At 44.6% G+C, this 105,492-nt stretch overlaps 1 protein-coding gene across 3 annotated transcripts; it reads left to right on the top strand.

Annotated features, from left to right (window-relative positions):
* The first annotated feature begins 32,140 nt into the window (after positions 1–32,140).
* LOC143930386 (mitogen-activated protein kinase 8) lies at positions 32,141–93,879 on the top strand. 3 transcript variants are annotated; one of them, XM_077454672.1, is made up of 12 exons: positions 32,141–32,360; positions 48,164–48,346; positions 48,448–48,577; positions 50,756–50,814; positions 51,693–51,831; positions 52,057–52,222; positions 57,402–57,473; positions 76,731–76,913; positions 79,152–79,276; positions 81,820–81,883; positions 85,168–85,245; positions 88,929–93,879. In XM_077454672.1, exons 2-12 carry the CDS (start codon positions 48,225–48,227, stop codon positions 89,069–89,071), a joined length of 1,281 nt encoding a protein of 426 aa, XP_077310798.1. In that variant the 5' UTR covers positions 32,141–32,360; positions 48,164–48,224; the 3' UTR covers positions 89,072–93,879. The 3 variants fall into 3 exon arrangements, with proteins under 3 accessions (XP_077310798.1, XP_077310797.1, XP_077310799.1); XM_077454671.1 differs by lacking the exon at positions 57,402–57,473 and adding an exon at positions 65,479–65,550 and having other exon boundaries at positions 32,142–32,360; XM_077454673.1 differs by lacking the exon at positions 57,402–57,473 and adding an exon at positions 65,479–65,550 and having other exon boundaries at positions 32,143–32,360; positions 88,924–93,879.
* Positions 93,880–105,492: the final 11,613 nt, after the last annotated feature.

Here is a 105,492-nt window from a genome sequence, read left to right on the forward strand (position 1 = left end):
CACACTATATAAAGCTGCCTTTCAGGCGGCCTCGTGTAGTGTTTGTTAGCATCTGAAGCAGTGGGTGTTCTGTGTACCTTCAACACAGTTACACACCAATCATTTTTGGCTGATTTACTATTTTGCTCTTGTGTAGTGGTTACTGTCTGTGCCCTGACCGCAGTATACACCACTATATTCACCTCACCTATATAGCTAGTGATCTAGCTTTAATAATAGAGCTTGCAGTCAGTAGTGTTAGTGCGTGCTGTCTGCGTGCTCTGTACCCAGTACATACCACTATATACACCTACATAGCTGTTCTCTATTTGAGCCCGATTGTCATTTGCTGGAGTTATTGGAAGTTGTGTGTGCCTCCAGCACAGCACAGTATACATCTGTATATACCCCTTTAACTCTGCTGTTTTCTTGTTATTGTCTGCGTGCCCTGACCGCAGTATACACCGTGATATTCACCTCACCTATATAGCTAGTGGTCCATCTTTAACAATAGAGCTTGCAGTCAGCAGTGTCACTCAGGAGATAGTGCGTGCTGTGTGCGTGCTCTGTACCCAGTACATACCGCTATTATCCACCTACATAGCTGTTCTCTATTTGGGCCCGATTGGCATCTGCTGGAGTTATTGGAAGTTGTGTGTGCTTCCAGCACAGCACAGTATACATCTGTATATACCCCTTTAACTCTGCTGTTTTCTGGTTATTGTCTGCGTGCCCTGACCGCAGTATACACCGTGATATTCACCTCACCTATATAGCTAGTGGTCCATCTTTAACAATAGAGCTTGCAGTCAGTAGTGTCACTCAGGAGATAGTGCGTGCTGTTTGCCTGCTCTGTACCCAGTACATACCGCTATTATCCACCTACATAGCTGTTCTCTATTTGGGCCCGATTGACATCTGCTGGAGTTATTGGAAGTTGTGTGTGCTTCCAGCACAGCACAGTATACATCTGTATATACCCCTTTAACTCTGCTGTTTTCTTGTTATTGTCTGCGTGCCCTGACCGCAGTATACACCGTGATATTCACCTCACCTATATAGCTAGTGGTCCATCTTTAACAATAGAGCTTGCAGTCAGCAGTGTCACTCAGGAGATAGTGCGTGCTGTGTGCCTGCTCTGTACCCAGTACATACCGCTATTATCCACCTACATAGCTGTTCTCTATTTGGGCCCGATTGACATCTGCTGGAGTTATTGGAAGTTGTGTGTGCTTCCAGCACAGCACAGTATACATCTGTATATACCCCTTTAACTCTGCTGTTTTCTTGTTATTGTCTGCGTGCCCTGACCGCAGTATACACCGTGATATTCACCTCACCTATATAGCTAGTGGTCCATCTTTAACAATAGAGCTTGCAGTCAGTAGTGTCACTCAGGAGATAGTGCGTGCTGTGTGCCTGCTCTGTACCCAGTACATACCGCTATTATCCACCTACATAGCTGTTCTCTATTTGGGCCCGATTGACATCTGCTGGAGTTATTGGAAGTTGTGTGTGCTTCCAGCACAGCACAGTATACATCTGTATATACCCCTTTAACTCTGCTGTTTTCTTGTTATTGTCTGCGTGCCCTGACCGCAGTATACACCGTGATATTCACCTCACCTATATAGCTAGTGGTCCATCTTTAACAATAGAGCTTGCAGTCAGTAGTGTCACTCAGGAGATAGTGCGTGCTGTGTGCCTGCTCTGTACCCAGTACATACCGCTATTATCCACCTACATAGCTGTTCTCTATTTGGGCCCGATTGACATCTGCTGGAGATATTGGAAGTTGTGTGTGCTTCCAGCACAGCACAGTATACATCTGTATATACCCCTTTAACTCTGCTGTTCTATAAAAAAGGCATCTGCAGGAGTTAGTGGGTGTTGTGTGCCTCCAGCACAATATAAACTACCCAACTACTGTTTTACCCAACTCCCTTCAGGCCATTACCATGTCTGGAAGGCCAGCAAGGAGAGGCAGACAGGCGCGAGCCGATAAAAGAGGGCAAGCAGGCTCTGTGTCTAGAGACAACAGTGCTGGTCGGGGACGCGGTGCATTGTCATCAGCACGTGGCCATGGGACATGCTTGTCCTTCTTTTCTGCAGCTGGACATGTTGAACCGCAACATGCCAACGACTTGGTAGAGTGGATGACCAAGCCCTCTTCATCTTCCTCATCCTCTCTCACCCAGTCTCAGGGTAGTAGAAAAGCAGCTGCCAACACATCGTCGTCCCTCCTCTCAATGTCATCATCAGTGACTCCTTCCCTAGACCCACCACGTCCTCCTGAGGAGTCTCCTGAACTCTTTGAGCACAGTGTTGGGTACATGCTCCAGGAGGATGCCCAGTGTTTGGTGGGCTCTGATGATGACACTCAGCTAGAGGAAGGCAGTAGCGTGAGCACAGAGAGAGGGGATGCTCAAGAAGGACAGCAATCTGGCAGTCATGTTCCACAAGCTGCAGCATACTGCCAGGTTTGCTACAGCGATGAAGAGGGAGGGGATGATGAGGGCACTGACTCCACGTGGGTGCCTGGAAGGAGGGAGGAGGAGGAGGAGGAGGAGGAGGAGGCACATGTCCAACGAGGCAGGATGCCCTCCGGGGGCCAGCTTAGGGGCAGCACACCGACTGAATCACACCGCAGAGCTCCGCCTGCGCAGAGCGCTTCCTCTGTGCAGAGCGCTTCCTCTGCGCGTTATTCTAAAAGTTCTTTGGTGTGGGCCTTTTTTGAGACGAGTGCATCAGATCGCACCGCTGCTATTTGCAACATATGTCTCAAGCGTATCTCACGTGGCCAAAACATCAGCCGCTTGGGCACCACATGCTTGACCAGACATATGTTGACCTGCCATGCAGCTCGTTGGCAAGCATACCTCAAAGACCCACACCAAAGAACAAAGCGGACCTCTCCTTGCTCCTCATCAGCTGGCATCTCCAACCCCACTAGACCTTCAGTCCTCTCTGAAACCTGCTCTGAGAGGAATGAAGGTGTAGAATTAGGTGTGTCACAGCCAAGTGCTTCCGGGAACTCTGCTAGTGGTACATCCACGTCCGATTATAGCAGACAAATGTCCCTGCCCCAGCTGCTGGACCAGCGGAAGAAATTTACTCCCAGCCATCCACATGCCCAGCGGTTGAATGCTAGCTTGGCTAAATTGCTAGCACTTCAACTGCTGCCTTTTCAGTTGGTAGACTCGGCCCCCTTCCGTGAGTTTGTACAATGTGCGGTTCCTCAGTGGCAGGTCCCCAAACGCCACTTTTTCTCACGGAAGGCAATTCCGGCTCTCTACCGGCATGTGGAAGGCAATGTCCTTGCCTCGCTGGACAAGGCGGTCAGCGGTAAGGTGCATATTACCACTGACTCATGGTCCAGCAGGCATGGACAGGGACGTTACCTGTCTTTCACGGCCCATTGGGTCACTCTTCTGGCTGCTGGGAAGGATGCAGGACAAGGTGCAGTAGTATTGGAGGTTGTTCCGCCACCACGCCTCCAAAATGCTACTATTGGTTGTGACACACCTCTCTCCTCCACCCCCTCCTCTTCTTCTTCCTCCATGGCCTCTTCCAGTGCTCTGTCCTCAGAACCAGCGGTGCTCCGTAGGCGTTGCAGGGGCTACGCAAGTACGCAGGCAAAACGATGCCATGCCGTGCTTGCGCTGGTTTGTTTGGGGGACAGGAGCCACACTGGGGTGGATGTTTTGTCAGCTCTGCAGGGGCAGGCCGAGAGGTGGTTGACGCCACGCCAGCTTAAGCCAGGAATGGTGGTTTGCGACAATGGCACCAACCTCCTCTCCGCCCTCCGACAGGGACAACTGACCCATGTGCCCTGTGTAGCTCACGTCCTTAACCTGGTGGTGCAGCGGTTCTTGGGCAGGTACCCCGGCTTACAGGATGTCCTGAAACAGGCCAGGAGAGTCTGTGTGCATTTCCGCCGATCATTTAATGCCTGTGCTCGGCTGGCTGAGCTCCAAAAGGAGTTGAACCTGCCCAAGAACCGCCTTATATGTGACATGCACACCAGATGGAACTCAACATTGGCCATGCTGCAGCGGCTGCACACGCAGCAGAGGGCCATCAATGAGTACCTGTGCGACTACGGCACCAGGACAGGGTCAGGAGAGCTTGGTTTTTTCTCACCACGCCAGTGGGGCATGATCAGGGATGCATGCACTGTCCTGTCACCGTTTGAGGAGGCCACAAGGATGGTGAGCAGTGACAGTGCATGCATCAGTGACACTATACCTCTTGTCCACCTCTTGGAGCATACGCTGCGTGGAATAATGGACAGGGCACTTGAGGCAGAACAGAGGCAGGAAGAGGAGGACTTCCTTGCCTCTCAAGGCCCCCTTTATCCAGACAGTGTTCCTGCTGTGCCACCCATCACACAGGAAGAGGGTGAGGAGGAGGAAGAGGAGGAGGAGGATGATTGTGTCAGCATGGAGGTGGAGGCTGGCACTCAGCATCAGCAGCAGCAGTCTTATAGGGATGATTTACAGTCCCAAGAAACACGTGGACTTGTACGTGGCTGGGAGGAGGTAGCTGCGGATCATGTTGTCCTTAGTGACCCAGAGGACTCCGGACCGAATGCCTCAGCTAACCTACGCTGCATGGCCTCCCTGATCCTGCAAAGCCTGCGGAAGGATCCTCGTATTCTTCGGATCAAGGAGAGGGACCATTACTGGCTGGCCACTCTCCTTGATCCACGGTACAAGGGTAAGGTTGCCGACCTTATCTTGCCATCGCAGAGGGAGCAGAGGATGAGACATCTCCGGGAGGCCTTGCAGAAAGCTCTGTGCAACGCGTTCCCAGAGACTGGGAGGTCACAAACTCCTGGTCCTGGACAACGTGTTGCTGAGGCATCAGTCAGAAGGAGCGGTGGAGAAGGTGGCCGTCTGACTGATGCTTTCAGACAATTTTTTAGTCCGCAGCCCCAAGGTATGATTGGTTCCAGCACCCATCGCCAGCGTCTAATTTACATGGTGCAGGAATACCTAGGGGCAAGGTCAGACTTGGACACCTTTCCCACTGAAAATCCTCTGGCTTACTGGGTCTTGAGGATGGATCACTGGCCAGAGCTTGCACAGTATGCAATTGAGCTACTGGCCTGTCCTGCATCCAGCGTTCTTTCGGAACGCACCTTCAGTGCTGCTGGTGGCTTCGTTACCGATCACAGGGTGCGCCTGTCCACCGAATCAGTTGATCGACTGACCTTCATCAAGATGAATCAGTCTTGGATCACCCACAGCTACCAAGCACCTGAAGCTGATGTAACCGAATAATTTTTTTTGAAATACCACATCCCTTCAAGACTGCCTATGCTGATGCTGAGTGACTGTCCTGTTATGTTGATTGTCTATCCTCTTCCTCCTCCGCTGATATGTTGGAAGAACATTTTTGGTTCTGGGTGATGCCAACAGCCCAATTTTTCTGCCCCTGTTTAACAGGGGCGTTTAAGTACAATTTTTGATGCAATGCTTTGCATCAGGGCTAATTCCTGCAATAAAACTAGAGTATATGGCAGAGGTTGCAGTGTGATGGCACCAGTGCCTAAGGCCCAATTTTTCTGCCCCTGTTTAACAGGGGCGTTTAAGTACAATTTTTGATGCAATGCTTTGCAGCAGGGCTAATTCCTGCAATAAAACTAGAGTATATGGCAGAGGTTGCAGTGTGATGGCACCAGTGCCTAAGGCCCAATTTTTCTGCCCCTGTTTAGCAGGGGCGTTTAAGTACAATTTTTGATGCAATGCTTTGCAGCAGGGCTAATTCCTGCAATAAAACTAGAGTGTATGGCAGAGGTTGCAGTGTGATGGCACCAGTGCCTAAGGCCCAATTTTTCTGCCCCTGTTTAACAGGGGCGTTTAAGTACAATTTTTGATGCAATGCTTTGCAGCAGGGCTAATTCCTGCAATAAAACTAGAGTGTATGGCAGAGGTTGCAGTGTGATGGCACCAGTGCCTAAGGCCCAATTTTTCTGCCCCTGTTTAACAGGGACATGTAATTACAATTCTTGATATAATATTTCACAGGAGGGCCCCTTCCTGTGCCCACCCAGAGTAACTGTGAGGACTTATAGTGTTGTGGCACCAGCACCACAACCACCAAAGGTCAATTTTTCTACCACTGTTCAACAATGGCATGTAATTACAATTCTTGATATAATCGTTCACAGCAGGGCGCTCCAGCGGCCACCAAGAGTCACTTTGAGGGCTTACAATGTTGTTGCAAAACCAACACCTTGTTCCGCCATTTCTGCAGAGCATATAGGGCAGGCCCCTACTTGCAAACATCCAACTTACAAACATCTCCTACTTGCAAACGGAAGGAGACAACAGCAAGTGAGATGAAAAAAGATGGACGACAAAACAAATTATACAGGGGTGATAACCCTTCCCTATGTTTTCCAAAAAGCTTAAAGATATTTTTTTTGACTGGAGCTACACTGTAAAAATGTACCGGTTGAAAATGACAAACAGATTCAACTTAACACAACAAACCTACACAGTCCCTGTCTTGTTTGCACCGCCTGTATACTGCTGTTCTGAGTATATAGGGCCTGGGGGCCACACGCATTTTTTTTTTTTTTAATATGGGTACGGGGTTCCCCTTAATATGCGTACAAGACCCAAATAGGCTGGTAATGGGCAGGGAGGGCTACCCATGCCATTTTTCTGAATGATTTTCAACCATATTGCAGGAACCAGATATAACATTAAAACCGCAAGCAGTTTTAAATGGTGTTATTTCCGTTTAATGTCATTTTGTGCAGGGACTGTTCTAAACACGGGAAACACGTGGCACTTCACAGGCATACTATAGACACCCCCCAGGCACCATATTTAAAGGAATATTTCACTTTTTTTTTTCACTTTAATCGTCATTAAAATCAGTGCTCCCGCCAAAACGGTAGTTTTTAAAACTTTTTTTTGCAGTGACCCATGTCCCCTGAGGCAGGAGGCAGATCGCCAAACCCTTTTTAGCACACTATCTTGCATATTAGCCGTTAAAATTAGCACTTTCCAATTCGAACGTTCGAGTCCCATAGACTTCAATGGGGTTCTTACGTTCGTACCGAACGCGGGGGTCGTTCGCAAGTTCTGGTGCGAACCGAACCGGGGGGTGTTCGGCTCATCCCTAGTCATCAGATAGAGGATTGCTATCAGCTGAGCTAGCAGTTGGGGGGAGGGGGGTTCCTAATGAGTTTGGCACAACCCCAAAAATTAAAAAAATTTCACTCTGCATGAATTGAAGCACACACATCACATTTGTAGACATTATAGGGGTGTTTAGGGGAAAACAATACTATGGAGCTGACAAAAGACATTGGTAAGTGATGGGTGGGGAAGTTAGTGGGGCAAATATGCCTGAGGACAAAGGGGCAGAGCATATGAATTAGAGCATATTGCAATGATGGTAATTAGGGAATGAGGAAAGAAATGCAAGACATTAGCAATCATGAAATACATAGAATGTGATGTTAAAGGATAAAACTTACCTTCATATAGTCCTTCTGCAGGACCTGAATGATGGCAGAACAGGTCTCTGGAATAATGATCCCCAGAGCCTGGGGGGAGATGCCTGTAGAGAACTTGAGGTCCTGAAGGCTTCTCCCTGTCGCCAAGAAGTGCAACATGGTGATGAGCCTCTGCTCCGGAGTGATGGCTTGTCGCATGCAGGTATCCTGCCTGGTGATATAAGGGGTCAGCAAAGCCAGCAGACGGTGAAAAACGGGGTCCGTCATCCGGAGATAATTCCTGAAATCATCAGGATTATTCTCCCGGATCTCACGGAGCAAAGGCATGTGCGAGAACTGGTCACGCTGGCGCAACCAATTCTTGGTCCACAAACGCCTCCCCTCCCTGTTCATGGACCGGGCTTGTGTCAAAGTAACAACCCCAACATGTAGCCCCTGCACAGCAAAAACTCTACGACGAGTACGTAGACGAAACATGGTTTCAAAACGGTCGGCTCGTCAGAACGGACACCAGAAAGCACCGATAAACAGCAAGGCCTGAAAAAGAACGACCTGAATAGCAGAAGCAAGCAGACAATAAGAAATGCCTTTCAAAGCTTACTATACCAAGATATAGTCCACAATGAGAAACCAATACTTACTGACTGCATGCACTGATTATCAGATACGCACACACAAGCACAAACCGAAGAGCAGTAGCGATCTGAATCACTAATCTGAAAAGCGCGAATCGTCTCTCACCAAACTTCTACTAACACGAGATCAGCAGAAGGAGCCCAAAGGGTGCCGAACGTGGTGCTGAACTTCCCTTTTCTAGTCCCGCCGTACATGACTTACGTCACTGCGTTCTTGGCAACCGCAAATTCCGACAACTTGGTCCGACCGTGCGTATGCAACAGTTTCGGACACAATCCATCGTACAAAATCCATCGGACAAAATCCAACGGATTTGGTTGTCAGAATGTCCGACCGTGTGTACAAGTGCAAAGAGTACCTAAACTTCCTTTCCAACCCTCTGATCCCAATTTAAGTTCATTGTCTAAGTTTTTTGCAAATAAAATCCATTTAAGTGGATCTGTTGTCAGTCTCTCAAGTTACTGGGCCATCTACCACGGGACACCCCTAGACGTGAAGTGAGTAGAAAAGAGTAGAAAAGAAGGTAACAGTAAGCCCAAATCTAACCAGCAGCTCCTTCAGGAGTTAGTGCTATACTTATGTCACACATTACCCACTCTTCTAACCACTTGAAGACAAAGCCCCTTCTGACACTTTTTGTTTACATGAAGAAAAAAAAATTTGTTTTGCAAGAAAATTACTTTGAACCCCCAAACATTATATATTTTTTAAAGCAAAGGCCCTACAGATTAAAAAGGTGGGTGTTTCATTTTTTATTTACACTATTTGCGTAGTGTTTTTTCAAATGCATTTTTTTGCGAAAAAAGATGATCTTATGCCGAGTATATGGATACCAAACATGACATGCTTTAAATTTAAAATTAAACTACATACATTTTTAAAAGCCTTGACAGGTTACCACTTTAGATTTACAGAGGAGGTCTACTGCTAAAATTACTGGTTTCGATCTGACCTTTGTGGTGATAACTCATATGCATGGTGCAATTGCTGTTTACATTTGATGCCAGACCGAAGCTTGCGTTTGCCTTTGCACCAGAGCAGGGGGGGATAGGGGTGCTTTTTTTTTTTTTATCTTATTTTTAAACTGCTCCTTTAATTTTTTTTATAATTGTTATTGTTATCTCAGGGAATGTAAATATATCATAGCAATAGGTAGTGATGGGTACACTTGTTAAAAAAAAAATGGGGTCTATTTGACCTTAGATCTCTCCTCGCCCTCAAACCATCTGACCACACCAAGCTCAGTGTGATAAAATGCTTTCCAAATTTCCCAATGGTGCTGTTTACATACAGCGAAATCTAAGTCATGAAATGCTCTTTGCTTCCAGTTTCTTAGGCCATAGAGATGATTAAAGCCATTCTGATCTCTGATCAGCTCTATGGTCAGCTGGCGGAACAACCGGCTGCATTCTCAGGTTCCCTGTTCGGACAGGAGAGCCAAAGAAAATCATGGAAGACAGTGGGAGGGGGGAGACATTTCCTCCCACTGCTTGTAAATGCAGTCTAGAGGCTAATTAGCCACTAGGATTGCTTTTACATGAAAGTTGACCACTGGCTAAAAAGAATGATACCAAGATGATACCTAAACCCGCAGGCATCATTCTGGTATAACCACTGGTATATGCCAATACGTTGCTGGTGCTTTTTGGGCATATATTGTAATGTTTTTTTTTCCATGCAGCCTGTGGGCTGAACGAAAAAAAAGAGATTAATCAGTGGGTATGCCCACCATTAGAATACCTCCCTTCATCCACCCACTTCTAATGATGGGCATACATGCATCATTTTGTTTTTAGGTGTGGTGGTGAAATCACCTCGGACAGCGCTGGAGTCATGGCTTTATGTATCGTGGAAGCAAACGTTGTTGCTGTCAAGATAAATAAATCTGCGCTGCAACTGAATGGCGTACCTGCTAAGAAAATGATGGTTAACAATAAAACAATAAAAAGATTAAAGAAAGAAATAAACCGGGCTGTGGTAATAAATATAGTAGACTAGATTAGGTAAAAGGTGCTGCCGTCCCTATATCTCACACCTCCCCAAAAGGAAGCCGTGAGCTGCAAGTGTAATAGAGATATATAGTAAGGGACCCAGGCGCTACCTCTAATAGATGTATTGCTAGGTATATACTGTATATCCCAGATGACTGAAAACCTCTAGGATAATATTAGCTCCTAGTTGCTAGTGAACCTTGCCATATACCAATGCCAGAGGCCCAACAGTATATACAAGTGGACCAGAGAATAGGTCCTAATGTGTAAATTCTATGATCTAAGAGAAGGGGTATCTGTCACTCTCTACTTCATGTACATACCAACTTCCATATCTGAGTATACGAATGAAACTAGGGAAGTCATATATCCTCTAGACAATAGTGCAATGTGTGGCGTGTATACATCAATGATTGTAATACACTGAGGAAATTCCAAATGTGCAAAATACAAAAGTAAATTAAATATGTGCAAATGTAAGCATGTGCAAAATGATACAATAGGCCGATAACTAAGGGAAATGTACCTCAAATGTGACCAAAAGATGATCATGAAAGTGTGTGCTACACCAATGTAAATGGTACTAAACCAAATAAATATAATCATAAAACCAAAGCCAAAGAATATATAAATATCAAAAATAAAAAAAAAGATAAAAAAATATATCACAATATGTGAAGGATCAAAAGTGAAAAAAATAGCTCAAAGTGCGAACCAGTGCAAAAATCAGTAGCGTCACAGATACACAAAGATACACAAAAATAAACACTACATGCATAATATAGCATATTAAGTCTGTGACTGACATAAAAGTCCTTGAGGGATAAAGTCCACTTAACAAAAAATAGTTGACAGAAGATAGTTGTGTGTGCTCTGAGTCTTCAAACAGGTGAATCTTTAAAGTGACTGGTGCTCATACAAATAATTCGATGACTTCCGTGCTCACCCCCTCAGGTCCCCACTCACCGGATCCCTATGCCCACAAGGGGCAGAAGTGCGTATCTGTCTCGAGCTGCAGAAGTTGGTCTGCCCAGGAAAAAAACGTCCACCTTTTCTTCTTCCTCTGATGCACAGGGACTGCAGTAGGGCTGGTGTTAGCGGGTCAGAATATCCTCAGGGAGATGGAAAAAATCCCATAGTGTAGTAACTCCAGATCACAAAAACGTATATTCAAAAAATTAAGCTTTATTTATTTATAGACCGGAATCTGGTTAGAGATATTTATAAAAAATTATATAAAATGAAATAAAAATAACTTTCAAGTCTTGCAAGACCATAAACCAAAATAAGACATATACCACAAAATTATATCTATTCAGTCCCGGAGTGGAATAGGAACTAATCCGAGGAACTAATTAGAAACAAAAAATAGAAAAAAAATAAAAAATAAAAATCAGAATAAAAAATGTAAAAAATGTGTATAGGTTCGGGCCAGGGGCCACACACTCCTTACTATATATCTCTAACAATAAAACCAAGTAACATTACAGTATAACAGTAAGACATGCCATACCTGCAAAGCAAATACAAAAACAAATAGTAAAAAATAAAACATTTTTTAACACAATCTGTGCCTAAAATCCATGGGGGCATCCGCCCGCAAAAGTTAGGAGAAAATCGCTCCTCCACCCCTGCTGCCCCCATGCTTCGGCTTATATGCTCTTTTTTTTAACTGTGGTGGTGAAATCACCTCCGACAGTGCTGGAGTCACGGCTTTATGTATTGTGGGAGCAAACGCTGTTGCTGTGAAGATAAATAAATGTGCACTGCAGCTGAATGGCGTACCTGAAAACAAAAAAATGATTAACAATAACACACAGTAAACAGTAAATTATAAAAAAAATTACATACCTGAAAAGCACACATGATAAAACATAATAACAATAAAACATTGCAGAATAGAATACAGTAAAAAAGAGCACAACAATAGAGAGAGAATAGAGGGAGAGAGAACAATAAAACAACAATAATTTTTAATTTTTTTTGTGTTTTAAAAAAAAATGTACACTTTTTTTTGTAACTGTTAGCCCTTGTATACACGGTCGGATGCGCGCCAGTTTTGATCGTGTGTAGCCTAGTCCGACGGACAAGGTGCCACGCATGCTCAGAATAAATTCTGAGACGTAAGCGCTCGGTCAGGTAAAACTACCGCTCGTAATCGATATAGCACATTCGTCACGCTGTAATGTTAAAAATTCTTTAATGCAGCGCATTCTCTTTTCCTTTAAAATGCTACAAGAATTAAGTTGTTTTGCTGCTCATATTCACACACACTTCTACAAAACGTATTTCTTTATTCTTTTTCCTCATTTCATGAATACAGTATTTTAATTCGTCACATCTCCCCAATCATTTTTTGGGTTTTTTAATTTTGTGGTTGGTTTTTTAATCAAGACCTCCTTTTTTGACAGTTTGCTCATCTTTGCAATTTTTTTGGTGTGTTTTGTGTGTCAACTTACCACAACACCATTATTATCTTTTTAATTTATTGTTTTCTTTTTTAATCTAGAGGAGGTTGTTAGGTGTTGGTGCCCCTTGTTATTAATTTGACTTTGTATTTTTGAAATGTACCTGCCTACTCACAAATAAACTGTGCTTTTTGAAGTAAAACACATAGACAAGTATTTCTTGAACTAAAAAAAACCTTTATTTAGGTGTCAGTAACAAATAAAGAGGGACGCAGCGCTGGAGAAACTGGGGAGATTAGCAAAGCCTTTGGCCCCCAGGGCACACATCAACTATTTAAACGCAAAAATTGGTGGGCAGAGGAGTACATATTTGAGGGAGAGCAGTCTGGCCCTGAAGTCCAAGAAACCCAGAACAGCAGCAGATTACATCTATGTTCCCAGGCTGTGGTCCTACAAGAGGCTGCATCTTCTGTCAGACCAGACTGAACCCAGGCTATCACTCTCTGGTCTTCCTTCCACGCTTCCTTCCAGGCTGTGGCTGTGGTGCTGGAAGTGTGGCAGAAGGAGGAGGAGGAGGAGCATGGTCCAAATCACACAAGTGTGTTGTTTGTGTGATTTGACCCAACAACCCCTTGAGTGTGTGGATGATGAGCTCCTCACACAAGAGGTGTTGCCCCTCCTCCATTTGCTGGAGTTTGCAGGCAGCCAAGGCGGCAAAGGCCTCTTGATATGTGGAGGTGGCTTTGAGGGCCGCTGAAGCCTCCCCAATGAGCTTCAGAGCCGACTCCTCCACATTCCCCCCCTTTTTGGCCCTTTTGGGTGGAAGGCAGAGGTGAGGGACCTGTCACTGAGTCAGGCTCCTACGCCTGCCCACCTCTTGGCTGCCTCTTACCCCTGCTTCCTCCTGGCTGCCACATTCCACAGCCACCTCCTGGCTGCTGCATTCCACAATCAAGTTAACATCATTCATCATCATTCATTTTTACTCCAAAAATATGTAGAACAATACTATACCTGGCTCAAGCTGGGCTCCTCTACACCTTCCTGGCTGGAAGGCCCAGGTTGGGCGTCGGAAGACTCAGCAGGGGTGGAATGAAGCGTAGAAGGACACATGGAAGGAAGGGTCTGGTCTGACAGAAAATGCATCCTCTCATAATACCACAGCCTGGAGACATAAACTTTATCTGTTGCTGCTCCAGTTTGCATGGACTCCAGCACCTTCCTGCACTCCCTCAGATATGTACTCCTCAGGCCACCAATTTTCACTTTTAAATAGTTTGTCTGCCCTGGGGACCACCTGTTTCACAAACTCCACCAGTTTCTCCATCGCTGCCTGCCTCTTTAATTTGTTACTGTACTGTGAATGTGTAGCTTGCCACAGACAGGGCAGCTCCCTGTACTTATCGATGAACAGAGGGAGGAAACTATGGTCGTTAAACCCATCCATATTCTCTGCAAGACACAACACAAGACAAACCCTAATGTCAGGCTAAACTCTCCTAAATCTTGTCCCAATACAGGCCTCAATCTAGAAGCAGTATAGGCTAGTGATGTATCATGTTAAAAATTGTACCTTCGTTTGCACGATCGGTGCATCAGCTTCTCCCTCTGCTCACAGATCATACGTACGACACACGCGTGACGCGTTTTATATACAGTGCGCATGCATGAAACTTCGCCCGCCCCTGATGTTCTTTCTAATCTATTCCCCGCCCTTCTCTTTCGGCACAGTGGGGAGAGCACATGGCGGAGACACCGCAGGGGCATGCTAATTCCACTAACGAGGAGGAGGACGAGGAAAGCCCGGAGCCTGAAACGTCCCGATCCCGGAGGAGAAGATTTAAGGCCTCAAATATGTCTTTTGGAGAGATGTTGGAGATGGTGGACATATTGAAGAGGAACGACTATGATGGGAAGCATGGACCTTACCCAAACCCAAATGTCAGAAAGGCCAAGATCATGACTAAAGTTGTGAAGAGTCTTCAGAAGAATTTTTAGGTACGACGATCCAAGGATCAACTGAGAAAACGCTGGTCAGACCTGAAACTGAGGGAGTATGATCAGTACAAAAGGATCAAGCGAGTTCTTCAAAAAAGTAAGTAGTTGTCGCTTTGGTTTAATGTTGTACAGTTTAAAATGGCCACTTTCATGTTCATGGGTTCAATCGTTCGTAATAAACATTGTTTGTGAGCCCACTCCAAAACTATGTTTTGCCAAGTTGCACTTGACTACATTTGTTCACACAACAGGTAAGTATTCCAGCTTTAGAAAGTGTCAAAAATAATGTTTTCACCTTTGAACTCTGCCAAAAAACACAATTGTACAACACTTCCAAGCAATGTTTCATATTCCTATTTCTGCCCTCAAATATCTGTGTGCTAAGTATTCATTTTTTAAATTCTCATAGGGGAGAGAAGACTCGGGACGTCTGAGGACACCAGGGACCCCACACCTCCCAAAGAAGGGGAAATACCAAAAGCACAAGCAGAGGAGGAGGAGAAAGGAGAGATTGTTGAAATTGGTGAAATTGGCACCACAACAGGTGAATGTCGGAGACCACAGCTTCAGGTAAGCTAATCAATGTATTCCTGCATATTTATAACACATGGTGTGTTTTTTTTAAATGTATTTTTAGGTGATGTGGATGTTGTGGAAGAAGAATCGCATTTTACCAGTGAAAGTGCCCAGATCCTCATGGGGAGATAATGGGGTGCAATTGCGATTTCGAGAATAACCAGAAAAACATCAATGATTTTCAACAAAAAATTAAGAGCATCATTGATGTTTTAGGGAAAGTCTGAAACACCCCAAACTAGCTAGCATCCTTTTAAAATTTTAAAAAACACTTTTATATTTTTAGAAAAGCCAAATTTGGAAGATGCATACAGTGTGTCAACATGTGCTATCTCCCATCATGGGGGAATCAATGTACATGTTTTGTGGGTGCAACCCCCTTCCTTGCTACTAAAGTGGCTGAGATGAAGGGGTTGCACCTCCAAAACACGTACATTGATACCCCATGATGGGAGATAGCACATGTTGGCCACTTTATGATTCTCAATTTGTGTGCATCCTCCAAATTTTGCTTTTCCAGGGGTGACACCCCATCTGATGAAGGCAATATCAGCACAGTTTGTACATACTCATGTCTGATATTGTCTTCACTTTTCAAAGTTGAACTTTGTAAGTTCCTGTGTTCTGTATGTTATGTTTTGATACATGCCTATTTACACAAAAATGCAAAGTTATAAAAATGTTACCCAAAATAATGTTTTATATACACCAAATATGTTGGTTTGTTGTAAAACCCTTTTCTAAATGCACATGTGAATGTGCTTTGAGTAAAAAGTTAAATTTTTTTCAATGTGCAAAAGCAGTATTTGTAGTAAAGTTGTTGTTTTCTGTGGCAATAGGTGGTATTTACTAAAGGCAAATCCACTTTGCACTCCAAGTGCAGTTTCAGGTGCAGTTTTGCAGTGCACTTGTAGTGCATAGTGGATTTGCCTTTAGTAAATAACACCCACAGTGATGTTTAAATTTCCTCAATCACGCCATTTTCATGACCCCACATATTTCTGCCATGGTGCTGAAAATGATCAATATTTTTTGTCAGTAATGCACTACATACATTATCAACAAAAACAATGTGTGTGTGTGTAGCAGACCCACAACATAATAAGATTATCTGAAGAAGAGACTGTCACCTTATCTCGCTCTGAAATTGGGTTTGCACTGTTGTACAAAAAGGTACAAAAAAAAAACACAAATCAAACTCATGAGACACCTAAAACAAAGCCAAGCAGTAAATGAAAACAAAGATCATTGGAGTTTCAAAGAAAAATGTATTAAAAAAATGCCTCTCAGACATTGTCTGGAATATCAATGGCCCCCCTACCCATAAAGTACTCCACATATCTGACCTCGCGGGCACTTTGGGGGGGGGGGGGGGGCAAGCCAGGACGAGCAGCTTCAAGGGCCGAGAGGTTCACATTTCCTGTCAAGTCTGCATCAGGGCCAACTGAGGCCACATAGTTTTCTGAATGTTTTTTCAAAAAACTTGTGCAGAAAGCAGCAGGCAAGCACAATATGATTTAGTTTATATTCCGCCATGTGTATTGGAGTCAAAAATAGGCAGAACCAGCCATTATCCCGAAAGCGTTCTTCACTACTCTTCTGGCTCTGGCCAGCCGCACATTAACCTCCCTGGCGGTACGATTTTTTCGGACTTTAGGTGCTAAAAGCGGTACCATTATTTTGCATGAAAATTTGGCGTTTTATATTGTAGTCCTGTAATTCTTAGGAATAACTCTCTTAAATCTGTCCAAACCAGAGTCTAGCAGACATCCCGGGTATAATAAAGTTTGAAAAATGAAATCATAAATTATAATATAATAAATAATTATAAATAATTGTACCAAATAATAATATAACAATAATAAAAATTATTCAATAATTGAATCGAATCAAAAACACTGAAATTTGCTCAGTTGCAGAATTGTCACTGTCATTACTTTTCAGTATTTGATGACGGATCTCCCCACAAATCGCTATCCCTCAATTCTGTGAGTGATTCTAATTTATTATCGCTGTTTTCTAGCTGGTCAAAAATCATTTTTGATGTAAAGGGACAGTTTTGGTTGCTATGGACAATCTCCAGTTTCCAGGCATAAAGAACAGTTTTTATAATATAAAACTGCATGCAGGACACTGGGCAGACCACTAGGGACAAAGGGGATGTGAAATATTTACATACAGCAATGTAATCTATAAGATTACATTATACTGTATGTATACTGTGTGTTTCACTTTTTGAATTTGGCGCCGATCTCCGTCCCCGTGCGTCACAACGCTCGCAGGGAACGGAGCTCGGCTCCGTGATGAATCGAGTGAGACCGGATCCGAGGGAGAAGGTAAGTAAACCTCTTCCTGGATCCAGCGATGCAGTCCCGAGTCTGGCTCGGGGTTACCGCTTTTGGTATAAAAATTCCACCCCGAGCCAGACTCGGGAAGACCGTCAGGGGGGTTAAAGATCCTCAGATCCGAGGTGAGGGTCCTCATCGGGAAAGGCTGCATCAGATGGTTTGTGGGAGCAAACGTCTCATCCGTGACGAAAACAAAGGGGAGTCCTTCCACATCCTCCTCTGGAGGTAGCAAGCCCAGACTGCCACTCTGGAGACGCCAGTAGAACTCCAGCCGCACAAACACTCCACCATCCGACATACGGTCATTTTTCCCCACGTCCACATACAGGAAGTCATACATCGCTGACACCACTGCCAACATCACGATACTATTATACCCCTTGTAATTATAATAGAAGGACCCCGAGTTGGGGGGTGGGACGATGCAGATGTGTTTCCCATCAATTGCACCTCCACAATTGGGAAAGTCCCAACGGCTGGCAAAGTGGGAGGCCACAGTCCTGAAGGAAACTGTGGAGTCAAACAATAAAAAAAAATTGTCATTTTGCACATCAACATTGCAAGTAGATTAGACACAAACATTTTTGGCCAAGATCAGTATAACATTTTTGTAAATGAGTATTTAAAGCCTAAAGTATAAGGTCCCCTTATCAGATTCCTCACCCCCCCCCCCCCCATCTGATGGCCCATTGCAAAAAATTAGGGTGGGGAGATGTTTTGGACAGGTAACCCTCTCCACTTCATTGAGAGCTGAATGCAGAAATAATGTGTGATACTTTGGCCAGCCCCTCCTTACTTACACTATTGGCAGCCCACCGGACAGGTAAGAAGTGTCATAATACAAAAAAAAGGAACAAATGGAAGCATATTTTGACATTCTGCTATTACCTATCAAGATAATAATAGGAGAGAAAAAAACTTTAAACTGTAGCATTTGAAAGTATTGAGGCAGGCCCTTGCACTACATGAACAGAAAAAAGGTAGGTATAGTGTATATTGGGTTTGGCAAGGTCAGCAGATAGAGGATTGCTATCAGCTGACCTAGCAGTTGGGGGGGAGGGGGGCTTCTAATGAGTTTGGCCCACCAACAAACAAAAAAAACCTCTGGCACTCTGCATGAATTTAAGCACACACATAACATTTGTACTAATTTTAGGGGGTGTTTAGGGGAAAGCAATACTATGGAGCTGACAAAATACATTGATAAGTGACTAGGCTATAGGTTTATAGCCCCAGAAGAGCATGCTGGGGAAGTTAGTGAAGACAAATATGCATGAAGGACAAAAAAGGAACTTGAAAAGCTTCCAGCATGCATGAGGACAAAGGGACACAGCATATCAATTACATCATATTGCAATCATGGTAATTAGGGAATGAGGAAAGAAATCCAATACATTAGCAAACATTAAATACATAGAATGTGATGTTAAAGGAGAAAACTTACCTTAATATAGTCCTTCTGCAGGACCTGTATGATGGCAGAACAGGTCTCTGGAATAATGATTCCCAGAGCCTGGGGGGAGATGCCTGTCGAGAACTTCAGGTCCTGAAGACTTCTCCCTGTCGCCAAGTACTGCAACGTGGCGATGAGCCTCTGCTCCAGAGTGATGGCTTGCCGCATGCAGGTATCCTGCCTGCTGATATAAGGGGATAGCAAAGCCAGCAGATGGTGAAAAACGGGGTCCGTCATCCGGAGATAATTCCTGAAATCATCAGGATTAATCTCCCAGATCTCATAAAGCAAAGGCATGTACGAGACCTGGTCACGCTGGAGCAACCAATTCTTGGTCCACGAACTCCTCCTTGTCCTGTTCATGGACCGGCCTTGTGTCAAAGCTAAAAGCCTAACACCAAGCCCCTGCACAGCACGAAATCTACGATGAGTACGTACACGAAACATGGCTTAAAACGGTCAGCTGGTCAGAACGGACAACATAAGGTACCGATAAACAGCAAGGCCTGAACGAACTAACTGAAAACCAGAAACGAGCGGACAATAAGCACTGAAAATTAAAGTGTGCTATATACCAAGATATAGTCCACAATGACCAACAAATGCTAACTGACTACACGCACTGATAAGCAGATACGCACCGACAAGCACAAACTGAAGAGCAGTAACGATCTGAAGCACAAATCTGAAAAGAGTGAATTGCCTCTTACCAAACTTCTACTAACACATGATAAACACGAGATCAGTGGAAGGAGCCCAAAGGGTGCCGGACGTGGTGCTGAACTTCCCTTTTCTAGTCCCGTCGTACACGGCTTACATCACCGCGTTCTTGGCAACCGGAAATTCCGACAACTTAGTTCGACTGTGTGTATGCAACACCACTTCCGGACTAAATCCGTCGGAATTTATCCGACCGATTTTGTTGTCAGAATGTCCGACCGTGTTTACAAGGGCTTACTGTTGTAACTGTAAGGCCGCGTACACACGCGGGGACTGTTCGCCCAACTTTGTCCGTCAAACAGTTTCAGCAAACAGTCCGCTCAAAATTAGCATGGACGGACATGGCCACACACGACGAACGAACAGTTTGCTGAAACCGTGCGCAATGACGTGAACGGCACGTACGACGGGACGAAAAATACGATGTCCTATACACTGCATTATAACTTTCGGCGTGTAAATCCTTTCTGAGCATGCGCGGAACTTAGTTTGACGAACAAGCCTACACACGAGGGGACTGTTCGCTGAAACAAAGTTTCAGCGGACAGTTTTTCGGAATTTCCGAAAAACCTTGTTCAGCGGACTGTTCGCTGAAACTGTCCGCTGAAAGCCCACACACGGGCGGACTGTCCGCCGAAACACTGTTCAGCGGACAAAGTTGCCCGAACAGTCCCCGCGTGTGTACGCGGCCTAACGGTTCCAGGTTTGGGTCTCTCAAAATGTGATGGCATCTTGAGAGACCCAGTGAAAGTGTGCCTAGTCTGTGCAGTGCTTTACCCTACGGTAATACTCAATTAGTGTATGTTAGCATTCAAAACATTCACCAATGCAAAGACCAGGATTGTCACGACAGGAGGGACAATAATAATGGGTGTGACTCCTATATCCGTGCTTGCTGCAGACAGCAAATCTTCTTTGGGGTGCTCGTTGGGTAGGGGTACTCTGGAGTACATAAGGAAAATGCCTCTCATGCAGCCAGCTTACTGCATTTGGATTGGGAAGGTGAGGTGGAGCACCATCTGGAAACATAAGGGCTCTGACGATCTCTTCCTGGAATTTAAGGAAGGATCCAGTCCATCCTGAAGCTCTGTATAGCACATGAGCGTTCAGCAAAGCCAATTGAAATAAGTATACAGACACATATTTGTACCAGAGTCTGACCTTAGGGGCAACTAAGTACGGCACCAAAAACTGGTCATTGAGGTCTGCCCCTCCCATATTTTGGTTATATTCGTGGACACAGAGGGGTTTCTCCACAATACCAGTAGGAATTTGAACTGTTGTGTCTGCATGAAGGGAGGTAAGAACGAAAACATTGTTATTATCCCTCCACTTCACAGTAAGCTAATTATTACACTTGAAGCAGGCTCTCTCCCCCAGCCTAAGATGGGAATCTACAAGCCGCTGGGGAAAGTCCTGGCGATTAGGTTGCACGGTGCCACATGCTCCAATCTGATGATCAAACAAGTGACTAAAAAGTGGCACGCTCGTGTAATAATTGTCCACGTACAAGTGGAACCCTTTTCCGAATAAGGGTGACACCAAGTCCCACACAATCTTGCCAGCACTCCCTATGTAATCTACGTGGCTATCTTCTCCCTCGTAAACCATAAAACTACATGTATAGCCTGTGGCCCTGTCACAGAGCTTATACATCTTGACCCCGTATCTGGCACGCTTGCTGGGAAGATATTGTTTGAATGACAAGTGTCCAGAAAACTTAATCAGGGACTCAATGCAGACAACTTGATGGGGAGTAAACAAGTCTGAAAAACTTATTTTTTTTGTAAAATCTTTTTTATTGAGTTTTTCATTGACATACAGAATTGCCCATGCAGGGGCCAAACATTACCCACGCAGGGGAAAACTTCCAAATGTGGCAACAGGCCACAAAAGGGCGCATTACATAACATACATTCTGCCTCTAATGCAGCAACCGACCGCAACAGGGCAAATCAACACAAACACAACCTTGTCTATCTATACCCCAATGTGGGGAGAGGGTATTGCAGGAGAATTTGTGCTGTTATAAGGACCGGATAAGGTGTCATAGGAGCAGTTGGGTCAGCCTATAACCATACTACATCCAAAACGATGAACTATGGGTTATTCACTACATCCGTTGCCGTAGTGTTATCGTCCAACCAGCAGTTCCACACCTTCTCAAATTTCTGTGGGCAACCCCTGCTCGAATAGGTGGCCTTATAGAGGGGCAAGCTAGCGTTCACCAGAATTTGATAGAGGGGGGAGACGGTTTCCTCCAGGTCATGGTAATGGCCTTGCGTGCATAGTACAGTAACAGGGATATGAGTGTTTTCCGAGCCCTGAGGATCGACATTTGCTCCACTAGCCCCAGCAGACAGTATTTAGGATCATAAGGAATACTAATCTCAGTAGTCCTAACTATCACCAGGAGAACCTCTTTCCAGTAGCATATAATCGCTGGACAAGCCCAGAAAATGTGAATGAAGTCTCCTGGCCGATATGAGCAGCGCCAGCACGCCAGGGAATGCGCCGGTGACATCTGGTGTAGTCTGTGGGGCGTGTAGTGGGCTCTGTGTACAATTTTGTATTGGACCAATTTGTCCCTGGCTGAAACCAAAGGGGAGAACGGAAAATCCCAAACCTCCCTCCAGTCATCGTCATCCAGCTCCGGTATGTCCACCACCCATTTCCTGCGGAGGGAGGACAGCTCGGGGACGGCAGCAACCAGTAGGGCAACCGTAAATCTGAGACATGGGTTTCTCCAGGTCTTTTACCCGAAGGATGGATTCAAGCTCAGAGTAGTCCAGTACGACCGATTGTCCCAAGAATTGACATCGATAAGCATGTGCGATTTGAAGATATCCGAAATGGGCCCATGCAGGTACATTAAATCTATCCCGCAGTATATGAAAGGGAGTCAGTTCCCGTTGGTAACAACATGTTCGAGCGTCAGTATTTTATACTTGGCCCAGGTCTGCGGGTCCGGGATGGTACTAAACTGCGGAAGGCTAGGATTCAGCCACAGGGGGGTGTGAGGAGACCAGGAGTTTGGCAGGGATGCCCTCAGTGCCTCTCCCACCCTCCATGCCCTTATAGTGGTGCGCATAAAAGGGGTGAGGCAGTGAGGTGTTTTTGGCCCCCTGAATATCAAACCCCTTAAGGCCTCCAGAGACCCCACTATAGCTGCCTCCAGGACAGTTGCAGCGTTGGTCAGGTCCGGCCGCAACCACCAATGGACAGTTACAAGCTGAGTGGCTAGGAAATATTTGTGACAATCAGGAAGAGCCAACCCCCCACCACCCACAGGCCTGGTGAGAGCGGTGTATTTAAATCTAGGGGATTTGGGTCCCCAGATGAAGGAGAGGAAAAGTTGTTTCAGAAAATTAAAGAAGGTTTTAGTCAGCCATTGTGGGGAGTTCCTAAATATGTACGTAAGTTTGGGGAGGGTCTTCATTTTAAGAAGGTTTATGCGGCCAATAAGGGAGAGAGGGAGATTGCCCCACGCCTTTAATTTAGACTTGATCTCTATCAGAATAGGTTCAAGATTGAGCCGGACAAAGTCCTTGTTCTCTCTTGAAATAACAATACCCAAATAGGTAAACCTATCCACCCATTGAAGCGTGGTGGAGGATGGTGAGATCCTGGCCCCCTCGTCCACCGGAAAGAGCTGAGATTTATGCCAATTCCCCTTCAACCCAGTGAAGGCAGAGAAGGCATCCATGATTCCGAGTGCGCCCTGCAGAGAGTCACCAGGATCATTCAAAAAAAGCAGAAGATCATCCGCATAGAGAGCGACCCTCTCCTCCAGCCAGCCCACCGGAAGACCACGGACCTCGGCCGAACTCCGAGGAGCCTCAGCAATAGGTTCCATGGCTAGGGCGAACAAGGCCGGGGAGAGAGGGCATCCCTGCCTGGTGCCCCTCTGCAGGGGGAATGAAGGCGACAGGGAGCCATTCAGTTGAATGCATGCCAGGGGACCGGTGTATAATGTGTGTACCCAGGCAATAAACCGCAGTGGGAAACCCATTCTTCTAAGCACCTCCCACAGATACGCCCACTCCACTGTATCAAATGCCTTCTCCATATCAAGGGTGGCAATGGTCCTAGTGCCTTGATTATCATGGGGGGCATGAATGTTCGAAAACAGTCTACGGATATTGATATCAGTGGACCTACCTGGCATAAAGCCTTTTTGATCAGAGTCAATCAGAGAATTGATTACTTTATTGAGTCTAGTGGCCAGAATTTTGGTCAATATTTTTAAATCACAATTCAGAAGTGCTATTGGCCTGTAAGAGGTGCACTGCTTGGGGTCCTTATTAGGTTTTGGAATGAGAACAATATGGGCCTCTCTCATAGAGGCCGGCAGGGAGCCCTGTTGAAGACAGGCTCGGTACATCTGAGCCAGCCTAGGGGCAAGCAGCTCTACGTGGGCTCTATAATACTCTATGGGTAGTCCATCTGGCCCCGGGGTCTTCCCCGCTGGGAAAGACCCAATGGCCATCACGACCTCCTCTGGTGTGATCTCCGAGACAAGGAGTAGTCGCTCCGTGTCAGAGAGCCATCCCAGTGCTAGCGTATCCAACAACGAGGTCATTGGTGTGGGGTCAAAGCTTTCCGGGAGTGAGGAGACATACAGAGAGGAGTAAAACCTGGTGAAGGCAGACAAAATATCCTCCGGAGAGGTAACCAGTGTCCCCTCTGCCGTGAGTATTTCCGGTATAACCGCTAAAGGCCTGTCTTGCTGCGCCAGCATAGCTAATAGTTTGCTGTTCTTATCACCATATTCAAAGTATTTCTGTCTGCTATCTTGTAGACCAAGCCTGGTAGTGTCTGAGACATGGAGGTGCAACTCTCGCCTAAGTGATGAAAGGTGCTCGAAGTTGGGGACCGTTGCCGAGGCCAAGTACTGATTCAGAGCCTCTTCAACTTTGTGCTGCAAATCAGACACTTTGTCCCCAAGTTCTGCTCTAACAGCCGCCACTGCAGAGATATACTGTCCCCTACCATAGGCTTTAGAGGCATCCCATGTCATCCCCAAGGAGGCTGACCCCGCATTTCGCACCCAGTAGTCCTGCAAGGAGGGAGAAACTCTATCATGAACTGCCGCATTACTGATCCAGTGGGGCTGTAGCCTCCAGAGGGCTTTATTCTTGATCTTGGTGGCCTGAACAATTAACTTAAGGGGGTGGTGATCCGATAAGCCGGAGGGAAGGTAGCTAGCCTCCTGGAAGTTAGCCAGGAGGAGGTCATTAGCAAACGCCAGATCAATCCGGGAGGATGTTTTAAACGTGGATGAAAAACAGGAGTACATTTTATCCTGGGGATGAAGCCATCTCCACACCTCCCAGAAATCTGTTGCCTGGGCCCACATACCAAGATCAGGATTAAAAGTCGATTGTGGGGAGGGCCTATCTAGATCACGGGACAAGGTGGCGTTGAAATCTCCCATAAACAGGACACACGCCGGGGAATGCAGAGCCAACCTCTCATACAAGTTATACAGGACGTGCATCTGGCTCGGAGGAGGCAGATAGACGTTAACAATGACATATTTCTTATTATAAATGCTCAATACCACCATCGCAAATTTCCCCTGGGGGTCCAGGTGAACCTCATGGAGCACACAAGGCACTCGCTTACTAATCAGTACTGATACCCCTCGAGAGTACGAGGAGTAGGTTGCATGCAGCGCCCTTTGCACCCAGGGTTTTTTCAGAGCCAGAACCTTACTACCGGTCAAGTGTGTTTCCTGCAACAGGACTATGTGAGGGTTATGTAGTTTTAAATATTGAAATAGTAGTGAACGTTTGTATTTGGAGTTGAGTCCCCTGACGTTCCATGATATAATAGTCAGCGACTCGGTATCTAAGGCCGCGTACACACGGGCGGATTGTCTGCCCAACTTAGTCCGCTGAACCGTGTTTCAGCGGACAATCCGCTCGTGTGTGGGCTTCAGCTGACTTTTTCAGCGGACAATCTGACGGACTTAGTCTTTCGGAATTTCCGTAATTTTGTCCGTCCAAACTTGGTTTTGCCCGTCCAAACTTGGTTTCAGCGGACAGTCCGCTCGTGTGTAGGCAAGTTGGACGGACTAAGTATGGCGCATGCTCAGAAAGGATTTACACGGCCGAAGGTTGCATTGCAGTGTATTGGACGTCGTTTTTCTAGTCCCGTCGTACGTGCTGTACACGTCATCGCGCAAGTTTTCAGCGGACTGTCTGTTTATCGTGTGTGGTCAAGTCTGTTCATTCAAAAGTTGAACGGACTGTCTGTCGGATTGTCTGACGAACTTAGTTGGGCAGACAATCCGCCCGTGTGTACGCGGCCTGAGGGAGCCATCATGGAACCTCAGGGGGAAACAAAATCAGGATGATCTTAGATAACCAGCAGGTGTAGGCCAACCCAAATTCAGTACACATATTCATCAATATTCGAGCAGCACTAAATGTAAACTTAGCTTTAAAGCAAGAAACCCCCTCCCCACAAAACACATAAAACCCTACCCCAACATCATACGAACCAAGTTCAATGACCAAAACATTAGGCCATCGTGCCATACAAACCGATGCAGGGTTTCTTCCCATAACTGTAGATTCTTCAGATCACTGAGACCCCTGGATGGTGGGCCACAGATGGGTATAGTCCTTCTCCTTGGAGGGGGAAACGGGGGGGGGGGAGTAAACAGGGGGTGCGTCCAACCAGAAAGTGGGTTAAGTCAGTGGCTTTCAGTGGCAGGAGTAACGGCAATTTATCCCGCAATGCAAGACAAATAAGCAATCATTAAGGGCAAACCAGGAGTTAATGGGGAGGAAAGGGCTGGGGACAGAGAACAAATGGTGTCAGGGGTCCACTCGGGTCAATTCTATTGAAGAAGAGGGATACTTGGCTACCACCCATCGATCACGCTCAGCCACCTCGTCCCCCTCACCACACATAATCAGCGGGCATCCAGCCACGCCGCTGCAGCCTCCGGAGTGTTGAAAAATCGGGTGTTATCACCGTCAGTAATGCGTAACCTGCTGGGATACAAAAGGCCAAAACAAATTCCTCTTTCCCTAAGCCGGCGTCTCACATCGGTAAAGGACTTGCGTCTCTGCTGTATTTCCTCAGAGAAATCCGGAAAAAATAGAAGTTTGGTGTTCTCATATTTGATTTCAGGCATGGTACGAGCCGCCGCCAGGATGCGGTCCCTGTCACGGTAATTTAACAGCCTTAGCAGGAAGGGGCGCGGAGGTGCCCCAGGCCTCGGAGGGAGTGTTGGGACCCTGTGGGCTCTCTCCACCACAAAGGTGGGCGGCAGCTCCCCCAGATTGAACAGGGTGGACAAGAGTCTCTCAGCAAACTCAGCGGGTCTAGGGCCCTCAGCCCTTTCAGGTAGTCCAAGTATGCGGATATTGTTTCGCCTGAGGCGATTTTCAGTATCTATTGCACGTTCTTGTAGCGCTTTCACTTGGATCTGTAAGGCCTTCACTTCTCTGGAATCTGAGCGGACTGTATCCTCCACCGCGGAGAGCCTATCCTCCACCTCAGCGACACGCGAGCGGAACTTATCCATGTCCTGGCGGATGAGACCAACATCTACACTCAAGAAGTCGATCTTTGTTGTCAGAGTTTCTTTACAGGACGTTATGGCTTCTAGGATCTCTGCACCTGTGGGAGCCCCCACCTCCCCCGAATCCGCGGCCTCCCGTGCGCCAGACGCCATCTCAGCCGAGGATCACCTTGTGGACGAGGCAGCAGCTGGCAGGGGGGCACGAGGAGTCCTTGAGCCGGATTTGGAACAGCGGGTCTTAGGATGATGCATCCGAGGTTCACCCTGCGATGAGGATTCTGCAACAGCAGGCCGCAACAGTGTTGGTGCCCTGGGACCGGGCCAAAGTCCTTTACTGGAAGGGGCGGCAGGCACCCGGGTCCTCCCTGCAGGCCAGATGACAGGAGTGGGACAAGCTACCTGCTCAAGGACAGGGCCTCCAGAAGAGCACAGTCACTACAGGGGGAGACACAGAGAGGGCAAGGCAGTACGTGTACGGCTGGCCACATGGGGGGGGCAACTCGTTTTCCTCCGAGGCACAGCAGCAATCACTGGGAGGGCAACATTGCAATGCCGTGGCACTGCATCTGAGGGCTGAGGATAAGGGTGGAGGGTGAGCCCAGGAGAGTAGGCCACAAGATGGCCTCTAAAAGGAGTCCCCCTCTCTGCCCCGCCCCCCCCTGACCAACCTTGTTCCAGGATCTGCCAGCGGATGTGAGGAGATCCGATGCCTTGCCTCCCGCGGGCAGCGGGGCCCGAGACTGTGGATGATGAGTGAGGGATAGGCCTCAAGATGGCAGCAGGGTCCGAGATGTGGAGCAGCCCTACCAGGACCAAACGAACGGCCTGGCTCCACTAATATCAGCTGGGGCGGGTGCTGCAGACATCAGATACCCTCGGGGGATTGCCAGGAGACCCTCCAGGAGCTAGAGGAGGGAGGATGGCGGCAGATTGTGAGGCCGCAAGATGGCGGCGGGCCGCGGGCTCCCAGGAGCGGCCTCGCAGGACCCCCTTAGACCATCCAGGTTCTTCGCCCTCCTACAGGCTCCCAGGCTTGACCACTGTGGATGCGCTGCAGAATAGTGTCTCTCCACCCGCAGATCGCGGCACCGGAGCCCGAGGACGTCGGAGGAGAGGTAGGCCGCAAGATGGCGGCGGGCGACGGAGTAGAAGGCCCGGTCCTGGAAATCCTCTATCAGCCAGCCGAACGCCACAATATTCTCCGGGGCCACTGCGGATTGTATTTGGTGCCAGGTAGGGAGGGTTTGGAGATCCCTCTGGCACTCTTAGGCTCAGGATGGTTGCGGATGCAATCAGGAGGTGCGGAGCTCCACTGGAACACGTCCTGTTCCTTCTACATCTGGACACGCCCCCCAAGTCTGAAAAACTTTGGTTGAAGTGGTTTACGAGGGGCTGAATTTTGTAGAGCCGATCACATCCAGGGTCTCCACGAGGATGACAGAGTTCATTGTTGTTGAAATGCATGAACCACAAGATCTGCTTGTATCATGCCCTGGTCATGGAGGCAGAGAACACGGGCATATGGTAAATTGGGTCAGTGGACCAATATGACTGCAACATACTCATTTTAACTATGCCCATGTCGAGAGAAAGGCCCAGAAAGTGGATTGACCAGCATACAAATTGCTTTGGTCCACAATAGATCTATAGAGATCTTCAGTGAAAAACAGTGAATAAAAATCAAGTGACGTAAAATCAACTGTTTCCACCTGAATGCCAGATTGGCCAGTGAATGGGGAAAGTACGGGTACTGCAGAAGTGGCGGGTTCCCAATTAAGATTTGGGAATGCAGCAGGAAGGGCACTATGGGCTCGACTGGCCTGTCTTTGGCTTCTTGGTGGCAGTGGAACACTACTTGTGTTTGCCACCTCACCAGCTTGAACTGCACTTATGGGACTTGCCACGTCACCAAGTGTTACTGCAGTGCTGGATGTACGATCAGGGTTTACTAGGCCACTGGTGCTTGCCAGCTCACCAGAAGGAATAGCGGCGCTAGTACTTCTCTGCTCCATACGAGAGGCCTGCGGTTCTTGCACCTCAACAGCAGAAGAAGATCGGGTCTGGTACGCCTGACCTTGGCAGGGACCACAACGCAGTCATCAGAGCTATCTGTCATGGAGCTGCTGTCTACAAGATCGTATTCTGAGCCTGAATCTGACAGATGAGTGACTTTCTCTTCACTATCTGTCATGCTCAGAAACATGTAGGTCTCTACACTAGTGTACCTTCGATTTGCCATTTTGGGCTCTAAAATTAGTGGTACACTAGTGAGATTCACAGGTAAAAAAAGCTCCTAACTGATGCAAACGCTACCAAAAAAAAACTGTTAACGATCGCAGGGATCAGGCCTGACTCTGAGAATGCTGCAGTTATGTGTGTTTAGTGTTTTGTAAGTGACAGTGATCGATCGATACTGCACTTGGGTGGGCTGGGCGGAGGGGCAAAATGCAGATGTTAGCAGGTATCTGTGCTGATCCTGCTAACACTGCATTTTTGGGAACCCTAAACTGCTGGGGACGCTAGTATAGATCTGATCAGATCAGATATCGATCCGTTCAGATACTATACCACTAAGGGAGGTGTATGCTACGTGCGTGGGTGTTAGCAGTACTGGCGCTAACCTGGCGATGCCTGGGGCGACGAAGACCCTAAAACGTAACTTATATCACCCGCCGGTGATCAGGGGGTTAAACCTTTATTAGGTAATAAACGGCGGGTGCCCTGACACTATAAAAAAAAAATACTAACTAACCAGCATCACCCGTAACAGTTATATGGTGATCACTGGTGAAAGGGTGAACTAGGGGGCAATCAGGGGGTTAAAACCTTTATTAGGTAGTATATGGGAGTACCTGACACTATAAAAAGCTGATGGTGAACCAAATACTTACCTGCCTAACTAGTGCCACTTGTGACACTAATACGGCGATCAGAAAAAATATTGCTTAGTGACACTGGCGACAGGGGGTGATCAAGGGGTTAAACCTTTATTGGGGGGTTAGGGGGTACCCTAGACCTAATGGGGTCTACCATTAACTGCCCTACCACTTATAACAGTCACAAATGGCACCAAAAAACAAAACAAAAAAAAACCTGCTATTGGTGTCACTGTGACAGGGGGATGATCGGGGGGTGATTAGTGTGCTTGTATGTTCTACTGTTAGTGTAGTGTTGGTGCAAACTTACTCGATGTCTTCTCTCCTCGGAAGCCGGAAGGAAAAGGCTGGTTCTGTTTACATTACAGAAGCAGAGGAAGCAATCTCATTTGCCAGGAGCGATCGTGAGGGGGTGGCCATGAATCAGTGGCCTCCCCCTCAGCACGGATCGCTCCTGGAGGGATGCAGACCGCCTCGGGCACCGCGATGCGCCCCCGCTCACGGGAGGCGGGTAATGTACCCATACGTTACTCTGCCTGCCCGTGCCATTCTGCGGCAGTATTTCTGCGTTGAGGCATTTGGCAAGTGGTTAAAGTGGAGGTGCGTGTTAATATGCCGATAAATACGGTATATCCAAATAACACGCCCAAGCTCATCCTTAGTCCTGAGCGGCGCTCTGGGATTTGAGTGGGGCCACAAGAGAGATAATATATATATAGATATCTATATATAAAGATAGATATATATATCTCTAAATAACATGCCTGACTTCATCCTTGGACTTTTTTACCACACATAGCCATAAAGACAAGAGAATTCTTGCTGGGCAGTATATTCGTTAATTTGCATTTAAGTTTAATAGTTTAACCACTTCCCGACCAGCGCACGACGATGTACGTCGACAGAATGGCACGGGCAGGCATATTGGCGTACAGGTACGTCCAATATTCGATGCCGCCCTGCCATCTGGAGCGCGCCGCCGGCGGCGCGCTCCCGCGCTGGTCGGGACCCCCGTGAGTCCGGTCGCGGGACCCGCGGACTCGATCGCCGCGGGCATCCCCACGATCGTCTCATGGAGCGGCCGAATGGAGGAAATGTCGTGTAAACAGCATTTCTCCATTCTGCCTAGCAACTAGTGACGCTGATCTCTGCTCCATGTGATTGGAGCAGAGATCAGTGTTCACTAAATGAAAGCCCAACCCCCCCCACAGTTAGTAACACACCCCCTAGGAACACTTAACCCCTACACTGCCACCCACTGGTTAACCCCTTCACTGCCAGTGTCATTTACACAGGAATCACTGCATTTATATAGCAGTGATTACTGTATAAATGACAATGGTCCCAAAAATGGGTCAAAAATGTCCGATGGGTCCCCCACAATGTCGCAGTCACAATAAAAATCGCTGATCGCCGCCATTACTAGTAAAAAAAAAAAAAAATTATTAATAAAAATGCTATAAAACTATCCCTATTTTGTAAACGCTATAACTTTTGCGCAAACCAATCAATAATCGCTTATTGCGATTTTTTTACCAAAAATATGTAGAAGAATACGTATCGGCCTAAACTGGAGGAAAAAAATGTTTTTTTATATATTTTTGGGGGATATTTATTATAACAAAAAGTAAAAAATAATGCGTTTTTTTCAAAATTGTCGCTCTATTTTTGTTTATAGCGCAAAAAATAAAAACCGCAGGGGTGATCAAATACCACCAAAAGAAAGCTCTATTTGTGGGAAAAAAAGGACATCAATTTTGTTTGGGAGCCACGTCGCACGACCGCGCAATTGTCAGTTAAAGCGACGCAGTGCCGAATCGCAAAAAGTGGTCTGGTCTTTGACCAGCAAAATGGTCCGGTCTGCAAGTGGTTAAACAATGTCGGGCAAAATGGTTGGCACTCACGCATGTTCACTTCATCAAATCTGGCCCTCTTTGAAAAATGTTAGGACACCCTTGGGATAAGCTAATGCACAGGGATAACTAATGGCAGAGCTATTTTCACTTTATGCCTCCCCTCCTTGATGTACTACTCAAACTCAGGCTCAACACAGCCTAGTAGGCCCAGGTTGCCTTGACGACGCCAGGCGCCGCACGTGACCGGTGACGCGCCGACAGGACGCAGGCAGGCGCTATGGGCGTGTGCGCCGACTTCCGGTTACGTCACAAGATTCTCCTCCAGGACCGGGGCGCACCGGGGGTAGCGGAATGAACCGAAGAGAAAGGCCGAGGGAGGCGGGGAGCCGCGAGTGATTGGGGGAACGACAGCGACCGTGCTCAGCAGCAGCTTGACGGACGGCGGGGGGTGGAGCCGGACAGAGAGAAGAGGGGGAGCCGCCCTGCCGGGTGCTGGAGACAGGTGAGAGGGGGAGGGTCGCTGAGACACAATGAGGGGGACCCCTATGTATGTGTATTGTGTGCGGACCTGATTAATGTATACAGCCCTCCTTCTAGGTACAATGGCTGCCTGTTTACATGACTGTCATCTATGGCAGGATCGCTCCACACCTTCATGGCCTCTGTGTGTGTATATAATGTGACTGACTACAATTGGTCATACAAAATCCAGCTATGGTCAAACATTTATAATAAGATATATATATATATATATATATATATATATATATATATATATATAAATAAAATCGTCCTCTTCTTTTTTTTTTTTTTTTTTTTTTTGTTGTTGAAGTCACAACCCGTCAAAGGCAGAAAATATAAGCATATAATTGGTGGCATGTAGATGGATCACAATGGCAGCGATTGAACTCGGTGAAAAGATCCGATCGCGCTTTGAAGACCTTTTTTTTCACCTTTTTCACTCTCTCGATAAGAAATATTGAGGCCTCCAATATAATGCCCAGTTTCGACCTCCAAGTGATCAAATTCTGTGGGTTGTGGCTGGAGGATCACTTAATTCCTGACAATGACATCTGGGGTTCCTGGTGGACAGAAAGTATTTGGCATTGCCTGTAAATTGGCACGTGCATATGTAGCTGGTATAGAATGTCCTGTATACACACTGCTGCCGTGTCTGCTGTTCTTATCTGTATATGGTGGTAAGAAGACCAATGTGAACATCTTATATGTGATGGGCAGCATAAAACAAAACAAATATATATGAAGTGTTTTTGTTTTGTTTTTTGTGCAGTGTAAGAAAGGGGAAAACACCCCGAGTGCTGCACACCAGCTGGATCCGACAGACACTATAGTAGAAGCAGCCTCAGCCCAGATCCGCCCAGGCCATGTTGCCGACGCGATTCGCCCTCCATGACTAAGCCCTGTGGGTGGGGTGAAATGCATGAGGGGCATGACCTGGACAAAGCTGGGCTGAGGCTGCTTCTACTACAGTCGGTCGGGGCCTTATAGTGTGTGGCACTCGGGGTCGTTTCCTTCCCTTATACTGCCTAGTCCAGGGAAGAAAAGGGGGTCACCACTCCAGGTGGGTCTAACGAAAGTAAACCTCTTCACCAGTTTAGAACCACAGGTGCTGGCAATGCATATAGCAATGGATAGAAAGTAATTCTGGACCGCTGCTATCCCCTGCGGGTGCGCGCTGGCCGCCTCTTAAGGGGCAACGTACATGTACGTGATTCTGCCTCTACGAGCTCTTCTTCCCACGTATATTGGTGTGAGATGGTTGGCAAGCGGTAAAGAACTATCTGTAGTATGAAACGCGTCAGTTTTCTGTCCGTTCTGCTATGGCATGTATTTTGATCTTGCATTTTGAATAAAAGGCAAATATTTTTTTGGAGTGCTGCGGTCCAGAATTACTTTCTATCCATCCTTATTCTGCATACATTGAGCCAGAACGAGCTCTGATCAGCCTGCACCCTCAGTGTGCGACATCAGACTGGAACACACATTTGTTTATTTGTAGCTTCTGTTCCTCTCCTATCTCTCATTCATAGTCCCAGCACACATGTAAGGGGAAATTTAAAGTGATTGTAAAGGCACAAGGTTTTTTTTTATTTTTATTTTTTTACCTTCATGCATTCTGTGCATGAAGTTAAAAAAACTCTGTGCAGCAGCCCCTTGAGCCCTTTCTCGGTCCAGTTATAAACAAACCTAAGGATAAATCCAAGGGAAAAAAACAGCCTGCAGACAACCAAGTAAACCTGTCTAACAGTATGCGTTAAAGGCAGGGTTTTGGTCTGCACACACTTGCAAATGCATGCGTAAACCACAACCTGATCAAGGCACCCTGGTATCTGTGGTACCCAACACTAAGTTATAAGTGTCCCCACAGTGGAGGCACATGCATATACCCTTTTTGTACCCATCTCGATCCAGCCATGATAACGAGAGCCTTGCCTCTCCGGGGAGACTCGCTCTCCTCATTGGCTCACTGGCTGTGACTGCCAAAAGCCACTCTGGTGATGGGGGGGGGGAAGCAGCAGCTCTGTGCGTGAATAAACACACAAAGCTACAACTCGGTAGCGTGCCTGCTTGGGTGTCCCCACGGAAAGCTGCTTGCTGTGGGGGCACCTGGCAGGAGGAAGGGGCCAGTAGCACCAGCGAGGGACTTGAGAAGAGGAAGATCTTGACTGCTTTGTGCAAAACCACTACACAGAGCAGGTAAGTATGACAAAAAAAATGACTTTAAAGCGGAGCTCTACCCAAAGGGGGAAACTTGGCTTGTTTGCTTCCTCCACTGCCACATTTGCCACCCTTTTTGGGGGGGGTACCTGTTTTTCACAGGTACCCATCCCCACTTCTGGGAAACCTTGCTGCAGGGAAGCCCCCCAGAAGTTCGGCCCCCTTCTCATTCCCCCTCCTCCCACCGTTGCCTGGCCATTTACAAAGCACAGTGCGCCTAGCACATGCACAGTAGGGAAATGGCTGTGAAGCCACAAGGCTTCACTGCCGTGTTCTCTTACAAGAGATGGCAGCTGCTGAGAGCCGCTTTAAAAAAAATCAGCTGGGTTTTCTGGCATTGCGGGATCCCTGGACAGGTAAGTGTCCTGATTATTAAGTCAGCAGCTACAGTATTTGTCACTGCTGACTTCCTTTTTTTTTTTTTCTTTGATGTGTGGGATGGGGCTGGAGCTCTGCTTTAATATCACTTCAACTGAAACTGGTGCACACAAAATCTGGTGTAGCTGGGCATGGTAACCAACTTCAGCTTATTCAATTAAGCTTTGACAATAAGCTCTGGCTCACACCAATGCCATGCTACTTCAGCGTGATTTTAAAGCCACCTGACCAGTGCGATTTTTGATGTGTGGCTTAATTTAAGTCGTGCAAGCCGTAATGAAATGATTTGAACAGTTTCATTGCAGGCAATGGGGTGTAATTTGTCATGTGAATTTCAAACTGTCAAATTGCATGACAAATCACACTAGTGTGAAATAGGGCTAAAACCTGGATGCTGATGCACAGCTGAATCAGATTCTGTGTGCACTCGTTTTACTAAATCTCCCCTCATAGTGTTTAGGTGGCCTCTGCCATATATGCTAATCCCTGTATGTCTATGTACAATGGAGAAAGCTTGTGACCCTATTGTTGGCATGGCTTTCTGCATGAATGGCAATTTATACAATGTTCAGCATATTCACAATGAAAAATAATCAATCTTCCTTAAAGTGAATGTAAACCTTCATTTTTTTTAATTTTTTTTTTTTATAATAAACACGTTATACTTGCCTGCTCTGTGAAATAGTTTTGAACAGAGAAGCCCCAATCCTCTTCTAGGGTCCCCCGCCGAGTATCCCTCATAAGAAGACTCGTCCTTTGGGGGCACTTGTGCAGGATCGATTCCCGAGCAGGCTGCCTGTGTCTATAGACAGCGAGTGGGAAGTCTGTTATCACACAAGAGACATGCAATGTCTTTTCTGCGATAAAATACATTGACCTTACTGGCAGGCTTCTGCATCATGTAAAAGGAGCTACACTTGCGCAGCTTGGCTTACATCTCCAGCATGGTGCCTTTGTACCGGGATGACTGTGCAAGAGCTGCTTAATACCTCAGCGGCCAATGGAGATGTCCAAAGACCGGCACTTGGGGAGAAGATGCAGGTGAGGGACTGTTAGAGAGGTGGTAAGTAAAGTGCCTTCATTTCCGCTTTAAAGAGGAACTAAACCCATCGATTGAAGGCTTAAGCCAGTGTTTCTCAACTCCAGTCCTCAAGGCGTACCAACAGGTCATGTTTTATAGGATTTCCCTTCAGATGAAATGGCTGTGGTAATTACTAAGGCAGTGAAAACTGATCAAATCATCTGTGCAAAATAGTGGCAATCCTGAAAACATGACCTGTTGGTGTGCCTTGAGGACTGAAGTTGAGAAACGCTGGCTTGAGCTATACTAGCAGCTCCTAAACTTGAGTTTAGAAGCTTCTAATGTTTTTTTGCCAAACCTCCTCAACTCCATAAAAGCCTATGTGTCTGTCAATGTACACATAGGCTTTTATCAGAGTTTAGGAGCTGCTGCGTTTAGATGAGCTTCAACCTTCCTTTCCTGAACGCGGAAGAATCGCATTAAGGATAGGAACATTTTGACTGCCGGCAACAGGAAAACGTAAAATTGCGGCTTTTGCGTTTTCCCACAGGTGCTGCAAATGTAGGCAGAGTGTACATGAAGCCTAAAGGCTCCTTCACACGGACATGTACGGAGCCTGCTCTGTTCAGCGGGGGATCGCACCGTCGATCCCCGCTGAGCAGGCAGATGACAGGTTTGTCTCTGCACACTGTGCAGGGATGGACCTGTCAGAGAGCCGCTCTCCCCTATGGAGGATCGGATGAAGACGAACTATGGAGTCTGTCGTCACCCGATCCGCAGGCGGATGGAAAAATAGGTTTTTCCTCCATCACACTTTTTTGGATCAGAGCGGGTCAGATGTCAGCGGACGTGTCACCACTGACATCCGTCCCTCCATAGACCTTTATGGAGTGTCCGTTCATGTCCGCCTGAAAAACTGAACGAACAGATCGTCTGTGTGAAAGGGGCCTAACAGTTACATTCCCATACCAGGATTGCTAACTGTCACATTTTGTTTGTGCTTTCATCTAAACTGTCACTATTTAAAGGCTGGGGCCATAACTGATCACATGTGCAGCACCATGGCAGTTACAGATCAGACCGAGGCTAAGATGGCTGAAAAGGATAGGGGGGTTTAGGCCCCTTTCACACTGGGGTGGTTTTCAGGCGTTACAGTGCTAAAAATAGCGCCTGTGTAGCACCTGAAAAAAAACGGCCCCTTTCACTCCAGTGTGCAACAACCGCTATTTTATTCCCTAGGATCTCTGCTAAAAAAATATATATAATTTTTTGGGGGTCTAAGTGATTTTCTGGCAGAAAATACAGGACTTTTACTTGTAAGCAACAAGTGTCAGAAAAGATTTAGTCTTTAAATGGTTAAACTGAGAACTCTACACACTGAGATGAGTTCATTCATTCAAGTGTTTCCAAGTATAATATTTCCAAGTCTCGCTGTAGTTCTAAATCAGCCTTTTTATTGGCACAATTGGCCGATGGCGATTAATTAAAAAACAGCAAATATCGGCCGATATATCGGTCGACCTCTACTCTACATATGAGGAGTGGGTATATGTGCCTTTCCTCCAATCAGCTGTCTGCCCAGGCTTCACTGTAGTGCTAACCAGGAAGAGAAAATCTCTAACATGATATGAACATTCTAAAGAATATATAAGGCTGAGGACAGCAGATATACATGTAAAACTTTTATATAGGGAGATTTCACCCCTCTGTATCATCTGAGGCTGTTCACTTCACTGGTTTTATGTGAGGGTTTACATCCACTTTGTGGATCCACTTTAACAAAATATAACGCCTCTGGCTGCAACATTCCCATCCCCTCTGGAGCTTTCCCCTGCAGTACCTCTTTGCTGTCATGTGACATTCTCAGTCTTCCAGGTTGATTGATGACACTATCTAAGCCACATTATACTCGTGGCCAGGGGATGGTAAAAATAGGTGGTTGATCTATGTTTGAAAGGCTCCATCCTCTCTTAAAAGCTATCTCTAGCTTTCCTTTCAGTTTAGTTTTTTTGGGCCAAGCTAGCCTAAACAAATTATTTTCTTTTGCTAATGGCTACAACCGCTGTCAGCACTGATCATCAGCTACATACGGTATACAACATGGTGTTGTGGCAGTGGTATGTGGACTTCCCACCATGGATGGGGCTGTACTGCAACTGCATGTAATGTAGGTAGGTGCAGTGCTGTTCTGTGGCCTTTCGAGGGTTAAAGCAGTAATCCCAGAAGTGACATGTTTTCTCTAAGTCATCTGTCAAATGCCTCTGAAAAAGAGGCTGCCGGTTTGCTTTGTAGAGGAGAGGCAGTGACAGTTGCAAGTGTAAACAAGTCCTTAATGATGAACTTCACACCCCACAATTCACACACTCGCCCACCCGGAGACCCAATGTTATCTTGCTATGATCCTCTGCGCTGCTGTAACACATGGGGTCCCACACAAATTTTTTATTTATGGCATCATTGGAAGCCAACTCTCTCCCCAGCTCAGACCACTACCTGATGATGCACCACTCCTGCCACCCTTCGGTAGCCTGGAGCATCCTGGGAAATCTGATGTTCTTGTCCCAGAGGGGAAGAGATGTCATTCTCTCTAAGTACGAATGTCAGCCTGGACTGTAAATAAGAAGAAAAAATGAAAAGACAATGGAGGGAAAGGGGGAGGAGCGGTGAGTGCAAAGTTGCTTTGTGTATTTAGTGGGTGAAGGTCTGCTATAAAATGTTATTAATTCTTTTGGGAACAGTTGGGGGAGTCAATGGTGAAGGATTGGGGGTTTCTGGTAGATCATAAATTGAATTATAGCATGCAGAGCCAAGCTGCAGTTTCTAAAGCTAGCAGAATCCTTTCTTGTAATAATATATTTATAGTGGACAGCACAGTGGCTAAGTGGTTAGCACTTCCACCTAGCAGCTCTAGGGTCGCCAACCATGGCACTACCTGCCTGGAGATTGCATGTTCTCCCAGTGCTGTGTGGAATTCCTCCAGGTACCCTGGTTTCCTCCTACACTCCAAGACAAGACATGCTGGTAGTTAATGGTTAATTTGCTTCTGTCTAAATTGGCCTTAGTATGTGTATGAATGTGAGGTAGGGACTTTAGATTGTAAGCTCCTTGTGAGCAGGGACTGATGTGAATGTAAAATATGTGTTAAGTGCTGCGCGAAATTGACGGCACTATATAAGCACCCGTAATAGACTCCAGAGAGAGATATATAATTTTGCCCCTGAACAAATCATTAGTAAGACCTCACCTGGAATATGCAGTTCAGTTTTGGGCACCAGTTCTCAAAAAGGATATCGGGGAACTGGAGAAAGTGCAGAGAAGGACAACCAAACTGATAAGAGGCATGGAGGAGCTCAGCTATGAGGAAAGATTAGAGGAACTGAATTTATTCTCTCGAGGATATTAAGGGGCGATATGATCAACTTCTATAAATATATAAGGGGTCCATATGGTGAACTTGGTGTTGACTTATTCACTTTAAAGTCATCACAGAGGACAAGGGGGGCACTCTCTACATCTGGGAAAGAAAAAAAAATTATTCCTGGTACCCCAGGAGGCAATCGGATATTCCCTGGACCCAAAGTGTTTAGTATCCAGTTATTTTGTTTAAGTTAGGCTCTTTGTTTAAAAAAATTAAATAAAAAAAGTATTAAGTTGGCCAGAACCAGCTCGTAAGGGAGTTTATGAAACATTTTCACAGCTCTTACTGTGGAGAAGCCTTTCTGTATGTGAAGGTTAAATCTTTTTTTTTTTTTTTTTTTTTTTATATAATCCTTCACTAGAGCAAATTGAATCATGCTTTAGTGGGGTTTATTTTTCCTTCCTCCGGATCAACTGTGGTTGTAAGATTATGTATATCCACTTCTGGACCGCCTCCTGTAGCTTTACTGCTGCAGCGCGGCCCCGCTGCACTGGGTCACGTGTGTGTATATATATATATACGTGATCCTGCATTCCCAAGTAGGGTGTGCACCTACTGCCCCAGCTGTGCTGTCATTCACTGCTGATCTACTGAGCAAGTGACAGAAGAGAGCCCTGTGTTGGTAAACAACACAGAGCTCTCTACTACCAGCAGCAATGTGTTTGTTTGTTTTTCGTTTTGTTTTTTTCCTTTCTGGGTGGTCCGTTTTCACCCGATTTCCCCATAGGGCAGAGCAGAACTCTGTCTCCTTTCTTCACAGTCAGCAGAGACGGATCTGTCATCCGCCTGCTTAGCATAGATCAGTGGAGTCCGCTGAGCAGACCACCTGTGTGAAAGTACCCGAAGTGTGTCTAGGCACTCCTGTTATGAATGAGGGAAGTTTAAAGACTGACATTTGTTGGTTTCAAGCTAAAATCATTATTTTTTTGCTAGAAAATGTATTTTGAACCCCCAAACATTATATATTTTATTTTAGCAGAAGCCCTAGAGGATAAATTGCTGGTTGTTGCAATACTTTGTCACACTGTTTTATTTGCGCAGCTGTCTTTCAAATGTATTTTTTTGGAAAAAAAAATACACTTTAACCAGTTTCCGACCAGCGCACGACGATGTACGTCTGCAGAATGGTACGGGCAGGCAAACTGGGCTACTGGTACGTCCAGTTGAAATTGCTGTCCTGCCATCGCGTGAGCGCCAGGTCGGGACCCCCATGAGTCCGGTCGTGGGTCCCGCGGACTCGAACGCCTCATGGATACCAGCGATCGTCTCACGGGGAGATGCTGATGTAAACGGCATCTCCCCGTTCTACCTAGCAACAAGTGACACTGATCTCTGCTCCCTGTGATTGGAGCAGAAATCAGTGTTCACTAATGCACAGCCCAGCCCCCCACAGTTAGTAACACCCCCCTAGGACACACTTAACCCCTTCACTGCCACCCCATGGTTAACCCCTTCACTGCCAGTGTCATTTACACAGGGATCCCTGCATTTGTATAGCACTGATTGCTGTATAAATGACAATGGTCCCAAAAATGTCATAATGTCGAAAGTCACAATAAAAATCGCTGCCATTACTAGTAAAAAAAAAAAATATATATATACACATATATATAATTTATATGCCATAAAACTATCCCTTGTCAGATTTCAGCTGCCTGTCTTTTTTGCAAGTATCTCCTAAACTTACTTATTTCTTGCACCTACAGGTAAGCCTTAGTCTAGGCTTACTTGTAGGTAAAAGTGGTCTGTAAGGGTTTACAACCACTTTAACCCCTGTCATTTACCTATCACATGCTCCTGCACCTCCAATGGGCTACATACAGATGGCAGGCTGCACTTGGACCATGTGTTGGGCACCATGGCTCTTGATAGCCTCTTCCTTCCTTTCATTACTTGTGTGTAGGCTACAACTCACCACAGTGATAGAGCAGAAATAATGTCCGGTTTTGCAGTAATGTAGTGTAGACTGCGACATACCACCCACCACTGCACTGTTTGCGCCCCACCTTCTATTGTGCCAAATGTTGGTTTGATGTTTGACATTTACTGGGACTGGCAGGATGACCTGGTTTCCTAGCGACTTTTTACTGTTGCTTTGGGAATCTATTAGGATTTGTGTAGCCCTGCAGTTGCCTGTGGTAGCACGAAGGTTGCTCCGGTTTGTGATTGCGGGATAGCAGTTATTACATGTGTTGTGGTTCCAATGTCTTTTATTCTGGTGTTGAGTGGTAAAGTAACTTTTGAACTTGGGGAACATGAAGTATAACAATGGAACAATGGGGGGGGGGGGAATGTGTGTGTATGTGTGTGTGTATGTATGTATGTATGTATATATATATATATATATATATATATATATATATATATATATATATATATATATATATATATATATTATAAATAAATTTTGACATGAAAAATGAGGCTACTTTCACAATGAAAGCACCCCTAGTTTTAGCGGTGCTTTACCGTTGTTTTAGCCAGGGCTTGACAAATTTGCTTAGAATCTAGGAGCCAGCTGAAAAAATTAGGAGCCAGTTATTTAAATCCTCTGCCCAGCGCCCAGAACTGCATGTCTGGGGAATCGGACAATAAGAATTGCTCATGCCTGATGCCAAGAGAAAAAGACCATATTAAAAAAAAAAAAAAAAAAAAAATCAACTTTTGTTTTGTTATAAGATTTTGCAAATACGTTTTTTCTCCTTCACTGATGTGCTTTGATAGACTGCACTGATGGGGCGGCATTGAGGTTGGAACTGATGGGCACTGGCAGGTGGCATTGATGGGCAGCATTGGCAGGCGGCACTAACTGGCAGGTTGCACTGCTTGGCACTGGCAGGTGGCACTGTCAGGTGACACTGGCAGGCAGCACTAACTGGCAGATGGCGTTGGCAGGTGGCACTAACTGGCAGGTGGCAATGGGTGGCACAGATTGGCAACTGGCACTGGCAGATGGCACTAACTGGCACTGGCAGGTGGCACTGCTTGGCGCTGGCAGGTGGCACTGCTTGGCGCTGGCAGGTGGCACTGGATGGCATTGGCAGGTGGCACTGGATGGCATTGGCAGGTGGCACTGGATGGCATTGGCAGGTGGCACTGGATGGCATTGGCAGGTGGCATTGGCAGATGGCACTAACTGGCATTGGCAGGTGGCACTGGATTGCACTGGCAGGTGGCACAGATTGACAGGTGGCACTGGCAGATGGAATTGGCAGATGACACTAACTGGCACTGGCAGGTTGCACTGGATAGCACTAACTGGCACTGGCAGATGGTGCTCACTGGCAGGTGGTGCTCACTGGCAGGTGGTGCTCACTGGCAGGTGGTGCTCACTGGCACTGGCAGGTGGCACTGATTGGCATTGGCATGTGGCACTAACTGGCAGGTGGCACTGGATGGCACTGGCAGGTGGCACTGGATGGCACATGGCACTAACTGGCATTGGCAGGTGGCACTGGATGGCACTGCTTGGCACTGGCAGGTAGCACTGCTTGGCACTGGCAGGTGGCGCTGGCAAATGGCATTGGCAGGTGGCACTAACTGGCATTGGCAGGTGGCACTGGATTGCACTGGCAGGTGGCAATGGTTGGCACGTGGCACTGGCAAGTGGCACTGGATTGCACTGATTGGCAAGTGGCACTGGATTTCACTGGTTGGCATTGGCAGGTGGCACTAACTGGCATTGGCAGATGGCACTGTATTGCACTGGCAGGTGGCACCGTCATTGGCGGGTGGCACTGGCATGTGGCACTAACTGGTATTGGCAGGTGGCACTGGATGGCACTGGCAAGTAACACTGGCAGGTTTCACAGCCGATAGTGTAACTGTGAAACTGAATGCTCCCTGCAGTGCTGCACTGTGTGAAACTGTATAGAGAGAGAGAGAGAGGAGCTGACACATTCAGCGTGATGTCAGAGGTGGGAGGGACCCGGCAGCTATCCAGCCAATGATTGGGCTGCTTAAGAAAGGGGAGGGGCCACATATGTATCGGCCCGCCCCAAATCCCATCCCATTGGCTGGTGTTGGAAAGCAGGGTCCCGCCCACCGTGACATTCAGCCTCAATTTTGACAGCTCCTCTCTTCACACAGTTTCACACACTGCGGCGCTGCTCTGCCAACAGTGTGTGGAGAAAGAGGAGGATGTCGGAGGCTGCTGAGCTGCTTTCTTCCTGCTCCATCCCGACTACCAGACAGTGCTCGGTGTCTGGAGGCACCAGACACAGAGGCACCTGTCAGTGAAAAAACCCAGGTGCCAGGGCACAATTTCTAGTCGCAATGGCAACCTGGCGCCTGGGATTTGTCGAGCCCTGGTTTCAGCTGAGCTTTTCGCCGCTATCGGGGCGATTTTATTTTTATTATTAAAAAAATATATATATATATATATTACTAGCAGCCAAATAAAGGGCTAAAAGTGCCGTGTTGCAGTGATTCTGAAGCGATTTGCAGACACTGGCCATTCATTTCAATGGGCAGGGCTGCTTGGAGGACTTTTTTTCCCGTCCTGCAAGCGCATCGTCCCGGTGTGAAAGCACTCGACTTTTACACTGGGGAGGTGCAGGTGCTATTTTTACTGCTAAAACGCCTGAAAATTGCTTCCAATGTGAAAGGTGTGTAATGCCGCGTACACACGATCGGAATTCCGGCCAGAAAAAGACAGATGAGAGCTTTTCATTGGAAAATGCGACCGTGTGTATGCTCCATCAGAATTTAGCTGTCCAAATATCCACCAGCCAAAAATTGATGGCATGTTCTCAATTTTCCAGACGGAAAAACTTTCTATAGGTAATTCCACTTGTGTGTATGCAATTCCGACACGCCAAAAATCACGCATGCTCAGATTCAACTACGAGACAGAAGCTATTGGCTACTGGCTATTGAACTTCCTTTTTCTAGTCCCGTCTTACGCATTGTACGTCACAGCGTTATAAACGGAATTTGATGTGACCGTGTGTAGGCAAGACCGCTTGAGCCGAATTCCATCGGGAAAACCAGAGCTTTTTCCGACGAGAATTCTTATGTGTACGCGGCATAAGTGTAGCAATATGGTTAAATTTAATAAAGAGCATGAACATTTAGCAACTCATATGGTTGATGAATAAAGTAGTCACATGGTAACATTTTGCAACTCCCACGGCTGATGCATAAAACAGGCACATCTAAGTATTCAGGGTAAAGCTATCCACATAGACCATCCTCTGCACTGCCACTGCAATCTACGTCATCCGTTCCATGCTGCGATCCAAGCTTTCGCTTTCAGATCGCTCTACTGCAGGGTAGTCTTCCCGGTCAGGTTGCAGGCTGACAGCGGTCAAGAGGGTGGTCTATGTCAGCCATTCTCAACCTTTTCAGCAAAGAGGAACCCTTGCAATAACTTTCCAATCTCAGGGAACCCCTGCTAAAAATGAATATTTACACACATGATTCATTAGTGTGATGGTCAGTGGCTCGAGGAACCCTGCTTTAGAAACCCTAATCTAAATTGGTGGGCACATAAGGAAGGCAGATGCTAAAGGCAAAGTGTACTGTTAACTTGTAGATGCGCCTGATCTTTATCCGATTCTTACCCAAGACATTTTGGAATATGTTAACCAGGAGGCTAACAATTATGGCTCTAATAATATTCAAAATCCAAGCTGTGCTAATGGTTTCAGTGGGAGCTTATCTGAGAGGAATACATTGCTTATTGCTCAAGGAACCCCTAGCAACTCCTGGAGGAATAATAGTTGAGAAACACTAGTCTATGTAGGCAGCTTTAACCCAGATGTCTGCATACTTTGATGTATAAAACATGCATGCACGAGTTGCTAAATGTTGTACCTCCATTAAATGTAACCATATTTCTACACTTAGAGGCGGCTCTCTCCTCTTTTATACCCTGTAGCTCCTGCTGAATTATTCTTCTAATCCCCTTGTGGAGGCGGCCGTTTGAAAGGACATTTTATGGGTACACAACCTGGTCACATTGCTAAAATCTTTTTGGACTATAACCTGAAGGATTTAGGGATAAATGGTTGTGGAAGGAATCGTCTGAGTTTCCATTATTTCTTATGGGGAAATTTGCTTTGATATACAAGTGCTTTGGTTTACAAGCATGTTTCCAGAACTAATTATGCTTGCAATCCAAGGTTTCACTGTATCTCCTTTTCATAGAACTGAATGCGTGAGATTGCATAGGCCCCAAAGCTGTGAAAAATCTTTCAAAATTGTAAGAAACGGGGAATTAATGATTTGGTAATATTTTTATTGGCACTGAGCAGATTCTAATGTTTAAGACCCCTTTCAAACTGAGGTGCTTTTCATGTGTTTTAACGCTAAAAATAATGCATGTAAAGTGCCTGAAAATTGCCTCCCCAGTGTGAAAGGTAGAGGTCGACCGATATGGGTTTTTCTCTGGCCGATGCCGATATTTAGAAATCATGGCGGCCGATAGCCGATATATGATGCCGATTTTTTTGGGCCGATATGTTAGGCCGATTTTTATTTTATTTATTTCTTTTTTTCCTTTTTTATTTTATTTTATTTTTTTTTTAATCCCCCTTGATCTAACACATCTTTCCCACTGGGGTGTTTTTCAGGCGCTTTTGGGCTAAAAATAGCGCCTGTAGAGTGCCTGCAAAATGGCTCCCCTGCAGTCTGTGTGAAAGACAGAGTGCTTTCACACTGAGGCGATGCGCTGGCAGGATCTTAAAAAAAGTCCTGCAAGCAGCACGTTTGGAGTGGTGTATACCGCTCCTCCACCACTCCTGCCCATTGATATGAATGGGCACCACTGCCGAAGCGCATGCAATGCGATTTGGCAGCAGTGCTTCATGGGCGCATTTAACCTCTTCCTTGGCCGCTAGCTGGGTTATATGTGCCCCACTAGCAGCCAAATAGCACCGCTAAAATGATGGTAAAGAGCCGCTAAAACTTGCGTTTTACCATCAACGCCTGCCCGCTCCAGTGTGGAAGCGGCCTTCATAAGTGATACAGAAAATTTCTTACATTTAAACATTTATTAAACAAAACAAACCTCCAATCAGTTTACTTGTATGTATGATTTTAGATAAAAAAAAAAACCTATATATTAAATAAAAACAGGTAGTCAAAACTTTTGGACGAAAAAAAAAAATGGGCTAACTTTACTGTTTTTATTTTATTTTTTAAATAGTGTATTTTTTCCCCAAAAAATGCATTTGAAAGACCTCTGTGCAAATGCCGTGTGACATAAAATATTGCAACAACCGCTATTTTATTCCCTAGGATCTCTGCTAAAAAATATATATAATTTTTGGGGGGTCTAAGTGATTTTCTGGCAGAAAATACAGGATTTTTACTTGTAAGCAACAAGTGTCAGAAAAGATTTAGTCTTTAAATGGTTAAACTGAGAACTTCTACACACAGAGATGACTTCATTCATTCAAGTGTAAACATTGTATCTTTCTGTTCTTTTCTTGGCAGCCTGCCCAGAGAGGAGGAAAGACGTTTCTATGGCAACTTACACTGACTTCTATTAGAGAAGTCATTTCAAAGTCCCGCTGCAGTACTATATCGGCTTTTTACCAGCACAATTGGCCGATGCCGATTAATTAAAAAACGGCAAATATCGGTCGACCTCTAGTGAAAGGCACTGGGGAGGTGCACTTGTGGGGCGGGAAAAAAAAGTCGTGCAACAGCATCTTTTGGGGCAGCTTGGGAGCGGTGTAGCCAAAAGTGAACACCACCCCCGCCCCCCCCCCCCCCCCCCCCCCCCCGGCCCCAAAGTGAAAGTGCCCTAAAAGTGGACTCCAGCAAACAGCTAAATACACAGATGAAATACATCTAAAGCCCCTTTAATACTAGCAGACCGATTGGATATACCTGTTTTTTTTTGTTTGTTTGTTTTTTAAGCAAATCTTCTCGATGGAGCATCCTATCGATCGCCGTTGATCGGATCCTATCTTCTAAAAACAGACAGATGGGGGATCCGCTTACTGCACATGGAGAGTGGGCTGTGTCTGTGTCCACTCTGCATTAGCGGAGCAGACACGGACCAGTCATCTCTCTGCTCAGTGGGGGTTGGCAGACAGATACCCACCTCATGTGGGAAGGGGCCTTAGGGAGCTACAATATTTTACCCAACAAAATATATGGATTTATATGCATTCAGTTCAGAGATTTACACAGTTCTGCCATGCAGCACAATCCTATATGGCAGGGGAAAAGAAGTTACAATATCAGTGAATGTAAAGGAGCACCGTGGGACCCAGAAAATGCAGCTGAGGAGATGGTACCAGTAAGATCAGCAGCAGATACGCTACTGGAGAAGGAAGCACACTGAGAGGTAAGTGTGCAAGTATGCCATAAAGACAGAGGTCAGAGCTGTGGGAGGGTGCCAGCAGGCTCCACCCACTACAGGCTGCCTGAAGCAAACAGGAGGGGGCGGATACAAGACCAGTCGCCCTGCACAAGGAGGGAGAGCAGCAGTGACCAGTCTGTGTTACAGGAAGCTCCTGCACAGAGGCACAGTTTTATGCTTTTATTGCTGCACAGATCTAGAAGGAAAAACAAAGCACACCAAGAGACAAGTAAGAATACAAATGCCTCTTATATTTAGACGATATTTGCTTACCACAGGGTTTAGCTTCAGACCTGTGCAACTTTGTTCAGTGGTTCAGGTGCAAATTGTCAAAGTTTATGACAATGAAAATCGCACCTGAACTATGCGTAAAATCATACCAGACTTTTTTTTATTGTCCTCATCTCTGACTTATTTTTTTTTCTTTGGCAGATTTCAGCTATAAAAGCATTGGGGTTTGGATGAAGCCACTGGGGAAGACGCTCGTGCAATCATGAGCCGAGGAAAACGAGACAACAACTTCTCCGTCTTTGAAATTGGAGATTCCACTTTCACCGTTCTGAAGCGATACCAAAACCTGAAGCCCATTGGATCGGGAGCCCAGGGCATAGTATGGTAAGAAAGTTAATACCTTTTTTTTCTTTTTTCTTTCTTAATATCCCTTTGCATTTAATGAAGCATCTATATGTTGTGTAATTTATATTTTTTTCCCTCAGCGCTGCGTATGATGCTGTTTTAGAAAGACATGTTGCTATCAAAAAGCTGAGTCGACCGTTCCAGAATCAAACGCATGCCAAGAGGGCATACCGGGAGCTTGTGCTCATGAAATGTGTCAATCACAAGAATGTAAGTTCTGCAGAAAGCAATCCCTTCTGGGTGATTATATGAACTAGAAAAATTTTATAGTCGATTCCTACTTTTTTTTTTTTTTTTCCTGTTTTGAGCAATGCTCACTCTATCACATTCTTTGGCATACTGATGGAGGGAGTGAAAGAATACAATGGTCATGTCTCCACCTGGGCACTCTGTCATAATAGAAAACATATGAAATCTTAGAACAGTGGTTGGCAACTTAGGTGTGCTGTAAGGGGGCTACATAAAAATATTCAATATAGTTAACACTACATAAGACTGCTAGAGACTACAGCGTTACTAAAGCAAACATTCAGAGACTTGAAACAAGATACAGGTTTGGTTGGATACCTTTGGGCATGCTGTAGGAGACAGAGACTGACAACATGTTATGAGACTGCTGCAGGTGCCCACTGGTAGCCATGGGTCAAGAATCCATTGCTGTAGGACACCTGAGAAGCCACTAAAAGCCAAATGCCAGCAGTAGACAGATATTTATTTTGGAAAAGTCGACACTGAGGCCTGCCCCAACTCAATCCCTGGGACCTCAACGGCACCTTGCACGGCATTGCAGTAGAGAAGTGCAGAGATTATGAGAACAGTCATTACGTGCAAAAGAGGAGTGCAAAGGGTATGCCAGTGGTCACTATGTGTAGGAGAGGTTTGCCAAGGGGTGTGACAGCACTTAGTATGTGCAGGAGAGTAGTAAGGACACCGATGAGAGAGAATGTATTTCCTAGGAAAATGGAGTGTGTACTGTCTGGATTGCAGTGCCGATCTCTAGAAGTGGATCTGAGATGAGAGACATACTTTCCTGCTACATTTATTTGTATTAGCTAGTTCTCCTCTTTCAGAAAAAGTTATAATTTCTCTCTGTCAGTCGGGAGAGTTTTCTGGGAGAGGAGTGAGGCTGGTTCTGAACAGGGCTAGGAAGGTGAGGTGGCCACCCGAGTGCCTGGTACCTGCTGAAAACTTCAGTGTATATCCATATCCTTTGAGGGGATCTTGCAGGAAAGTCCTAGGAATACCCTGGTCGGGGCTTTTTTGGCCATATGCTCATCCAACCTTTCTTTAATTAGAAGGTCTGCAATATCTGGTAAGCTTGCATCTTAAATGAGGTGGTGGTGTCATAATCTGAAGAACCTCTTGGCTATTTGATGCACTCGATCGCCATCATCTCACCTATGACGTGGACTTGATGCACTTTATTCCCCTCTTAAAGGAGTTTAATGTTTGTTTTTTTCACCTTTAATGCATCCTATGTATTAAGGTGAAAAAACTACTGGCGGTCATTCCTCCGTTTTACTTGCCAGAGCCCCTTCACCTTCTTTGGTGGGGACGCACCGTCTGTCTCTCCAAGGAGTCCCAGCTTTGATTGGATAGATCGATAGCGCAGCCATTGGCTCCCGCTGCTCTCAATCAAATCCAATGATCGGGGCCGAGTCATACATTTGGCTTCTATGGACTCTGAATGAATGACTCTGGCGCGCGCCTGCAAGGTAACCCCCCCCCCCTTCAGGAGAGCGCTTCGCCTAGGGGGTTATCTAATGTGGGGAAAAGCCGCCGAGGGACCCCAGAAGAGAATGTTCGGGGCCACTCTGTGAAACTAGCTGCACAGTGGAGGTTAGTATGACATGTTGTTTTGTTATTTTAATAAAACAAATGCAAAGCTTTAGTATCAGTTTAACATCTATGCGGAGGATTGGTCTTCAGTTTTTTTATGAACTCTTGTTTGTTTTGAGAACCTCCATTATATAACCGTGTATCTGCACTTGGACTTGGATGCACACGGGTGTTATTAAATGCATTATGTTATATATGTTGAAACTGAGATTTACAATGTTTTGCTATATTTGAATCACATGTTTACTTATTAGTCTAGCGCGGCTTTATTTCTCTTTACTTATAGTTCTGAAATTGTTCTTTTGGGTCAATTTGCCACATTAAACATGAAAATCGACTTTACTAGGGCTGTGAATTGTCATTTGCTATGAGGCTGGTTGGGGCTGATCACTCAGTTCAGGGATCTAGTAGTAAACCGAATAGCACACAATAAACCCTGGCAAGATCTTTTTATTTTATTTTTTTATTTATATATTAAATTATACATAAAAATAAATGTTTATGAGATGTGTACTGTATCATCTTGCATTTTGCTTTTGTCTGTTACAGATAATTGGGCTCCTAAATGTCTTTACACCACAGAAGTCTCTGGAAGAATTCCAGGACTTGTAAGTATTATCAGCAATTGATGCTTTCGTGAATGGAACCATTCCATCTGTTGCATCCTTTGATGGATATGGGAAGGCTTCACTTTCAAGTTTTACTGCTTCCTTCAGACGGTTTGGACACTGGCATAAAAATATATATATATATATATATATATATATATATATATATATATATATATATATATATATATATATATCCTATTACCATCTGTTGTGTTTTTTTTTTTTTTTTGTTTTTTTTGGTGCCCTAGCGGGATCAACTTTTTTTTCTCAGCCTAGCTAGAAAAAGTCTAATCACTTTTTTACTAGGTTTTTTTCTGCAATAAAGATTCCTCACCACATTGCTGCTTTGTCTGCAGCTTATTTTTGGATTGCCATACTCAGACCTCATCAGACTGGACGTGGGGGGCTAGCCTGGAGTCTGACATTGGGACACAGTGTTCCGTTTGTAATGTTTGCTACCCCTTTCTTATTAAATTCTGAAGGCAAAACGTTTGTTTATTTTGGATAGATTAATGAGGGTTATAAATACTGGAATGTGGGAGTTGAAGACACCCTGTAAGGACATTATTGTATTACATAGCTTGGTGTCATGTGCAAACACTGAAATGGTACTTGTAAACCCAGATCCTATATCATTTAACTGGGTTAAAAAGTAAGGGTCCCAACACCTTGGGGTACACCACTAATAACCTCAGACCATTCATATGATTGATTAATTACTATCTGAATAAGGGCTTTTATCCAATTTTCTATCCAATTTTCTATCCATTTACAATCTGAATTTTCTAAGCATTTAGACTTCAGCCTACACGTTAGCTGTGTGTGGGTAACTGTCAAATACACGCACACACTGATGTACCTTTTGTCATTTCTAGGTACATTGTGATGGAGCTTATGGACGCTAATTTGTGTCAGGTGATACAGATGGAGCTGGATCATGAGCGTATGTCCTATTTGCTTTACCAGATGTTGTGTGGAATAAAGCACCTACATTCTGCAGGGATCATCCATCGGGTAAATCTTACTGGTGCACTTATCAAATTATTGCAAACCTTAATGTTTTTTTTTGTTTGTACATCACATAGTAACTGAATTTGTATCTGTTTAGTCTGTCGCACTGGAGCCTTAGCATGTACCTAGTGGCTTCACATATAGATTTGGTTCTAACTTTCTCAGCATAGCCCAGAGAAATTCTGAATGTCTTCAGTTAATAGCCATTTTATTTTCTGTACTTCACAGGATTTAAAGCCAAGCAACATTGTAGTGAAGTCTGATTGCACCCTAAAAATTCTCGACTTTGGCCTTGCCCGGACAGCAGGGACAAGCTTCATGATGACGCCATATGTCGTGACCCGTTACTACAGAGCTCCGGAAGTGATCTTGGGCATGGGCTACAAAGAAAACGGTGAGTCTTTCTACTCATGTTCACATATGCACTCATATATTGGCGCTCATTGGCGTAAGTAGGTTGTTTCCTCATTGGAAACTTTTTTTTCTTTAAATCTAAAATCTATATTTAAATTTACCTATATATCTCATGAGGTTTTAGACAATTGTCTTAAGTGCACGTTATTAAGGTCTGTAAAGTGCAGTAATATACTTGATTAGCCTGTGTAAAATATATATTAGTAATTTTTGATTAAAGAGGAGATGCAGTCTATGGGTTTTGAGTAGTGGAAATTGAGCCAAATTTAGTATGATAATATAACTGGAATGTGTGCCCCCGGTTGTCTGCTTTAAAGTAGAATTATGGTTCACCTTTTAAGCCCAACTCTGGGTTCCAAACTCCTTTAGTGGTCTCCCTTCTTCCTGAGCCCCCCTTCTTTAGCAGTATGTGTGCAATTTATTATTATTATTTTTTTTTTCCTGGCTGGTCATGTTACATGCAGGGTCCCCTTCAGTCTTCTCTCTGTGGAGGGTAGTCCTACATGATGCGGAGAGCAGTGCTGACATGAAAACCTCAGCAGTGCTCTCAGCATAAATTCATATCCTAGAAATGTGAGTGCAGGGGACCCTGCACTTATTCTTCGGGGTTGTCATTTACCCCAGAAGACTGCAGACATTTTGAGGCAGCGTAGATACACTAGGGGATATTAATACATTCTCAGTGTTTGACAGATTCACATACCTGTTGGAAATAGGTACATAATTCTGTCTTGGAAGGTGGGGACACTGAGGTCAGCGTATCCATACCAGATAGTCCCATTTCTCAGCCACTATGCCCATCACAAAGCGGCGCATGGTGTGTTTTTATTTTTTTCATGAGGCCGGCCTGTTCGGGAACGGAGTCTCTTCCCCCCCCCCCCCCCCCCCCATCTGGTCCGCCTTGCTGTTGATTGACAATGCTGCGGCCATAGAATTGGGTAGGTGGAGCCTGACTGGTAACTTTAAAACGAGGTCCCTATCTGGTCCGCATCCCGTGTGAATCATTTATTGCCCAGATTTGAGCGTTTCCATATTTGGGTAATGACGTCAGCCAATATCCCCAGCCCTTTTTTTACATTCAGCTTTTGCCCAGGGAATCTTCTGGCTGACTGCTAAATCCAGGCTGAGGATAGAGCGTTTATGGAAGCTGTCAAGTTCATGTCAGCTTCCCATCACTGAGCACCCCACACACTTTTATAATCTGCAATCTGGCAAATGGTCCACTTTAAATCGGTATTAAACCCAAAACCAAAAATGTAATGCTTTGCAGCTTGCCAATCATTAGATGAGGTGGCTGTATTAGTTTTCTTTTTTCAGCTTTAGGAGCCTTCAAAACATTGCACACTGCCTACAGCTCTGTTGCCTGCACCTCTCTACAGGCTGTCCTTCTTTTTTAGAGCTGTAAGCAATGTGAATTAACTACGAGCATGCTGATCAGCACGCCTGCAGTCTATTCAAACAACTAGTTTGTCTTCCATGGTTTGAAGATGGTACTTGTAGTTTTATTAATTCACAGGAATCTGTGAATGAATGGTGCAACTGTGAACGTATCCTTTAAGTTCTAAGGCCTCTTAAAGTGATTGTAAAGCCCCAATTGCCTTCTTCTCGGGTCCCTCTTCGTTGCTCCAGGCCTATCCCTCCTGTTGAGTGCCCCCACAGCACGCAGCATACACTCATGTTCCATTCAGACATGAAGCTGCGGTTCAGTTAACTGACTTTGACAGCAGTGGGAGCCAATGGTGCCGCTGCTATGTCTCAGTCAATCAGGAGGAGAGTCCGGGACGGCCAAGAGACAGAGATGGGGCTCAGGTAAGTATTAGGGGGGCTGCTGCACACAAAAGGCTTTTTATCTTAATGCAGAGAATGCATTAAGATTAAAAAAAAACTTCTGACTTTACAACCCCTTAAAGTGAAAGTTTAGGTGCAGTCCTTCTCCCAGTGCCTTCTGCTTGACTCTTCTTCATAGGATACAGACAAAGCCAGTAGTGTTGGTACTAGAATGCCAAGAGCCCAATAATAAATTGTAACTTTCTTAGTAATAGTTCTCTGTTCAGAGTAGAACCTATAAGTTAAGAGACAAGTGGGGGTCGACGTGTAAGGACCTGAGCTAACCAGAAATGTAACGTGTGCAAATCTTAAGAGCTAGAGTACAAAAAAGGACACATACTGGAGTAAGCTCACACCCTCCTATCAGAAAAGCAGTTGAAGGAACAAATTGCTTTATTGCCCTCAGTAAGCTAACACTGTCATGTATTAGAGAAAAGAAAGGGGAGATCTGATTAGGTGCACTGGGCAACACAGACAAGACGTATTTTAATATACTTGCATATATGAGATCTGTTGGCTGGGGGAACGCATTAAGCACAATTCTCTGTAGGTGACATTTCATACCCAGGTCGTTTAGTGCCAGAATTCTTCTTCAGTAATCAATGTTTTTATTAGCTTTCTTTGCCTATATTTGTCTTTTGAGGGCAACATGCAGCCTTTTAAAAGTGTATGTATAGCTGAGACTATACATAATTTCTTTATATTAAATTTTTTTTGCTGTCTGCATTACTTTTGGGGAGGATTTTCTTCACTTCTGTTCTGGGAAGGCCACAAGAAGTGAATGAAATCTCTTTAATGTGAGGGGGATTCTTCTCATAGACTGTAGTCATTGGAACCAGTGATCCCATTAGATTTCCTTTTACTTTCTGTTGTGGTGACTTTAAAACTTTGGATTTCCCATTTGCTTCTTGTCTGGATTAAAATGGTCATCTGAACTGATAATGAGGACAAATCTCCCCTGCAGTGACTCGGACAGCAATAAAAACCCATCACAATTTCTAACTTGTCTGGGACCTATCCAAAACGTCTTTTGGTTGTACATACACTTTATGAAAAAAAGCATGAAATGGCATAAGTGTCTGCAATGTGTTTTTGACAGAGCTGTTTTTCTAGCCCTCAAAGAACCTAAAAGGCCACCCAAAGCTCCTATTTCAAATTAAGGTGGACATTGGCGGGCTGAGCTGCCCACGAGGCTTCTTTCATGTACACAGGTGCAGAGTTATCACCACTAGAGTTTCTTGGTCTGCATATTCTAATGGGGATCTAATTGTAGGTGTGGGATACTCCTTTATTATATCTAAGAGTTCATCAGGAGCGTTAAGTACCAAAATGTTAGATAGGTGTTAATCCACCAATGTCCACCCAAAAGTGAGGCACGAGATTTGGGTGCAATTAGCCTTTAAATGCCGTGTGACGTCAGCAGCACAGGGACTAATTTACTTTGTTGACCCTTTAGCTGCCAGTAGTAATGGCAGTACTTTCACTGGCATTGCAACAGTGTTAAAGTGCACCTGTAATTTTGTAGCAAGCAGTGTGTTGCAATGTAGGAGTTTGTGTGTTTTTGTTTGTTTTTTTGTAACTTTCGTGTTTCAGCATAGCATTGAAGGGGAACTCAAGGCAAATTATAAACTACATTCAAACTTCAAATGTATATTTGAATTGTTTTACTTGTCAAATGATTTGTATTTGTGTTGGGCCTCATTCAAATTGGCACTGTCTCACCTGCACTTATGTGCATTTAAAGCACATCTTTAAAGGATAAGTTCTTCCCCCCGATGTGTTGTCATGGAGCAGAGGGGTGAGCTGCTGGTGAATGTTATCCTGCGTACGGGTGTAACATGTAACCTGTTCCTGAGATGAGCTTAATGAGTAATATAAATACTGCTGTCACTATTTTATTCCCCACAGATACTTTAGACCAGATTTATTAGGGCTTCTCCATGTTCTCTTAAAGTGCATCTAAACCCAAAAGCAAAAATTTTATATATCGCAACTTTCCAGTCCAGAGTTGTGCTCTCTTCATTTTATGTTTTACACACCTTATTTTTTTATTTTTTTTTTCCTTTTTTTTTCTTCATTTTCACCGGTTTCTCTGTATTTAACATCCTTGTCTCATTGGCTTATGCTCACTCCCTGTACTGTATCTATAGGACCATGGCTGTCATGGTTGATTTTAAACATGACTGCCTTTTGTCCATCTCTCTTACATAGGGGCTAACGTGATTAGTAGTTTATATAAAGAAGATAAAATTGTTTCATATTCTGTTTACAGGTAGTGACAAAGACATTGCATTTCTGGCAAGATCAACAGGTATTTTCTGTACTTGCTGAAATGTTCCTAGCCAGAAGTAATGAAACTATTGTAGCTACCACATCTAAGGACCGGTAAGCTGCACTATATGGCATTTTTGCTCTTGGGGTTTAGTTCTTCTGTATTGAAGTATAGCCACAGCATTTTTGGCTATGCTTCTCCTGGGGTTTATAGTAATGCAGTTCTCTTTGCACTACTGTGACCTGTTTTCAACCAACAGCGGGCTAAAGCCCTCTGACGCCACTCTGGATCAATCCTGGCTGGACAGTCCAGATCCACTCAGGTCGCTGGCCTGGCAGCTGGCTCAGCCTCTAAGTAGGCTGCTAGGAGCCAGAGCTCACCACTCCTGCCCCCTGCACAGTCCAGTGAGCGCTGGAGGGGCAGAGTAGGGAGCTGGTGACTGACAGTCACAGGCTCTCTGCTCACTGAAGGCTGAATACTGAATGAACAGCGGTCTTGGATCACTCAGTTCTCAGTCTTAGAAGTGATAGGGGACAGATGCCGCATTGGATCATTGCTGCATCCACCTAGTTGAGTATAAATGTTTTTTCTTTTTAAACCCAAGCTTCTCTATTAACACAGATCTCTGCCAGTAGTACATATAATTATTTACTTGAAGTATGTATTTTTAAAACTGTTTTGTAATACTGAGAATAATAAAGGGATAACATGTATAAATGTTTGAGTGTATTTTTGGAGGATTCTAATAGTGGGGATAGGGAAAAACAATGATCTTCACCTTTCCTATCCACCTTTTTATCAGCATTAGGTTTACTACTGAAAGACAGGTGCACTTTAATGATCACTTAACTACTCTGCACTGCCCTGTGGCTCCTCTTGTCTTTTTTTTTTTTTTTTTTTTCATGCTGACCTCTCACCTTTTCCAGGTTCTGCCTGCACTTGGCTGTTCACTCGTATTCACTGACACCTCTTTCTCTCTCGCTTCTGCTTTTTTTTTCTCCTACCACCATCTTTTTTTTTTTTCTTCCCTCCCCTTCACCTTGTGCTGTCACACTGATAGTGGACTTGTGGTCCGTGGGGTGCATTATGGGAGAAATGATATGTCACAAGATCCTGTTCCCGGGAAGGGACTGTATCCTTGCGCTTTTAAATATGAAATGTTTTAATGGCTTGGAGAGCAAGTAAATCATATTGCTGCATGCAAGAAGTTAGGAAAAGTTCAGCCCAATCTACAGGCAGCAATACTGATCTTACTGAGTTTTTGTCTTTTAATTGCAAGCAAAGATTATTAAAAGCAACTCACATAATGTATGAGGCATATGTATAAAGCCGTGAATATACTGCAGATGAATTCATTCTTCAGTGAAAGTTAAAACCGCCTTTAGTAAATGTCACATTCACTGCTTTATAACTATGTACCTAAGTTACATGAACACCAGTAAATCTAAATAATTTTAAAAGGCCGTTGGGTCTCTGTTGTATACTGGCGATGAAAAAGTATTTTACCAGTTTGTTCAAGAGATACCGTCACCTTAAAGCCCAACTTCGGGGAAAAAAGTTTTCCCATGTAGTGGGGCTGTGCCTGCACTGCACAGGTGAACAGCATATACACGTGCTCTCCCATGATCCAGCGGTGGACTGTTCCTTACATCCTCACATCCAGAGCAGGACTGATAGATGGTCAACAGCACATAACCACCAGACCATTGGGAAGGTGGGGCTAGGAGCCATTATATATATCTCCGTTCTCCATTCCACTAGACCAGTGGTCTCACAACTGCCGGATGTGGCCCTTTGCCTTTTATCTGGCTCTTGGGGCAGTATTTAACAAATTGACACCAATGATAGGACACCATTCCTCCTACTGATGACATCAATCAGACACTAATCTTCCATTGCTACCAACAATGGGGCACTATTTTGTTAAAACCAGTGATGGAGTACTGATGTTGGGGCATTTTCTACTCCCACTGGCCACGGTCTGGCCCCCCTAAAACCTGAAGGACAGTAAACTGGCCCTTTGCTTAGAAAATTTTAAGACCTCTGCCCTAGACTAAAATGAGCAGATGACCCATGCATTGTAGGCACAGCCCCACTGCATGGGAACATTTTTCTTTTTCACCCGGAGTTGGGCTTTAGCGATTTAGAACAAAGTGTCTGTGTAAAAGGCGCCCCCCCCCCCCCCCCCAACACACACACACTTGCCACGGTGAGTATCAGTGGGTTGGGGTGGAGACTTTTACCCAGACACTGTCACTTTCACAAGGTGACAGTATGTATTTAAACATACTGAACTTCCCAAACCTGATCACCTGAGAGTGATGATGTAAAATGCAATATGGTTAATGAACAGATCTCTTCCTAGAGTAGCTCCCCAGAATACTGGCAGCTAACAGAGAAATGGTCTGCAGAGGGGGAAAAAGGTATATGCAATGTCCTTATTAATACGGTTCATTTTGCATATTTTAGTAGAAGTATTTATAATAGCTGAATTTTTTTTTTATTGTTCATTGTGTAATTGTTTTGTTTAAACATTTTTATTCCATGTAGCAGCAAGCCTTTACACACACACACACACACACACACACACACACACACACACACACACACACACACACACACACCTTCTTTTTTTTCTTTTTTTTTTCAGCTGGAACTTGGTGGAACTGCATTCCACCACCTCTGGCTTAGGCCCTCTGCTCCCCGCTTGCCACTATCACTTTTAAACACAGAAGTCTGGCATCTGTGTTTTACAAGTGACAACTTGTCTCCCAATGGTTCCCACAGGTCTGATCTTCTCAGTGACCAGAGCACTTTTTACAATTTGGCACTGCGTAGTTTTAACTGACAATTTTGCGTTTTTGCATTTTTCTTTGGTTTGCTATTTGATCACTTCTGCGTCCTTCTTTTTTTTTTTTTCTTTTTTTTTTTGCGCGCTATGAAAAATATTGTTTACTTTTTGCTATAATAAATATCCCCCCAATTTTTTTTTTTTAAACAAATTTCTTCATCAGTTTCGGCTGATATATATTCTTCTACATATATTTTTGGTAAAAAAAAAAAAAAAAAAGCAAATTGCGTATAGATTGGTTTGCACAAAAGTTAGCGTCTACAAAATATGGGAAAGATTCATGGCTTTTTTTTATTATTTCGTAATGGCAGTGATCTGCGGTTTTACGACATTGTGGCGGACAGATTGGACACTTTTGACACATTTTGACATTTATACAGCAATCGGTGCTATAGAAATGGACTAATTACTGTGTAATGTCAAGGGGTTAGTGGGTGTGGTCACATTTCACTATTTAATGCAGTTTGGAGGACACACACGTACGGTGATGAGGAAATGGACAGGACCCATGCCTGATGTGTTCAGATAATTAAAAACTGTATTTTTGAAATGTGTCTATTGCATTAAAGTGGACCTGAACTCAAAAGTGAATTTTTTTTTTTTTTTATATACATCTAGAAATGTTAATTGTGCCTACGTAGTACACCAAAATATCTACCTTTTTTCTGTCCAGTATTCCTCCGGAAAAATAGCAGTGCAGTTTCTGGTATGTAAGGGGGTCGTCTAGACTCTACTGTACCTATAACCTCATGGGTTTTTATCTGTCATGTAAGACATAAAGCACTGCTGCATCTGCTAGTCTCAGATGATTTGGAGTGAGGTTTAGCAATGTCATTACTGTGCTGTTCTCCTTGCTGGAGGCTCTGACATGAAGAAGCAAAGCCCAGCCTGTAGCTAGATGGCCACCTCCACATAGAGACAGTGCGAGACTAGGCATGGTAAGTCATTAATTTGGGGGGGGGCGATCAGCTGCAGGGAGACCTTAGGGCTGTACTAGTTACTTGTCATTTGTATTTTGCTTGCCTTTCCTTGCACAGATTCTAGAGTTCAGTTCCTCTTTAGGTGATTTAAATCAACATTTGGATATATATTTATATATTTTATCTCAGAGTAAAACTCCAACCAAAGCATGTTTTATCTTTAGTTTAGCTACCTAGAGTTTAGAACCTGTATTGGGCTTTTATTATTCTGTCTCCCCACTGGACGACTTTAGGAAGTGTGATGGTTAAATTGGAAATCCCTTCACTTTCTGTTCTGGTCGGAGTGGTGAGGACTAATCTCTCCAAAGTAAAGACGGTAATAAGCAGCTGACACGGGTTCTAACTCTTCCTGTCAAAAACTAGGAGAAACATTGGCTGGAGTTCTACCCTAACTTTGGTAGCATTTGCCCTGCTTTCTTCTGTTTTAAACGACTTTGTATCGGAAGTGGACTGTCTTTGGATTTGCACTGGGTGAGCTGCATCATTTGTACATGTACTTACATTGGACAACTGAAGGTTATAAGAGCTGCTGCACAGGGAGCAAATATAAAAAACAATTTGGATAGGTAAGCTGTATTCAAAAACACATTCAACATTTATTTAGTAAATGCCTTACTGGTAAAGTTAGTTATCTAACTAGAATTCTGCATAAATTAGAGCTTTAGTCTTCCATTAAAAATAAATAAGGTACTAGCAATTAAATGCTGAAGCACATCTGCATTTATAATTTTCCCTTTGTCTTTGTTCAAATGTTGCACCCCCTATTGAAGTCCATCTCATGCAGCTTCCTATAATGGTGTGGCAACAACGCTGCACTACTTAAAGCTCTGGTTCACACCTGTACGACTTGACAGTTCAAAGTCGCACCCCATTTGTGGCAAGGGAACCGTTCCAATTGCTGCGACTCTGAAAAGGGTTTCTGCACAATTTCTCTGCGACTTGCATTGACCTCTGTTTTTAATGATGTAGCTCAGATATCGGCAAGCTGCACTTGAAGTCGCATTGCTTTGAAGTAACGCTAAAGTAGCAAGACTTCAAAACCACACTGGTGTAAACTAGAGCTAAATTCAGAGCAGCATTGTCGTTCTCATGCAGGCTGTAGCTGCTTGCATTATGATGAAGTGGGAAGATGTTGCAGGCTGTGTGTCTGCCATGGCAGTGTTGTCGACCTGTCATGCACATTCCTTTGGTTGGCATTTTGTTTACTTTGTAGTTTGTGCTTCACATGGTATTTGAATTATAGACTAGACTAGCGCATATATAATCCTTTGTACTTTTTTAAGTTTTTATTAGCCCAAAACCTCAATATGTCTGGCATCATATATACAGATTATTATTTTTATTTTTTTTAAACAAATAATGTTTTGTTAATCTGTTGCTAATGTTCTTACCTGGAGAAATTGGCAGTAATGTTATATGGCGACATTGTGAAGCCAGTGCCTTGCAATTAGTAGCTGTGTTGTCAGCCTGCCATGCAAACTCCTTCATTTGGCTGTGGAGCTGCCTATCTGATAAGACCTGATCTACCCAACAATAATGGTTAGAATCTCCTAGTAAGAAGATTTTGCATTAGATTCACAAATATTTACTTAAGAAAACAGTATACAGTGATACTGCTTTTCTCCCTTTTCTGGCAGTCCCCCGTCACTGCTGTCAGCTTCTCCTTCCTCCAGATACCTCCTCTAACAAGCCAGGTGCTAAGGAGACACCCATGCATGTGCGCTTCCAAGATGGGCTGTGTGCATCCATAGATGCACGCAAACTGCCAATAAGCCATGGGATCGCTCCATCCTCAAAGGAGTTTGACTGATGGCAGCAGGCTCCCCTAGCCCTCAGTTTCTCCTGTGGAAGCAGGGAGTGGGGGGAGGGGAAAGTGGTGCTGCGGCCAGACGTAGAGTCAGATAAGTGCTTAGGAAAAAGAGGGCAGGACAGGTAGTATGAATTTTTTATTTTTTTTTTTTAGGCAGAGAATACATTATGGTAAAAAAAATCGATATAAAAATTTACAGGTACTTGTATAGTACCATCAATTTATGCAGTGCTTTTAGCGCTTACAATCTAAGATCCCTAAATCGCATTAATACATACACATACTAGAGCCAATTTACCTAACAGTAAGTCTTTTGGAGTGTGGGAGGAACGCGCCCCCCCGCCCCGCAGGCACAGTAAGAACATGTAAGCTCCAGCAGGTAGTGCTGTGATTGGGATTATAACAGACAACCCTGGTGCTGCTAGGTGGTAGTGCTAACCACTTAGACTTCAGAAATTCTTTAAAGCAGAAGCTTAGTCTAAAACCAACTCTAAATCTACTGGCAGTCACATTCTAAAACGAATCTATCTAATCGATCTAATCCTGTGAAGCAAAAATCACTATACATACCTTTTCTGCAGTCCATCGGTCCCGTCTCTAGCTGCACATGAGACATCACCCATATACTTACTATGGAGCTTCTGTTGCCTTCCCCTCCTGCACCCACCTACACAGAGAAGCCATCGCTGACAGCTCAGTGTGGGTTTGGACTGTAGCGGCTGCAAAATGGGTATGTATAGCTATTTTTGTATTACAGGGTTAGGTAGATTAGTCATAAAATGTGGCTACCATCATACACGTGGTACAATTGTTGGCCAACCAAGCGTCTGATTTTTGTCAAAAGGACGTGTGCCAGGAACTTGTTTTGCATACTAGTGTTACACAAATTGTCATGCCACAAACACGAACATAGTGACGTACTACGAGGAATTTCAGCTCTTGAGCGCCACCCTTTGGGCCCCTTCTGCTAATTTCGTATTTGAGCATTGATTCCGAGCATGCGTGTTTGTACTTTCAAGTTTTGTGTGACGGAATTGTGTACTGACCATACGAAAATCTTACTTGGAGCTGTCGTTTGACAAAAATTTACTAGCCTGTCATCCAACATTTGTTGGCCAAAAATTGGAAAACCATTGTTGAAAAGAGCGTACTTGACTATGCCTTTTCAGAATCACTTAGGCTTTCAATTTATTCAGCATTAGCATTGTTGTATACAGTACTATATATCCAACATTCCGCTTTTGGGATTTTTTTTATTTTGTTGTCTGATATTCACTGTAACCAGTAATTATCTGTATACTTTTGTTATACTCAATTTTTCAATACAATCCTTTGTAAAAGAAAAGGGCATACTAACGGTAAGCACTTCAGACAACAGCCTGTCAAACGACAATCCCCTTCTGATTTTTGTACCGTGTGTGCGAAGCTTTAGAGTTTGTTTTTGGCTGAACTTCTTCTTTAAGCTAAACATGCTGAAAACTAGTTTTTAGTTCACATATGCTTTAAATAAATATAACGTGAGCTGTTCAGTAATATATACATAATCATATTTTTGTTGCCAGGAGTTATTTAGATGTGAGGAGTAATGTTTACAATTGTAAGTTGTATGCTGTACAATTACTGTTGTTTTTGATTCATTATTTTGTACATTGAGAATAGATAATGTCTTAATATGCAATGCTGAGTTAATGCCTTAGTTTAGTAACACCTTGCTTGATCCCATGGACATTGCTTCCGTGCTGAAAGGTTTAGATTCTCAGCGATGGAACAGTAAGGGAAAGACAACATAAGAGAAGATAAATGGACCACTAGCAGTTTTGTCACTAGCAACAGAACTTTCACACTGAGGAGTTTTTCAGGTGTTTAAGCGATAACAATAGCACCTTTTTAAACTTCACTGGGTATATGTGAGGGTTTACATCCACTAAAGGTATAAACAGACCTTTTGAGTTTCAATAGGATTCTGAAGGGTTAGTTTACACTGGTGGGCAGAGGCAATAAAAACGGGCAGCTGCTCTGTGTTTCTGTTGCCACCTCCCTCCAAATTAACATGAAGTCAATGGTACCGTGCCAAACAGTTTATGTCAGTTGCGCCACAGTAGTTAATTTATAAAATCACCATGGGATAAAAATATTAAAGAAAAGAAAAAAAATGGATTGCTGGTTTTCCATTAGGACCATTCGTCAAGCCATCAAAAGACAGGTTTCTTTTGAATAGAGGGATACACACACACACACACTCGCCCGGTTCGTGCTGAAACATGAAATTGAATACAGGTATGCGCTACTTTATCTTGGAAGATAAAAAATAAACCAAATGAAAAAGGTACATGCGCAGGATTGTTAAAAAAGGGCACATTGTTGTACCTGCTTTCAGGCAAGACCTTTATTTTGAATTGTTTAGTTTCTAGGATGTCAAGTGCTCTTGAAGGGATTTGACATGTTGACACAGAATTTTAATTGGCAATTTTCTTTTTTCTATAATGGCATAAGGAATATAGTTTTATACCAAACATTTCTATTTTTATTATTTGGTAGTTCAAAACCATAGAATAGTAGTTTTTTCAAGCTGACACAGAATGAACAGGGTGCATGTAACATGATCCAGCTCACTCCAGGCTACCTGCTGCTTGATTCTTCTCTATTCTTGGACTGTGATGTCTTGCTTCAGCCTCCCTCCTTCTCTGCATGTGGTGCGTATCCATATCATGCATAGAGAACAGTAGGTTTTCATGTAGTAGTGTGCACACATCACCTAAATGAAGCTGACTCCCCAGAAAAGTTAGTGACTGCTATACTGACATTTCTCTGCACATTTCATTAAGGTGCACGTCTACAGTAAATACTTTGCATAGTATTATTATTTAAACAATACCCTTGTGCTTGACAGCAAGTAAGCAAAAAAAATAAAATTGTAAAAACAAAAAATATTTTAGAGTGGCACACCAAACAGAACTTTTTTTTTTCTACGTTTGTTTAGATTGGGGAAGGCTAGAACCTCTGTCTTGTTTTACTGTTTGTGTGCGTGTGTTCCCATTTGGGAGATTTTCAGACATTTGCTGTCCTGGAGACAAAAGGAAAGTCTCAAAATAAGAGGAAGGCCTACCTTGGGCAGTTGTCATCAACACAGGTGTTCCCATTAGAAGATTTCCCCACCCCTGCTGTTAAGGTAATAACTGTAATTTTTTTAGATTAACTTTCACTGTCCTTCGTGTCCATGGTAACCAGGATAGAAAATGAGCTTGAATCTCCCACGCAAGGGTCTTGACAGCAGTAAAAACCCAAAAGAGGTTCTAGTCTTTCTTGGTCTACCAAAAACTAGGAAAAGATTTGTGTGGAGTTTTACATTCAGCATTTTGAAAGATTTAGATAAGCAGCATAATTTTTATCTTTATTTTTATCGTGTGGCTGGTGAATCCTCATGCTCATGTTTTGTATATTTCTGGTGTTTAGTATGAGGCCATTCTGTGTTAATTGCCTTGCGTTCTGTTTTCAGTTGACATTTGGTCAGTGGGTTGCATCTTGGGAGAGATGATCAAAGGGGGTGTGTTATTCCCCGGCACAGACCGTATCCTTCCCATTGGTTCTTACCAGCCACTGCTCACCTCCCAAACACAAGAGGGATAGACCGTTCTCCTTTTCTTTCTTTGTTTTCCATTACACATAGACATTGTATTATCTTTTATTTGTGTAGTACCATCATATTCTTTAGAGCTTTACAGCAGGGTAAGCTGTAGAGGTAGTTTTTTATTTTAATTTTTTTTTTTGCTAACAATATGAGTGTGACCAGAAGCTATGTTTGAGGCGCCCAGGTTGTTACAGGTTGTCAAAGGGGAAACGTATCATAACAGTTGATATGCATTTTGTAGCCAAGAAGGTTATACCAGTTGAGGTTTATCTCCATGCAGTATTAAAAGGTGTGTGTGTGTGTGTGTGTGTTTGTGTGTGTGTGCGTGCGTGCGTGCGCTCTTACCCTTAAGCTGGCAATACATAGTAGATTTTCAAATTTAATGTTTGTATGAACATTCGCATGAAATTTCTCTGATTTGAGGAATGTTCAAAAGTACTTCATTGCTTTTAGTGTTTGATTTTGGGTTGAATGCGTGTCTGGGTTGAATGTGTGGCTAGCTTTAATGTGTCCCAATAATCTCCCTTTAATGCCCTATCAAGGTTTATGCTCTCCTGTTTCTGCTTCACTGAGATTATGCCCTTTTGTGGCCCTTATGTATTCCGCTTTAAAATCTGTACATTGACAGGGCAGGCAGAACTCCACTGGGAACATTTTGATGAAACGGCCATGTGGCACAAGGTAGGTCACATAGTAAAGATATCGCTGAAGAAGGGGCAGTTATGTATAACACTTGGTTGTGCTGCTGGGGGAGGGCATCGGGACCCATATTAAGCACACTTGCCCTTTATGTCCCAAGGTCTAGGGCTTCAGGAGTCAGTCACATTTGGGCTTATGTTGGTATTTAATTAAAAATCCAATCTTCAGTTATATTAATATACCATATCAAACCATTAATATCAGACCTTGTTACCTTGACTAATCGGGGCAAAATGACAGGATCTGTTTAAAGTCTGTCTCCAACTACATTCTACTTGCACATTGCGTCTCCATCGCTCCTCCTTCTATTGGCTCTGCAAAACACCTGGTGCTTGGGGCTTGGATATAGCAGTAGTGTACCTTCTATCATGTTCACTGCATCATGGGAGGAAGTACCACATGATCTCCTTTACTTGGAAGCACTGGGTGTTTTGCACTGGCAGGTATGAAAGATTGAGCCATTGTGCTGGTGTGCATAAGTTTGTGTAGTCTTTCCCCAAACAGGCAAGATGACAGTGTCTCGTTAAATAGCATGTTGCTGCTTGAAATATGCATCCCATGAATGCGCAGTCATGTACTCTATTTGTAGATGTTGTTGAGCTTCGACTCACAATTTTGATCTTTGCTTTTTTAAAAGCATTATCCTTGCAACTGGACCTGTGATTTGACCAGTGCTGGTGGACACAATTTGGTGTATGACAGATCTTGACATTTATGTCTATTAAGTCTAAGTAGGGGTGGCAGTTATACACATGAAACCTTTTATAGTGATTTCTATTAATTTCACTGGCAATATTATTTAAATTGTGGAGAATTTGACTTGCATACGTGTTTTATGGATCGTCAGAAAACCCCTTGTGCAATCTTGGAACACCAAATAAGAGGATAGTATGCGACCAGTCTAAACTACATGTTCACCAATGCCAGGAGCCTGGTGGACAAGATGGGTGAACTAGAGATACTGCTGTACAAGGAGGCTTTGGATTTTGTGGGAATTTCAGAGACCTGGTTCAACAGCTCTCATGATTGGCTGGCAACCATTCAAGGGAATACCCGTTATCGCAGGGCTAGAGAGGGTAAAAGAGGGGAGGGGGTATGCCTATATATAAAGAATAATAAAGTGAATGTGAGGGATGACATCACTAAGGGAGCTAGGGAGGAGGTGGAATCCTTATGGGTAGAGCTCCAAAGGGATGAAGCTAAGGGAGGAGGATGAAACAGATCTCCTATCACAAATTGGATTAGCAGCAAGGATGGGAAGGGTTAATTGGGGATTTTAATTATTCAGACACAGACTGGGCAGAGGGAACCATGTATTTGTCTAAGGCTTGCCAGTTCCTAAATGTCTTGCAGGACAATTTCATGGGTCAGATGGTAGACTCACCAACTAGAAATAAAGCGTTACTGGATCTGCTGATTACCAACAATACAGACCTGATCACAGATGTGAAAATATGAGGCAGTTTAGGAAACCGCTATCAAAGGTCAATTGGCTTCGGTATAAATCACACAAATAGAAAACCTAAGGGGAATACGAAGACACTGAACCTTGTTAGAAGGCATGAATTGTGTTAAAATCCTAGGAACAAAGAACACAGAGAGATGGGTTTGATATTAAGGGCATTAGCCAATGCATCCCATTGGGTATTATATTTTAAAAGAGTGAAAAAAGTCCTGGATGGTTTAACTCCAATGTAAAAATGCATAAAGAGAAGGCCTTCAAAAAATACAAAGCTGAGGGATCATCATCATTCCGCATTCAGACTTATAAAGAATGCAACAAGAAATGTAAGGGTGCAATTAGGGCGGCTAAGCTAGAACACAAAAGACACATAGCGGAGTGAGAGCAAAAAAAAATCCAAAGAAATTCTTTAAGTAAACAGTAAAAAAGGGAGGACAGGCCATATTGACCCCATAAAGAATGAAGGAGGACATCTGGTTACAAAGGATGGGGAGATGGCAAAGGTATTGAAATTTTTTCTTCTCCTCAGTCTTCACGAGGGAATCGGGGGGGGGGGGGGGGCGCGCTTCAGTAACCAAAACTGCAGTGTTTATCCTTATGACACATCACAGGAAGCATCTCCATGGTTAACGGGGGACAGAATTAAAATTAGACTTGGGGAAACTTGACATTAATAAATCACCGGGACCAAATGGCTTGCATCTGAGCGTTCTTAGGGAACTCGGTCAAGTAATTGCCAGACCATTGATCCTAATTTTTACTGACAGTCTACTGACTATAATGGTACCAGCTGATTTGGAGAAAAGCCAAAGTGGCACCAATATTTAAAAGGGGCCCAAAATACATCCCTGGGAATTACGTACCAGTTAGCCTAACATCAATAGTATGCAAACTCTTGGAGGAAATAAGGGACTATATACAAGATTTTAGTAATGAGAACGGTATCATTAGCAGTAATCAATTTGCCAAACCAATCTATTAACCTTCTATGAGGAGGTGAGTTGCCATCTAGATAAAGGAAGGCCCATAGGCGTGGTGTATCTGGATTTTGAAAAAACATTTGGCACAGTTCTCCATAAACGTTTACTGTACAAAATGAGGTCCGTTGCCATGGACCATAGGGTGAGTACATGGATTGAAAACTGGCTACAAGGGTGAGTTCAGAGGTGGTAAGTGGGGAGTACTCTGGTCAGAGGTGGGTAGTGAGGCCCCCCTGGGTTCTGTGCTGGGACCAATCCTATTTATTTTATTCATAAATGACCTGGAGGCTGGGGTAAACAGTTCAATCTCTATTTGCAGACTATACTAAGCTAAGCAGAGCAATAAATTCTCTGCAGGATGTAGAAACCTTGGGAAAAGATCTGAACAAATTAATGGGGTGGGCAAATACATGGCAAATGAGGTTTAATGTAAAATAATGCATTTGGGTGGAAAAAATATGAATGCAATCTATACACTGAGGGGAGAACCTCCTGGGGGAATCTAGGATGGAAAAGGACCTGGGGGTCCTAGTAGATCATAGCAGCAGCTTGGCATTGCATGCCATTGCTGGGCCTACAAAGCAAATTGAATATTGGCATGCATTAAAAAGGGGATCAACTCCAGAGATAAAACGATAATTCTCCCGCTCTACAAGACTCTGGTCCGGCTGCACCTAGAGTATGCTGTCTAGTTCTGGGCACCAGTCCTCAGGAAGGATTTACTGGAAATGGAGCGAGTACAAAGAAGGGCAACTAAGCTAATAAAGGATCTGGAGGATATTAGTTATGAGGAAAGGTTGCAAACATTGAACTTATTCTCTGGAGAAGAGATGCTAGAGAGGGGATATGATTTCCATTTATAAATACCGTACTGGTGACCCCACAATAGGGCTAAAACTTTTTTGCAGAAGGAATTTTAACAAGACATGTGGCCACTTGTTAAAATTCAAAGAAAAGATGTTTAACCTTATAGTGGTTGTAAAGGGATTTAAAAAAAAAAAAGAAACATGTTCTACTGTGCAACTCGTTTTGCACAGCGTGGCCCCAAACCTGGTCTTCTGGGGTCCCTCGGCGGCTGTCTCGGCTTCCCCCCGCAAGTACTTCTCACATTCATGCGAGCTCCCTCACATGGTGAGAAGTACTTGCGGGCGCGCTCCTGTGATACAGCCGGCGGCTATAGCCGCTCAGTGTATCACTCGGGGGGGGGGGTCGCCACAGCGCGCCGCGTCATTGGATGTGATTGACAGCAGCGCAAACCAATGGCTGCGCTGCTTTCAATCCATCCACTCTAGCCAATCAGTGGCCAGGCTGAGCGGCGAAGAGGATGTCAGAGGCGAGCGCTGGACTTTCATGGGGTCAGGTAAGTAAAATGGGGGGCTGGGGGGAGGCAGCATTGTCAGATGTTTTTTCACCTTAATGCATAGAATGCATTAAGGTGAAAAAACGTTTACCTTTAAAAACCCCTTTAACCTACGTAGAGGGTTCTTTACTTTAAGAGCGGCAAGCATGTGGAATTCCCTTCCACAGGCGTTGGTCTCAGTGGGGAGCGTCGCTGGTTTCAAGAAACTATTAGATAAGCACCTGGACTGTAACATACAATTATATACAATGTAATACTGACATATAATTGCACACCTAGATTGGACTTGTGTCTTTTTTTTCAACCTCACCTACTATGTAACATAAAAAAAAATTATGATTATCTTAATCGTACGTTACAAGACACAGGGTGAAGTATTCTGAAGTCAATTGACTACACTGCCACGTTCAGGAGCAGTGGACACTGGCATAGCTGTAAGGACAGCACAGGGTAAAACCACATTCCCTCCCAGCATGCCTCAGAAGAATAATCCTTTGCCCCAGAAATCTCTGGTGGCTTAAAGCCCCTGCTCCTGAAACTAAACAGAGACCCCTATTGTTTAAGACTTCTAAGCTCAAGTCTGGAACCCAGTTCCTCCATAAGTCCTAAATCCCCAAATACACCAAAATTTTATGACAAGCCCTCCTCGCAATGAAGGGTATCCCCACTTTTAAAATTGGCGGAACATCTTTTGACCTTCACCGGCCATCTGATACCAGGACATTTGAGATGCGTTCCGAATGACTTCTCTGGGGACTTCAAACTGGTGTTAAAGCACCCGCCTCCCTGCTGCACCATGTCAAATTTTCCAGCTTTTTTGCAAAGCTTGGTGGACCGCCATGCTGTTTCTCTCTCAAGGGATCATAACGCCAAAGGTTTCAGGGATCTACTCCAAGTTGTTCTCCATTCCCAAAGCAGAGGAAGGAGCATGCCCTTCACTTGAGTTAAAGATTCTCAATTGATTTGTTTGGATTTAAAAAGTCCATACGAAATCCATCTGGTTAGTCATTGGTTCCCTCCACTGGGGGGATTTCCTAACCTGTGTGAACATCAGGGATGTGTATTTCCATATCCCCATCCTCCTTCACCTTTTGCTACTTCCACTTTTCTGTGAACACACAAGATTACCAAATTGTGGCCTTTTCTTTGGGCCTGTCCTCTGCACATTTGTTCTTCACCAAGGTGCAAGCCACTGTACTGCGGCTTCTCTCTGATAGTATTTTCATTGTGGCACATCTGGATAACCACATTCTCTTAAGAGCAGTCAGTGCAGGCTCTATCAGCTAATGTCCTTCAGACAGCCCAGACCCTACAGAGGTTCAAGTGGATCCTATAGCCCCTGAAATCGGCAACTATCTCATCACTTGAAGAATCCGGACCTGGTCCTGGATACAGCCCTGTCCAAGGTTTTCCTTCCACAGGAAAAACTTCAGACATTCCCCGTGCTTTGAATCTACCTCTAATCTATGCTATACTGTACCTTTTTGGATTAGCATCAACTTTTAAGCAGATTTTTGTTTTCTGAGTCACACAACAGTTTTATTACCTGTTGATCTGTCATTGATGCCGCCTGTTCTGTGGTAACGCAGTATTGCAGCTTTGTCAACTGGTGAACAGGGTAGGCTTAAAAAGGCATATACTTCAAAATCAATGTTAAAGTATAACTAAAGGCAAAACATTTTTATTTTTGACAGAGTGGAATGGGATTAGAACACTTGTCAGTTTTAAGTCTGTACCCCCATTAGCGAGATGTGCTTTCTCCATTTGTTTGTCCTGTTTACTGTTATCAAACATTAATGTAAAAGAAAATGCCACATTTTGAGTTGACACCAAAAACCATAAATAGAAGGGAAATCTTCGAATGGGGACACTAGTTCTCGTGACCCCGGTGACAACCAGGGATTTCCTGTTTTGGCTATGGGACAAGACTTAAAAGGAAATCTCCACAATGGCACACAGATGGCAAAAATCCGGTGTGATAATCCTCCCTTTTATGCTATCCAAAAAAAATTTTTTAAATTGCCTTTTGGTTCTACCTTTTAAAGTGTTACTAAAGCCACAACAGTAAAAATCAGTCTTTATATACAGTAAAGCATGCTGGTTATACCTGTGGTACCTAAGGGGTTAATCCTGACATTGTGTAAAAAAAAAAAAAAGCTGTTTGATCCTGTATGCACAGATCCTCCTCCTTCTTGCATTGTCTCCAAAACTGGTCCGGATAAGACAGTTACTGGAGTCAGGCTGCACATGCTCAGTTTGAGTATTGCCAGAGTTTTTTTTTTTTTTCTTTTTTCTTTTTTCTTCTTCTTTTCTTGGGCGATTGTATGAGATCAGCGCAGGGCCAATCGGCACTGTCCAGACAGAGGGTCAGGGGTCCTGCATCCTGATAGGACAGGCAGTGCATAAAAGCCCACGCCTACAAGCTTTAACCAAACACTGATAGAAGTCACAAGACTGCTATCGGTATTTAAGTTATTAAGCATGTTATATTTATTAAAATTAAATATAAATATAATGTAAATTCCACCTCTTGTGTCTAACCACTGCAGGACAGTGAAGAGCCAGCATTAGAACAAGGTAAAACTGATCTTGGCCGCCCAGGACAAGTACTGTCAGTGAGTAAAGTGGTGATGCGGCGGCCTTTTTTTTTTTGAGGCGTGATCAGTGCATCTGGGTAGAGCTTTGGGAAGGGGGGGTAAGAGTGTTCATGGATGGCAGTTTGGCAATGTGGTCATCCTACCCTATACTGTCTTTTTTGAAGGTTAAAAACTGCTACAGGTTAGCCTTTACTTTTAAAGCTAAATTAATAATTCAGTTTAAAGTGATGCTGTTTCTATACGACTGTGAAAGAAGCAAGAGTCATACCTGTAAAATAAACAGTAATGCTTACCTTTCTAATCCTGAGTCTTCATCTAAAGTCTGCACAGGACATGGCACTTCTTGAAATGGGTCCCTGCAGCTATCGCTGGTTAATTAAAAAACTAAAAACCTGAGGTCTGTCTGTTTCAGCTTGACTGCGGTTTTTGTTGTTTTGCCCTAGGTTGTACCTGTATTGCAGTGTTTATTTCTTAGGCGAAGATATTTTTGTCATAGTTTTCGTCACCTGCATGTTTTCAGTGAAGAAAACTAAACAAATCTAAGCTTTTTGCAATTCAGATTACTAAAACAAGACTAAAACTAAAAAGGCATTTTATTTAAGACAATGACTAAAACAAAATCAAAATTTGACATCAAAATTAACACTGCTGTATTTTCCTTCCTTGAAGGTGTGTAACCATAGACTTAATTCAGCCAAGTGGCCTACGCGTTTGATTGGGAAGCGCTTTTTTTATTGCATGGACCAGCTTGAAGGGTGCAATTGATTTCCCTTTTTGCTAGAAACATATACAAATTGCCATTTGCATGTGAATGTTTTTTTTTTTTTTTTTTTTTTTTTTTTATTGTTTTTTTTTTTTTTCTTCCAATTTAAAAAAATAAATAAATATATATCATTTTTTAGATAGGGTTTTCTGGATCAGGTGTCCAACTAGCTTGGTTGTCACTAACTTTCTACTTCTCTGACTCGCACAAATTTACCTCAAATCTTGAATGATCTTTGGTCAGTTTGACAAAAGTAACTTGGAACATGTGGGCCATTCAGTTTGGTTTTAATCGTAATTGCCCTTCGCTTACTTATTTTTGGTAACAAAATTTGTTGAATTCGTTAAACAATTGATAAAATGAATCCTAATGGGTCTTATGCCAAAAAAAAATTAATATTCATTCTTAAATTGCCAAGAATGGAAAGGCAGCCAACACTTCTCCCCCCCCCCCCCCCCTTTAAATTGGTATTAAAGGCAAATTATCTTCTTTTTTTGGATAGTGGAGAGAGCTTAGCCAAGTTTAATGTGGTTGTAAACCCTTTACGAACGTGCCACTGCTTCAGTTAGACTGTACCATTACTGGCGGCTCCCGTGCACACATGCGGGAGTGATGTCATTGCGGCTCCAACCAATCAGTGCCGGAGCCCGCGATACCCGGAAGTAACTCCAGGAGCGGTTTTGTTTTTTGTTTGTGGCTTTAAAACCAATTTAACTGCTGTCTGGGTCCGCGTTGGGGCAATTCATTCTCTCTACTTGTCCTGTTTACCATTACCAGTGAAAGTTAAAGGAAGTCCCAAATTTTGGGGTTGAGATGAGAACAGGAATTGAGTGGAAATTTTCCAATGGCAACGCTAGTTCTGGTGACTTTGGAGTTTGGATTATAAACCCCCTTCTTTACTGGGGAAAAAAAGCTTAGCCTTTAGTGACACTTGGGTTGCGATTCAAATTTTTATTGCTGTCTGTGTCCTCGTAAGGGAGATTTCCCTTTACTTCCTGTTCTGCTGAAACCAGGATTGAAAATGAATGTGCCGGTGTTCTGCCAAAAACTGTCCCCCATCGAATAGTGTCCGCCCCCTACTGCGCAGGCACAGCAGTACAGATGACAAGGAGACTCATAAAGTCTCCGAAGATGAACGGCGCCTGCGCACTGAGTCCAGGTTCAAGCCCCACCATCCAAGTGGACATATGGTAGCACTTAGTAACAGGGCCCCTCGCGGGCTCGCTTCGGGCACGGCCTCGCTTCGCTCAGCAATTTTTTTTATTCTAACTCTATGTCCACTTGGATGGTGGGGCTTGAACCTGGACTCAGTGCGCAGGTGCCATTCATCTTCGGAGACTTTCAGCATCTCCTTGTCCTCCATGCTGCGCAAGCGCAGTACAGGACAGACACTATCCGACGGGGGATAGTATTCGACACAACACTGGTTTCACTGGCACAGGAAGAGACCAAGCAATAAAAACTTGAGGTTCCAACCTTTCCCACTCTATCAAAAACATACTCTTGCAAGGGTCAATTCATACCAGCTGCTGTATTGCAACGCAGTTTAGTCTCATCTGACCCCCCTTAAATGCACCTTGAAGATTGAGGCCACATGGGAAAAGGTGTTATGGTTATGATCCTTTTTTCCTACTTGGTGATTTCTGTTTTTGAATATTTTTGTCTGACCTGTTTGGTGTTAAATCTTTCACTTAGTAAAAGTTGCACTAGTAAATACGGCTAGATAAGGCAAAAATTGTGTCTTTCTTTGTGTCAGGCTGCAAAGCAACAAAATGATTATTTTAAGGAGTGGTGATTCTTTTCCATACCCACTGTAAAGGAGGCTCACTCCTGCTGCATACTAATATAAAGTAGTCTGTGGGGAAACCAAAAGCAAAGTTGAGGATCCCTAATGATGGCATGGTAGGCAGAGCTGCGAACTTGGGTACAAAGCACTTTTAATTGGGGGTCTTCATGAAATGTAAAAAAAATAAAATAAAAAAATGGATGACTTGGAGCTCTGCTTCCTAAATCTGTTCTCAAGTTCATCCAACAGTGCTTACGTTGTAGACAGTTGGAATCCTTAGTATCCTGGTATGTGATTTATGTAGATATCTGCAAAAAAATAAACTGAGGCCAGATTTGGGAATTGGGGATAAACACACAAGCAATACTAATAATCATTTAGTTTATGTAGTGACCATTCTTTCTTACTTTTGGATTAGGACGTGGTTAAATTCCGGTTATTTTTTGCTGTCCCACTAGGGAGATTTTCATACGCTTTCTGTTCCAGAGATGCAACAGAAAGTAAGACACGGGAAAGCCACAAGCATGATGGAACTTTAGTTCCGCAACAGCTGGAGGGCTGAAGTCTGCCAATCCTTGCCTTTTAATAGTTATGATCAGACCAGATTTCCCCATTGGAAATTTTACCCTCACTTCTTGTTTTGGCGATCACTCTAAAATGTTCGTTTCTCTATTTTATTGTTTCAGTGAAGAAAAGATAGTGTGGTTTTGCCTACAAGGGGCACAGGCCATATTAGAAACATGCCAGTGATTCTAACCCATCTCTGGATTTTGCTATACAGGCAGTCCCGGGGTTACAAACAAGATGGGTTCTGTAGGATTGTTCTTAAGTTGAATCTGTAAGTTGGAACAGGTATATTTACAATTTAAGCTTTTTGGATAGCCTAGTTTTGCTCAGTAAGAGATAATTTTAACACTAATAATAACTTGCTTATTGCACCTTCCTGCGCGGGAGTTCTGGTAGTGATCCCACAAAGCCTCTTTTTCTGCCAGTCGCCAATGTAGTCATCTACAGTACATGCCACTATTGGTCCTGCATTGTATGAGATGACATCCAAGTGCCTACCCATATTTTGGAAAGCAGCACAAAGGATCAGAGCCCTGGCTTATCGCTTTTAGATATTTGCCTAGACAGAAGTGTTTTCTTCTGTATAAGCTAGAGGATAGGAGGGCATAATATTTAGAATTCAGCTTTAATTACATGAGAATTACCTTTTTTTTTTTTTTTTTTTCTAATATGTATACTCCTTGCCAATAAGTGATTACATTTCTGTTTAGTTGAGCCCTTGTTCCATTAAGCCTAAATTTAACAGAGGGCTGCCCCTTTCAGATATAATGGTGAACTGCTGCTGTACATAATACTGATAGCTCATGCTGTATGCACATTTCAAAGCTGTCATTGGCTACTTGCATGGTATTTTATTGTACTATTGTACTTTGCCTGTGCTCCCATTTTCCTGAGCTCCAGTCTCAGATATTGACCAGTGGAACAAAGTCATTGAGCAACTGGGGACTCCCTGCCCGGAGTTCATGAAGAAACTTCAGCCTACTGTGAGGACATATGTGGAGAACAGACCCAAATATGCAGGCTACAGCTTTGAGAAACTCTTCCCAGATGTCCTGTTTCCTGCAGACTCCGAGCACAACAAGTTAAAAGGTAAGCGTGATTTCTGTTTTTCTTGAGTTGGTGCACAAGTTCTTAAAGCCCAATCCTGGGTCAAATTTAGTTGCTTTTAAATAAAAAAAAATAAAAACTTTGCCTTGTCTACAACAAGATGTTGTCTTTTGGGTTGTTATGCCCTGTATCACCTAGTCCGAAGGACATACTTGCTGGAAAACTGAGGACATACAGTACTGTGAGAGCAGTGTTCAGTGTGTTTTATTATTAGCACGGAAACGAGCTAACAACGCTGCTCTCTTTGAGAACTCCCCCAGAGAAGTTACAAAAAGGGACTCCATTATGTAGTTATCTAAAGTCGTCACGCTTTGCTGCCTTTTTAGGCCTGGGGAAACCCCTAAAACACGCAGCACTGAAAGAACAAAAAATAAGGCGCATCAGCCTAGCAAATAACATTTTATGATCTTTATTTGTAAAAACATATTAACAAATATTCCTACCCCTTGAAATTTTCCGCATTTTGTCATGTTACAAACAAAAATGTTCATGTCATTTTATTGGGATTTTATGTGATAGACCAACACAAAGTGGCACATAATTTTAAAGTGAAAGGAAAATGATGAATGGTTTTCATATTTTTTCCAAATATCTGAAAAGTGTGGCGTGCATTTTTAATTGGCCCCCTTTACACTGATACCCCTAAATAAAATCTAGTGCAACTAATTGCCTTCAGAAGTCACCTAATTAGTAAATAGAGTCCACCTATGTGTAATTTAATCTTGGTATAAATACAGCTGTTCTGTGAAGCCCTCGGAGGTTTGTTAGAGAACCCTTGTGAACAAACCGCATCATGAAGGCCAATATCCCAAGCTTTGAACATCTCACGGAGCACTGTTCAAGCCATCATCCGAAAATAGAGTATGGCACAACTGCAAACCTACCAAGACATGACTGTCCACCTAAACTGAATGGCCGGGCAGGAGAGCATTCATCAAAAAAGCAGCCAAGAGGCCCATGGTAACTCTGGAGGAGCTGCAGAGAGTTACAGCTCAGGTAGGAGAATTTGTCCACAGGACAACTATTAGTTGTGTACTCCAAATCTGGCCTTTATGGAAGAGTAGCAAGAAGAAAGACATTTTTGAAAAAAAGCCATGAGGTTCCGTTGGCAGTTTGCCATGCCCCCCTCCCCATGGCTTCACGCTAACACGTGGAAGGAGGTGCTCTCTGATCAGATCAGACCAAAATTTAACTAACGATGCACATCACACTGAATGCACAAACCATCATGTTGTGGGGATGCTTTTCTTCAGCAGGGGCATAGAAGCTGGTCAGGGTTGATGGGAAGGTGGATGCAGCCAAATGCAGGGTAATCTTAGAAGAAAACCTGTTACAGTCTGCAAAAGACTTGAGACTGGGGGCGAAGGTTCACCTTCCAGTAGGACAACAACCCTAAACATACAGCCAGAGCTACAATTGAATGGTTTAGATCAAAGCATATTCATGTGTTAGACTGGTCCACTCAAAGTCCAGACCTAAATCCAATTGAGAATCTGTGGCAAGACTTTGACTTGAGCTATTCTGCAAATAAGAATTGCCAAAAATTTCAGTCTAGATGTACAAAGCTGGTAGAGACATCACCAAAAAGACTTGCAGCTCTAATTGCAGCGGAAGGTGGTCTTGGGGGCTGAATATAAATGTACGTCCCACTTTTCAGCTATTTATTTGGGGGAAAAAAGCAAACATTTTTAGCATTTTCACTCTAGGACAGGTAGTGTTTTACTGAGAGAATCACCAGGTGAAAAAAGTAAGAAGTGTGGGGGAAAAAAAACGAATGGAGCCACACTAATATATATATATATATATATATATATATATATATATATATATATATATATATATATATATATATATATATATATATATATATATATATATATAATAAAAGTATTTTAGGGTCTGGCTGCTTGCCGAAAGAAGGACATCTACACTTGGCAAAGGGGCCCGCACTCCTAATGATAGAATTACATCTATGGTATCCATGTCTGGTGGGCGCTGTTAGGCATCGTCAGCTGTAGATTTAACTCGCACAACACTATAGTGAACTGGTAACGGGGCCTGTTGCCCTCTTCTGTTGAAAATTAATCTTTCCTTACATAATAGTGGTGTAGTACTGATATGGAAAAACAAGATTTTAAACGTCTTTGTTTTATTTTTACCTTGTAAATGATATGTCGGTGATCGATCAGACTACATTAGCCCTGTTTTTACATCTTGCAGCCAGCCAAGCCAGAGATCTGCTCTCAAAGATGTTGGTTATAGATGCTTCCAAGAGGATTTCCGTTGACGAAGCTTTGCAGCACCCTTATATCAATGTTTGGTACGATGCTTTAGAGGCTGAAGCAGTAAGTGTTTCCTTTTATTTTGCCACCAAGTTCTTTAAAGCAATCCTAAAGTGACCATGAACAAGTCGACCTGACAACAGAACATTTGAGACCCTGTTGACTTGCCTATGCAGTACAACACAACAATATCTCAAAGGGCACTCCCCACCCCTCCGCCCACACCTCACTTCCATATACTCGCCTTACCTGGGCTTCTCAAAACACAGATTTCTTGCATTATGGGGATGTCAGACTCTCAGTTTGACAAGCTGCCAGCGGCAGGGCTGGATGGGGACACCTGTTCCTTCCGCCTGTTAGGGACCATGCATGGCCCAGCCCCATCTTATACTTGCCAGATCCACATCTCTATCCAGTGCCGTGCATGAGGGAAGAGGCTTTCTCCGTTATCTTCCTCATTGGCTCAGAGGCCGCAGCGGGAGCTAATGGCACCTGCTGCTTTTAATCGCAGCCCGTGACAAGGGAGCCGGGGTCAGGGGCGATCTATATTTCTGTACATCTATGGGCACTCCAAGCCTGCACGAGTGCCCCCCCTAGCAGGTGGCTTGCTATGGTGGCCACTTGGTGGAGAGGAGGAGCCAAGAGCTCCAGCAGGAAACCCAGGTGAGGAGAATTCGGCTGCTATGTGCAAAACCATTGCGCAGATGAGGAAAGTATAGCATGTTTGTACCTTGATGTACATTTATTTCTAGAAGGATGGAGCCATCTTTGTTGAGCCATTTTTTCAGAGACAGCAGCATCTACTTCTTTAAATGAGATGATAGTGTCGGGGGAGTGACATTATGATACCCACCTCGTTCAGAGAATCCTTGTGTTCATTGAAAAAATATGCAAAGGTTCTGAGAATGGTGCCAGCCTGGAGCAAGCAACCCCCAGTGCAAAAGGGCAGCCTCTCAGCACTAGACTCGGAAGAAGAAATGTAAGGGTGCAATGATGGCTAAAATGGAACATGAAAGACACATAGCGGAAGATAGCAAAAAAGAATTAGGAAGGACATCTGGTTACAAAAGATGGGGAGATGGCAAAGGTATTGAATTTATTCTTCTCCTCAGTCTTTACGAGCGATTCGGGGGGCTTCAGTAACCAAAACTGCAGTGTTTATTCTCATGATGCATCACAGGAAGCACCTCCATGGTTAACAGAGGACAGAATTAAAATTAAACTTGGGAAACTTAACATTAATCATTCATTACTAATTCACCAGGATCAGATGGCTTGCACCCTAGGGTACTTGGGGAACTCAGTCAAGTAATTGCCAGACCATTGTTCCTAAATTTTACTGACAGTCTACTAACTGGAATGGTACCAGCTGATTGGAGGAAAGCCAATGTAGCCCCAATATTTAAAAAGGGCCCAAAATACATCCCTGGGAATTACAGACCAGTTAGCCTTATATCAATAGTATGTAAACTCTTGGATGGGATAAGGGACCTTTTACAAGATTTTAGTATTGAGAACGTTATCAGCAGTAATCAGCATGTATTCATGAAGAATTGTTCTTTCCAAACCAATCTATTTATTAACCTTCTATGAGGAGGTGAGTTGCCATCTAGATATAGGAAGGCCCTTGAACGTGGTGCATCTGGATTTTGCTAAAGCATTTGACACAGTTCCCCATAATTGTTTACTGTACAAAATAAGGTCCGTTGGCATGGACCATAGGGTGAGTACATGGATTGAAAACTGGCTACAAGGGCAAGTTCAGAGGGTAGTGATAAATGGGGAGTACTCAGAATGGTCAGGGGTGGGTAGTGGGTCCCCCAGGGTTCTGTGCTGGGACCAATCCTATTTAATTTGTTCATAAACAACCTGGAGGATGGGGTGGTGAGCAGTTAAATCCCTGTATTTGCAGAGGATACTGAGCTAAGCAGGGCAATAACTTCTTCTGCGCAGGATGTGGAAACCTTGCAAGAAGATCTGCACAAATTAATGGGGTGGGCAACTACATGGCAAATTTTAAATAAATTAATTTGGGTGGCAAAAATATGAATGCAGTCTATACACTGGTGGGAGGACCTCTGGGGGAATCTAGAATTCGCAGAAGGGAGTTTAACAAGACACATGCCCACGCTTTAAAATTAGAAGAAAAGAGGTTTAACCTTAAACTACGTAGAGAGTTCTTTACTGTAAGAGCGGCAAGGATGTGAAATTTGCTTCCACAGCCAGTGGTCTCAGCGGGGGGCATCGATTGGTTTCCAGAAACTATTCGATAAGCACCTGAATGACCACATCATACAGGTATATACAATGTAATACTGACATATAATCACACACATGGGTTGGACTTGTCTCTTTTTGCCACAGTGATTTTCAGCATCCACAGAGATTGTTCCAAGTATGACACATACATACATACATACTTTGGTTTAAGCAGGACCATGCAATAAAATTCATACCTAAACTCTAGCTTTAATGGTCCATGGTCAAAGAATGTATTTTACTGCATTTGAGGCATGAATACGTATAGTTGTGCCTTCTATATTTGTAGCTTGTTAACTAGGGTACTTTTGTTTTATATGTTTTCATTTGTGTTGTCTTTTCTCCAGCCACCTCCAAAGATTCCAGACAAGCAGCTGGATGAGCGAGAACACACAATAGAGGAATGGAAAGGTATTATGTTTAACAGTCTTAAGTGTAACTAGGAGTCCTCCTTTTTTATTTTTATTTTTGTTTATACATTTCTGTAAACCCTTGGAGTAAAAGGATCACAGAATTAGGCCTACAAGTCAGCATCTTGGCCGGTATTTTAACATCTGTATAGATAAAACAGGATTTCTTGCATTTACAGTAAAATTTGATTTTTGCAGTTCATTAACCACTTCCATGCTAGGCACAACCCACCCCCCCCCCCCCCTTCCTGCCCAAGCCAATTTTCAGCGCTGTTGCTTTTTAAATGACAATTGTGAGGTCATGTTACACCAGGGCTCGACAAAACCCGGTCGCCAGGTCGCATTGGCGACTAGAAATAGCGACCTCGCGCCTGGGGCAGCACAGCTGGGGGTATCCTGTGTCTGTGGACCCCCCCCAGCGTGATCGCGTCGGGCCGTTCCGCCGGCGGCCGAAAATTTAGGCCGCGGCTTTGAGGCCTTCTGCGGTCCTATGATTCCTTATGGAATCTGGCGCCCTCTTGTGGTCGCCGTTGGTATGACAAACCAGCAATGTTAATGAAGATTCCTCTGCCTGTATTATATTACCTGCCTCTTCTTGCCTTTATTTAGAACCCCCTAAACATTATATATATTTTTTATTCTAACACCCTAGAGAATAAAATGGTGGTTGTTGCAATACTGTCTGTCACACTGTATTTGTGCAGCGGACTTACAAGCGCACTTTTGTTGGGAAAAATAATTTAGTTAATAAAAAAATAAGACAACAGTAAAGTTAGCCCAATTATTTTTTATATTGTGAAAGATAATGTTACGCCGAGTAAATTGATACCCAACATGTCACGCTTCAAAATTGCACCCGCTCATGGAATGGCAACAAACTTTTACCCTTTAAAATCTGCATAGGCGACGTTTAAAAAAATTCTACAGGTTGCACGTTTTGAGTTACAGAGGAGGTCTGGGGTAGAATTATTGCTCTCGCTCTACCGATCACGGCGCTACCTCCTATGTGTGGTTCGAACACCGATTTTATATGCGGGCAGGACAGGGCGCGTTTAAAAATTATTATTTTTTCTGCTTTATTTTAACTTTTATTTTTTTCCACTGTTCTTTTAAAAAAAATGTTGTGTCACTTTTATTCTTATTACAAGGAATGTAAAAATCCCTTGTAATAGAAAAAGCATGACAGGTCCTCTTAAATATGAGATCTGGGGTCAGAGAGACCTCGGATCTCATATTTACACTAAAATGCAATTTAAAAAAAAATTGTCATTTGAAAAAAAAAAATAAAAAATGTCCCTCTAAGAGCTATGGGCAATGACTTGGAGACGGGGGGGGGGGGGGGTGGGGGGGGCTGCGACGGCGCTGCTATCTTCCCCTCACTCGTCTCCATGTCAGGCCAGGGACAGGTCCGGATCGTCGTCATGGACCTGGCTCCTAACTTTTTAAGCTGGCTCCTAGATTCCAAGCAAATTTGTCAACCCCTGTGTTACACTGTAACCAAACACAATTTATTTCATTTATTTTTTAGCATTTTTTTTTTTCGCCCCCACAAATAGAGCTTTATTTGGTGGTATTTGATCATCTCTGGGGTTATTTTTTGCAAAAAAAAAAATAAGACCAACAATTTTGACCAAAAAAATGTTTTTTTTTTGTTTTTTTTATAAAATAATTAATTTATTAAAATGCTTAACCTACACGGTCTTACCCGAAGGCCTTGATGCGCAAAAACAAAAGAACATTGACATTAAAAGGCCTTTAAGAAAACCAGCATAGCAAGATACAGAATAAAAGTCAGGGAGTCTGTCCATCACACCCCAAATATATGTAAATAAGTAAGTTTTCTCCTTCACTGATCAAGTGGCACTGATGGACACTAATATACAGCACTGATTGGGTATTGATAGGTGCTACTGATGGGCACTGATGAGGGGTATTGATGGGCACTGATGGGGGGGCCACTGATAGGCACTGGCAGGCATCAGTGATAAGCGGGCACTGGCAGGCATCAGTGATAAGTTGGCACTGATTGGCATCATTTGTGGGCATAGACATCCCCCTCTCCAGGAGAGAAGCCGATCAGCTCTCCTCTACTCGTGTCTATTAGACGCAACGCCATTTCCTGTTTACCTTGTGATCAGCTGCGTCCAAATCACAGCTGATCATGGTGTAAACGGTCTCCTGAGGCTTTTTGCCTAGATCGGAGTTGCAGTGCGTCAGACTGGCTCGTTATTCTGCTATAGGCCGTGCGGGAAGTGGTTAAGGGACACCCCTCTGTTTTTGTGATCCACTCCCAAAGACTGCTTTTCCACTCACACAACTGAGACATGCTGGGAGTTGGGAGGGGAATACCTGACTGGCCAACAGCTTTTTTGTTTGCTAGTCTCCAGTTTCTCCTGAAGGTGGAATAATAACCTAACTGTAATAGAATAACGACTGATCCTGCGTCACTTTTCCACTTTCTCACACCGGTATGTCCTCTGTGTGTGTGTCCATTGGCACACACACACACAGTGCGTCTCAGCCTACCCTCCTCCTCACTGGCTGTGATTGACAGCTGCTGCCTCTGAGCCAGTGACGAAAGAGAGCTTAGCAATGCTGCTGTGGTGCACAGTGCTGGATCGAGATTGGGCTTAGGTAAGTATAAGGGGTGTTCCTGGACACAGAAGGTTTTTTGCCTTAATACAGAGAATGGGAGTAAAAAAAAAAGCACATCGATCGGTTCCCCCCCACATCAGTTATTGTCAGATTGCCTGCCAGGCTATCGCAGTCCCACTATAAGTCACTGATCACCGCCATTACTAGTATGAAAAAAATTATTCTGGTATCTATACCATAGTTTGTAGACACTATAGCTTTGATGGAAGTCAATCGATATACACTTATTGGGCTTTTTATTTTTTTTATTTTTTACTAAATACATGTAACAGAATACTTTTTGGCTAAAATCTATAAGAATTTTGATTCATTTTTTTTTTATTTCAGAAATTAGAAAATATAATTTTAATTTTTTTCAATATTTTGGGTCGTTTTTGTTTATATTGCAAAAAATAAGTATTGCTCAAATATCACCAAACAAATCTCTATTTCTGTGTGAAAAGCTATATAAATTTTGTTTGGGTACAGTGTTGCATGACTGCGCAAATACCAGTTAAACCAGCGCAGTGCAAAATAGCAAAGATGGCCTGATCTTGAAGGGGGTAAAATCTTCTGGCGCTTAAGTGGTTAAAAACTAGGGAGACAAGTTCTAAAGAGCTCTGATAACAGTCGTGTTGTGATGTTTTACAGAGTTGATATACAAAGAAGTCCTTGATTGGGAAGAAAGAGCTCGGAATGGTGTGATTCGTGGGCAGCCACCCCCTTTAGGTTGGTATCATTTGCACAGTGACCAGGTCCTAAATAATAGCTTAACTAGTAATACAGGAAAACCTCGGATTGCGGTTTACGAGCATTTTGCAATCCGAGCTGTGTTTTAATTTTTTTTTATATAGTGACATGATTTGCGAGTGTTGCCTCGCAAGATTCAAACTTCTGTGGTGTGCAGTACCACATGTGGTTAGAGATGCCGGCGACGCTCTGCGACAATCGGAAACACTCTGTCTCAGGGCCTCTCTAGCCCCCCCCCCCCCCCCCCACCACCACCTCTGGCCACATGCGGTACTGCATACACTAGCAGTGACACTGGAAGAAATTATCTGAGTTTCCATTGATTCCTATGGGGAAACTCGCTTTGATATAACAGTGCTTTGCTCATAATCCAATGTACTACTGTACTTTTAAAGGCACCTGCAAATGCCTTTTCATTTATGTGCTTGTGTCCTGACACAGCATCGGCCGAGCCTCTTAGACTGGGATCTAAAGCCTCGTACACACGCTTAGATTTTCGGACGACCGAACGTCTGTTTTGTGTTGCATGCTAGTCTTATGCCAAAAGTGAATCGGTTACTCGCATACGAAAATTCGTATGACAGAATACAACTTTGTTGACTAGTTTTGTATGTATTCTTTCGTTTCTGAGCATGTGTAATCCACCACTTGCGTGTTTTTTTGTTTTTATACAGAAATCGGACATTGAGTTCATGTACGACAAAAATGTTATAGTTTGCACATCCAGCTTTTGTCTGACGAAAAACTGGAATTGGCTGTCGAAAGCACTGTACTAACTATCTGGAAATCGACAGATTGTCTAACTAAATTTTTCATCCGATTTTCATATTTTGCGGCGGACTAAGTCCGTCGGACTATCCGTCGTACTTTTGAAATGAACAGACTCGCCCACACACACAGAGGAAAGTCCACTCATTTTGAGCGTGGCTCCAGGTAGCCGGTACCAGCGACGGAGACGTCGCTGGCCCCTTCACCTGGTATGGAGTTAAAGGGGAATCCCTACAGCAAAAAAACGGCGTGGGGGTCCCCCCAGGTCCATATAAGACCCTTATCCGAGCACGCTACCCGGCCGTCCAGGAAAGGGGGTGGGGACGAGCGAGCGCCCCCGCCCCCTCCTGAGCCGTACCAAGCCGCCTGCCCTCAACATGGGGGGTGCCTTAGGGAAGGGGGGCCGTGCGGCCGCCCCCACCCTAAAGCACCTTGTCCCCATGTTGATGAGGACAAGGGCCTCTTCCCGTCAACCCTGGCCATTGGTTGTCGGGGTCTGCGGGCGGGGGGCTTATCGGAATCCGTGAGCCCCCTTTAATAAGGGGGCCCCCGGATCCCGGCCCCCCACCCTATGTGCATGAGTATGGGGTACAATGTACCCCTACCCATTCACCTGTGAAAAAAAATGTAAAAAAAAAACAAAACAAACACACAAGGGTTAAAATAGTTTATTGCACAGCTCCGGGATCTTCTTCCATCTTTGGGAGTCTTCTCGCCGGACTCCTCCGCTATATTCTGTTAGCTCTTTTACTAGCGGAGGAGCCCGGCTTTCTTCTTCGCCGCCGCCCTATTCTTCCAACTTCGGGGGTCTTGTCCCCCTCTTCGGTTCTTCTTCCCGGGCCACCGCACCGCCTTCTAGCTCTTTTACAAGCGGTGGCCCGGTCTTCTGTCGCCGCCGTCTTCTGGCCTTCTGTTCTTCTCTTCTTGAGCTGTTGCCTCGTCGCTGTCTCTGGTCACAATGGCAGAGACGCGGCGTGCGGCGACTTATATAGGGACATCGTCGGATGATGTCCACGCCCATTATGATGTCACAGTCCCAGCATCCTCTGGGATTGTGACATCATAATGGGCGGGGGACATCATCCGGCGATGTCCCTATATAAGTTGCCGCATGCCGCGTCCCTGCTATTGTGACCAGAGACAGCGACGAGGCAACAGCTCAAGAAGAGAAGAACAGAAGGCCAGAAGACGGCGGCGACAGAAGACCGGGCCACCGCTTGTAAAAGAGCTAAAAGAAGGCACGGTGGCCCGGCAAGAAGAACCGAAGAGGGGGACAAGACCCCCGAAGTTGGAAGAAGAGGGCGGCGGCGAAGAAGAAAGCCGTTCTCCTCCGCTAGTAAAAGAGCTAACAGAAGATAGCGGAGGAGTCCGGCGAGAAGACTCCCAAAGACGGAAGAAGACCCCGGAGCTGTGCAATAAACTATTTTAACCCTTGTTTGTTTGTTTTTTGTTTTTTTTACATTTTTTTCACAGGTGAATGGGTAGGGGTACATTGTACCCCATACTCATGCACATAGGGTGGGGCGCCGGGATCCGGGGGCCCTCTTATTAAAGGGGCTCACAAATTACAATAAGCCCCCCACCCGCAGACCCCGACAACCAACGGCCAGGGTTGTCAGGAAGAGGCCCTTGTCCTCATCAACATGGGGACAAGGTGGTTTGGGGTGGGGGGGCCGCGCGGCCCCCCCTTCCCTAAGGCACCCCCCCATGTTGAGGGCACGTGGCCTGGTACGGCTCAGGAGGGTGGGGGGCGCTTGCTCGTCCCCATCCCCTTTCCTGGCTGGCCGGGTAGCAAGCTCTGATGAGCATCTTATATGGACCTGGGGGGACCCACTCAGCGTAGGGATTCCCCTTTAAGCCCATACCAGGTGACGGGGCCAGCAGCACTTCATTCGCTGGTCCCGCCTACCTGGAGCCGCGCTCAAAATAAGCGGACTTTCTTCCAGGCGGGAAAAGTCTGTTCATTTCAAAAGTACGGCGGACTAACACACGCGGCCGTATTGTCTGCCAAAATGTGAGTCCGGCGGACAGATTGATGTGCAAAACTACAATCTTAGTCCGCCGGACTTTTGGGTAAAAAAAAGTCAGCCGGAGCCTACACGCGGGCGGATTGTCTGCCAAACTTTTCCACCGGATTGTTTTATCGTGTGTACGTGGCTTTATCCATTGCTATGATGAATTTTAAAGCCCAGATTAACTATTAGTTTAAATTGGTTAAACACATTTTGGTGCATCAAAATAAAAAGGTGTGCAAAGCCTCCAATACTTTTTATTGAATATTTCAGAAGCCAACATTGTAAGATATGGCATAAAATTTTCTCCAGATGCATGAAGAAATACAAGGTTGTAGAGAGCAAAATAAATTGTTTTCCAGTACGTAAAGATATCTCTAAATCGCAGTGCAGAAAACATAAGTGTTACACAATGGGCTTATAAAAACTCAGATGCAAGACTGCACCATCCTTCAAGAAGTGTCAGAGAGAGGTGGAGAGGGTATGGAATTGTAAGTATTTTAACAAAAGTAAGACATCCCTTACTACATATTTAGTGGGAAGGTGCAATCCAAAGTATACATTCAAGTGAACTGCATTAACTAGGCTTGCATTTTATTTTCTTTCGAAAATGCTGCATAGAATGCTCACTCTTTTTTTATGGAAGCAGTGGTCTCTCTGCAAAGGCTAAGGGGCAAAGTCAAAGGAACTGTAGCACTTTTCACCTTTTTGTCTTGATGCACATGGAATGTATTTAGCCTTTTTTTTAAACTAAAATTTCAGTTAGGCCTTAATTTTCTTTATAAAAGTGTTCATAGTGGGTAAAGGCCTTCTGAGATGGATTCCATGTTTCAGTGAACTGTTACTGCAGCTAAGCCCTCTCTCTGCTTTCTCATAGCACAGGTGCAGCAGTGACTGACGGCTCCCAGCCTCAAACCTCCTCTTCATCAGCTGACGCTTCCTCCATGTCCACCGATCCAACGCTGCCCTCGGACACAGACAGCAGCCTGGAAACCTCTGCAGGAGCACTGGGCTGCTGTCGATGATTCAATGGCGGGGAGGGATGAGGGATACACACAGATGGCAGGGAGGGTGGAAGTGCAGAGGGGTTGTGTAGCACAAGATGGCGGCAGGAAGATGCCACTTGTATTATTGAAAGAGTACATATTATTAACCCCTTAGCTGCAAGAAAACCTTCCTGATCGCCCTACAGTTGTGGTGGGTGGGTGGGGGGGGTCAAGGCCTAGGGGAAAAAAAAAGTTGGCTTAAGACACCTGTACGCGCTGGAGAGAATCCACAACGCACTCCCTGCCAGGACTAAGTTTAAGAGGTGTAGGTTCATTTTTATTTTATTTTTTTATTTTTTTGTGCTGTAATTTGAACACTTAAGTGCTGGAGGGTTTGGAAAGCTGCCATAAAATATGTATTGTATTTTTATTTCCATTGTGTGAGGGAGGGTGGGGGGTGGGGCAGGGTTGATGGGAGGAGCTTAGTGCTCCAACAAAGAGAAAAGGTCACTTTGGTCCTGATTGTCTTGAAATTTTTACTTTGCATTCGATTTTATGTTTTGTTTTGTTTTTTCCGTTTCTCCGCTGGTGCTGCTCATATTTTATTTCTTTGATCTTCTTTGAATTATTTTACAGATCTGTTCCATATTTTAATTATTTAAAATTTTAAGTGCTTTTTTTTTTTTTTTTTTTTTTTTTTTTTATTACTGTACAAATTTTATCCTCACACATGTATATGCCTGTAGTGCCAGTAAACCAAAGGGAGGCGCTGTTGCTGCCTACGTTTTATTGCATAATGACACCTTTACTTTTGAGGTGCTGGTGCATCCAGTCTTGGAAAGTGTGAAAATTTGCAATGTAAACTTTTTTTGTCATTAATTATTTTTTTTAAGCTGTTTTGAACTTTTGGATGAAATCTGCTAAATACATTTCAGGCACATCAAAACTAAATGTGTGTAAAGGCTTACATATTTTTTTTACAGCAGTCACATCCAAAGTAGAAAAGTGATTTTTGCAGCCAGTCTGCTGTAGACAAGGACCCATCCTCTGTTTGGGAATGTAGCAGTCTCTGCACACGTCTGACACCCCTCCTGCTCCTTCTCCCTGCTGATTGCAGAGCTCTAGCTCTGACTTAGCGGGAGGTGTGTTAGACCTCTTCATATAGATCACTGCTTCCACAGAGACAACAACGGTTCTTTTCTGCAGCATGCTGGCAGATAACAGGCTTTACCCTGGCTGTTGCTGCAAGAAAGAAAAAAATGGTAGGACTTTGCAGACCTTTTTGTTTTTGATGCATCAGGGATATATGTAGCTGATTTAAACTAAGAGTTAATTTTTGCTTTTAAAAGAGGAGCTCCACTAAAATATTACCCCTATCTGGCTGGAGTGCTGCAGTGTTTAATATCCTTGCTAGGTCTTCATGGCTATCTGTATACCTCTGCATGATTGTGACCAGCCAGACTGCTTTAAATTTTTCTGAGATGCTACTCACATTTATGAGCACTCAGAGGTGAAGGACAGAGGTTCTGCATTCTTTGCCCATTAGTTGGATATATTAAATGCTTGCTTTGGCTGGTGACAGCAGTAGCTTGGCTCAAAGTCAGCCTGTTTCAGCAAGTGTGGAAGGAGTTCTTCTCTGTGTGGGTTTGAGTCCTGCCCACTCCAACTAAATAGATATTTGTTTTCTTGAAAGTTGGCCTTGCATTAAGAGCTAAGCCTTTTCCGATTAGGAACCCCTTCTGGCAAGATCAGGGGAATGCTTGAGTTTAGTAGACCTCTTGAAGAAACTCCAGAAAAGTAGAATAGTGTTTTCTCATGAGATTTGGTATGCTCATCAATCCCAGGATCTCACTTGGAGAATCTTGACGTCTCCCTCACCAGAACACTTTAATGTGGCAATTTGGTATAGAGGAGGGAACCCCAATGTAATAAAAAAAAAAACTTTGCTTTTTTAGGTCCATTTTATTAAAGTTAACCTGTTGCTAATGTGGATAATTCAAACTGAGCTTTTTATTAAAGCAAAAGGCATGAGCAGAGATCCTAATCTGTGAAAAGCACACTTCAAAACAATAAGTAGATCCAGAAGGCAGTCGGTTGCTTACATTTCTATAGCCTGCCCTTCCATTTCCCCTATTGGTTACTGAGACTATCCATCACTATTGTGTGTAAATGTAGTCTTGAGAGGCAAGAAGTGTTCAGGCCAAGCTATGCTTTTGATGAAGAGGTTTCTCTACAACCTTAACTGTGTGTATACCTTGGGTCTACATGCTAAACATTTTAAATTGTTGTTTTCACTGAAGATAATGGTTCTGTCCTATGCTCAGTTACTGTAACAAGTTTTAGAAGTAAACGTCATGGTTCTTTAAAGTGCACCTGTTTTCTAGTCAACTGGATACTGTGAAGGTGGATGGGGAGGCCTTTTTTCTTAGTCCCTTACAGTATTTCTTTTCACTACACGATGTCCTCAGTCTTTGGGATTAATGACACCCAGTATCATTCAACCTGGATGACTGAGGGCATACTATGCATACAGGGTGTCATTGCCTTCCTCCCTTAGGGGAAGTCTCCATAGTGTGCCCTTCATTTATAGTGTATTTAAGAAGAGACAATTGCTGATATCAGTGCCACTCTCTGCATTCCCGTGGTTTGCCCAGCGCTTGAGAAGATCAGGAGCAGAAACAGTCTTGGAGGGTCGTTGATCACTGCAACCAGCCTCAGCAGAGCTTTGAGAATGTATTTAAGTGGCACTGTAGCAATTTGGCTTGTACCCTTAAAGTGTAATGCTCTAAAATGCACTAAAAAATTTATTTTTATTTATCCTTTCAGACTGCTTTCATGGCATCTTGTGTGCTGCTAAACAAACAGGTGCACTTCAGAATAAAGCTGTTAGGACATAAGTCAATTGGCAGATGTTCTTGTAAGTTTGAATCTTCAGTATGTATTTACTTAGACTGCTCATAGATTTTGTAGATCAGTGCACATTAATTTGTTAAGGGAAGAAGATCTTTTTAAATGATCCCTTTACTCGCTAATAAAAGAACAAAATGGCGCTCAGAATTCTGCTAGGCCCAATTGATTGTGAAGGACCCATCAATGTTTTGGGTTTGAGTATTAGGTGCTTGGGAAACACATTTCCTTCGAATCTGGAGGTGTTTCCTTGAGCAATCAGATTTTTGCTGTTTTATTTTTTGTAGTCCAGGTTTACGAAAGAAATTAGATACCTGATTAGTTGCTTTAGGCAACAGCTTTTTTTAATCTAATTTTGGTTTTTAATCAATCCTGTTGTTTTTAAGGTGAATGCCATTTATAAAGTGTCTAGAAACATCCACTTCACCCAATTTGCAGAGATGCCATTCTACATCTTAGCTGATTAATGGCTTGTATGTTAACTGTTTAACTCTCAAAGCCAATAGATAATGACTTGGATATTGAATAACTGGGACTGTAGATGCCAATCTAAGAGGGCCATAGAGGCCATGCTTGCAGTTCCTGACATGGCTTCTGTGTGCTGAAAATGGATGACTACATCTCTTGCAGATTTTGCCACATGTGTTTTGGGGCTCCAGTTCCTGCATTTGAGCAGCTTAAAGCCCACCTAATCTTTCCAGTTTAAATTGCCTGAATACATCCCAGCTGCATCAAAACAAAACCTTACAGTTTGTTGCCTTTAGAAACTGCCACAGACAGTCTGGAAAAGTCCTCTGCCAACAGTCTGTAGAAAAGCATGCTCCATCTCTGTATGGAAGCAGTAGTCTCTTTACAGAGGTCCAACATGCTCGATGAGTCTCTGCAAAAAAACAAGCTTATGCTGCCTGCTGATTGGACGGCTCTAGCTCTGACTCAACAGGGGATGAGTCAAACCTCTGCAAAGAGACTACTGCTTCCCCACGGAAAGCAGGGATCCCAACTTCACAGGATGCTCACAGGGCACAGACTCTTCTACTCTGGTTGTGGCTGCTTTCTAAAGAGAACGAACAGTAACACAACGCATGCCTTATGTGTTGATGCACCTGGAATGTGTTTAGCAAATTTAAACACTTTTATAACAAGTGTATAGTTTTATACTCTTGAATTTCGGCTTCCTTTTGATTAAATCTCATCTGTGTAGCCAGCGTAGAAATGATAAGCTGCTTGATTTGGATAAGACTTTTTCTTCCAGACACATTTATAAATGGCTTCTTGCCTGTACTTTTAAGGAAAAAAAGTGCAAAAAGCAAAGCCGCATCCAATCACATTACAGTTTTCTGTGGTCAATTTTCTGATTGGTTGGTATGGGTTTCTAAACTTTACAAATGGTGATTGCTGTTTGCATTGTTTTATTCACTAAGCATGTTTGTTAGCAAAAGGTTCAGGTTAGGTTGATTTTGAAGAAAGAAGTGTATATATTTTTATTACTCATGTAGCAGAGAAGATAGTCGAACGACGGTCATCTTTTGTATGGTCATGCAAGTGATTTGTTATTACGAAGGGTTGGGGGAAGGTAAAATGTTAGTGTTAGGGCAGAAAAGTAGTCAAGGACTTGGTGGAATCATGAGATTGAATGCACCAGCGAGGCCTCTCATGTCGCACCTACCATTATCCATAGGATGAAAGTTCTCACGTTTCCTGTGACTGGCCTGCAGCAGAGGCCCAATATTCACATTACTAGTCATTTTCTGAGTCTAGGCGCACCACATCACTGCTTGTTGATTCCTCGTCTGTTTATGTTAGCAGTGCAGATTTGTCTTGCAGAGAGCCAAGTGTGTGCTACCAATGCTGGTGACAGCGGAGGAAACCCGCCAGCGTGCCGAGCAGCACGACCATTTATATGATCACTGACTCGTAATAAAGATCAATGTTGGGGACAATGTGTGTGTGTGTGTGTTTTTTTTTTTTTTCCTTAAATATACCTTTTTTATATAGGTGAGTAGGAAAAGAAAGTGTTACTGAACACACAACCGTAAATATGGCTGTATATGCAGTAAAGCATGCATGTTATACTCACTGTGGAACCTAAAGGGGTTAATCCTTTGAATTTTGTATAAAGGCTATTTGATCCCGTCTCTCTTATCCTCCTCTTCTTCCACTATCTCTAAACCATACCTGATATTTACAGAGCCAGGAGACGGGCTGCACATGGCCACCCAGCACTGTCCAGACGGGGTCAGGGGAGAATGGGAACTCCTACAAGCTTTACTACGGACTAATAGTCTCAAGGCTGCTTTATACTGCTAATGAGAAAAGTTATTTATTAGTTTATATTTACTAAAATAATTGCATTTCCGTTGTCTGTGTACTGTGGGAGACCAGATATAGTGAATGCATAGTCCTGGGTTTAGTAACACTTATTTAAAGTAGAACTAAAGGTTCAAATCAAATAGTTTTAAAATGTTGAATCTATCCCCTGCCTATATACAGTACAAACAAGTTCGACCCCTGCTGACAACTGGGGAGCAATTGAGACTTATGGGTCTCTGAGCTGGCCATTGACAAAGGCGATTTAGAGCTGTGCGTTTGTGTGACATCTCCAGTATAGTCGGCGGGGGGAGAGAGAATTTACACTGATTTCTTACAAAACAGGGGTAAGGCAACATTTTAAATCTTGCTAATTTTAGCGGTTTCTTTTACCCTAGAGGAAATATTATCATAATGCTTTAATTTTTATAGAATCCCTCATGGTACCAAATCCATGGCACACTTGGCCCTGTTCTGCCCTGTGAACGCATTGTGCAGTAAAATTGCATCTTTGTGCTGGCTGTCAGCCCCAAACAGAAGACCAACAATTTGTGGTCATTCCCAGAGGGAGTTACAGCACAACACTTTCTCCACACCTGCCTTTTCCTTCTCATTAGGCTGGATCTGGTATAAACCCTCTCCCCTCAAGCCTGCCCAGCAGCCGCCTGTACATGGTATGTTGACCCCCTTGAACCTGCAGAGTAGTCCCTTCACCTTTTTTTTTTTTTGGCTGGTATCTTTTCTAGATGACAGCTATGGCTTCTACCTTTTCTCTGTAATTCACCGACTGACACAGCTTCTTCTCTTTAGACCATTGGGTTGTTATGCCACCTTCTGGAGAAGACTAGGGTATTACATGTTAACATGTAATAATAAAACTAGAACTTTCTAGTTCTGCCCAGGGGGCGGTCCCTTAGTTAACAACCTTCAGCATGCTACTGCAGCCTCCGTTTTATTTTGCCTAGTGAAGAAGGACCTAGGAACCCTGACGGGCCCATCAGTCTGTCTTTTTTTTTTTTTTTTTATGCAGAAGCTTGCCTTTTTGTGCAAGATGATAGATCCTGTGATCTGCTATCAACAGCCGGCTGGGTGACAGGCTGGATACCCTTATCCTTGTAGTCTCCCCAGCCTGGCCATCGAGCGTGTGCAGACCAGAGTTCTGCGCTGGGTGGGCCACGATGAAACCTCAGTTCCAGAGGTGGTCTGTGAGCTTTTATGCTCCGGGGCGCACATATGACCGGGCTACTGATGTCTGCGTCAGTGTGCCGAGGCCAGCAGATACTGATCAGAGAGTGAGTCTGTAATGGAATGTCTCCCAGCTCTTCAGGACTGGTAAGTACAGCTCTCCCTGCCTCGGTGTGGCTGAGCAGCTGGGCATCCCCCCCGTGGGGGATGCTGCATGTGGCTGCTGAGCGGTGTTTGTGTGTGTGTGTGTGTGTGTGTCTGTCTGTAGAGGGGCTCTCCGGGGGGTCTCTCACCTGTGGGGGGGGGGGGGGTTGTGCTGGCTGTGTCCTGAGTCCTGTTTCTCATGTCCCTGGAGGTGCCTGTGTCCCTTGCAGCACTGATCACCACCATTTGTTCAGCTCTGTCCCTCATGGTTTCAGCATCAGCAGTCATCTTAGTTGTGGGCAAGGGAAAGCATGCTCTCCGGTGCTTCGGCGGCCATTTTTCCTGTGATTTGTCCTTACACTGGATGCCGGCAGACATTTTCTAGAAGCCTGAACACATTTTTTCAGCTTTCTCTTGCGGCAGCATGTGTCCCTGTGCTCTGGTGCCCATTTTCCCAGTGTTTTAGGTCCTTCTACTGGATGCAGGGTGGCTATTTCCTTTTAGCCTGAGCATATTGCAGAGCGGTTTCAGCGTCATTAGCAGCAGCTTCCACTGACACAGAGCGGATGCCTCTGCACCTGGGAGCCAACAGAGACCACAGGCACTACTTGCTGGATAGCGCAGAAACCTTCAGGAAAGAGCCCCTCAGCCAGCAGCAGTAAGGAGGGTGGGACTGTCACTGTCCTAAGTCCCCTTCAGGTGGCAGACAGGCTAGGTTCAGCATGGCTTCAGAAACTGATGTTTCTTCCCCCCCCCCCCCCCCCCCCGAAGTCCAGGCAATTGCAAGCGGTTCGCCTGCGGAATGCGCAGTACCCTTGGACGTTCTGTCTGTGGTCCTCGATTCGTTTGTTGCCAAGATGGAGGCGGTGCGTGGACGCAAGGTGCTAAAAAGTGGCCCCTGCACCCCCACACCCCCCCCCCCCCTCCGGGTCCGTCCTATGGGGAGAGCTCTGATGCAGACTCGGGCCCTGTTGAGGCTGGTGACCCCTGCTTTGACGTTTCAGATGACACTGACCAGGACCGTTCAGACAGTGAGAATGAGTCCCCGTCCGGGGTCTGTGCGTGTGTTGGAGCACTTATCACAGCTTTGCGTGATACCCTGAAGATTCAGGAGCCAGCAGATCCCTCTGCTGATGTAGCAGTCCCTTTTGGGTCCCGTAAGCCAGCCACTCACCTAAGGTGTTCCTGTATCTGACTTTTTTTTGACAAGTTAATTTACAAGGAATTGGGTCGCCCGCAACGGACCTTTCGGTCCCTAAATACATGGCGGTGCGTTGCCGCTTTAAGGAGAGCCTTCTTCTCCGGTCGTGGACCCCCCCAGTATTCAGGTTAAACAAAGTAACCACTATCCCGGTAGAGGGGACTCCTGCATTTAAGGATCCCATGGACAGGAAGGCCAAGGCAGTGGCTCGTTCCTTGTTTATGGTTGTGATGCGGCGCCCTGGATACCCTCCCTGTGTTATCCAGGGTTTTAGTGGCAGCAGTGGTGCTGAGGTGCCTGATTTGGTTGGAATGCTGGTCTGCCGACCAGGCATCCAAAAAAGCCCTGATGGATCTTCCCTTCCTTGGCGATCGCCTCTTTGGATGACATTAAGAATGCCATAGGTGGTAAGAGTACTCTACTCCCACAGGCCAGGAAGGCTAAGGAGCCATGGCATAGGCAAGGGCCCTCTTTTTCCACTCACAAATGGCTTTTTCGTCCGCCTGGAGCTTTGGCTAAACGCCCCCAGTCAGACTACGGAAGGACAGAAACGTCCCTGGAACCACAAGCCTGCGAACAAGGTGGTCCTCTCGACTGTCCGACCAATGGGTCTGCGGCTACAAGATGGAGTTCCTCTCTTGGCCGCAAAACAGATTTTTCCCCTCCAGCATACCCGTGGGAGGCCCTTTTGGGGGCAGTAGAGGACTTGTTGAATAGCGTTCTACTCAAACCTGTTTGGACGTACCCTTTTCCTTCTTGGGAACTACAATCTTGGAGCTAAAAGCCCTCAATCACTTTGTGAAAATGCAGAGGTTCAGAATGGAATCAGTTCACTCAGTAGTCTCTTCACTCCCTGGCGTCCTTAGACATCTGGGATGTGTACCTGCACATACCCATATGCCTCCGGCATCAAAAGTTTCTGCGATTGCAGTCGGGGAAGCCCACTACCAGTTTGTGGCTCTCGCTTTTGGTTTGGTATCAGCCCCCAGAGTCTTTACCAATGTATTGGCTCCTGTGTTATTGTTGCTACGGCAACGTGGGATTGTGAATGTGGGTTACCTAGACAATCTCCTGAGAGCTTCTTCCGCCACAGTGTTAGAAGAGGATGTGGCGATCACCATGCAGACCCTGCAAGAATTTTGGTGGCTGTTGTACCTAAAAAAGTCGGTGATGGCACCGACTCTGCATTTGGAGTACCTAGGCTTGCTGCTGGACTCCATGGAAGCGAGAGTGTTTCTCCCTTCAGACAAGCTGCAGACTCTCAGAGCCGCAGTAAAACTGCTGATGACCCGCAAGTGGTCGCTTCTGCCTGCAAGTCCTGGGAATCATGGTGGCCTCCTTCAAGGCAGTACCATATGCCCAGTTGCACACCAGAGTCCTGCAGAAGGAGATCTTGACGAAGTGAGACAGATCGCCGTTATCTCTGGATTGACAGATCCAGGTGAGCCATTTAGTCAGGGGTTCCCTGATCTGGTGGCTGAGGGCCCTGGTGCTTCAGTCCGGGAAGTCGTTCCTACCTCTGAAATGGACCGTGATCGCAACGGATGCCAGCCTATTCGGCTGGGGTGGAGTGATGGGAGTTCAGTTGACTCAGGGCCGCTGGTCAACGGAGGAATCCAAGTTTCTGATCAGTCTGCTCAAACAGAGTGATCAGGCTATGCCTCTCCACATGGTCAAGGAGACTATAAGGGCATCCAATCAGGATCCAGTCACATAACGGCACTACTATGGCATATGTCAATCACCAAGGAGGAACAAGAAGCTCGGCCGCCGCATGGGAGGTCGCTCACATACTTCGGTGGGCAGAGCAACGTGTACCGGCCCTGACTGTTATTTACGTCCCGGGTGTGGAGAACTGGCAGGTGGACTATCTAAGTCATCGGATGCTGGACCCAGGAGAATAGGCGTTGCATCCGGAGGTGTTCAGACTACTGTGCCTGTGGTGGGGCACACCAGATGTGGATCTTCTGGCCTCCTATCTCAAATGGAAGGTGCCGAGATTCATGTCCAGGATAAGAGATCCGTGGTCAGACATGTCCGACACGCTGGTGGCTCCGTGGGATCAGTACCAGCTGATCTACACCTTTCCTCCACTGAAACTGTTACCATGTCTGCTTCGCAGAGTGGAAGCCGAGGGGATCCCAGCACGTGTGTGTGTGTGTGTGTGTGTGTGTGTGTGTGTGTGTGTGTGTGCGTGCGTGCGTGCGCGCGCGCGCACATGTTTCTGTCTATAAGTATGTGTCTGTTACTTTTAATCTGGAACCCCCCCCCCCCTCTTCTTATACCATCAAAACTGCTTTTGTAGGGCTTGTGTGTGATATTAGCCAGGACTGCTGCTCCTCTGAAAAGCAATCCATGCACAGATCTCTTCTCAGAGGCATTTGAATGGCGGTAAAGATGCATTATGTTGCCTCCTCGCCACCTGTTTTAAGCCCGTAAATGCAACATCTGTGTGGCTGCGTACTGTGTGTAGAGCAGTCCAATAATTTCAATGGACTTCCCTACTCGCAAAAAGGCAGGGAAAGAAGTTCCCGAGCTTTTTTTTATTATTATTGCACTGTGCCAAAAGCACCCCACATTTTCCAATGTGTGGGGTACCATTAAGAATTAACGGTGCCCCCTAAAGTGCAGAGCATTCGTCTGTGTGTCAGGAACGAGTGCGACAAAGGCAAGAGATTTCTTGTTGGGCCGTGTATTAGTGCTCGGATGGACACACTTAGACCGAATTTTCAATGGTTCAAAGAATGTCAGGCAAAATGGTCGGCCCTCGTGCATGTTCACTTCATCAAATCTGGCCCTCTTTGAAAAACGTTTGGACACCCCTGGTCTAAAGAGAAGAAGCTGTGTCAGTCGGTGAATATAAAATAATTTTTTTTTTGTACTCGCCCAAAATCCTTTTCTCTGTAATTCACCGCCTGACACGGAACCCCAACCCCCCCCCTTCATATTTTTATTTACATTATACTGCTTATTGACGTACTGAGGCTGCAGTAGCATGCTGAGGGGTTGTTACCTAAGCGACCGCCCCTTGGCCAGAACTACAACGTTCTAGTATTATCACATGCTAGCATGTAATGCCTAGTCTTCTCCTGAAGGTGGCATAACAACCCAATGGTCTAAAGCGAAGAAGCTGCATCAATCGGTGAATTACAGAGAAAAGGATTTTTACGGTGAGTACAAAAAAAATAAAAAATTACTATCTTTGGTGCCACTCCCCCATCTTGACTCAACTTGGCAAATTTGGGTGCTCAGGAACAGGACTGGCCTTCTATTTCCCTTCCTTTTTTTCCCCCTAATGATTTGTATACCCCTTCTCTTTGAATAACTCACACTTTTTTTTTTTTTTTTTTTTTTTTAAATACTTTTTATTGTAAAAGTACAGAAGTAAGTAATTTTGAGTATTCCAAACCAGAATGTGTACAATCTCATACGTTAGGAGAACGGGTGAAAACATTGAAACAAAAAAATAAAATAAACCACAACTAGCATTAAGGCTGGGTTCACATTGCAGCGGTGACGAGAATCGGATGTGAAACTCGCACAGGACCCTTTTTTTGGTCCGCAGCAGAATCGGATTGCATGGGTGTTCACACCATGCGATCCTATTCCTGTCCGAGTTTGCAGATTGCACTGCGATATGCGAACTGATCTGGGAGTGTCATTAACGTTTCACTGACACTCCCAGCAGTTCGCATAGGGCAGTGTGAACTGCCGCCGGGAGGTATGCGATGCGGGAACCCGCAGCGGATTTGCGGCGTTCCCGCATCGCTGCAATGTGAACCCAGCCTTATAGCCTTGATCTGCACAAAAATACATTTTACAAAAAAGGTGAAACTAATCAACCATATGGACTAATATACACTATATACAAGATCATGCACATATTCGCTGGTGCGCCTCAGATCTTACCATTGCTAAACGTTCCATACTTTATTATATTTTTTGCGGGCAACCCTGATGCTCATCTAAAACTTTCAGACAAGGCAATATTTGGTTAACTGCACACGGCTATTTTGTTATAGAGGGAGGATTGGGCTGCATCCATCTAATTTAGTTATCTGTTTCTGAGCCAAAAATAAGGAATCATACAAAAGAGTTCCAAGAGTCCATAACGCTTCATCTAATACGCCCAAAAGACACACCTCCAGTGTGAGCACTAGACTAGCGCAGTTTAGACAATAAAGTCGTCACCTGGATACAGTAAACCATAATCAATGGTTAAAATCTGCTCCTAACTGCCCACAATGTATGCAAGCGGAGGTAGGGAGGCATCCCATTGCATGTAGTCACACTGGAGTAAGGTACATTGGGAGTTATTTACGAAACGCAAATCCACTGAAAGTGCACTTGGAAGTGCAATCGCTGTAGATCCGAGGGGGACATGCATGGAAAATATTTTAGCTTGCACATGATTGGATGATAAAATCGCAGAGCTTCCAATCATTTCAGATCTACCCCTCAGATTTACAGCAACTGTGCTTCCAAGTGCACTTTGCACTTGTAGTGCAAAGTGGATTTGCCTTTTGTAAATGTGTATGATTTATAATTGTATGAATTCATTAGCTGCTGGAGAGGCAGCTAGGTGAGATGCACATGCCTTCTCCCAGTCTTCCTCTTCTAAATCCGAACAGATCTCCTGCCAGCGTGCCCTGGCCAGAAGGGACACTACACCGATCTTGAGATTCAGTAGATGAGAGTATAAGCTAGAGATTGTGTATAAAAGAAAATTAGCGCCACCTACCTAAAGTGCTATGTGCTATAAATAAACTATAACATATATTGCTAATTAGTACGCTACAGCTTCTGTACACTTCCAGTGAATTCACCTCACCATACAACTTATATTTTTCATCTTAGATTAATAGCACTGCACTTATAAAATATCTTGTGAAATAGCCAGTGATATCAAATTATATTCAAATAAATAAATCTATATAATAATGTGTTCAATTAAAGTTCATATGCTGAAACTTTTCTGCGTTGAATTATTGTGACTTCTCAACTCATATTATCCACCACTGTGCAAATCGTGTCATCAGCAGATTATGTGCACACCTTCACCAGCCGGTATACCCGTTCACCTCACATGAGTCAGACTAAAAACAATTCTTTTCTTTCAGCTATAGTCTCATCTCTTCCACATCTGATCAGCTACTCTATATCCACTTTTCAATCAGTAGCCTCCCAGGGACTATACAGAGCTGGTTTTAACTAAATATCTTGTGTTTTTTAATTGGGGCATTTTAATAAATGTTGCAAACATAGAGCACTATGTATACTCTATTTATTGTTGTATGAATGTGGAGCAATATCCTATCAGGACTACCAAGTAATAACGCTGGTGTGGAGGAAGAAGAAAAGCAGAGAGGCAGTCTATAGGAGAGATCTTTCTTGCGATCCCCCTGGGAGGCTACTGATTTGAAAGTGGATACAGAGTAGCTGGTTGGATGTGGAAGAGATGAGACCATAGCTGAAAGAAAGGAATTGTTTTTAGTCTTTCTGACTCACTTCCCCGCACCCCCAGACCTCCCCTCTCCTCCGCCGACCCTCCAGACAGCCTTTACCCTCCTCAGACCCACGCACCCCCTTCCAGACCTCTTCACTGCTCTTTAGACACCCTTAAGCCCCCTTTGTCCTCAAACACCCTTGACATAGTTGGTAAGGTTGAATAAAGACACCAGTCCACCCAGAGTGAGTGTCTACAATTGTCCCTATCCCTGTACATTGCATACTCACATCAGTCCCTACCCACAATCCGAGGTCCCCATTCATATACTATGGCCAATTATGGTCAAGCCAATTAACCTACCAGCATGTCTTTGGAGTGTGGGAGGAAACCGGAGTACCCGCAGGAAACCCATGCAGGCACAGGGAGATGCAAACTCCAGCAAGGTAGTGTCGTGGTTGGGATTACGAACCCTTTTTACTGCTAGGTGAGGGTGCTAACCACTACACCACTGTGCCGCCCAAAGACCTCTATTCTTCTCAGACCCTTACAGAATTATTCTTTCCTCCTCAGATACCCTCAGCCCTTTCTCCCCCTCAAGACACTCCCAGACATCCTCTCACCTCCTCAGATACCCTTTGTCTTCTCTCTCTTCCTCAGACCCCCACCTGCAGATCTACTCTTCCCAGACCTCCGCTCTCCTCTTCAGATTCCCCCGAACTCCTCTCTCTTCCCCAGACCCCCACTCGCTAGACCTCCTCAGACAACCACCCTAGACCTACTTGTTCCTCCTCAGACCCCCTTAGCCTTCTCTCTTTCTCAGATGCCCTTAGACCTCCTCTCTCCTCAGACCCCCCTTAGTCTCTCTCCTCAGACCTCCCCTCTCCTTGTCAGAACCCCCAGATTTGCCCTGTCCTCGGACCTCTCGGCTTCTCTCCTCCCCAAACCACCTCTTTCTTCCACATGTCCCCCCACAGACCTCTTTCCTCCTTAGACCCCCTTAGCCTACTCCCATCAGACCCCCCCAAACTTCCCCTTTCCTCCCCAGACCCTTCAGAATATCTCTCTCCACCTGCCCCCTGAATTCCTCTGTCTTCCTTAGACCCCCTTAGCCTCCTCCTATCTTTATTGGACCCCCCACTCCACCTACCTCACTCCTCCCTAGACCCCCTTAGCCTCCTTCCCAGACCTCCCCTCAGATTCCCCCCCCCCCCCCCCCAGAATTCGCTCCTCAGATCCCTCCAGATTCCCTCTCGCCACCTCAGACCCTCACACCCCTCCTCCCATAGTTCTCCTTAGACCCCCTTAGTTTTTTATTTCCTCACATCCCTAGACCTCTTTCCTCCTCAAACCCCCAGGCCTCTCTCTCCTCCCCTTGCCCCACGGACCTGTTCACGCCTTCCTAGATCCCGCCTTAGTCTCACCTTCCCTTTCCTCTTCAGACCCTCCAGAATTTATTTTTCCCCTCAGACCCCTGAACTTCTCTATCCTCCTTAGACAACCCCCCTCCCCTAGTAATTACCACAGCTGTTTCATCTGAGGAAAATCCTGAAAACATGACCTGTTAGGGCCGGTTCACACTGCGGGCGATGCGAGGCGACACCGACTTGCCTCGCCGCGACCTCAGCGGCAACTTGCAAATGACTTCTGTATAGAAGTCAATGCAAGTCGCCCCAAAGTAGTACAGGAACCTTTTTTCTGAGTCGGAGCGACCCGAGTCGCTCCTCTCAGAACGGTTCCATTGTACAGAACGGGGGCGACTTGTCAGATCGCTGCGAGGCAAGTCGTGTCGCCTCGCATCGCCCGCAGTGTGAACCGGCCCTTAGTTTGCCTTGATGACTGGAGTTGAGAAACACTGGCCTTAGACACCCCTCCCCCACGCCTCTGCTTACCTTTCCAAGACTTCCACTCTCCTTAGCCCCCCTGTCTTTAGACCCCTCAGACTTCCTCTCTCCTCAGACCCCTCCTCCAAATTTCCTCTCTCCTCCTGCGACCCCCCCCCCCCATAACTCCTCTATCCTTCTTAGACCCTCTTAGCTGCCTGTATTCTCTTCAGACCTCCACTCTCCTCCTTAAACCCCCCGCCATCCAGACCGCCCCTCTGTCTTTAGAACCCTCAGACCTCCCTTTTCCTCCTCAGACCCCTCTAAGACTTCTCTCCTCAGACACCCCCCCCCCCCCCCCAGACTTCCTCTCTCCTGCTCAGACCCCCACCCCAGATCTCGTTTCTCTGCAGACACCCTTATGCCGCGTACACACGACCGGACTTTTCGACATCAAAGGTCCGACGGAACGATTCTGGCAGACCATTCGATCGTGTGTGGGCTGAAGCGGACTTTTGATTTGCAAAAATCTGTCAGACTTTAGAAATGGAACGTGTTTCAATTTTTTCCGCCGGGACTCCGCCGCACCCAGTTCCTACCGAGAAATCCGCTCGTGTGTATGCTAGTCCGACAGACAAAAACCGAATCGAGGGCAGATATTGGCTACTGGCTATGAACGTCCTTATTCTAGTCCAGTCGTACGTCATCACGTTCGAATCCGTCGGACTTTGGTGTGATTGTGTGTGGCCAAGTCCATTCATTCGGAAAGTCTGTCAGAACTCTGCCGAAAGTCGGTCGGATCTAGTCCCTCAAAAGTCCGGTCGTGTGTACGTGGCATTAGCCTCCTATCTCTTCCTCAGATTTCCCAGTATTCCCCAGCCCCCCTAAACCTTCTTTTTCTAGACCCATCAGACGTCCTCTCTCCTTCTCAGACCCTCTTAGCCTCCCCTCTCCTCCTGTGAGCGAACACCCACCCCCCCTCCAGAACTTCCCTCATCTCCTGAGACCCCCCCCCCAGACCTACCCTCTCCTCCTGAGACCCCTACCGAAACTACCCTCTCCTCCTCAGACCCCCTAGTTTCATCTCTTCTCCTCAGACCCCCCCCCCCAACCTTCTTCCAAGACCTCCTTTCTCCTCCTCAGACCCCCTTAGCCTAATTTCTCTTCCTCAGGCCTCCCATCTCCTTCTCGCCTCACATCCTCCAGACTTCACCCTCCTACTCAGACCCCCCTTAGCCTCCTCAGACCCGTCAAAACTTCCCTTTCTCCTGAAGTCGCCCAGACTTCCCTCTCCTGAGTCCCCACCCCTTCCCTCAAACCTCCCCGCTCCTCCTCAGAATCCCCTCCGCCAGACCTCCCCTCTCCTCCTCAGAATTCCTTCCCCCAGACCTCCCCTCTTCCCCTCAGAATTCCTTCCCCTAGACCTCCCCTCAGAATCCTTTCCCTC

This window comes from Lithobates pipiens, unplaced genomic scaffold (assembly GCF_037356315.1).
Source record: "Lithobates pipiens isolate NorthernLeopardFrog02 unplaced genomic scaffold, aLitPip1_a1.2 Scaffold_25, whole genome shotgun sequence".
Lineage (NCBI taxonomy): Eukaryota > Metazoa > Chordata > Amphibia > Anura > Ranidae > Lithobates > Lithobates pipiens.

Excerpts from the sequence above, each read along its gene's own strand:
- LOC143930386 (XM_077454672.1), top strand. The coding sequence starts at position 48,225 with ATGAGCCGAGGAAAACGAGACAACAACTTCTCCGTCTTTGAAATTGGA. Across the intron at positions 52,223-57,401 it reads CATGGGCTACAAAGAAAACG|TGGACTTGTGGTCCGTGGGG; the intron begins GTGAGTCTTTCT and ends TCACACTGATAG. Across the intron at positions 81,884-85,167 it reads CACAATAGAGGAATGGAAAG|AGTTGATATACAAAGAAGTC; the intron begins GTATTATGTTTA and ends GATGTTTTACAG.